Genomic DNA, 102,904 nt, shown 5'->3' with positions numbered 1-102,904 from the left:
AGAGAGTGAGGGAAGGAAAGAATGAAGAAGGAAGGAAGGAGAGGGGGAGGGAGGGAAAGAGGGAAGGAAAAGAAAAGTATCAGTACCAACCTGGATAGAGGACTTCACTCCAGCCCCTGTCCTAGGAAAATTTTATTGATAACTCTGATAAAGCCAACGAAGTCACATTCAGAGTACAGGATGGATCAGTCTGCGCACTACGGATGGTTCTCGTTGGTGCAAGTTCAATGTGAATCAAGAGACTGGTGCAGCCACTGGAGGAGATTGATTCGGTGGCCGTCAGCATCACATGAGGCTTGAGGACTAGCCGAAAGAACTGGGTGTTTAGTCTAGAGTAGGGGATCTAGGCACAGGGGAAGGAAGGGACAGAACTGTTTTCACCAACAGGAAGGCTAGTCGTGGCTGCAGAGGGGAGAATTTAGATCCTTGCAAAGTAGTTGCATGTAGGTAGTTACATATAGGTTCAATTTAAGACAAAACTGTCTCACCATTTGAGCTGTTTAACAGTGAGATGGGCTGTTTTGTGAGGTTATGATATCCCCGTCCATGGAATTGGCTAATTTACTGCTTAATAAAAATTTTGGAGGGGGTTGTGTAAGGGATGAGAATTTGGACACAATGACAATCACATGAGCTGTTGTTAGGTGCTGTTGAGTTGATTTTTACTCATAGCAAACCCATTTGACAGAGTAGAACTGTCCCATAGTGTTTCCTAGGCTATAACCTTTATGGGAGCAGATTGTCAGGTCTTTCTCCCTCGGAGCTGCTAGGTGGGCTCCAACGGCCAACCTTCCAACTGCCAACATTTCGTTTAGCAACTGAGCACTTACCAGGGTTCCTTATCACAAGAGTACCAAAAAAAAAAAAAAAAAAAAAAAAACCCAAAACAAAAAACAAACAATAACACCCCCTGCCAAAACAAACAAACCCGTTGCCATAGTGACCCTATAGGACAGAGTAGAACTGCCCTATAGGGTTCCCAAGGCTGTGATCTTAATGGGAACAGATTGTTAGGTCTTTCTTCTATGGAGCGGCTGGTGGGTTCAGACTGCCAACCTTCTGGCTAGCAGCCAAGTGCTGACCCTTTATGCCACCAGGGCTCCCTATCACAAGAATAGTTACCTTTTGTTTTATTCCCACCGCAACCCTGAAAAGTAGATATTATTATCTCCATTTTGCAGATGAGAAAACTGAGGTGCTAAGAGGTCGACTTGCCCAAGGTCACCCAGTTGGAAGTGTCAAAACCAAGACTCAGACCCAAGTCCTTCATGCAACTCCCATTCTCTTCTCCCTTCCTACCCTACGATTTTAAGATGGAAACAACCTCTGGTTCAAGGTGGATCCCTGGACAGTTTTGCTTCCAAGGTCCTCAATTTGCTCATCTAAAAAATAGGCATATTAATTTCTTCTCCCTCTCTATCCTGCAGGAAGGTTGATAGTAAAAGGGAAGTTGTTCATTGCTGTCAAGTTGGCTCTGACTCAGGGCTGCCTTATGTATAAAAGAATGAAACATTGCCTGGTCCTGTGCCATCTTCATGATGGTTGATTTGTTTGAGTCCATCGTTGCAGCCCCTGTGTCAATCATCTCATTGGAGGTTTCTCTCGTTTTCTTTGGCCCTGTACTTCACCAAACATGATGTCCTTTTCTAGTGATTGGTGTTTCCTGATGACATGTCCAGAGTAAGCAAGACGAAGTCTCGTCATCCTCGCTTCTTAGGAACATTCTGGTTGTACTTCTTCTAAGACTGATTTGTTCATTCTTTTGGCGGTCCACCACATATTCAGTATTCTTCGCCAACACCACAGTTCGAATGCGTTGATTCTTCTTCTGTCTTTTTCATTTTTCAACTTTCACAGGCATATGAGGTAATTGAAAAGACCATGGCTTGGGCCAAGTACACCTGGACTAATTTAAAACTTTTCCCTACCCTGGCAAAAATCTCTATATAAATATATTTTTAAAGCCTTCTATTTTGAATAGGTAGTACAAGTACATGGTACAAAATTCAAAATATACAAATGGGTGGGCAGTGAAAAGCAAATATTCTTCAGACATCTGATCCCCAGTTACCTACCCGATTTCCTTCCTGGGAGACAGTGCTAACAGTTTCCCACGTATCCTCAGGAGGTGACTTTTCTGTACATATACAAGCAAGAACTTGTATATTTTTTTTCCACAGATAGTGGCATGCTCTACACACAGTTCTATGACTTACTTTTTTAAGATAGACTTTCTTTTTTAGAGCAGGTTTAAATTTACAGAAAAAATATGCAAAAGTACAGAGAGCTCCCATATACCCACTCTCCCTCCTGCACACAGTCTCCCCTCTTTCTACCACCTTGTGTTCATGTGATACAGTTGTTACAACTGATCAACCAATGTTGATACATTATTTTAACTAAAGTCTGTAGTTTACATTAGGATTCACGCTGTTGTAGAGTTCTATGGGTTTTGACATACAACTTAACTTTTTACACCTATTAATATATTAGCTTGATCTATAGGGTCACTATGAGTCAGAATGGACTCAACCACAATGGGTTGGGGTGGGTTTGGATGTGCAATTACCAATACTGTACCATTTTACCTACAAGGTATATTGGAAATTCTTCAATATCAGCCCATCAGGAGCTAGATCAGCCTTTTTCCTAAGTGAAGTGTAACATATATAAGACTTCACAGATCAGAAGTGTACATAACCCTGAGGAACCACGAACCAGATCAATAATTAGAATGTTACTAGAGCCTGAAAGCTCCCTCGGGTCCCTCCCGATCACTACCTGATTTTAAATTTTAGGTAAACGGAGTCATCCAGTCTTTTTAATTGGTTACACAATAATCCATTTTTAGAAGTCCCTTATTTTATGCAATCCTATTGATGTCCCACTGATGAATCTTTAGGTTGTTTATAATCTTTTGCTATTATAAGCAATGGGGCCATGAACAACCTTGTAAGCATACTGTATTTTCAAAAATTTTATTAATTTTGTTGTTGAGTAGAATATATTTTTTAAAATGGTTTATTATGGAAAATTTCAAACATATACAAAGTAGATAGAATAGTTTAATGGATGGACACTCAGCTTCAACAGCTATCAACATTCTGCTGCTCTTAAAAAATATATTTGTAGTAAAATATATATAACAAAACATTTGCCAATGAAACATTTTTTACATGCACAGGTCATTGACATTGGTTACATTTATTATGTTGTGTAACCATCATCACTATTTGTTTACAAATTATTTCACCACCGTTAGTAATAATAAACTCACTGTCCTTTAAGCTAAGGCTCCCCCTTTCCCCTCCCTTCTGCCCCTGGTAACCACTGATAAACTTTGGTCTCTATACATTTGCCTATTTCGTGTAAGTAGGATCTTGTGACTGACTTATTTTGCTTCAGCGTTTTCAAGATTCACAGTGTTGTAGCATATATCTGGGTTTCATTTCTTTTCATGGCAGAATAATATTCCACTGTACGTTTATACCACATTTTGTTGATAGACATTTTGGTCGTTTCTACTTTTTGTCTATTGTACTGTAATGGACATTGTTGTACAAGTTTCTGTTTGTGTTCCTGCTTTCAATTCTTTTGGTGTGGACTGCTCTCAGTATACCTAGGACTGGAATTGCCGGATCATATGGTGGTCCTGTTTTTCACTTTTTCAGAAACTGCCAAACTGTTTTCCCACATTCTGCCTTTCTTGTTTAAATGTAAGGCACTTTTAGAGTGGGATTCCATTTCCTTCCAAGAAAATGCCCTTTGAGAAGGCTAAATATGTACACTTTTGAGCCTCAGCTGTATCAGTGAATAGCTCTGTGACCATGAGGAAGTTACCTCCCCTCTCTTAACCCTGCATCCCAGTAAAATGTGGATGATAATTCTTACTACTTGGAGTTGTAGTGAGGAGAAAGGACCTGATGCAGGGCTTTTCAAATGCTAGCTAGCGTGGGGCCCTGGTGGTGCAGTGGTTAAGAGTTCAGGCTGCTAACCACAAGGTTGGCAGTTCAAATCCACCAGCTGCTCCTTGGAAACCCTATGGAGCAATTCTACTCTGTCCTGTAGGCTCGCTATGAGCCGGAATCTACTCGAAAAAGAGCTTGGGTGGAGAGGAAAGGTGAGGGTGGGAGGGGAACAGAGGGGCTTTGGCTACAGCCACTCCACCTTCATCTTCAATAGAAGAGTGTCTTTGGTAAGATTTCATTCAATAACAGTTTCAGTGCTAAAAAAAGAAATTGTGTGAAACCACCGATGTAATGCATTCAAAGGACCTGGCTAGTGCTAGCGTGTGACCATCCATCATTCTGTTTTCCCTAACTGCCCCTTTGTTTCTCCAAGTCACCTTTTTACTGGCTAAAATCATGTTTGAGTCAGGAAATTTTCTTAAGATGCCAGTGAGAATAAGGAGCTGGGGAGGGAGAGAAGAGCGTACTAACCGACATTTGCATCACACAAGCCGATGTCTAGCATTAGCACCAGTGGAGTCCATCCTCTTCCTCTTCCCCACCCCCTCATCCTCCCCACCTCATCTTCTGGAAAACGGTGAGTCTCCTCTTAACTTACCCCAAGCCTCCACTAAATTGGTTCCGGTTTCCCAATAAGCCACAAGTTTCTGGTCCCTGTAACTGTGTTTGTCACGAATTCAACTTATTCTTCTCCCAGAGGCTAATAACTTTCATGAGTGTGTGCTGAGTGGCCCTCCTCTCCACCTTAGCCACGTCTGCCCAAAGCCCCCCCTCGAGCCCTGGGGTGTCCTCCCTGGGTGGGTAACTAAAGGGTCAATCGGCCCTCCCAGCCCCTCGCACCCCACCCTCCCGCACTTGCCGGCCAATCGCCTCCACAAGAGATGCTCAGAGCCCGAGTGCGGCTGCTCCAGACGTCCCAGCGAAGGCTTCTCCTCCCAGCGCTGAGCACTTGGTCCTGGCAGACACCCCAAGATTGTTGTGAGGAGTCTAGCCAGTTGGTGAGCGCTGTAATCTGAACCAGCTGTGTCCAGACTGAGGCCCCATTTGCATTGTTTAACATACTTAGAAAATGAAGTGTTCATTTTTAACATTCCTCCTCCAATTGGTTTAATGCTGAATTACTGAAGAGGGCTAAGCAAAACCAGGTGCTTTCTCTGTGGACGCTCCAGTGGCTCCGAGGACCGAGGCTCTCCCCTCTTTCTCCCCGTGACTCGCCGGTCCCCTCTGGAATAAAAACCTCGGCAAGGCCGGAGGGCCCAGCAGAGACTGAAGTTCAAGAACTCCTCTGAGTGTCTCTGAGTGCTGTGAGCTCTGCTTCTCTTTCCCTTCGCTTCTCCTCCTCACACTTCGTGGATATGCCAGGATTCAAAAGGTAGGTTCTTGGGTCTGGATTTTTTTTCTTCAGGGTCTGGAAAGTTTACTAAAACCCGATGGGTGGAAAGTGGCTATGGCTGTGTTTCAGACTGTGTCAGGATATTGGAAAAGGCAGAGCTAGTGATGCAATGATATGGGTAATTATAAAAAGCTGCGTCTCTGTAATTTCCATCTTGAAGCCTTCTTTTGGGAGTGGGTGTTTTACGATATAGTTCCAGACGTCAGCATCTGAGAGAGGGCTGCAAAAACCTCAGAGCTTTTTTATTGCTCTTTCTTTTAGGAAAGGGCAGCAGCTTTGTGTGTTGTCATTATTATTTTTAATTTTTAAATCTATATTTTGAATTTGGGAGACCGATGGCTAGTTCACTAGCAGTTATTTTGGTTCATCTGCTGTTGGACAAGAGAAGGTGCTAGCTGAACGTGCTGATGCTGGCCCTGTATGTCTGTGTGGGGTTCACAGAGGGCATGGGACCCAGAAGTTTCAAGCCAATGGGAAGTGGGAACTGCCGACAGAAATACATGTAAGCAGACGCTTTGCTGTTCTTTTAGAAAATTGCAGTTCCAGTCAAGAAATCCTTAAACCTTGAAGAGCTTTAGCTAGATGACATCTGCATGGCCTATCCATGGAATTCTTGCAACATAGTTGCTTGAAACAAATTAACTCTGTGTGTGTGTGTGTGTGTGTGTGACAACTGAGCTGTAATAATGTCATCTTGGATTGGGGACCAGCCCCCCTGTGTCAGACAGTGCTGAGATTTGGTTGGTCTCTCCAGCTTTCCTCATATTTTAGGATACTGGATGAAATGGGTGCTTGAGAAAGATCCTGGAACCAGTTATGAGCATTAAAACAAACAAACAAACAAACCGGTTGCCATTGAGGCTATTCCAACTTATAGCAACCCTATGGGACACAGTAGAACTGCCCCCATAGGGTTTCCAAGGCTGTAATCTTTATGGAAGCAGACTGCTAAGACCCCCACTATTGCTATAAAAAAAAAAAAATAGGTAGTTCATTTATGGGTTTTTCTTGACAAGGTGCAGCTATTTGCGCTGCTGTGAGGGCAGCAGTTCTTGGGTCTTATTTCAGTTCAGGAAAGCCGTCTCTGTTAGTCTGGAGCTTGTTTGGCCCCTAGGATTCAACTGTGGCTCCTCCAGGAGGCTGAGTTTGAGACTGTGCCTCTCAGTGGAGACCTGTCGCCTAGGCTGCCCTGTAGCCAGAAGGAATGGGGGAGTGGGGCAGGGGAGAAGGGGGTTAGCATGCCTTTTCCACTAGCTCTTGAAGTCTACTGGATTCATCAGCTTGCTCTGTCTCCAACATAAACGAGACAGGGTTTTATAACCAACTGAAAGGAAACTTCATGTGAAGAAACAGGAAAACATTGAAATTCATAATATACAGACTGGAAAATAAATTTGTTATTGTTCTTTCATTCCTTCCAGATATAAATCTGGCTGTTGCAAATATCAAAAAGCTCCAGGATTTGGCTCTGCACTTATAAGGTCAGAGCTGTCTCCAACGCTCTAGAACCTGGCTCACGCAGGCACTTAGATGAAATGAAAACCGATGGACTTTCAGGGTCTTTATTCTTTTGGTCGGGGAAGAGGTAGAGGAAGTGGGCTTTTGCCTGTGCTGGCACCACCTCATGCTTGGTTCCCTCTGGATGTTGAACGAGTCACCTCCATTCTGGGGCCTTCCAAGTGCCCACCGTTGTTATGTGTCATGGATGTGAGCGTGCTTTGTAATCTATCAAACACTCTCGAAAGGGAGGGATTATGAAGCAGAGGAGCATGTTGGCAGTAACAGGCCACCAAACCCTGCCACAGGCTTAACCGACCGGCAAGATTTATATCTGCAAGTCCATTGCCCCACTGAAGAATCCTTCAAGATCACCTCCTCCAGAAAGCCTTCCCTGACCTTCCTCTCCCTCTCTCCAGCGTGGCTCTCATGGAACCCCGTGGGTGTTTCTGTGGGTGTCTTTGCCACAGTGTATTGATATTATTGCTTTGTGGGGTTCCCCAACCAGTTCTTGAGGGCAGTGATTGGGTTTTAATATTAGAGCTCTTATGCCTAGCCTCCATGCCTGAAGTAGTAGTCGCTCAGATGAGTAGCACTAAATAATGCTCTACATTTGCATGGATTTTGTATTTTTGAAGCATGTTTGCATATGTATAACCACGATCCTACTGGATAAGGTTTGCAAGGGATGAAGAGAAACTGCAGGCTCAGAGAGGTTTAGTTGCTTGTGAATGGCAGAGCCAGCCTGACCCAGGCTTTCTTGATTCCTCGTCCTGAGTTTTCTCATTGAGTTTCTTCTTCTCTGGGCAGCCCAGGTTCACAGGATCTTCAGGGGCAGCTGGGCAGCAGTTTTCCCAGGCTGTGCTGGGAGGGCCATGTGGGAGGATAGGCAGTCGGAGCCCACCTGTTGATGGGAGGGAGCATGCAGGGGGGTTAACATTTTGGGGCTGGGGGCTTCATGTATGTGGAGCAGGCTCTGGTTTAGTGACATGACTGCAGCACCTTCTGTGGAACTCAGAGTACCTCACGTTTAGACTCTGATTTCCTGTCTTGGTTTGAGGGCTTGATCAGGGCTCTTTCACCCTGCAATCATTTCTTAATGAAGACATTAGCAAATCTTGCTGAAGGAAAAAAAACAACAGTTGCCATCAAGTTGACTCCTATTCATAACAACCCCATGTGTGTCAGAGTAGAACTGCATGCCATAGAGTTTTCAGTGGCTAATCACCAGGCTTTTCTTCTGAGGCACCTGTGTGTGAACTCAATCTGCCAACCATTCAGTTAACAGCTGAGTGTTTTAACCATTTGCGCCACCTGAAAAAAAAAAAAAAAACCAAACCCATTGTCATCAAGTTGATTCCTACTCATAGTGACCCTATAGGACAGAGTAGAACTGCCTCACAGGGTTTCCCAGGCTGTAAATCTTTGAGGAAGAAGACAACTTCCTCCCCTGCGGAACAGCTGGTGGTTTCAAGCCAGCGACCTTTCCGTTAGCAGCTGAGTGCCTAACCACTGCACCACCAGGGCCCTGTCCTTGTACCACCCAGGGACTCCAAAACCAGTTGCCGTTGAGCTGATTCTGACTCATGGAGTACAGAGGAGCTGGTAAATATGTTATTAATATCATGATGGTGGATTTTAGACTTTTTTTTTAAGCAGCAGAACTTTTAATTAAAAAATGTGATTTTATATGAAACAAGTAGGAGAGGCACTGTTCTGTTTGGTAAGGTTAGAGCACCTGGATGGAGTTCCCCCTCAACTCTGAGCATACAGAGAGTGGCCGTTATAAATGCCTGGGTGGTGTGGGGTCACATCTCCCAGACCTGGGTGTTTCTCGGGCGTTTATATTTGACTTCTCACCCTCCACAGGATACTCACCGTTACCATCCTGGCTCTCTGTATTCCAGGTCCTGGGAATGCACAGGTAAGATTTTGTTCCTTTTAATGATCTAGAAACGTGTTGACAGCCAAGGTGAGGGATCCCAGCTGTGCATTTTAGAGTCCTGGATTGTGGGGATGGAAGGGCCTTTGGGTTTCTGTAATCTGAGCTCTTGGTTTTACAGAGATGAAAGCTGAGGCTCAGAGAAGGGGAGAGACTTGCCCCAGTGTCAGGGCCGGGACCTGAACTCCCAACTTCTGATCCAGGCCTTGTTTAATCAGATCATGCTGCTTCCTTTGTGTTGGTCTACTGAAATATGGTAAAAATTCTCTTTGTTGCTGAGGGTCAATGCCTGTGTGTCTCCCACTGGGTCTGTATGTGTTTGGGGAGGGGTCGTGGAGTACCCCAAAGACACCAACATGTGTGTTGGGGTCATTCAGCTCCAGACCTGGGGCCCATCTCTGGGTGGAAAGGACCATGAGGTTAGGCCCACAGCAAGGCCTGGGGAGAAGCCTGCAGCCTCCTGGCCTTTATAAAGCCACAGGAGACCTGTTCCCGTTTGTGTCAGCCCTTGAGACATGTGGCCAGATCTTCCCTGAAAGCTCAGAGCAGCCTCTCCTCAACTCTGGTTTAGGACAGAAATGAGAGAAGCCCCACCTCTGAGCAGAGCTCAAGGGTTGCAGGATGATAGGGGAATATTTTTTCCCTTCATATTTTGAACATATCTGGCCCATTGGGAGGAAAAGGATCTTGGGAAGAGTAACAAAGAGCTTTAAGCCTTGGAGGGACCTTGGAGTCTTCTCATCCAGCCCTCTTGTTGTACAGACGAGGAAATCTAGGCCCAGAGGGGCCAGTGGTGACATTGTTGTGTTCACTGCATTTTGGGCACTTTATGTATATTGGCACATTTAGTCCTTACAAGTATGTAAAAAGTAAGTACTATTATTTCCATTTTACAGATGAGGAAACTGAGATATAGAACACTTATGCAGCTAATAGGTATCAGAGTGAATATTCAAACCCAGATAGTCCAGAGGATTTGAACCCACTTCCAGGACTTAGTTGGAAAACCAGGGCAGGAACCCGGGTCTTCTGGCCTCCCAAGCTCTGTAGGAACTGTCTCCTGGCTCTTCTGCTCCAAGGCCTGGGACACCTGAACCTGCTCCCAGGCATGCAGGCCAAATCTCTACACCGTAGCTCAGGGAAGCCGAGCCCTCTGCTGCAGTGGGAAGGCAGGGATCTGAAGATGTGGAGGTACGAGGTCAGGGATGGGAGCTCTCTGGTTGGAAACATCCCCTCCAACCCTGCCGGTCATTCCTATAAAATGGCAGGCTCCAAGGTCTTCGCTGAATGGCCCACTCGTTGCCCACTCCAAGACATTTTTTACAATTACATGAAGTTGTAACTTAACTTATGTGCGAAGTCTTCAGCACTCTGGGGTTGTTGAGATCTACCTGTTTCTGGAAGCATAGTTATCTCACTGAGATTGAAATCAAGGCATTCCCCATTTCTTTTCACTGAAAACCAACTGCATCTGCGGTGTAGCTTTTATTTTATGGCTTCAGAGTTAGGCAGAAGACTTCATAGGAGCAAAGAGCTCATGTTGGGCTCTGAGAAGATGAGATAAAACATCATCCAGAGAAAGAGTCATGGTCCTTTAACAGGCTTATCCATCCCTGGAAAGGGGCTGAAGACAGGTGTAGACACCTGGTGATAAGACGTGGTTAACACTGCCCTTCTTAACCAGAGCCTTGAAAAAGCCCAACAACTGTCTGCTAAAAAGGAGGTTTATTTTATGAACCAACAGTATGGGGGTGGGAGCTTAAGAAGTAATGCTAAGTATTAAAAAAAAAAAAATGTAACTATATAGGGATCATAATAGGTGTTGCTATTGACTATGCAAAGGCATTCGACTGTGTGGATCATAACAAATTATGGGTAACGTTGGGAAGAAAGAGAATTCCAGAACACTTAATTGTGCTCATCAGGAACCTTTACATAGATCAAGAGGCAGTTGTTCGGACAGAACAAGGGGACACTGATTGGTTTAAAGTCAGGAAAGGTGTGAGCCAGGATTGTATTCTTTCACCATGCCTATTCAATCTGTATGCCGAGCAAATAATCTGAGAAGCTGGACTATATGAAGAAGAACTGGGCATCAGGATTGGTGGAAGACTCATTAACAGCCTGCATTATGCAGTTGACACAACCTTGCTTGCTGAAAGTGAAAAGGACTTGAAGCACTTACTAACGAAGATCAAAGACCACAGCCTTCAGTATGGATTGCACCTCAACATAAAGAAAACAAAAATCCTCACAACTGAACCAATGAGCAATATCATGATAAATGGGGAAAAGATTGAAGTTGTCAGGGATTTCATTTTACTTTGATCCACGATCAACAGCCATGGAAGCAACAGCCAAGAAATCAAGAGATGTATTGCATTGGGTAAATCTGCTGCAAAGGACCTCTTTAAAGTGTTGAAGAGCAAAGATGTCACCTTGAAGACTAAGGTGCACCTGACCCAAGCCATAGTATTTTCAATCACATCATATGCATGTGAAAGCTGGACAATAAATAAGGAAGATTGAAGAAGAATTGATGCCTTTGAATCGTGGTGTTGGAGAAGAATATTGAATATACCATGGACTGCCAGAAGAACGAATAAATCTGTTTTGGAAGAAGTACAACCAGAATGCTCCTTAGAAGCAAGGATGGCGAGACTGTGTCTTACATACGTTGGACATGTTGTCAGGAGGGATCAGTCTCTGGAGAAGGGCATCATGCTTGGCAAAGTAGAGGGTCAGCGGAAAAGAGGAAGACCCTCAATGAGATGGATTGACACAGTGGCTACAACAATGAGCTCAAGCGTAACAATGATTGTAAGGATGGCAGGACTGGGCAGTGTTTCGTTCTGTTGTGCATAGGGTCGCTATGAGTCAGACAACAACATGATGGGGGTCTTAAAAATGACTTTATTATGGTAAAATATATATAACATAACATTTGCCACTTAAAAGTGTACAATTCAGTGACATTAATTACATTCACAATGTTGTGTAACCATCGCTACTATTTCCAAAACTTTTATCACCCCAAACAAACTGAGTGCTCATTGAGCAGTCACTTCCCATTCCCCCTCCACCAGCCCCTGGTCACCACTAACCTAATTTTGTCTCTCTGCATTTGCCTATTCTATGTATTTCATGTAAATGTGATCATACGATATGTATCATTCTGTGTCCAATTTATTTTGCTCAGCATGACGTTTTCAAGGTCCATCTGTGCCATAGCATGTGTCAGAACTTTATTCCTTTTTTATGGCTGAATGATAGTATGGATGGACCACATGTTGTTTACCCATTCATCAATTGTTGGACACTTGGGTTGTTCCCACCCTTTGGCTATTGTGATTAGTGCTGTAATGAACATTGGTGGATGCACGGATGGCTTTTTTTTTTTCTCTACTCCATTTTTCAAGTGTTCTGTGATGCAGGGGCAGTATTTTCCAGTAAAATGCAAGGATGAACAGTGACCTTGCCTCTCTCTTCTCTCTCCTTCCCTACAGCAACAATGCAGTAATGGTTTTGACCTGGATCGCACGTCAGGACAGTGCTACGGTGAGGTCACTGCAAACCCTTCCCTGGGGCAGGGGCTTCAGGGACAGCTGTAGCCCAGGGCTACTTCCTTCTCAGCTAACGTTCCGTATTGTCAAACCTGTGTTAGCCTTGCCCGTGGAAGAAAACGGCGCGGTAGAATGAGTGAAGTCAATGGCACCCTTTCCTTGATCACCTTCTTTAGTGCTGTGAGGGACTAAAGATGAGTAAGAATTGGTCCCCATCCTGAACGAGCTTTGCCTTCATATTAGTCTTCTATTGCTGCCATAACATATTGCCAGAAACTTTGTAGATTTAACAACACAAATTTATTATTTCCCAGTTCTGTAGATCGGAAGTCCAACATGGGTCTCCCTGGGCTACCATGAAGATATGGGCAGGAGGCTGTGTTCCTTTCTGGAGGCTCTAGGGGAGAATCCATTTCCTTGCTCATGCGGGTTGTTGGCAGAATTCAGTTTCTTGTAGTTGTAGGGCTAAAGACCTTGACTCCTTGTGGCTATTAGCTGAGGGTCATTCTCAGCTTCTAGGGGCCACCCTATTCCTTGATTCTTGCCCCCCACCCCCTTCCTTCCATCCTCAAAGCCAGCGATGGCAGGTCAAGTCCTTCTCATGCTTCAAATCGCTCCTTCTTCTTCTTCTTCCATTGCTGTATCTCTCTCACCAACCCTTCTGCCTCTTATTTCACTTTAAAGAACTCACGTGATTAATTGGGTCCACCCAGATACTCCAGGATAATCTCCCCCATCTCAAGGTCAGTTTACTAGCAACCTTAATTCTATCTGCAGCCTTAATTCCCTTTTGCCATATAATGTAACAAGTTCTGGGGATTAGGACATAGACATTTTGGGGCGGGGGGTGGGGGCAGGATGCCATTCTGCCTACCATGTCATTCAATAGGAGGAATAGATCCAGAAATAGTGAATTTAGTGACAGGGTGATATAAAGTCATTGCCAGTAAAGGCGAAAGCAATAGACCTTGCAAAAGATGAAGAGAGAATGATGGTTTGAGTCTGGGGTCCATAAAGAAAGCCTTCATGCAGGTCACATGTGAATTGGGTATTGAAGGATGAGTAGGATCCTGAGAAACGGCATTATAGGTAGAAGGAATAGCATAAACAAAGACCAGAGTTGGAAAGGATGTTCATAGTATAGAATGCTTTGGTGTGGATGCAGCATAAGGTATATGAAAAGAACAAGGCAGCCCCTCTTCTCCCCACCTCTGGCACTGATTAGTATATATAATCAGGTCTGCTGTTTATACTGGAGTCAGGTTCAGGCCTCCCCCACCATAGCTGGTTGCCATTGAGTTGACTCTGACTCATGGTAACCCCGTGTGTGTCAGAGTAGAACTGTGCTCAACAGGGTTTTCAATGGCTGGTTATTCAGAAGCGTATTGCCAGGCCTTTCTAGGCACTTCTGAGTAGATGCGAACCTCCAGTCTTTCAGTTAACAGCTGAGCGTGTTAACCATTTGTGCCACCCAGGAACTCCTACCCTTACCCTAAAACCAAAAAAAAACAAACGCGTTGCCGTCGAGTCGATTCTGACTCATAGCGACCCTACAGGATAGTATAGAACTGCCCCATAAAGTTTCCAGGGAGCACCTGGTGGATTCGAACTGCTGATCTTTTGGTTAGCAGATGTAGCTCTTAACAACTACACCACCAGGGTTTCTACACCACCATCCTTACCCTAGCAAGGCTGATTTTCTAGAGAACCCATCTCTTGTCTCCAGGCATAACGGCCTGGCTGGAAATGGGCCCTGTTTGCCAGCTTGGTGTGAGCTGACTTTAAAGTAAGGCTCTGCTTTCTGAACAAGTAGCTAGCGCTCAGCCAAGCCTTCTCTTTCTTGATGCAAGAGACTCTTTCTCCCCTGCCCCGCTACTATTTGGAGTAGAAGTGGGAACCATCTTTGGTCCATTTCAGTGTTTCCAGAGAGCAAGATATGCAAACGGATTACCTGAGATGTTTTTAGATGGGACCCCACAGATAAACACTCAATTTTAGTAGTAGAGCCATGGTGGCACAGTAGTTAAGAGCTCAGCTGCTAACCAAAAGGTTGGTAGTTTGAATCCACCAGCCGCTTCCTGGAAACCTTATGGGGCAGTTCTACTCTGTCCTATAAAGTCTCTATGAGTCGGAATAAACTTGACAGCAACCGGTTTGTTTTTTTCAGCTTATATTGAATTCTACCATTATCTTCTATATATGCTAATTGGCAATGATTCTCATTTGCTGCAGTAATACAAGATTAAAAAATATGTTTACTTGGATTTCAAAGGTGAGTTGATCTAAAGAATTATATTGTGTAAATAATACAGGTTTTTGTAGATATGAACAAAATCATGATGGTGGTATTTGAGCTTTTGATGTTCAGGTGACACTGGTCAATTTGATTCAGTTCAGCCCATATTTAGGAGCGCCTGCCCATGATGAGCCAGGGACTGCCCTAGGTGGTTGGGAGCAGGTGCAGCTGTTCTGGGGTCCTTCAAGTTGTTCTTGGCACAAGTTCTGCTTGAATAAACACTATGTACAGTGTGGCCAAGAGGCCCCTAACACGTGTCCTCTCTGTGATCCTTCCAGATGTAGATGAATGCCGGACCATCCCTGAGGCCTGCCGAGGAGACATGATGTGTGTTAACCAAAATGGCGGATATTTATGCATCCCCCGAACAAACCCAGTGTATCGAGGGCCCTACTCAAATTCCTTTTCGACCCCTTACTCAGGTCCATACCCAGCAGCTGCCCCACCGCTTTCAGCTCCAAACTACCCCACGATTTCGAGACCTCTCATATGCCGCTTTGGATACCAGATGGATGAAAGCAACCAGTGTGTGGGTGAGTAGTCTAGCATCTAGCCTTCTCTCCCATTGTGCTTTGGTGAAGGCATTACCTGAACCCAGCATGTCCAGCTCCAAGAGGTTGTTAGCTACTACTCAGTACACCGGTGAAGCAATGACTTATTTTCTATAGAGTTATACCACTCACAGAAGCCTGTATCTCTGGGTCCCCTCTAACCTTGAGGTGTGGCTTGCTGTCTTATTCACAGTTCTCCAGAGAGTCAACTTTTTCTTTCATTTTTTAATTTTCATTTATTGCTTACATATATATCTAAATTCCAAGCTTGTATTTCAATTCAGTAATAAATGCATTTGGTCAAACTCAGTAAGTGAAAATTCCAGAGACGAGCTAGAAAGGGCCAGAGCTGTCTCTTCAACTCCCCCACCCTTGAATGGAACATAGGCTCCTGCAATAGAAGAACCCTTGAAAACTAAGGCCAACCTTTCTAGAAAGAAAATTGGTTCTTTGGATGGGTACCAAATGCTCACCTGGCCTAAAGGAGCCTTGCTGATGGGAACTTATAGCAAGAATAGCCACCGGGAGGAAGGAGACACCATAGCCATGAGGCCCCAGTGGAGTTGGTGAGTAGCGTGGCTGATACCCTAGTGAGCTTTGGTGTTTTGTTGCCCAGTATGGCCTTGGAGAAGGATTATCTGGGATCCTTCCTGGTCCCCGTAGCTGTGGTTTTACCAATACCTTATAACTGTCTCCAGCTTTGGGAGATGTCCTAGAGTGATGGCCTCCAAACTCTTGATGGTGGACCACATCTGCAAAATCTTTTTGAGCCTAGACCCCCCCCATTAGATGTATATTTATAACTTATATACATATACTATTACGCTAATACAGTTTGTGGAGTATAAAGTATACATAAAAAATAGACAACCTAAAAGCATGTGATAAAAATAAATACAAATTCAGATTCTAACAGTTCTTTTCATACTCCAACGGTTTGGGAGACCATTGGTCTATCAGGTGAGATTCTCGATGGTCCCATTTCAGGGCTCTCACCAACTGTTAGAGAGGTGGCGCTGGTTATTTTATAATGTCTTCTATATAAATTTTTTTTTCTATATGTTCATGCAAATGAGTGCATTTTCATTTGAGTATATGCAAATAACATGCAAATAAGCCCTCAGAACTACAAGGGAAAATTGGCCACACCTGAACCCAAATTTCCTCATTCTTACTGCTGTGGTCCAGGGGTGTGTGTGTGTGTGAGAGAGAGAGACTGCTCTGGTCCCAGGGGCGTGTGTGTGTGTGTGTGTGTGTGTGTTTGTTTGTGTGGACTCAATGACCTCGCAGCGAAGCTTTGGTGGAGGGGATAGTAACACGCTTCCTTCTAACAAGCTGCAGAACAATAGACCATTATAACTGGACTGGACTTTCACATCTTTCTCTCTCGTCTCTTCATTTTAAAGAAGGGGCTCTAACAGGTTAGGATGGGCATCTCAGCCATCCTGACTCCCAGTGACTCCACTAACCCATGTGGCCTCTCCCATCTGGTAGAAATGACCCCAAAAGAAAATGCAGAGAAAGAGAGGTAAGGGGACTGTTCTCCTGGGAGGGCCCGTAGGGCTCGATAAGCAGTGTGACCAGCCACACTTGTGTAATGACCCTTCCGAGGCACTCCAGCTCTCGGGAGGGCCAGATGGTGGTAGTATAGACTGTGCTACCTGATGTCCTGGGCGGTCCCACAGGCCCCTTTAGCAGAGCAGCTGGGAACTGTCACCAGGCTCTCAGAAGTGCCCCTCCCTCCCACAGACTCTCCCCAGGATCCTGGTGCCCTTGAAAATAAGGATGTGGCTGGGAAACCTATTCACCCATGCTCCCTGTGACGTCATGCAATTTATGGCTCTGAACCTGTCACACGGGAGACGGAGGGCCTGCATAATGGCGCTTTTGTAAGAAGAATACAATGTAGGAACCCTAGCAAGGGCTGGCACAAGGCCCATCCATTTCCAAAAAGTCCAGCATTATGCATTCATAAGTGTGAGTTCTTTCTTCCTTCCCTTTACCCAGCCCCACTGTTTCCTGTCTTACCAAAGGCTTTCCACCAGGCCCTGCAGAGGTCCTTCTGGGCATTGTCAGCAGTGGCCTCACAGGGTGGGAGCAAGAGAAAGGACAGGGAAGGGAGGCTCTTTCTCCCCTCTGTTCCTTCCAGGAACAGGGATGGGAGAGAGGTGGGCCTGGGAATGGGCAAAAGGGAAGCAAAGGGAATGGGGAAAAGGGTTTTGAACTTACTTTCAAGGAAGTGGTCTTCTTTCTTGTGTCCAAATTAGGCATACCTTGTTCCCATAGGCTAGGCAGGGCCAGGCTGGGAAGGGCCAGGCTCAGTGCTGTGGCCCCAGAGGTGGCAGAAGAGGGGGAGGAAATGAGAAGGGAAAATGGTTGAGAAAAGACAAGGAGGTTAGTTTGGAACAGTAACTGCTGAGAGAAGGAGAACGTCAGGGCTTCCCAGAGCATAGCTCTCATCCTGTGGAGGAAGCATGGGATGACCAGTGTGTAAATCGGGGGAGTTGGGAGACACGTCTGAAACTTTGGTGTTCTGGGTGAGGAGAACATCTCTGAGGAGCAGCATTCTCTTCTTAGGCACAGGGAGGTCAAGAAACTTGTTCAAGGTTACATAGCCAGCGAGGGGGCTGAGTCAGGATTTGAACCCATTCAGGCTCTAGATGAGGAAAACTGAGACTCAGAGAGGTCAAGGTTTGTTCATGGCCCCATAGGGAGTCAGTACCAGCACCAGGATTGAAACTAGGTCTTTCTGTTGTTCTTTTTTATTTTTTCCAACTAAATTTTCTGTTTTGTAAAATTTTGACCTAGACAAAAATAGAGAGAACGCAATGGACGCTCATATACTCACCACCCAGCTTCAGTAGTTATCAGCATAGACTCCATCTTGTATTCTTTACCCTCCCCCAGTGGATGAATTTTAGGCAAATCCCAGCCAGCATATCCTTTTCTCCTAAATACTTCAGAAAGTATCTAAGAGATAAGTATCCTTAAAAAAAAAAAAACCACAATACCATTAACAAAGCTACAGAAATTATCTGTAATTCATATCCTCTTGAAGTGAGGCATGAAAACCATACCAAACCTGTTGCCATCAAGTTGATCCCAACTCATGGCGACCCCATGTGTTATGTAGTAGAACCAAGCTGCATAGGATTTTCTTGGTTGTGATCTTTATGGAAGCAGATCGCCAGGCCTTTCTTCCGTGGCACTGCTGAGTGGGTTTACCATCAACTTTCCCGTTAGTAGTCCAGGTCAGACCATTTTCGCCACCCAAGGACCTCAAAGTGAGGTATGAATTGATAATTCATAACAATTATGATAGGATAATTTTATCATATAATAATAAAAAATACATTATGATAATTCATCACGATCAATAATTCATATTCATTTCTCTGATTGTCTCATTCATGTCTTTTTTCAGTTGGTTTGTTCGAATCCGATCCGAACAAAGTTTACAAATTACTTTTGGTTGACAACCTAATGTCCAAAAAGATGTTTTAATCTTTTTTGTTTCCCTTGCCAATTATTTGTAGAAGAAGTGAGTTATTTGTCCTGAAGAATTTTCTCTGTGAGGAATTTTGCTCATTGCATTCTTGTGGTGATCTTTAACATATTCCTTCACCCCTGTGTTTTCTGTAAACTGATGGTAGTTAGAGCGAAAGGCTCGGTCTGATTCTGATTTAATGTTTTTGGTAAGCTACGTCATAGGTGGAGTCCCTGGGTGGTGCAAATGGTTAAGAGTTGGACTTCTAACCAAAAGGTTGGCTTTCAGGCCCTCCTAGAGACACCTCAGAAGAAAGGCCTGGTCTTCTGCTTCCAAAAGGTCACAGCCTTGGAAGCAGCCCCATGGAGTGTGGTTCTACTCTGCACACTTGGGGGTGCCAAAAGTTGGAATCTACTTGATAGCAGCGAACAACTTCACAGGTAACATTCTTGCTCTCTGGCCCTCTGGTACTCTGCTTTTGTCTGCCTTGAAGAAGCACGTGGAAATCCTCGTTCACTGTGACTTACTTTTTCTGGGTTTTGGACTTACTTTCAAGGAAGTGGTCTTCTTTCTAATGTCCAAATTAGGCATACCTGCCAGGCTGGGCAGGGCCAGGCTCAGCGATGTGGCCCCAGTGCCCCTGAGCTTCCTTCTCTACTTCTCTGTCTTAGATTCCACTTCAGCGGCAACTAGACCTGCTGCCCCTGGAACAAAGTTTGGCCCAGGGTTGAGTCCACGAGCTCCCAGAAGTAAGTCTGGATCACTCGGTATAGTTTTACAGACCGGGTGAATAATGACCCAAGAATTGCAATCCATAAACCCAGGAAGTTTTGTGCCATTAAGAAAACTAGCATCTTGGCCTGGGGGTTTCCAGCATAGGGAAACCCCCACGAGGTGGTAGGACTCAGCCGATTAGGATGTGTCACCCAGACCCTTGAGAGATGTGGTGACTCGCTTCTCCAGGGGCGGGGAGCCAAACCAATGTGGTTAACTGGCAAGGAGGGAGGGCTACCAGGAGCGGATGTTCACCCAACTAGAACTCAACCAAAACCCAGAGAAAAGGCAAAACCAAACACATACGAAGGTTTCTGAGCTGGCCATGTAGACATCTCAGGAGTAGGATGGCGTGAGGTTATCTGGTGCTGCATACTCAGGGCCTGGACCGAGCTGCAGCTGAGGGGCTGGGGCACCGGGATTTGAACCCAGTTCAGGAACTTCCCGATCATGGCCCACAGCACTGTAGAGCTCCCTGCATGTGGATGGCACTTGTTTCTGCATGTCCATCCCCTGTGGGGCTGAATTTGTCACCTCTCTGGGTGGCCATTCCACGCTCTGGCTTTGCAAACCAAGCTGGCTCAATGGCAACATTAGGGACTCCACCACCAACTAATGTTCATGAAATGTTTTATGGGTGAGAAAACAGCTTTTTACAAGAGCTGCGCTACACCAGGGACTGCAGGAATTCTTCCGGTCATTTGTGAAATTACAAGCAATATTTTTATTCTTCCCTTCTGGCCCAAGATGTCTTTTTTGTTGACTTTAGGGCCTCTGAGCAGGCGCAGAGCAGCACACGTGGACCCTTTTAGAAGATGGATGGTGTTGGCCTGAGGCTCTCTCTTAAGTTCTTTTTCCTGACAGTCAGACAATATTTATTCAACTAACGTTTACAGAGCACCTGGTTAGTGCCAGGCTCTGGCCTAGATGCCCAGGTGGACAGGGAGTCTGCTCACGGCCATGGGGCTCTCTCCAGAGCTTGCAGTCAAGGATGGGGATTAGACAAGAACACAAGCAGTTCAAATATAAGGCTTGCTGTTGTCAATTGCTGTCGAGTCGGTTCAACTCATGGCAACCCCCTGTGTACCCAGTAGAGCGGCTCCATAGGGTTTTCAAGGCTGTGACCTTTCAGGAGCAGATCACCAGGCCTGTCTTCCAGCACTTTTGGTGGGGCAGGGGTGGGGGGCTTTGAACCACAAACCTTTCAGCCGGTAGCCGAGCGCTTAACCGTTCATGTTACCCAAGGACTTCGAAGTATAAAGTGGCGTCTGGTAATTCCTGAGACTGAGTATAAAAGAGAAGGAAAGACAGGAAGGCTGTGTCCTGGAGTGGACAGAGCCAGGGCTTGGAAGTTGGACAGGCCTTGCCCTTACCTTGGTTTGGCCACTTCCTAGTTATGAGACTTGGGTCTCGGCTTGCTCATCTGTAAAATGAGTATAACCATGCCTCCCTCACAGATAGCATGTGAAAGTGCTTCGCCCCATGTCTGCACAGAATTTTGTGCAGGAAGTGTTCATTGGGAGACTGCCATCGAAGCAGCCCCGTCTGGCTTGGGATCTTGAGATGATAATCTATAGAAAGATTTGTAGAGTCTGAAATGTATTAAGGGCCTCATTCTTAAAACTTTCAACATTCCCCACAATAGAGCCAGAACCCGGGACACACCCACCTTGGAGCCTCAGGGGAACTTCCAGAAGCAGAGACGCCCGGGGCGGGGGTGGGGGGGGTGGGGGGGGCGGTGGTCTCTGCTCCTGAGGGCTTTTCTCCTTATTTTCTACACAGGCTGCAGGACTCTGGCCTGGGCTGTAACATGAAACCAAGTCCCCAGGATGAGACAAGGAGGAAAAACCATAAAGTTCTTGAATCAGCTGAGGGCGTTGAAACTGAGTGGGCCTGTGGTGGAAATGGGACCCAGGAATGAGGGGCTGTACCGTTGGGTTTGATCAGTTTGTTCACATGTGGCCCCCACGTGGGTTTTCCCATCTGGCTTTAGGTCTTTTTCACTCACGGGCTGGTGGGACTCTGAGCAAGTGGCTCAACCTCTCTGAACCTCAGTTTTTCCATCTGTAAAACATGGGTCACAGTACCAGCCTCCATAGGATGTTTGTGCGAATTAAATGAGATAACGCATGTAAGTTGTTTAGCATGGAGCCTGGCTCATGGTGAGGACTTACTGTGGTTGTTAGCTGTCCCGTTCATGGAGACCCTCAATTTATGCATAACGCATCGGACCTTTATGACCCATTGGGTTTTTGGAAGTAGATCACCTAGTATTTCTTCCTAGCTCATCTTAGTCTGGAAGCTCCGCTGAAACCGGTTCAGCATCACAGCAACAAACAAGGCTCCACTGACAGGTGGCGGCTGCACATGAGGTGCATTGGCCGGGAATCGAACCTGGGTCTCCTGCATGTCAGGCAAGAATTCCACCACTGAACTGCCATTGTTCCCATAAGGACTCACTAGCAGTTATTATAATGAATGTTTTCATTATTTCAATCTTATCATCCCATTAGGAACTCTCTTACTCCAACCCCTAATTCTATTAGTCTGTTACTGTTTTTTCTTTCCCTTGAGAATTAGATTTAAGAGCGCTTGTCTTTTAGAGAGTTCAAGGGTTGAATACTTTTGGATGCTGACTCTATAAGCCTAGGGTGGGGTCCAAGGCTCAGCATTTTTCACAAGCTCCCAGGTGATGTGGGTGCTGCTGTCCAGGGACCATGCTTGATTAGCAGGGCTCGTCCCTCTGCAGGAGCCCTGGTGGCACAGAGGTTAAGGCACTTGGCTGCTAACAGAAAGGTTGGTGGTTCGAACACATCAGCCGCTCTCAGGAGAAAAGACCTGGTGATCTGCTCCTATAAAGATTACAGCCTAGGAAACCCTACAGGGCAGTTCTACACTGCACACTTAGGGTCACTATGAGTTGAAGTCAACTTGGTGGCACCTAAGAACAAGACTGGATTACTGGTCAGTATATGTTTTTTTTATCACTTAATCACTGTACCACCAGGGTTCCTACTGGTCAGTAGCAGTTTTTAAAGGAGCCCTGGTGGCACAATGGTGAAAGCACTCAGCTGCTAACCAAAAGGTCAGCATTTCAAACCCACCAACTGCTCTGTGGGAAAAGAGACCTGGCAATCTCTTCCCACAAAGATTACAGCCTAGGAAACCCTATGGGGGCAGATCTACTCTTATATTGGGCTTCTATGAATCGAAATTGACGCGACAGCACCCAACCACAGCAGTCCCTCTGTCTAGTCTTAAACAGGCCTGCATTTAAAGGAAGGTGGAACCTTTTTTTTTTTCCTGTGTAATTCTATGTGTTTGAATTTGTTGGAAGAATGTATTACATATTTTTCTTGGCTCTGCCCTTATGTTCCTTGGGCAACAAAAAACCCAAAAACAGTTTTTTAAAGGCTGCATGTCGGTAGAACTGGACTTGGATCCCAGATTTGCTACCTGTTTGTCAGGTGACATTAAGAAACTCGCATGACCTCTGAATTAGTTTCCTAGCACTGTGGTAACAAAACACCACAAAGTGGATGTCTTTAAACAATAGAAATGTATTGTCTCACAGTTCTGAAGGCTGGGAGTCTGAAATCAGGGCACCAGCAGGGCCATGTTCTCTCTGAAGGCTCTTGGGAAAGGTCCTTTCTTGTCTCTTCCAGCTTCTGCTAGCCCCAGGCATTCCTTGGCTGGTAGCTGCAGCAGTCTTTTTCCTATTTTATAAAAACGCCACCCAGATTAGATTAGGACTTGCCTTACACCCATAGGACCTCATGCTAATTTAACTGATAATAACATCTCCAAGACCCTAGTTCCTGGGAGTCAGGGCCTTAACATATCTTTTGGAGGGACACAATTTAAACCACAGCAGCCTCTCTGGCAAAAGTTTTATTAGCTATAAAAAGGAGGAGTTGTTTTTATGTTAGAAGTCGTAATTGGGGGTCCGTAGATAGAATTCTGAGAATTCATGAGATTGAATGGGAGAACATTTTGTGTTTTTCCCACCGATCTCTTAATTGAAATTTCACATTACCTTCCATTACATAGGCAACAAACCACTTAGGAGAACTGGTGGCACAGTGATTAACCGCTCGGCTGCTAACCAAAAGGTTTGACAGTTCAAACACACCAGCTGCTCCTTGGGAGAAAGCTGTGGCAGCCTGCTTCCGTAAAGATTCCAGCCTTGGAAATCTGGTGGGCAGTTCTACTCTGTTTTACAGGGTCGCTATGAGCTGGAATCGACTTGACAGCACCAGGTTATTTATTAGTAGTATCTGGGACATTATCAACAATAGAAATACAGATATTTCATATCACATCATAGCTCTGGCAGCTATTCTGTAATATCATTCACTGCACTTCAAAATTATAAAAGATATTAGACCAGCTGCCCAGTCTTGTTCTTGAGTGCACTGATAATGGAACACATGTAGCACAAATTTGTTTGTTTTTGTTTTCCTATTTTGATAACTGCCTTTTGATATGATTGGCTTCCTTTGTAGTCCTATGAATTTTATTTTATGCAGTCAAGCACGTTATTTTGAGAAGGGGTCCATGGGCTTCCTCTTTCTGCAAAACAGGCTCATGGCACGCACCCAAAAGTTTTGCATTCCCTAGACCAGATGGTCTCTCAGGTCCCGCCAACTCAAGAATGTTCTACTGTTCTAAATCCTCCCAAACTTTAGAGAGCATGCTTTTTGTGTCCAGACAGTTGACCTCCTAACATGGCTGGATTTTCTGTTAACTCTTTGTCATCTGGATGCTCAGATGTTATTTTAAACGAGCCCACATGCTCAGTTACATCTTCTGCTAGGACCTTGTCGAGTCACCCTTTACGAGGAAGCCCCTCCTGCTCATGGCTCTAGCCAGCTTTGGGAATCTGCCCTGGTCTTTGTTGAGGTCCAGTGCACTGTCCGCCCTCCTGAGCTGGGTGGGGCCTGTCAGTGGGATGAGCCCAGCCCTTGGTGCCTTTGTGTGGTAGTTCCCTTCCTTGAGGCCTAGCTAGCATGGCTGTTTTCTCAAGGACCAACAAGTTATTCTTGGCTCTGCCCTTATGTTCCTTGGGCTGGTCGCGTTTCACTTAATCATGTTTCACTCTGGAATTAGCCAGTTGTACGTTAAAAGCAATGGTGTTGCCAGAGGATGCCTGAAATATGGACTTTTGACAACAGGTTCATTCAGCTCTGCTTTTGATGACGTTGGTTAAGGAGATGCACTCCCAGAGACTGGCTACTGGAGGGTGGGAGGTCGATGGTACCTGCCAGGTTGCAGACAGCCTCAAACATCAGGGCCTGGGTTGAACCGAAGGTTTAGCCGTATGGTTTTTAAATTAGTGGGAGGTGCATGGTACAGTGCTTCTGAAAGATGCGAGAGGAATCCAATCATGTTGAAATACAGAAAGGTGACCGTACCTTTCCTTTTATCGTCCAGACTAGTTGTAGATTTCCTTTCCAACACCTGTTAATAAGGTGGATTATATATACCACTGCTAACTCTAGAACAGAATCACCCACATAGGCTCTCTTCATAAATTGGCAGCTCCTGTAGATGTTCTCCAAGTCTCTTATCTGCTTGTTGGCTGGTGTCAGCCGGCCATCTGTGGCTCTCGTCCCCCACCTCAGCCATGATTCAAGACCCGGAGGGAGTTGGGAGCTGTGTGTGCTATCAGGGATGGATTAAATGAAAAAAAGAAGTAAAACCACAAAATACCATACGAATGCAAGGCACTGGTTTTATGGGGAGTATGTCCATGAGTACAATAAGACCTTGACTAAAATAATAAATGATGAGTCATTTTTTATATTGCCAACAAGAGTAATTACGTGAGCCTCATGTAATCATTGACCACTCGTCTGTCAGTTTGTTGTACTGTGGTGGCCTGCATGTTGCTGTGATGCTGGAAGCTATGCCACTGGTATTTTAAATACCAGCATGGTCTCCCATGGTGGGAAGGTTTCGATGGTGCTTCCAGACTAAGACAGACTTGGAAGAAGGACCTGGTGATCTACTTATAAAAAAATTGACCAGTGAAAACCTTAGAAATAACAGTGGAACACTATCTGATATAGTGCCGGAAGATGAGCTTTTAGGGTGAAAGGCACTCAAAATACGACTGGAAGGAGCTGTCTCCTCAAAGTAGAGTTGACTTTAATGATGTGGATGGAGCAAAGCTTTCAGGACCTTCATTTGCTGATGTGGCACAACTCAAAATGAGAAGAAACCGCTGCAAATACCCATTAATAATAGGAACATGGAATGTATGGAATATGAATCTAGGAAGATTGGAAGTTGTCAAAAATGAAATGAAGTGCTTGAAGATTGATATCGTAGGCATTTGTGAGCTGAAATGGACTTATATTGTCCATTTTGAATCATACAATCATATGGCTTACTATGCTAGGAATGACAGATTGAAGAGGAACGGTGTCGCATACATTGTCAAAAAGAACATTTCAGAATCTATCCTGAAGTACAGTGCTGTCAGTGATGGGATAATTTCTATATACATATGAGGAAGACCAGTTAATACAACTATTATTCAAATTTATGCACCAACCACTAATGTCAAAGATGAAGAAATCAAAGATTTTTTTACCGACTTCTGTAGCCTGAAATTGATCAACCATGCAATCAAGATACATTGATACTTACTGAATGAGAAAGTTGAGAACAAAGAAAAAGGATCAGTAGTTGGAAAATATGGCTTTGATGATAGAAACGATGCTGGTGATCACATGGCAGAATTTCGCAAGTCCAACGACATTCATTGCAAATACCTTTTTTCAACAACATAAACATTGACTATACACATTGACCTCACCAGATGGAATGCACAGGAATCAAATCAGCTACACCTACGGAAAAAGACGTTGGAGAAGCTCAATGTCATCAGTCAGAACCAGGCCAGGGGCTGACTATAGAACAGACCACCAATTGCACATATATTAGTTCAAGCTGAAGCTGAAGAAAATTGAAACAAGTCCACCAGGGCCAAAGTAAGACCTTGTGTATATCCCACTTGAATTTAGAGACCATCTCAAGAATAGATTTGACACGTTGAACACTAATGACCAAAGACCAGACAAGTTGTGGAATAACATCAAGGACATCATACGTAAGAAAGCAAAAATTCATTAAAAAGACAGGAAAGAAAAAAAAAAAGGTCAAAATGGATGTCAGAAGAGACTCTGAAGCTCACTCTTGAATGTAGGGTAGCTAAAGCTAATGGAAGAAATGATGAAGTAAAAGAGCTGAATAAGATTTCAAAGGGTGGCTTGAGAAGACAAAGTATTATAAATGTAATGTGCAAAGACCTGGTGTTAGAAAACCAAAAGGGAAGAACAGGCTCAGCATTTCTCAAACTGAAAGAACTGAAGAAAAATTTCAAGCCTTGAGTTGCAATATTGAAGTATTCTCTAGGCAAAATATTGAATGACACAGGAAGCATCAAAAGAACATGGAAGGGATACACAGAGTCACTGTACCAAAAAGAACTGGTTGACATTCAGGCATTTCAGGAGGTAGCATATGATCAAGAACTGATGATATTGAAAGAAGTCCAAGCTGCACTGAAGGAAAGGTGAAAAACAAGGTTCCAGGAATTGACGAAATACTAATTGAGATGTTTCAACAAACGGATGCAACGATAGAAACACTCACTCATCTATGCCAAGAAATTTGGAAGACAGCTACCTGACCAACCGACTGGAAGAGATCCATATTTGTGCCCATTCCAGAGGAAGGTGATCCAACAGAATTTGTAAGTTATCAAACAATATCATTAATATCACATGCAAGTAAAATTTTGCTGAAGATAATTCTAAAACAGTTGCAGCAGCCCATCAACAGGGAACTGCCAGAAATTCAAGCCAGATTCTGAAGAGAACATGGAACGAGGGATGTCATTGCTGAAGTCAGATGGGTCTTGGCTCAAAGCAGAGAATACCAGAAAGATGTCTGCCTGTGTTTTATTGACTATGCAAAGACATTTGACTGTGTGGATCATAACAAATTAGGGATAACATTATGAAGAATAGGATTTCCAGAGCACTTAATTGTGCTCATGCAGAACTTGTGCATAGACCAAGAGGTAGTCATTAGAACAGAACAAGGAGATACCATGTGGTTTAAAATCAGGAAATATGTAGGTCAGGGTTGTGTCTTTCACCATACTTATGCAGTCTGTATGCTGAGCAAATAATCCAAGAAGCTGGTCTGTTTGAAGAAGAACACAGCATCAGGATTGGAGGAAGACTCGTTGACAACCTGTGTTAACCAGGTGACACAACCTTGCTTGCTGAAAGTGAAGAGGACTTGAAGCACTTACTGATGAAGATCAAGGACTACAGTCTTCAGTATGGATTACACCTCAACATGAAGAAAACAAAAATCCTCACAACTGGACCAATAAGCAACATCGTGATAAATGGAGAAAAGATTGAAGTTGTCAAGGATTTCATTTTACTTGGATCCACAATCAACAGCCGTGGAAGCAGCAGTCAAGAAATCAAACAACATATTGCATTGGGAAAATCTGCTGCAAAAGATCTCTTGAAAGAGTTAAAAAGCAAAGATGTAGCAGCTCCTGTCCAGAGGTGAGACAAGAAGGCAGAAAGGGACAGGAGCTGGTTGAATAAAAAAAAAAATTTTTTTTTTTTTGAATAGGCATGGTAAATCCCAGGTGGAAAGGAGGAGTGTGCTGTCACATTATAGGGAGAGCAACTAGGGTCACATAACAATGTGGGTATAAATTTTTGTACAGGAAACTAACTTGAACTGTAAACATTAACTTAAAGCACAATAAAAAAGAAAAAAGATATGATTATGAGAAAAGAAAAAGCAAAGATGTCCCTTTGAAGACTAAGGTGCATCTGACCCAAGCCATGGTATTTTCAGTTGCCTCATATGTATGTGAAACCTGGACAGTGAATAAGGAAGGCCAAGAAGAATTGATGCCTATGAATTATGATGTTGGCGAAGAATGTTCATGGACTGCCAGAAGAATGAGCAAACCTGTCTTGGAAGACGTACAGCCAGAGTACTCCTTAGAAGCGAGGACTTTGTCTAATGTGCTTTGGACATGTTATCATGAAGGTCCAGTCTGTAGAAAAGGACATCATGCTTGGACAAGTAGAGAGCCAGCCAAAGAGAAGCAGACCCTCAGTGTGATGGACTGACACAGTGGCTGCAACAACAGGCTGAAACATCATAATGGTTGATAGGACTTTGCGGGACCGGGCAACATTTTGTTCTGTCGTACATGAGATCTCTGTGAGTCAGAGCTGACTCAGCGGCACCTAATAACAACAACATGTAATCATTCTATGATGGATCCAAGTTATAAAATTTGGAGTTAGGAGAAGAAAAGAAAACCAAAAACTTGTTGCCACTGAGTCGATTTTGACTCATGATATCCATATGTATGTCAGAGTAGAACTGGGCTCCATTGGTTTTGCAGTGGCTAATTTTTCAGAAGTAAATTGCCAGGTCTTTCTTCCAAGGCTCTTCTAGGTGGACTGAAACCTCCAACCTTTTGGTTAGCAACTGAACCAATTAACCATTTACACCAAGAGGGTCTTTATTTTCTCAAGGACTTGGAGTGAGTGGTTTATTATACCGGGAATTCCTGGGCTATGGAACGATGCAGTAGAAAGAATGGGATTTAGATTCAGACATAATGCAGGTTAGAATCCTGTCCCTGAACAGTTGTGTGGCTCAGAGCTTTAAACCCTATGAGTTTCTCACCTGTAACATGCGATAATGATAGTTGACTTGTGGGATTATTTGAGGCTTAACAAAGCCCATGCTGAGTATCTGGTAGTCAGTCTCACCCCCTGAATGATTGCTGCTACCACTCCCACTGCCCCATCCTGCACCAATACCTGAAAGCTTTTTATATAGTAGGGACCAGTTGCCATCAAGTTGATTTCAGCTCATGGCATCCCCATGTGTGTCAGAGTAGAAGGGTGATCCACAGGGTTTTCAGTGGCTGATTTTCCAGAAGTAGATGACCAGGCCTCTCTTCTTGAGATGCCTCTGAGTAGGCTAGAATCTCCAACCTTTCGGTTAGCAGCCAAATGCCTTAACTGTTTGCACCACCCAGCGACTCCATGAAGTAGGAACAGCAACTCTATTTGCTTCCTATCTTACCACCCCAACACAGAGTCAGACTTACGGCAGTCTTGTTGGCTGCTTATCCCTGACAGGGATGTTTGGGGAGGGAGAGCTGGGGTGGGGGGTGGGGGGGACAAGGAGAGGGACCTAGTATCCTTTTGTGACCAAAAGTTGATACTTCTCCCCTTCTCTACCCTGACCGCATTCAAGCCAGAGAGGCTGCAGTTTAGCCTTTCTCTGGGACCCGCTTAGTCTCTGGGAGTACCAAGGAGAGAGTTGAGTACATGTCTTCCCCTCCCCAGGCACATGGACACGCAGACAAACAAAAGCCAACAGTAGACACAACTTATGTGCCTGGCCCTCCATCCCCTAGCCCCACAGGCTGTGGCTGGGCAAGTAATACGGGGCTGAGCCGACCCCTCATCGTTGAGACCCCTGAGTCAGGCACCCCTCCCTCCAGGCCAGCCCTGGGTCTTCTGCTTGGAGGCAGAAAGGCCATGGCTTCCCAGAAGCCTCCAGGTGCAGAGAGGGCAGGCAGGTGCCCACATGCTCTCATCCTTTGTAAGAAGGGTGTGGGTGTTGGGGCTGTTTGGGGGTGGTGGGGTGATTTCTTGAAGGCAGGCACTGCACCCCATTCACTGTTCGTCCACAGGATCCGGCCGAGTGAGCTCTCAATAAGTGATTGTCTAACGATGAATCAGTGAGTGGCAGGAGGGGGAGTGCAGGCCCAGTTAAGCCCAGGCACGTGACTTGTTCTCTCGCTCACTCCAAGTGCACATCTCCACCCCCAGGCTCCGTGCTGGGTGCTGGGTGCCAACCAAGATGACCAAGATTCTCCTTGTACCTTGAGCGCCCCGCAGACAGGGCCAGCATCATCATGTGTGCCCAGCACCCAGCATGGTGCCTGGTGCCACTGGTGCTTAGTGAGTGCTGAACGGAATTGAATTTGTGGTCTAGCTGAGGGGCTGATGGGAAAATATGCCTATGGAGAACCTTCTGGCCAGATTTATTGGCAGTGACCTACCTCCACTGCCCTTTCCACCTTGGGCCTGTGCCCTTCATGTCTTGAAGCCAGGATTTTGTTTCCTGCATGGGAGGGACTGGCTGCCAGGATCAACCACCAGCCAGGACCAGCTCCTTGCCCAACTTCAGGGGATGCCATTCAATTGGACTCTATGTCATTGGAACCCCTGGAGCACAACAACCATCCTGAGGCTCCTGGATGTCTTGGAAAGAGAGGAGCAGGGTCAGGGAAATGTCCCCAGGCTGTCTCCCTAGGAGTTGGCAGGGAAAGGACATTCATAGAATTCCTTGCTTCTGGAGGGCTCCAACATCAGACTGGATTCAGGGGCTGACCTCTTGTTCTCCTACAGCTTTCCGGAGCCTGGCCAGGGGGGAGATAGGGACAGCCAGTGCTGGCTCTGGCCCAGGCAGCCGGTATCCACAGACTCCAGTGGGTGCCGAAGAGAGGGAGCTGGTGCCTTGGGGCTGAAGGAGCAGTAATGCTTAGGGGGCTTGTCAGTGCTGCCTGACTTTCCTTCAAACTTAAACATTTGCAGAAACCCAGCCAGCGCTGATCTCTGAGCGCTACATATTTCACAGGTCTGAACACGTCCCCCAGGAACCAGTGAGGTCAGACAGAATGGACTTTGCATCCGGAATTAGTATGAAATTGGCATCTTCAGCTGTTCCCAAGGGAGGGGGGATAGTCATTTGAGGAAGAGGATATTAAACAACCTGAAGACACAGAAATCCCTGATTTTGTTTCATTCCTGTTGGGAAGAGACAGGTCATCTGTTTTCTGCATCAGAGCTGAGTGAGGGGTGGCCATCTCGGCCAGGGCCAGTGTGACCAAACCAAGCATGATGGGACAGGGTTGCTAGGGCAGCCAATGAACTCACAGCGAACTTGGGAGCGACCACAGCGTCCCGTACTTACCCTCTGGGACATATTTCATAGCTGGGATAAATAGACGTTTGTGATTATTTACTTAACATCTCTCTACCCAGTGGGAACTTTTCTGTCTTGCTCACAGTTGTATTTCTAGGGCCTAATAAATATTTGTTGAATGAGTGGAAAAGCTACACATGGTAAATTGTATAGGACTCAAAGGAGCAAGAGAAATTGATTACATCTCAGGTACAGTTGTCCAAATTGTTGAATTTATTATCATTAATTGAACTTATATATTCATTTATTATCACTAATTGCATGTATGAAGTCATTTATCCTTTGAGTGCTAGGTTCAGTACTGGGCACACCAAGATTAATTAAGCATTGAGTGTCTTGGCAGGAGTCTGGATGTGGGTGGTTGGAAGGATGGAACCCAACATACAAATAATTGCAGCCCAGTGTATTAGGTCAATAACAGAAATAGGTAGGAGGCCCTGGGCTGGCCCTGCCTGCAGTGGCCTCAGGAGGACTCATCCTTAGGGGCAGATTTTACACAATTGCACATCTATTGGGTTCAACAGATTCTTTGTGCCCACACTGCCAAGTGCTTGGAGGGGATCTAAGGATGAATAAGTCATGGTTCCTGCCCTGAGAATCTCACACTGGAGCAGATGTGCGTGGGACTTTGACAGCGGCAGATGTACATAACTAATCAGAACCAGTATCTGAGCTAGCATGTGAGGCGGACAGAGAGCTGTACGTGCCACGTGCTATAGGACGCCCACAAGGAATGTTAATTCTGCTCTGGGGAAGGAATATTGTATTAGTTTTTAAGGGCTGCCAAAAAAAAAATAGCATAAACTAGGTGGCTTATAAGAACAGAAATGTATTGTCTCACAGTTCTGAAGTCTAGGAGTCTGAATTCAGGGTGCTGGCAGGGTCATGTTCTCTCTGAAGGCTCTAAGGGAGTATCCTTTCTTATCTCTCTCAGCTTTTGGTAGCCCCAGATGTTCCTTGGCTTACAACATAACTCCACGGTCACATGGCCATCTTCCCTGTGTGTCTTTCTGTAACTCTTTTATAGGATACCGCTCAGACTGGAGTAGGACCCACCCTGCTCTTGTACAAACTCATATTAATTTGTTGTTGTTAGATGCTGTCAAGTCAGTTTTTAACTCATAGCAAGTCCATGTGACAGAGTGGAACTGCCCCATAGGGTTTTCTAGGCTGTAATTTTTAGGGGAGCAGATCGCCAGGTCTTTCTCCCATGAAGCCGCTGGGTGCCTTCAAACTGCCAACCTTTCTGTTAGCAGTCGAGTGATCAACTGTTGTGCCACCAGGGCACCTTCATATTAGCTGATAACATCTTCAAAGATCCTATTTCCAAACAAGGTCATGTTTACAGGTACCAGGGGTTAGGACTTCAGCATAAATTTGGGGTGACACAATTCAATGCATAAGAGATATAGTGGCCTCACTTATAAGTGAGGATGGCAAGATTTTGTCTCATGTGCTTTGGACATGATGTCAGAAGGGACCAGTCCCTGGAGAAGGACATCATTCTTGGTAAAGTAAAGGGTCTGCAAAAAAGAGGAAAACCCTTGACAAGATGGATTGACACAGTGGCTGTAACAATGAGCTCAAACATAGCAACAATTGTGAGGATGGCGCAAGACCGGGCAGCATTTCATTCTGTCGTACTTGGGGTCGCTATGAGTTGGAAACAATGTGATGGCACCTAACAACAACAACATATTGGCCTTGAAATGAATCTTTGGAAAACTGAGTAGGGTTTTCACGTCAGAGGCTAGGGAAGGGCAGTCTGGGGTGAGGCAACAGCATGGGCAACGGTATGGAGGCAAGTAAGTCCGTGACATACTTGACGAATGTTGGTGAGGGCCAGCCAGGGTTATGAGCTCTCACCTGCCCATTCGTGACAGTGTGTGCTGCAGCATGGGCATGGCTGGGGTGGGCAAGGCAAAAGGTGAGAGATGAGTGTCTTAGTTATCATATGCTGCCGTAACAAAATATACCACAAGTGAGTGGTTTTAAAGAACAGAAATTTATTTTCCCAGTTCAGGGGACCAGAAGTCCGAATTCAGGGTACAGGCCTAGAGGACGGCCCTTCCTTGCCTACTTCAGCTTCCAGCAGCTGCCAGCAATCCTTGACATTCCCAGGCTTGTAGATGCGTCTGTCTCAGTCATCTGTCATGCTTTCCCTACTGTGTGTTTCTGTTTATAATTTGCTTTTTTATAACTCAGAAGTGGTTAAGTTTAGGACCCACCATATACTGGTTTGACCCATTAACATAACAAAAGAAACCCCTCCTATACAGGGCTACATCTACAGTTATAGGGGTTAGGATTTCAGCACATATTTTGCGGGGACACAATTCAATCCACAGCAATGAGGCTAAGAAGGTGGGTGGGAACTAGACTGTGAGACCTTGAATGCCATGAGATTGACTGGGACTTAGTTGTGTGAGTGATGGTTTCTGAGTGTGAAAGTGGTACGCTCACATCTGAAGAAGGCTTTTGATGTAGGGGTCCAGTGGACTGGGTAGGGTCTTGGTCTAATCTTAGTACCGCATCAAGCTCACTGGGTGGTGTTGCTCCTGTCCCTTCTCTTTCTGAGGCTCCATTTTCTCATCAATGCAAATGGGGCTGGACCACAGTCTCTAAGGTTCCCTCTAGCCCTGACCACTCAGGATGTGAAGATGCTTATGACAACCAAGTGAAGGGTAGCTTCTTGATGGAAATACTGGAGAACCTTCTCATTTCAGGCAGTGGTTTCTCGTATTATATAAGCTCTAGCGGTTATTACTGGGCCACCTCATGATTTCACCTCCCGTTCTTAGGCTCCTGGTCTGAGCCCTCTAAGCCTGAGGTGGAGCTGAGCCTTTTGCTGAGTCCCTCCAGGAGCTAGGATAGGCATCAGTGGATAGCGATGAATTTGGCTCTGACTGTGATGCTAGCACGTGGCGTGGCTCTGTGGGAGATTTGGCACTGCCTTTAGAACACCTGGGGCAGGTTTGTAATCAGCTGGAGTAAAACACAAGCTCTTTATGAAGCCAAGAGTCCTCTTGGATTGACATTAGGGTCGAAAATTTATGGGTTCCACACTCAGACTTTTCTGGGAACTCTCCCACCTTAGATCTAAACAGAGCTTTTTCCTATGATCTTCTCAATCTTACATCGCTCCAGAGAGCAGGTGGTGGCCAGGGACCAGGTGTCACTGGGCTGTAGTCTGTTGGCTTCTCACTGTGGGAGGCTGGATGGCATCCATAACTGGCTCTTTTAGTTATAATAATTTCCACTTAAGCACTGCCTCTCACTTTTCCAAATGGTTTTGTATCGACTAACTCATTGAATTCTCAAAATATCCTAGTGAGGTAGGCAGGCTTAATATTATCTCTCCTGTTAGAGAATACTTGGAAGGGCTCCATGACTGTCGCAGCATCTCCACAGTTCATCTGAGGTAGAGGCAACCAGAATGCAGGCTTGCTGACTTGCAGCCCTGCTCATCCCATAAGATGCCCCAGATGCTCTCTCTGGCCTCCCTTCTCTTCCTTAAGCACGCCAGGCTTTTCCCTGCCTCAGAGCCTTTGCACTTCTTCTTCCCTCTGCTTGGAGCTCTCTTCTGGCTCTTCACATTGCTGGCTCATTCTCATTTTTCAGGCTTTGTTGTTGTTGTTAGTTGCAGTTGAGTCAACTCAGATTCATCATGACCTTGTTTATAACAGAATGAAATGTTGCCCAGTCCTGTGCCATCTTCATGTATGGTTGAGTTCATCGTTGTGGCTATGGTACAGTGCCTTCCAACCTAGAGGCCTCATGTTCCAGTAGTTTGTCGGACAGTCTTCTGTTATGACCCGTAAGGTTTTCATTGACTAATTTTTGGAAATAGATCACTAGTCCTTTCTTCCTAGTCTGTCTTAGTCTGGAAGCCCTGCTGAAACCTGTCCACCATGAGTGACTCTACTGGTATTTGAAATACTGGCGGTGTAGCTTCCAGCATCACAGCAAGACGCAAGTCACCACAGTACAACAGATTGACAGACAGGTGGAGTTTCTCAGGCTTTAGTTCAGTTCAAATGTCATCTCCTTAAAGAGCCTTTCCTTGGCCACCCTATCTTAAGTAACCACTTCCCCCTGGAGTTACTCTAGATCACAGCCCTTAACATTATCCGTAACAGTGGTTTTCAAACTTGAGTGTGCATCAAAATCATCTAGAGAGCTTCAAACACAGATTGCGCAGTCCCACTCTCAGCAATTCAGTAGCTCTGGGTGGGAACTGGGCTTTCAGGTGATGCTGATGCTCCTGGTCTGACGACCACACTTTTTAGAACCACTGATTGATATTTGTCTTCTTGTGCATTTCTTTGTTTATTGTCTGTCCATCTCTTAGCTGTAAACTTCATGAAGGGGAGAAATATTACCTTACTCACTGCTGTTTTCCTTGCACTTGGCACATGGTTGGGGCTTGAGAAGTATTTGTTAAAGGACTGTTGACTGGAGACTCCGTTGGGACCCCCCACTGCTTTTTAATCACCCTACATCTGAGAAGTAAGAAGGTCATGCATTTGCAGAAACCCTGGGAGCTGCTCCGTCTGCTCTTCTGTCCCCTTATTACCTTTTTTTCTTCAACTTTTTCACACTCCAGCCTTTTCTAAGGATTATTATTAACCATTTTTTTTTATGAGTGTAGATTGCATGCTGATTTTCATAAAATTCCAGGTGAATGAATTGGACTGTGAGTTCAAGGATGATTGAGGATGGTTCTCAGAAACCAACCCCAGTCACAGAACATCTGGATACTCGAGTCTGTCATATCCTGCTTCTGTGCTTAAACCTTGAAGCTCATCCCACCTGTCAGCAGGCAGGGAAAACCCAAACATCCTAAACTTTTCTCCCTTGGGAGGAAAGCTGGGTGGGGAGTGTAGTAGGTGGTTGTGGGCCAGGGTTTTCCACTATGACGAGCAGATTGGCACAAACAGAAGAAGCCTTGAACTTGGGCTTGTTAGCAAGATGTTCAAACAAATAAACTGTGCATCCCGGCCCAGACTCCAAAGCTGTAAACCTCGTGGAATTTTCTGGGTCCACGAATTAAAATTTTATGACTGGCTTTCACAGAACACTTCTCATAATTCCCAAAGCGGTACTTAAAGAACCCTCAAGTCTCTGAAGCCTCCTACCCTTTGGTTTCGGAAGAACAAAGTTGAAATTTTGCCATACTGGAGTTGGGTTTTGATGGTAAAATTTTATCTGTCTTGGCAAAAAGAAATTGAAGAAGAGATCTGAGGTAATAATAGGTTCCCTGAAGCAATCATTGTGGCCAGAGGGAATGCTGTGGGTAGGCTTCAGCCCATGTTTCTTGTTCAAGTTAGGAGGCAAGGATCCCTGGAAGAATCACAGGAAATGGGAGTGGGAGAAGGGAGGATACTGGGAGCAGGACCCACCACATGGCCGCCATAGACTGTCATAGGAGCCAGTGATTCTATCCAAGGGAGTTAGGGAAGTCTTCACAGGGAAGGGACATTTGTAGCTTAGCTGAGAAATCTGGAGAACAGGAATGTGATGTGATTTGCTCAAGGTCACCCAGCAGGCCATTTGCAGAGCTGAGATCACACCCAAAGTCTCTGGGTTCCTAGTCCCCAAAATCAGTGTTCTGTTGTTGGAAGAGACTGGATTTGAAAATGAGTGACTTTGGGCAAGTCTCTTCTCCTCTTTCAAAGCAGGATGATCATGAAGATTAATTTATTTAGATATCCCTTTCTTGAGAGATACTGGGAATAACAAAGGAACAATACAGGATCTCAGATTGACAATCCTAGGGATCTCCAATTCTGTTGCGCTGTGCTAACTTTTGTATTCCGAGTAGAGTCTACTGGTTGTCAGGGTAAGGTGAGTTAGAGCATAAAACTAAACGATCTTTTTAAAGTAAGCTCATGGTATGGACTTTAGTTGCTTCCACTACAGTCTGATGTCACAAGAATTTTCCCCCAAACCAGCTACGTGGACTTGCCAAGCTTAATCCTCTTCGTAAATCATAGAGCTCCGTTGTTTTCATATTTAAGCTCAGTAAATAGTCGTAAATTGAATAAATTCAGCTGCTAACATTGTCTTCTTCCCAAGACACAAAAAAAAACGAGGTAGGAGACCCTGGTACTTGAGCCGGCAGACAAGCCAGCCACAAATGGGTTAATAAACTGGAACGTTGTTAAGACAACAGGAGATAGTGCATTTGGCTTTTTGCTCTCATGAGGAAAGGTTTGCCAGGATCGAGTTCCAGCCCAGCCCACTGACTATGAAGAGGAGTGTGTGGGGTTTCAAAACCAAGCACAGCAAGCCACATGCTCGCTAATAGGATCTGGTCAGCAAGAATCCTGAGGCAGATAAATGGTTCCTCAGGACAGGGAGGAGGCCGAGGCAGCCCACTGCCCTCTGAAAGGATGCAGAGCAGCCTCAGTGTGGGAGGTGCACAGGGTGGGGTGGGAAACACACAGGACATCATCCTCTTCCTTCAGTGACGACCCTTCTGAGGTCAGAGACCACTGGGAATGGCATTCCTTTTTTTTTTTTTTTTTATCCCTAATGACCGGTCCATGTGAGATTTCTTCTAGGAAGCCTTCCTACATTGTCATCACGCTCATTCCAACCCCATTGAAATTCTCTTCCCCTTCCCTTCCTCATGTTTCCATAACATGTTGCTTGTACCTCTCTTGAGGCATTTATCGCTCTCTAGTTGGTTCAGCAACCACTCGTCTGTCAGTTTGTTGTACTGTGGTGGCTTGTGTATTGTTGTGATGCTGGAAGCTCTGCCTAGCCTACTGGTCTGCTATGCTGGGAATGACAAATTGAAGAGGAATCACATTTATTGTCAAAAAGAACGTTTCAAGTTCTATCCTGAAATACAGCACTGTCAGTGATAGGGTAATATCCATATGACTACAAAGAAGACCAGTTAATTTGACTATTATTCAAATTTGCACACTAACCACTAATGCCAAAGCTGAAGAAATTGAAATTTTTTACCAACTTCTGCAGTCTGAAATTGATCAAACAGGCAATCAAATGCATTGATAATTACTGGTGACTGGAATGAGAAAGTTGGAAACGAAGAAGGATGGAAAATATGGCCTCGGTGATAGAAACGACGCTGGAGATCACATGATACAATTTTGCAAGATCACTGACTTCTTCATTAGAAATACCTTTTTTCAGCAACATAAATGGTGACTGTTCACATGGACCTCACTGGATGGAAAACACAGGAATCAAATCAGCTGTATCTGTGGAAAGAGATGATGGAGAAGCTCAGTATCATCAGTCAGAACAAGGCCAGGGGCCGACTGTGGAAAAGACCATCAATTGCTCATATGCAAGTTCAAGTTGAAGCTGAAGAAAATTAAAACAAGTCCAACGGAGCCAAAGTACAACTTTGAGTATATCTTACCTGAACTTAGAGACCATCTCAAGAATAGAGTTGATGCATTGAACACCAGTGATTGAAGACCAGACAAGTTGTGGGATGATATTAAAGATGTCATACATGAAGAAAGCAAAAGGTCATTAAAAAGACGGGGGGCGGGGCGGGGGGAGACCAAAATGGATGTCAGGAGAGACTCTGAAACTTGCTCTTAATGCAGAGCAGCAGCTAAAGCAAAAGGAAGAAATGGTGAAGTAAAAGAGCTGAACAGAAGATTTCAAAGGGTGGCTCAAGAAGACCAAAATAACGTATTATAATGTAATGTGCAAAGACCTGGAGTTAGAAAACCAAAAGGGAAGAATAGGCTCAGCATTTCCCAATCTGAAAGAACTGAAGAAAAAATTCAAGCCTTAAGTTGCAATACTGAAGGATTCTACAGGGAAAATATTAACTGATGCAGGAAGCATCAAAAGAAGATGGAAGCCTAGGTCAACTGGCATAACAAAGTTTATTAAGAAATTGTCCTGCATCCCACTTTGGTGAGTGGTGTCTGGGGTCTTAAAAGCTAGCAAGCGGCCACCTAAGATGCATCGATTGGCCCCAATCTACCTGGAGCAAAGGAAAATGAAGAATACCAAAGGCACAAGTAAAATATTAGCTCAAGAGACAAAAAGGGGCACATAAACCAGAGACTCCATCAGCATGAGACCCGAAGATCTAGGTATGCCCAGCTACCACCAATGACCACCCTGACAGGGAACATAACAGAGAGTCCCTGATGAAGCAGGAGAAAAGTGAGGTGTAGCACTCAAATTCTTGTAAAAAGACCAGACTTAATGGTCTGACTGAGACTAGAGGAACCCCAGAGGACATGGCCCCTGAACTCTTTATTAACCCAGAACTAAAACCATTCCTGAAGCCAACTCTTCAGACAAAGATTAGACTGGACTATAAGACATAAAATGATAACTTGTGGAGAGTGTGCTTCTTAGTTCAAGTAGATACATGAGACTAAATGGGCAGCTCCTGTCCAGAGGCAAGATGAGAAGGCAGAAAGGGATAGGACCTGGTTGAATGGGCATGGAAAATCCAGGGTGGAAAGGAGGAGTGTGCTGTCACATTACAGGGATAACGACTAGGGTCACATAATAATGTGTGTATAAATTTTTGTATAAGAAACTAACTTCAGCTGTAAACATTCACTTAAAGCACAATTTTAAAAAAAAGAAGATGGAAAGAATACACAGAGTCACTGTACTGAAAAGAATTGGTCAACATTCAATCATTTTGGGATGTAGCATATGATCAAGAACTGATGGTACTGAAGGAAGAAGTCCTAGCTGCACTGAAGACACTGGCGAAAAACAAGGGTCCAGGAGTTAATGGAATACCAACAGACGGGTGCAACAGTGGAAGCGCTCACTTGTTTATGCCAAGAAATTTGGAAAATAGCTGCCTGGCCAACCGACTCGAAGAGATTCATGAAAGTGTCCATTCCAAAGAAAGGTGATCCAACAGAATGTGGAAATTATCAAACAATATCATTAATAGCACATGCAAGTAAAATTTTACTGAAGATAATTCAAAAACAGTTGCAGCAGTCCTTCGACAGGGAACCCCCAGAAATTCAAACCAGATTCGGAAGAGAATATGTAATGAGGGATGTTGTTGCTGCTGGTCAGAAAGACATTTACCTGTGTTTTATTGACTATGCAAAGGCATTCGACTGTGTGGATTATAACAAATTATGGATAACATTAAGAAGAATGAGAATTCAAAACACTTCATTGTGCTCATGCAGAACGTGTACATAGAGCAAGAGGCAGTCGTTCGAACAGGACAGGTATATACTGCGTGGTTTAATATTAGGAAAGGTGTGTGTCAGGGCTGTACCCTTTCACCATACTTATTCAGTCTGTATGCTGAACAAAGAAGCCAAGAAGCTGAACTATGTGAAGAAGAACACAGCATCAGGATTGGAAGAAGACTCATTAACAACCTGTGATATGCAGATGACGCAACCTTGCTCGCTGAAAGCAAAGAACACTTGAAGCATGTACAGATGAAGATCAAAGACTACAGCTTTCAGTACGGATTATACCTCAACATAAAGAAAACAAGAGTTCTCACAACTGGACCAAAAAGCAACATCATGATAAATGGAGAAAATATGGAAGTTGTCAAGGATTTCATTTTATTTGGATTCCCAATCAACGCCCATGGAAACATCAGTTAAGAAATCAAAAATGTGTCTCAACCCACCTGGGGCAAAGGAGAATGAAGAACACCAAAGACACAAGGTAATTATGAGCCCAAGAGACAGAAAGGGCCACATAAACCAGAGACTGCATCAGCCTGAGACCAGAAGAACTAGATGGTACCCAGCTACAGCTGATGACTGCCCTGACAGGGAATACAACAGAGAACCCCTGAGGGAGCAGGAGAGCAGTGGGATGCAGACCTCAAATTCTCATAAAAAGACCAGACTTAATGGTCTGACTGAGACTAGAAGGACCCCGGGGGTCCTGGTCTCCAGACTTTCTGTTAGCCCAAGACAGGAACCATTCCCAAAGCCAACTCTTCAGACAGGGATTGGACTGGCCAATGGGATAGAAAATGATACTGGTGAGGAGTGAGCTTCTTGGATCAAGTAAACACATGAGACTATGTGGGCAGAGGGGGACAGAAGCTGGCTGAATGGACACAGAAATACAGGGTGGAGAGAAGAGTGCTGTCTCATTAGAAGAGAGTAGCTAGGAGTACAAAGCAAGGTGTATGTAAATTTTTGTATGAGAGACTGTCTTGATTTGTAAACTTTCACTTAAAGCACAATAAAAATTAAAAAAAAAAATCAAACAATGTATTGCACTGGGCAAATCTGCTGCAAAAGACCTCTTTAAAGTGTTAAAAAGCAAAGATGTCACCTTGAGGTCTAAGGTGCACTCCCTGACCCAAGCCATGGTATTTTCAATTGCCTCATATGCAAAAAAAAAAAAATTTTTTTTTTCATATGCATGTGAAAACTAGACAATGCATGAGGAAGATGAAAGAAGAATTGATACATTTGAACTGTGGTGTTGGCAAAGAATATTGAATATACCGTGGACTTTCAGAAGAACAAACCTGTCTTGGAAGAAATATAGCCAGAATGTTCCTTAGAAGTGAGGATGACAAGACTTAATTTCATGTAATTTGGGCATGTTATCAGGAGGGATCATTCCCTGGAGACGGACACCATGCTTAGTAAAGTAGAGAGTCAGCGAAAAAGAGGAAAACTCTCAAGGAGATGGATTGACACAGTGGCTGCGACAATGGTTTCAAACATAGCAACTATTGTGAGATGGCTCTGGACCGGGCAGTGTTTCCTTTTGTTGTGCATAGGGTTGCTATGAGTTGGAACCAGCCTGACGGCATTTAACAACAATAACTTGTTCAGTGGTAGAAATCTCATTTTCCATGTTGGAGACCCAGTTCAGCTCTCAGCCAACGCACCTCATGCCTAGCCACTAACCCTCTGTTAGGTGGAGGCTTGTGTTTTGCTATGATGCTGAACAGGTTTCTGTAGAGCTTATAGACTAAGACTAGGAAGAAGGGCCTGGCGATCTACTTCAGAAAATCAGCCAGTGAAAACCCTATGGATCACAGCAGTCTGATCCACAACCAGTCAGGATTACAGCAGCAGACCAGGCAGGATTGTGTTTCATTGTGCATGGTGTCACCATGTGCTGGGGGCCGACTCGACAGCAGCTAACAAAGACAACAACTTTAGACTTACTGACACAATAGCCACGACAATAGACTGAGACACACCAATGATCGTGAATATGGCAGAGGACCAGGCAGTGTTGTGTTCTGTTGCACATAAGGTCGCTATGAGTTGGAGCCGACCCAATGGCAGCCAACAACTTTTGACTTAGTTACAAAAGTCTCTGTGTTCTCTACTTGTTGTCGGCTTTAAGTCTTAGTTATCTTTGTATTTCTCTCATATCCCTTACATCTGTCTTGCATCTAGACCATGTTTGATAATGTTTGTTGACTTGTTGATAGGTCATCCATCCAAGAAAGTTGGGTAATAATTGCTGGAAAAACAGGAAGACAAGGTTGTTAGAAAACAGCAAGAACAGCATACTTTCTCTCAGATTCTTTGCACTTATCAGCAAAGTCTAGCTACTGGATTTATGAAGAAGCTCTTTCCACCCCTCCATCCTTCTTTTACCACCGCAGGTCAACAGAAGAATCTGCATACTGGGTGTTCAACATTCTTAAACCCCCAGAGTTCAAAGAGAATGACTCCTTTGGCCAGTCTTGAAGAAACTCTTCAATCATTCTTAAATAATGGCATTCTTTTGGACCAGCTCGATGGATACTCCTCCCTCCACCCCCAATCTGGCAACCTTCTGCCTCCTTATTTCTTGGCGGAAAGTCTGGGCCTGCTGCAGAGAGCAAAAGCTGTTTCACCAGAGCTGGGGTCCTTCCCACGATTCTGAGCCACACGCCCCAGAAAGCCTGACTATGCAGAAACAGCTGGGTTTTGGCAGCCTGTTTTTGAAAAACAATGCCAATAATTTAGAAGATTGTTGTTCCAGAATGGCATATGGGGACTGAAGAATGCATTGTTAGATAAGACAAGTCATCCATCTCGTCAAGGGAAGACTCAATTGAGGATTGGCTCTGAAACATGTTTCCCCACCTTCTACCTTTACACCCATATGCTCTAGATTTGAGCTTCCCAACTGGCACATGGTGCTAGGTGTGCCTGGATATTGGTCCTTTCAGCTTTCAAGTTAGTTGACAGGGACTTGGGATGCCTCAGGCCTTGGGCCAATTGCCTTTGCTCACCCCATTGTGCCTTATACACTTTTGTAATTTTCTATGCATACCTCAGCATGAAAGGGCTGGGAAACACTACTTCAGACTGATGTGCTCTGCAGAGATTTCTAGGAACACAGAGCAGGTCTCTCAATACTTACTTCTAAAATGAAACACATTCAGTTGCTACTCCCGGTGCTCTGGCTTTCGATGAGGTGAATGTCAACTCTTGGACTCAGTGGTTCAATAAAGCTGCAAGGAAACTTGATTAAACTTATGTATCAGTTAGGACTCCTGGTTGCAAGCAGCAGAAACCTGGCTCAAAGTGGCTGAAGCAAAACAACAAAACAACAACAAATTTTAAAAAAGTCTACACATATATAATTTGTTTTTCTCATAACTGAAAGTCCAGAGGTAGTGCTAGCTGCAGACGTGGCTCGATCCAGGGACTCAAGTGATGTGTGGTCTTGGTTTTTTTTCTCTCTCCATCTTCTGTCTCAAATATGTAGGCTTTTTCATGTTCAGGGCAGGCTTTCTCAGGTGGTGGCTTGTGGAAGCTCTCGGCTTGTATCTTACCAGTTTAGCAACCCAGCAGAGAGTGCCTCAATCCCTAGAGCTCTAGCAAAGGATATGGCTGGACTCTGATACCCCAGCTTGGGTCATATGCCCATCCCTAAGCTCATCACCATGACCAGCAACATGTGGGGCTTTGATTTACCAAGCCTACGTGGTAAGTTACTGTAGGGTTGCTATGAGCTGGAATCGACTTGATGGCAATGGGTCTGGTTTTTTTCTTTTGGTACATCATAGGGCCATCCCTGGAGCCAGTAGTGGGTCTAAAGCTACCTGGAACACATAGACTAAAAGTGGGAAAATGTGGTTTCTCAAGGAAAATTGGGGGTACTGTTACCACAAGAAGGGAGATAGGATGCTGGGCAGGCAAAACCTGGGATCCTGGCTTCCACACTGAAACAGAAGGAACAGAGAACCATAAGTTTGTTCTGAACCAACCGTGACAGATAACGGAGGAGGTGCTCACCAGCTGATTCAGCCATACATACACCTTCCCTTCATACTGGGGGATAACCACCATCAAAGAAGGAAGGGGCCTGGATCCGTCATCTGGGCTGTCCCTCTACTCCAAGGTGGCAGGTACCCACACTGCCTTTCAAAGCCAATGAATTCTTTCTTTCATTAAAAATGATCAGGAAGATAATACCATGAGTCCTCATTATAGAAATACTGGTCTGTTACAATGCTTTTCATATAGTCCAGCTTCTCAGATTATTTGCTCAGCATACAGATTGAACAGGTATGGTGAGAGAATACAACCCTGATGCACACCTTTCCTGACTTTAAACCAATCAGTATCCCCTTGTCCTGTACGAAAAACCACCTCTTGATCTATGTAAAGGTTCCTCATGAGCACAATTAAGTGTTCTCATTAACAACCTGCGTTATGCAGATGACACAACCTTGCTTGCTGAAAAGAGGATTTGAAGCACTTACTAATGAAGATCAAAGACCACAGCCTTCAGTTTGGATTACACCTCAACATAAGGAAAACAAAAATCCTCACAACTGGACCAGTGACCAACAGCATGATAAACGGAGAAAAGATTGAAGTTGTGAAGGATTTCATTTTCCTTGGATCCACAATCAACAGCCATGGAAGCAGCAGTCAAGAAATCAAAAGACACATTGCATTGGAGAAATCTGCTGCAAAGAACCTCTTTAAAGTGTTGAAAAGCAAAGATGTCACCCTGAAGACTAAGGTGCGCCTGACCCAAGTCATGGCATTTTCAATTGCATCATATGCATATGAAAGCTGGACAATGAATAAAATGAATAAGGAAGACCAAAAAAGAATTGACAACTTTGAATTGTGGTGTTGGTGAAGAATATTGAATGTACTGTGGACTGCCAAAATAATGAAGAAATCTGTCTTGGAAGAAGTGCAACCAGAATTCTTCTTAGAAGCAAGGATGGCAAGACTGCGTCTTACATACTTTGGACATGTTGTCAGGAGGGATCAGTCCCTGGAGAAGGACATCATGCTTGGCAGAGTACAGGGTCAGCGGAAAAGAGGAAGACCCTCAAGGAGGTGGATTGACACAGTGGCTGCAGCTGTGAGCCCGAGCATAACAACAATTGTAAGGATGGCGCAGGACCGGGCAGTGTTTTATTCTGTTGTACATAGGGTCGCTATGAGTCGGAACCGACTCGACGGCACCTAACAACAACAACAATGCTTTTGAGTCAAGGAGCAATTCCTAGTGCCTAGCTTGAATCTTTTGCTTCTGAATCTTTTTGTCTTTCTTGTCCTGTCCTTAGGAAAAAAACGAAGAATGGTAGGTTATCACCACATGTAATCCTCACCATCGCCATCAAAATCCCACACCAAAGCACCTACACATTTCTGATCTCATTGTATTTTAATGCAGTGATACCCCTGGCTGTGCACCCTAACTGCCTCTGCTCACATTGCAGAGCTGTTGCTCCTTCTTTGTCTTCCAGCCTCCCTCTTATAGTAAATCTATGTATTATCTTTTTAATCTGTTGAATCTGTAGTTATGTCTCTATTTTCATAACTGGAAAAAAATATTGCCAGAGACTTACCAATTTTATCAGCCATGTTCAAAGAACCAGTTTTTGAATTTGTGGATCTCCTCTATTTCATTTTATTATTTTGCTTTCTATTTCATTAATTTCTGCTTTTCACTTTCGTCTTCTAATTTCTTTGACTTTCTTTGTTCCTTTTGTAACTTCTCAGGTTAGATGCTTAGCTCATTAATTTTAAGCCTTTCTTTTTTTTCTAATGTTATCATTTAATACTATGACATGTAGTATTTTCATTGCCATTGCCTTTAAGAATTTTCTGATTTCCACTGTGATTTCTTCTTTTGACTCATGACTTATTTCATGGTAAGTTTTTAAACAAACATATTTATGGGGATTTTTAATTTATCTTCTTGTGATTGGTTTCTAACTTTTTGTGTTGTCCTTAGGGAATGTGGTGTGCATGATGCCGGTTCTCCGAAATTTGCTGGGAACATGATACCTTCACTTTATTATCCTCAGTGTCTAGCACAATGCCAGGAACGTAGCAGTTGTTTGGTAAATATTTTTGGATCTAATGAATGACAGATGAATGCCTAATGACCAGGCATTAGAAGAATTATCTCTTCCTGCTCAGTCAAGTTGTCTAATTCTGCCAGCTATGCCATTTTCCAAAAGAGCCTTGCAAATGGGTAGCAGAAATATAATGGCATTCAAAAATGGTCTTCTGTCCCATGCATCCCTTTCTTCTTTGGCCTGGGAAGCACACTGAGTGGGTGGGCGAGAGGCTGCTTGCAAAACTGTGAGCCATCAGACTCAGTCTTAAATGGAACAGATTTAGTTAATTGCATTCCCACTTATTTCTTCTGTGATCTGGAGTAAAGTATTTCTTCTTTCATGGCAATAGACTCTATAAATACATGTAAGGTGGCATTTCTTCCAAAGGATGTCCACATTTCTTATCTTATTGTGCCTCTACAACTACTCAGGCATTAGACCCATTTTTTAAGAATGTGGAAACTGACAAATCTAGTTAATGGTAAGGCTGGTTGAGTTTCTGATCTGTGCTTTTTGCTCTGTCCACTAGCCATCTCTACCTCGTTTTTATCACTTATAATAACAGGGTGGTAACATCTTAGACTTGCCTAAGAGAATATAAACCCATCGCTGTTGAGTCTACTCTAACTCATAGCAACCCTATAGGACAGAGTAGGACTGCCCCATAGGGTTTCTATGGAGTGGCTGGTGGATTCCAGCTGCCGACCTTTTGGTTAGCAGCTGAACTCTCACAGGCAGGTTAAAACTAACTGAATCCTGCTTGTAAAAGGCATTTGAAGGCAAAGAGTAAAACAAATACAAATCCATTATGCACTGGCCAATACATATTAGTCAAATCAGTGAATGAATGAACAGTCCTTATTTTGATAAGCGCATTCCCCCCCTTTTTGAATCAACAGCCACTTGGGCATATAAGGACAGAAGAGTGAATCATAAATATCTCTGTCTTTTCCTCAGCTCCTGGGAAGCACCCTTTGAAGATGCCTATTAAACAGGTCTTAAAAGAGGTCCAGAGGGAAATATTAGAATTTCTTATTTTAGAACAAATCTCAGGAATGATGGCAATGTTTATATATTGTAATGGAGACTTGCCATGGAGCAGTCCAAAAAGTAGAAGACAACTTACTTGTGCTCCAAAATACTTTTGAAAGCAGAACTGGGTAAGGAACCCAACCACTCAGGTCATTCTCTTACCATGAGTTTTCTTCCTACTTGGGAATAGTCACGAAGGTGATCTTGTTCATTTTGTATGGAAGGGCAAATCTGAGCATCTCCCGGCTGTATTTATGTCTTTTCCTCTTGCATCCTCCAGGGGGCCTCCTTAGCCCTGTATAGGTAAGAGGTCTGGGCCATGAGTGGTGAGGGTAGAGAACGCACCTGGAGCATAGAGGCTTCACATTCATTAACTTTTCTACATAGAAGAGACCTCAGAGATTTTGTTTTTCAGAGGAAGAAATAAGCTGAGAAAGACTTTTATAAAGGCCACCTATTGAGCTAGTGGAAGGTTCTGGACTAGAATCAGATTTTCTTGTAGCTTAATCCCTTCTTTTAGGAGGTGGGCACTATTTCCATAGTTCCCTACCCTCTCCCTCTCTCTCTCCTCCTCCTCCTGCTTCCTCACTGGTAGCTCAAATAGTTAAGGGCAGTTAAGTGTACCAAGGGGCTGTTCTGTGCCAAGGACTGTGTTAAAGGTGTTTCTTGCATGTGATCCTCACAAAACCCTGTAAGTTAGGTACCATCATTAACTTCTTTAACAGTGACTTTGAAAAAAGACTTTTAGGGATTAAAAAAAAACAAACTCGTTTGAAATCACACAGCGAAAAAACAGGAGTGTCAAGATTTGAACTAGATCTGGCTCCAAAGCCCTGGCTCCCATTTGCTGCACTGTTACTCTGAATCAAGTCACTAGAGGCATGAGATGCCCCATGTCATAGTCCATACTGCTTGGTTTCTGCTCCCTCTTCCCCTCCCTACTCCTTCTACACCTTCGTCTTTCTCCCCCTGCACCTCCTTTTCTCCCTCATTCTGTTCAGTGATACTCGACTCTTAATTTCTTTGCATTTGGGTGGAGGTTTAAGCTTCTAAGGAGCACAGGACTGCCGCTGACCTGCTTGCTTCACTGGGGTTTTATTTTCCATCACAGGCCAATTATCTCTTTGGGTAGGAATAGTTCATTAAAGTTAGAATGGAATTCATTGAAGAAGTATGATTTGATTTACAGATATTAACTTTTCAGCCAACCCAGATTTAGTTCAGTTAAATTCCATAAAGTTTTACTGTGTTGGAAATATATGAATGTGGGCTGCAGAGCTGTGTTCCAATCCTTCCTCCACCAATTATTAGTTATACTGTCTTGGGCATGTTACTTAATATTCATCCAGGCCTCATCTTCCTTACCTGTGAAATGGGGATAATAGTATAAACCTCATAGAGTGGCAGGGTGGATTTAATGAGATAATGCTTGTAAAGTACTCATCACAGAGGCTGGCATGTGGTAATGCAGCTAATTGTTGTTAGAGTTATTGTTTTTCTCTACTCTTAAACCCTCTGTAAGTGGTGTTATTATTAGCTGTACATGTCAGATACCATACAAGGGATTACAAAATGGTCCTTACACTGGAGGAGCTCACAACCCATGGGGGAGAAGAACTCATTGTGTTTCTGATTGTCCCCAATGTGCGGAGAGGTCTTTGAAGCCTGGACCATGTGCTGACTCAAGCCCCTACTCCTAGAGGCTCTTCAAAATCGTATCTTCTGGCTTCCTACAGCAGACAGCCACATGGATAGAGAAAAACAGTAAGACTAAAGCTTGCCTTTCTCTTCCTAATGCTTAAGGCAACTTCACAAAAGCTGATAATCCAAAGGTAGCTTTGTTTTCATTCTTTGACTCAAATCCCCTTGAGATGAAATACAGATGTCCTTAGAGGAGAGATTGCAAACCATGAAGCTTCTCCCATGTCTGGGCCCTACCCAAGGATCTTGACTCTGGCCAGACACTAGACAGGGTCTGCCTGCCATTGGTGGCAATCCCAGGGCTTTAGTAGGTGATGCCCAGAGTATTTAGTCAAGGCAGGATGTGACTAGGCTGGGAAGTGACAGGTTGGAATTTAATAAACACAGGTTTCCAAGGGAGCCTCCTCCTTGGGGAATAAGTAGTAGCGGGCTTATTATGTTTACAGAGAGCCTTTGTCTTCTGCCTCATCTTAAGTAGACTGGAAAGAATACTACTCTTGGACTCAGGAGGCTTTAATTCAAACCCCAGATCTACCACTTGTTAGCTGGGTGTCCAAGGTCAAGTACAAACTCTCAGAGTCTCAGTTGCGTCATCTGCAAAAGGGAAATGATGACATATACCTTGATGAAGTTGTTTTGAAGGTTAAATGAGATCATGTATGTGAAAGCTTCTAGTGCTCTTTACAACAAATTTAGGCCCCGAATCTGCGTGTTTGTTTTTAAATGAATGCTTTGTGCATGGATACAGAGAGAAATAAAACATGGTCTCTGCCCTCAAGTCACTCACAGTCTTGAGGCTAGGCTAGACCAGTGTTTCTGCAGTATAAATAATTGCACCAGAACCATCTGGGATGCCTGTTAAAAAAAATTGATTGCTGGGACTGCCGTATTTCTTTCTTTAACAAATCTCCTCCCAAATTTTTATGCACACCATTGGAGTAGACCAGTAATTCTCCAGTGGGCTGCACGTTAAGATCTATGTCCGGGCCCCACCCCAGGGGTTCTGATTTAACTGGTCTGGTGTGGCTTCCTATAATATATTTTAAAACTTCCCAGGTGAATCAAATGTGCAGCCAAGGTAAAGAAGGATTGGACTAGGTGATTTATAAATTCTTTCCAGCTGTAAAATTCAGGCGGGCAAATATTTATTCACTTGTCTCCTCTTGGCAGGGCTCTGGGTCACTTAGAGCGGAAGAGTCAAGAGCACACAGGGCTTGAATAAAAAGACTTGAGTTTGTGTCCTGACCCTTCCAAACTGACCACCAGGGTAACCTTAGGGAAGCCCTCCAAGGAGGAGAGAGTGGGATCATGGAAGCCTAATGGAAAAGTCTTTAAAGAAGGAGGGAGGGGTTGACTCTGCCAAATGCTGCCGACAAGTTGCATAGGATGAAGACTGAGAAAAAGCCATTTGAATTTGACATTGTGCAGCTCATTGGAGATCTTGAGGGACTTTAGTGGAATCAGAGATGGAAGCCTAAAATGGGAAGTGTGGAGATAGAGCAGCAACTGGAGACAACTTCTCAGAGGTCCCTGGAGAGGGGCCCTGAGAAATGTGGCGGTCCCTGGAGGGGAACATTGGGTTTGTTATTTGTACTGTTAAGATTTCCTCCCTGCTGCTCCCAACGCTGTTATCAAAAAAGCTTTTATTAGGAGCCCAGTTGAGCAGGCTTTTTTGAGCAGACTCTTGACCCAACCATTTAGAGTCAGGAACTAAAAAAAGAATTTATTTTTATTCACCTATCTTGGATCTTTTTTTTTTTTTTTAATGAAATTCATATTGTTCTGATTGAAGCTAACTCTGAGAGCTCATCAAAACATAAAACTTAATGCCAGTTTTTGCTGAACTACAAAGGGACATGGCTTCTGCGGGATCTCACTGGGTAAAACATTTCCTGAAACTGAGAACCAGTACAAATGCCCACGTGCAGGAGAGGGCAGCTGTGTTTTTATTCCTTCCTCTCTCTCCTCTTTTCCTTCCTCAACCTTCTCTTTATTTTCTTCTTTAATCTTTCCTTTTCTACTCTTTCTTTCAAGATTCTCTCCCTCCCTCGGCCTCCTTAGCCTGGCACATGGTGCCTTTACAGATGAACGCCTGTCTTCTTCCCCAGGGCTCACCATTCTCACTCACATAACAAACTACTTTTGGTTCTCTGAATGTGCTGTGCCTCTGTGCCTTTGTGCATGCTGTCCTCTATCTTCTTCCTTTAGCTAACTCTTATTCATCTGTATGAGGGTACAGGCTAAGTCACTGTAACAAAGAGACCTTCAATACATTGGTTTAGGAAAGAAAAATTTTTTTTATTGTACTCTAGATGAAGGTTTACAGAACAAACTACCTTATCATTAAATAAGAGTATGCTTACTGTTTTGTGACATCAGTTACCAACTCCACAACCTTTCAACACTCTCCCCTTCTCGGCCTTGGGTTCCCTATTACCAGCTTTCCTGTCTCCTCCTGCCTTCTAGTCCTTCCCCCTGGGCTGATGTGCCCCTTTAATCTTGTTTGTTTTATGAGCCTATCCAATCTCGGGCCAGAGGGTGGTCCTCAGGAGTGACTTCATTACTGAGCTAAAAGGGTGTCTGAGGGCTATAATCTCGGGGTTTCTCCAGTCTCTGTCAGGTCAGTAAGTCTTGTCTTTTTTTGTGAGTTAGAATTTTGTTCTACATTTTTCTCCAGCACTGTCAGGGACCCTGTATTGTGAGCCCTGTCAGAGCAGTCAGTGGTGGTAGCCAGGCACCATCTGGTTGCACTGGACTTAGTCTGGTGGAGGCCATGGTAGCCATGGTCTAGTAATCCTTTGGAGTAATCTTTCCGTTGTATCTTTAGTCTTCTTCATTCTCCCTTGCTCCCAAAGGGGCAAGTCCAGTGGAGTATCTTAGATGGCCGCTCACAGACTTTTAAAACTCCAGATGCTACTTAACATAGTAGAATGTAGAACATTTTCTTTTATAAACTCCGTTATGACAGTTGACCTAGATGTTCCCGAGACCATGGTCCCCACAGCCCTCAGCCCAGCATCTTGGTCCCTCAGGGAATTTGGATGTGTCTATGGAGCTCCCATGGCCTTGCCTTGTTCAAGTTGTACTGTCTTACCCTTCACCAGAGCTTATTGTTGTTGTTGTTAGGTGCTGTCGAGTCAGTTGCGACTCATAGCGACCCTATGCACAACAGAACGAAACACTGCCCGGTCCTGCACCATCCTTACAATCGTTATGCTTGAGCTCATTGTTGCAGCCACTGTGTCAATCCACCTCCTTGAGGGTCTTCCTTTTTTCTGCTGACCCTGTACTGTACCAAGCATGATGTCCTTTTCCAGGTACTGATCCCTCCTGACAACATGTCCAAAGTATGTAAGACGCAGTCTCACCATCCTTGCCTCTAAGGAGCATTCTGGCCACACTTCTTTCAAGACAGATTTGTTCTTTCTTTTGGCAGTCCATGGTATATTCAATATTCTTTGCCAACACCACAATTCAAAGGCGTCAACTCTTCTTCGATCTTCCTTATTCATTGTCCAGCTTTCACATGCATATGATGTGATTGAAAATACCATGGCTTCGGTCAGGCGCACTTTAGTCTTCAGGGTGACATCTTTGCTCTTCAACACTTTGAGGAGGTCCTTTGCAGCAGATTCACCCAATGCAATGCGTCTTTTGATTTCTTGACTACTGCTTCCATGGCTGTTGATTATGGATCCAAGTAAAATGAAATCCTTGACAACTTCAATCTTTTCTCCATTTATCATGATGTTGCTCATTGGTCCAGTTGTGAGGATTTTTGTTTTCTTTATGTTGAAGTGTAATCCATACTGAAGACTGTGCTCTTTGATCTTCATTAGTGCTTCAAGTCCTCTTCAGTTTCAGCAAGCAAGGTTGTGTCATCTGCATAAGGCAGGTTGTTAATGAGTCTTCCTCCAATCTTGATGCCCCGTTCTTCTTCATATAGTCCAGCTTCTCGTATTATTTGTTCAGCATACAGATTGAATAGGTATAGTGAAAGAATACAACCCTGACGCACACCTTTCCTGACTTTAAACCAATCGGTATCCCCTTGTTCTGTCTGAACAACTGCCTCTTGATCTATGTAAAGGTTCCTCATGAGCACAATTAAGTGTTCTGGAATTCCCATTCTTCACAGTGTTATCCATAGTTTGTTATGATCCACACAGTCGAATGCCTTTGCATAGCCAATAAAACATAGGTAAACATCCTTCTGGTATTCTCTGTGTGACATCAGCAATGATATCCCTGGTTCCATGTCCTCTTCTGAATCCTCTTCTGAATTTCTGGCAGTTCCCTGTCGATATACTGCTGCAGCCATTTTTGAGTGATCTTCAGCAAAATTTTGCTTGCATGTGATATTAATGATATTGTTCTATAATTTCCACATTCAGTTGTATCACCTTTCTTGGGAATAGCATAAATATGGATCTCTTCCATTCAGTTGGCCAGGAAGCTGTCTTCCGTATTTCTTGGCATAGATGAGTGAGCACCTCCAGCGCTGCATCTGTTTGTTGAAACATCTCAGTTGATATTCCATCAATTCCTGGAGCCTTGTTTTTCACCAATGCCTTCAGAGCAGCTTGGACTTCTTCCTTCAGTACCACTGGTTCCTGATCATATGCCATCTCTTGAAATGGTTGAATATTGACTAATTCTTTTTGGTATAGTGACTCTGTGTATTCCTTATGCCTACAAGGAAGACCAGTTAATATGACTATTAGTCAAATTTATACACCAACCACTAGGGCCAAAGATGAATAGAAGGTTTTTATCAGCTGCTACAGTCTGAAATTGATCGAACATGCAATCAAGATGCATTGATAATTACTGGCGATTGGAATGCAAAAGTTGGAAACAAAGAAGGACTGGTAGTTGGAAAATATGGCCTTGGTGACAGAAACAATGCCGGAGATCGAATGACAGAATTTTGCAAGACCAACGACTTCTTCATTGCAAATACCTTCTTTCACCAACATAAACAGCGACTATACACATGGACCTTGCCAGATGGAACACACAGAAATCAAATTGACTACATCTGTGGAAAGAGATGATGGAAAAGCTCAATCTCATCAGTCAGAATAAGGCCAGGGGCCGACTGTGGAACACACCATCAATTGCTCATATGCAAGTTCAAGCTGAAACTGAAGAAAATCAGAGCAAGTCCACGAGAGCCAAAATATGACCTTGAGTACATCCCACCTGAATTTAGAGACCATCTCAAGAACAGATTTGATACATTGAACACTAGTGACTGAAGACCAGACGAGTTGTGGGATGACATCAAGGACATCATCCACGAAGAAAGTGAGAGGTCACTGAAAAGACAGGAAAGAAAGAAAAGACCTATATGGATGTCAGAGGAGACTCTGAAACTTGCTCTTGAGTGTCGAGCAGCTAAAGCAAAAGGAAGAATTGATGAAGTAAAAGAACTGAACAGAAGATTTCAAAGGGACTCTCGAGAAGACAAAGTAAAGTATTATGACATGTGCAAAGAGATGGAGATGGAAAACCAATAGGGAAGAACACGCTCGGCGTTTCTCAAGCCAAAAGAACTGAAGAAAAAATTCAAGCCTCGAGTTGCAATAGTGAAGGATTCCATGGGAAAAATATTAAATGATGCAGGAAGCATCAAAAGAAGATGGAAGGAATACACAGAGTCACCAGATCTACCACTTATCTATTGTCTGTTCAGGGTTTTTCCATCCCTCTCCTTCATAACTATCACAGATTGTTTCTTTTTGTGTATAATCCTTTTCATGAATTTTTATAGTCGTGGCCTCATTCAATATTTATCCTTTTGTGATTGACTTATTTCACTCAGCATAATGCCCTCCAGATTCATCCATGTTGTGAGATGCTTTGAGGATTTATCATTGTTCTTTATCGTCGTGCAGTACTCCATTGTGTGTGTGTACCACAGTTTGTTTATCCATTCATCTGTCGATGGGCATCTAGGTTGTTTCCATCTTTTTTGCTGTTGTGAACAATGCTGCAATGAACATGGGTGTGCATATGTCTGTTCATGTCACAGCTCTTATTTCTCTGGGATATATTCCTAGGAGTGGGATTGCTGGATTGTGTGGCATTTCTATTTCTAGCTTTCTATTTTTTTATGGAAGTGTCATATTATTTTCCAGAATGGTTGTATCATTTTGCATTCCCACTAGCAGTGCGTAAGAGTTCTGATCTCCCCGTAGCCTCTCCAACATTCGTTATTTTCTGTTTTATTGATTCGTGCCAGTAATGCCAGGATGAGATGGTATCTCATAGTGGTTTTGATTTGCGTTTCTCTAACGGCTAGTAATTGCGAGCATTTCCTCATGTACCTGTTAGTCACTTGAATGTCTTCTTTGGTGAAGTGTTTATTCATTTCTTTTGTCCATTTTTTAATTGGATTATTTGTCTTTTTTGTTGTAGAGGTATTGGATTTTCAGGTAAGAGAGAATATTATTTCTCTTTCACAGCACAGTCCAGAGGCAGGCAGTTCAGAATTGGTAGGGTGTTTCAGCCAAACTCCATGCATGGCTTTCATCTCTGGATTCAGAGTGGCTGCTCCTGCTCTCACCATCACATCTGCATCCGAGTCAGAGGGATAGGGTAAGACACATGAGGATTGCCCACCCATTCCTTTAGAAGACATGACCCAGAAGTTGTTCACATTACTTTCACTTATATCCTACCCGCCAGAATTTAGTCACCTAGCCAGACCTCACTGTGATGGAAGCTGGAAGATGCAGTCTTTAGTTGGAAGAATGGATATTGGGGGACAGTTAGTAGTCTCTGTGGAATCATCCTTCCATATTCACACAAATGTCTTCTCTTCCAGGAAGGCTGTTCCTCCTGGGAATATCCCCATTCTTCTCTCCAACACTCCATTTACCTTAATGAATTAGGATTACCTGGTCCCTTGTCTGCTCCCCACTAAACTGTAAATGGGCACGGCCCATGTGTCATTCACCTTTAAATCTCTTGTACCTATACCAAACAAAACCAAACCCATTGGTGTGGAGTCGATTTCAATTCATAGCAAACGTGTAGGACAGAGTAGAACTGCCCTATAGGGTTTCCAAGGAGCAGCTTGTGGATTTGAACTACCAACCTTTTGGTTAGCAGCCATAGCTCTTAACCACTGTGCCACCAGGGCTCCATAACAATGTTGGCCCATGGTAAATGTGTGTGGCAGGAATCACGGACAGATGCGTTATCACATTGGGATGCGAGCACTGTGTCCTTCATGGGGGAAAGGAGGGCTTGAGTGGCCTGGCAGGCCAGCCAGTTCATTGGCCCTACATACAGCCCCTTCCCCTCCTGCCTTCCGCACTAGAGAAATCCTGGAGCCTGCTGGCGACCTCAGAGGAGTGGGTGGGAAAGGGCAGCCCCCTTCTAGCAGCCAGGCAAACACACAATCCTGAAAAGTGTTTAATTAGTTCAAATATTTGTTTTAGGTTCAAGTGATATCCAACTCTTACTGAGTCCAAAGGGTGGTGGGAACAGGGCGTGGCCTGTTTCTCTCAGTCCTGTGTTGTTCGTGGGCACTGCCCTCACTTCTAGACTCTCAGGACATATGGCCACTCCTCAGCCAGGAGAGAGTATCCCCAGGACCCTCCTCTTTTGCATCTTCTCCCCCACCCCTGTAGCCCCTCCATGCTTGCCATCTCTTCCCTCACCCCCTGAGGTTCACCTCCTTGTGAGTCATAGCCTCAACAATTATTCTCTGACATGCCGGGGTCACCTGCTGGAGACGGGGAGCATGGAGCTTTGGATCCTGCTAGGGTAGAGTGGGGTGCAGAAGAGGAGACCAGCATAGCAGGTTGATATCTGGGTGGAATACATATACCCTTAAACACCTGCTGGCCTATTTCTTATAATTCACATGTTGAAAGAGCTGTACCCCCTCACCCTTTTTCCTTGGAGGTTTCAAATTCCAGGGATGGGTATATGAGAGGGAACCATTCCCCTACATTACCATCCAGTATCAGAACCTACCCTTGCCCCCAGTATTCGTATTGTTGTTGCTGTTAGCTGCCGCCAAGTTGACCTCCGACACATGGTGACTCCATGTACGACAGCATGAAATGCTCCTTGGTCCTGCCCCATCCTGGGGTCAGTTGTGTATTGGACCGTTGTGATCCATAGTGTTTTCACTGGCTGATTTCAGAAGTGTATCACCAGCATTTTTTCCTAGTCTGTCTTAGTCTGGAAGTTCCTCTGAAACCTGTTCAGCATCCTAGCAAAAAGCACCACAGGTGGTGGCTGCGCTTGAGGTGCCTTGGCCAAGACTCGAACTCAGGTCTCCTGCATGGAAGGTGAGAATTCTACCACTGAACTAATTCTACCACTGTCCCCAAGATTCAGGGCACGACCTGTTCTGTGTTCCCATATCCCTCTGCACATGCCCTTCTTACCCTCCACACATTCGTGTTCAACATCTGTCTTCACCACCAGCCTGAAGGTTCTAGGGGGCAGGCAACGGTAGCCCCATTTTATACATGAGGAGGTGACATGTACAAGGCAGGGGCAGATTATCCAGTACGCAAGGTAGGCACAGGCTTACTGGTGATTTTACTTATATCTTTGATATGGCGAAACCCATGTGAAATTGTTCACTACAGATCAGTAAGTAAGCATAAGTAAGTCTTTGATTACCTTGTTTACTGGGTTATCCGTCCCTCTCGGGGACTGTAAATTTGAAAAGAGGCTTTGATTCTGTAGGAAGGTGCTGTGGGATTGGGAGAGAGACAGATGCCAGCTATACATAGAAGCAGAATTTTTGATGTGGTGAAAAAAATGTGAAATTGTTCACTACAGATTATCTGGTAAGCAAGGAAAGCACCATGCTTCCGCTGCCTGTTGGATAATCTGCCCCTCGTACAAGCTCGCTCTGGTTAGTTGGTGCTGGAGTCAGGGTGGTAGCTGGGTCTTCTGAGTCCTTCCCCACATGTGCGGAAGAGGGCACATGCGGGTCTCGCTATCTCTGAGAGTGGCCCAGCAGGGAATGTTTGCTGCTAACCATGGGTCATAGGTGAACATGCACACCTGATGGTTCTCACAGGCTGAGGGTTTTCTCCGAGCCTGGCTGCACCCTAAGAGGAGATCCTGTTGGTGCTGCTTTTCAGGCCAGGAAAAAGGTGTACCTTGCCCTTCAATGACATTCCACCTCCTGTGATTCTAAGAATAAACACCTTCTTCAGCTGGGATGTCTGGAATCTCTGGGTGGAAAGAGAAAGCACACCTTACCTCAGCAGGCCGAGCACACAGGGTTCAGAGCCTCTGGAGGTTGGAGACAGTCACATCAGCCCTGGGAATTGGCCTGTAGGCACTATGAGCTTTGGCCTGAGTCTCTCCTGGGGGCTCCGACTGTGAGCAGACATACCCCAGATCTCCTTCATCCCATGTGAATGACATACAGGCCACAAAAGAGGTGGAGGGCTGACCTGAACTCTTCTGATGTCCCCGGCTTAACTGAGTGTCCACTTTTGCCTTCAGGAGAGTCTTAGGGCAAAGTATCATCATTTTCGGCAGAATTCACCTCAGTACTCTCTTGTGTGCCAGGCCCAGTGTTAGGCCTTTAGGATACGAATATGAAAAAGGCCCACTTCCTGCTTTCAAGGGGAGCATTGGTGCTTCAGTGGTAAAATTCTCACCTTCCATGAAGGAGACCCAGGTTTGGTTTTTGGCCTGTGCACTTTGTGCACAGCCACCACGCCTGTCTGTCAGTGGGGCCTTGAGCGTTGCTATGATGCCGAGCAGGCTTCAGCGGAGCTTCCAGGCTAAGGCAGGTTGGGAAGAAAGGCCTGCTGATCTACTTCCAAAAATCATCTAGTAAAAATCCTATGGGTCACAGCGGCCCAATACTCAACTAGTCATGGGGATGGCGCAAGAATGGACAGTGTCATGGATTAAATTGTGTCGCCCCCAAAATGTGTCAACTTGGTTAAGCCATGATTCCCAGTATTGTATGGTTGTCCTCCATTTTGTGATTTTCCTGTGTGTTATAAATCATAATCTCTGCCTGTAGTTAAAGAGGTTTAGGGTGGGATGTAACACCCTTGCTCAGGTCACATCCCTGATTCAAGGTAAAGGGAGTTTCCCTGCGGTGTGACCTCCACCACCTTTGATCTTACAAGATAGAAAAGGAAGGGGAAGCAAGCAGAGAGTTGGGGACGTCATACCACCAAGAAAGCAGCATCAGGAGCGGGGCGCATCGTTTGGACCCGGGGGGTTCCTGAGCCTAAGAGGCTCCCGGTCCAGGGGAAGATTGATGACAAGGACCTTCCTCTAGAGCTGACAGAGAGAGAAAGCCTTCCCCTGGAGCCGATGCCCTGAATTTGGACTTCTAGCCCCCTAGACTGGGAGAAAATAAATTTCTCTTTGTTAAAGGCATCCACTTGTGGTATTTCTGTTATAGCAGCACTAGATGACTAAAACAGGGGCATTTTGTTTGCTGTGAATGGAGTTGCCAATGGGGCCAACTGGACAGCAGCTAACAACAGCAACAACCTGCTTTCAAGAAACTCGTAATTTAGCTGAGGGAGAGAGCTGTACACAGCTCACTGTATAATACAGTATGAAATGGTATGAAACTAGATTTGTTTGGCACAAGGTTTGAGTATAAAACTAGGTTTGACAAGCTATGCTGCCGAATTAAAAAAAGATGTTATGGGATGCCCAGGGAGGAAATACACGGTTGTGAGTAGTAGAGCCATGTGATCATTTTTGTGCTCTGGTGGTTTTGGAGGTTGTGTTCAGTGTGGTTTGTGGGAGGAGAGGCTGGAGACCAGATGACTGGCTACAAAGTTATTACAATCATTTAGAGAAAAGGAGTGAGGACCTGGAGGGTTTTGGGGGTGGGAGGTGTAAAGAAAGAGGGGGAACCTGAGAGATTTGCAGAAATAGAACTGCCTTGCTTTGGCAATTGTGTGAGGGCAGTGAGTAGGGGAAGGAGGTAAGGATGACTGAGATTTCTAGCCTGGGAGACTGGAAAACAGTGGCGCCATAACTGAGAGCATTGGGAGCTGGTTTGGGGCTTGGACAGCAGGACAGTGGGCATCTGGGACAAGGAGATCACAGACTGTGATAGTCTGAGGATAAGAGAGTGTGGAAGTCAGGATGTGGGCGAGGAACGGGCTCCGAGGAATGAGGAGGAGGAACCTGTGGGGAGATGAGAGGATTCCAGACCTACGGCATTTATAGACGGTGTGTGTGAGTACTCAGTTAAAACGGGATGCTCTGTGTTGATACAAAGGCATTGTCCTTTGTCCTATTTGGAATCTTTTGTACTTTGTCTTCGAGTTGGGGCTAGTATTTCCAAGAACTTAGTTAAGGTTCAGGGAATTTAGTTGCTCATAGGAAATTACAGCACCGCCAGTGAACTGAAGTGAGGGAGAAACTTTGGAAGGCATGTAACGCCCAAGGCATTGCAACAGTGGACACTCAGCCACCGCAGAGTGGAATCAAATAATGGTTGTGTCTGCACTCCAGAAAAGCATCCTGTTTGGTTTAGACTGTGCCGACAATGTCTCCTTTAATAAGACTCCAAAAAGCACGGGACAATTTTAACCAGCAGGCTTGATCTCAGAGAGGGAAGAATCCAGTTAGGAATCACCTGCTGGTTTTGCACATTTAATTCCCTCCCAGACTCTTTTGAATAAACCCTACGCAGGTCGCCTGGATACAGAAGCAAGTATCACCCAGGATGATGTAACACCTGGCTACGCATAGTGTGGTCCCTGGGCCTGCAGCATTGGCATCACCTGGGAGCTTGTTAGAAACGTAGAATCTACTGAATTGGAATTGTTTTAACAAGAGCCGCACCGATTCACACAGACACTGATGTCTGAGAAGTACTGGTTTGGGCACCAAAAAACCATTGCTAACAAGTCGATTCTGCCTTAGACCAAGGCGATAGGACAGAGTAGAACAGTCCCATAGGGTTTCTAAAGCTGTAATCTTTATGGTAGCAGACTGTCAGATCTCTCTCGAAGAGCACTAATGGGTTTGAACCGCCGCCCTTTCAGTTAGCAGCCAAATGCTTTAACCACTGCACCACCAGGGCTCCCTCTGGTTTGGCACAGGAGATTCTGAATCTGGCTTTGCATTGGATTCATTGGAAAGCATAGCTTTCCAGACCTCAGCCTCAGACATTCTGCTGTCTGACTAAGGAGATTGTTTTGGGCAGCCGGATTTGGGAACCACTGGCTTGTGTAGGTTCAAAATCTTTCCCTGTTGACAGACAAGTGGCAAGCATTTTAGCTAGTGGGAATCTAATTACAGCCTCACATTTGTTCGCTTTGCAGTCACAGTAATGGCCAAAGCCTCATGCCCTTTAAAAAAAAAAAAATGCTATGTCCAGATTTACAATAAGCAGCCCCTTGCCCTTCCTTCCAGGACATCTTGATCTGTGATGCTTTAGAAGAAACATATGATCCCTTGCCCCTTTGCTGTGATCATTCATACATTGGCAAAAGTTGAACGGTCTTGGCCAATTTACTGCCCAGTTTGAAAGCAGCTAAAGTCAGCTGATGTTTACCAAGCACTCTGTGGATGAAAATAATTACGCAAGAACCAAACAATGTGATCCCCATTAGTTGCATAGCTTGTCAAAGCTAGAAGGGGCCTTTCAGAACTCTTCTCCAGGCTCTCACTTCATGGATAGAAATATAGAATCCAAGGAGAGATTGAGACCAAATTCCAGCTGGTTTCATCCAAGAGAAGAGGATTATTTGTTGTTTGGAAAATGGACCACATATTTGTTGCCTAATTAGAGGCACAAAGTAAGCAAGCTTTTTTATGCCATGCTTAATATAAAGCATTGGGAAAAGTGCTGTAAACACAAAAAGATCTGGTTTCTAAAGATTGCCCAGGACCTGTAAGACACATGGAGTGCAGATGTCCTGGGAACTCAACAAGCAAGTTCTCCAAGGCTGAGATCTTTAATTAAGCAGGTGTTTGGGAAGTGAGTCCTGTGTAGCTTCCAGCCTTGGCTGGGCTTGTCTCGCTGAAAAATGGCCCTGACCCAGCCCAGCAGCAGGCCTGAAACTGACTTCAATCGAAGGCATAGGAATGAGCCATTGTTATTTTCTTCTTTCTTATCAAGTGCCGTTAGCTTGAGCAAGGAAGGAACAAAAACAGGCTGGGAAAACATGTTGTTTCACTGGGTAAAAATTTACTACCAAGGAAATGATTTTTGCCGTGTCCTAAAAAGGAATAATGGAGGCCTTTGGAAAGGTGTAGTCTTCCAAATCCTTTTGGACAACATCTCCCAGTGTCACCCAGTGAGAATGTTTCCCTTTGGCTGATGGCCGTTCTCATGCAAGAACAGAGACATTCAACCGAGGTTATGTACACAGGCTCACAAAGTCATCCCTTGCTGATTCAAAGTTTTGGAGCGGAGAAGACACAGGAAGAGTGCAGAATCATAGATAATGTAAAGGTTGGTCATCTTGGCTGTGGAATTCAGTAAGATACACATAGCTTTTAGTTTTTAGAGGCCTATAGTTATGGAATCAGAGAGGACCCAAAGCAAAAAATCAGACTGGTTGTCGAGTTGATTCCGACTCATAATGACCCTCTAGGACAGAGTAGAACTACCCCATAGGGGTCCCAAGGCTGTAATCTTTATGGAAGTAGACTGCCACATCTTTCTCCCATGGAGCAGCTAGTGGGTTTGATTTTTTGGTTAACAGCCGAGTGCTTAACTATTGCACCACCAGGGCTCCTCGTGATGGACCCACAGATGTCACGTTTCTCCCCTTGCAGAGCCAAGAAGGGAAGTAATTATCTTTTTTCATCTCTTGTCCCAATCTCCTGTCGTGTGCTGGGGCTTGATGGGGAGAATTCCCCAGCATTGGCTGTGGTTGAACCTCAGAACTGATCATGCCTTACAGCCCACTAAGCATCAACTCTGCCATCTTGGTGAACTGGTGAATCCCAGAGCAGAGCCCACAGGAGGCAGGTGCCAGGCCTTCGCTATCTTTCACAGCCCTTAAAAACAGTACCTTCCAGGAAGGGAGCTAAAATCTTCCGGGCACCATTGTGTGCCGGGCAGTGGTGAGCTCTCACAGCAAACTGTGAGGCAGGCTTCATTAGCCTGTTTTGCAGGACACCTGCGGAGCCAAGAGGTTAATAAACTTGCTCAAAGTTACTCAGTTATTAAGTGCAGGAGCCTGGATTCACACCTAGCTGTGTCTTCTTCCAGAACTCTTTCTCTTTAGCCCATTAGCCCTTTCTGGGGAGGTCTCAGCCTTTGGTCTTTTTTTTCTTCTTAAGCTTTGGTGCTGGGAGAATGGCCTAGGAAATGATCTCCCTATGACCATGAGAGGAACCATCAATTTTATATGGGCAAGGAAAGTGGATTGCATGCTATTTTCTTACAACCAGCCCACTCCCTGGAGGATATGTAATACGTATAAGCCACCAGTGTAATACCCCAAAGTCCTGTGAGAACTCATTCCAACGAAAGGGAGGGGTGCCTGTCATCACAGACTCTTGATCCCAGGGCTGAAGTTTTCAGTAGGTTTGTGGGCTGCGGCCCCTCCCTGTGCTCTCCCTTGATTCAGAGTGGGAGATTTTGGTAGTTTTGTTGAACAGTTATATGTTGATGTCTTGAGGCCAGTTCCTCCACCTAGTCCCTCTGTGAGATGTTGGTCGAGCTAGGAGCGTTCTTTTTTTCACAGTGCCTTAATGTCCCTGCACACGTGAAGCCAAGTCTGCTGGGTACATGAGACATCACTAGTGGTTTGAAATTCTAAATGAGTGTCACCAACACATCCTGGGAGTCTCTGGGTGGCGCAAATGGTTAATGAGCCCTATTGCTAACCAAAAGGTTGGAGATTTGAGTCAACCCAGAGGCACCTTGGAAGAAAGACCTGAAAAATCAGCCATTGAAAATCCTAAGGAGCACAGTCCTGCTCTGACACACATGAGGTCGCCATGAGCGGCAATCATCAAGTCCTGAGGCCTGGAAGCTCACTTCTGCCTGAGGCCTCCTTGGAAGGTGTCAAGGAGGTGATCTCGACTGGGTTTGATGACTTTCCTAAGTAAGCAGTTATTGCGTCAGATTGAAAATGTTTTAAAGAAAGACCACTCAGGGGACAACTGCAGGGAGGGGTCAGCAGCACAGACTAGGCTGCACAGGTCAGCAGAACTGCGTCACTCCACGCAGATGAGCATTGCTTCCTGAGCAGGCATGATGCCGCCGGCCTCTGATCTGCTGCCAGGTTCTGGAAGAGTCAGTGAGCTCCTTCCTCCAGTTGCCAGGGCACGAGTCGCCTGGACAGCGAGTAGACATTGCTCCACCTGGGGAGAGGCGAGCCATGGTTGCTGTTGAATCCTGCACGTGCTCAGGCAGCTGACTTGGGGCTCTAGCTCTCAGGAGGGAGGCAGGGTGGCCAAAGGACTCTCAGTAAAGCCCACTTCTGGGAACAATACAGCAGGAGGGACCGCACCCAATACCAGCTCTCTCTAAAGGTCTGGAGGTTTGGGAGGACACACACACACATACACGCACGCACACACAAGCCACTGTAGAACATAAAGAATGAATGAGTAAATAAGTGAGTGAACCCAGCATTTTCTTCTCTTAGGAGACGGTTCTTAAATATCGTACAGAAAAGGAAAGGAAGTCACAGGCACCATTTGCGCACAGGGATAATGGCACTTGCTCAGTTTGCCGTAAGTTGTACTTTTCCACTGATGCAGAAAGGGAGGCACTGCCAAAGAATGTCCTTGGAGTGGCTCAATGTATTTTTCCTTCAGTTATTTAAGTCAAATGTATTTAATGTAAGCAGTTCCGCTGTAAGCCGGAATGTGTGATGAGCCCTCTAGCCCCGCCTGGAAACCCACAGCCTGAACATTTCCAGTTTCAGCTCCATCAGGTGTGTAAGCAGACAATGTTTTTGGTGCTGGTGGATTTTTTTTAAAGTCCACACATCAAAGCAGTCCTGTCAGCAAGTTGGCAGAGAACAGCTCATCTGGGGGCTGCAATGCATTCATGTCTGTTCGCCGTTCGTGTGCTCATTCATTCAGGTGCCAAATATTTATTGAACCTTTACTAGGGGCCCAGCATGGTACCAGGTGTGTTTTCAGGATGTATAGGTGAGGCATGCCCCCCAAAACTTCAGAGATGTACTGAATTCTGAAAATGAAACAAGTGAAAGTTAAAATTTTAACTTTTTAAATGGACATCAATGTTGTCAGGTGCCGTTGAGTCAGTTCTGACTCATAGCAACTCTGTGTACAACAGAATGAAACGCTGCCTGGTCCTGTGCCATCCTCACAATCGTCGTTATACTTGAGCCCATTGTTACAGCCACTGTGTCAATGCATCTCGTTGTGGGTCTTCCCCTTTTTTGCTGACCCTCTATTCTACCAAGCATGATGTCCTTCTCCAGGGACTGGTCCCTCCTGACAACACGTCCAAAGTATGTGAGATGGACTCTTGCCATCCTCCTAAGGAACATTCTGGCTGTTCTTCTTCAAGGACAGACTTGTTTGTCCTTCTGACAGTCCATGGTATATTCAGTATTCTTTGCCAACACCATCAGTTCTTCTTCAGTCTTCCGTATTCATTGTCCAGTTTACACATGCGTATGAGGCGATTGAAAATACCATGGCTTGGGTTAGGCACACCTTAGTCTTCAAGGTGACATCTTTGCTTTTTAACAAAGAGGCCTTTTGCAGCAGATTTGCTTAATGCAATTCGATTTCTTGACTGCTGCTTCCATGGTATTGATTGTGGATCCAAGTAAAATGAAATCCTTGACAACTTCAATCTTTTCTCCATTATCAAGATGTTATAAATCAATTGAAGTGGGGTATAACTGAGTTTACTCTTTAACTTAGTAAAAGAGGTAGAGTTTTTAAGGAAAAATGATATTAAAATACTTTGGTTTTTAGCCTGAACATTTCACCCGTGCTCTCTCACTGTCTCTTTCTTGCATACATATGCACACACACGTGCGTGCACACACACACACATTTTGAGCTTGATCTGCTTACGAATGTTTGTTTTCCCTCTGTAGGACTTTGTGGGCATTGTGTGTGCCATAAGTTGCACAAACACAGAGACGTGGGAACTACCTATGACCAAGGATTGCCAATAGTTCTTTTCCCCGTTTGGTCTCCTTCATCCTTCATTCCCTTCAAGGCAGGAAAAAGAACACAGATTCCTAAGGCAGTGTTGTTCCCAGGGTACACTTGCCATCCATCAATCCCAACCAGAACAATGTAAATATGCACTGGCTGATAGTAGCATTATTGATTATCATAGGCTTCGATACGGGTTTGAGTGGGAGTGGCTGCTGGCCAAGCATTACCCGCCTGCTCCCCTGGGCTGCTTTTCGCGGTGGGCAGAGCTAGGGGTGGAGGGGAGGCAAAAGGAGAGGCAGGAGAGGGTCTGCAGCTGGGAACTAGGCTGGGTCTTGGCCACCAAAGCTGCACATAGCCAACCTGGTGGCAGGGTGGAGCAAAGGCTGCTGCTGTCTTGGAGCCCAGGCTCTTGGAGACTGTCCGCGTTTAGAGGCGTGAAGGAGTGAAGGCTGGCTCCACGGGGTGCCTGGTCACCTTTGATTTTGGGGTGGGGTGAAGTGTTGTTGGAGTTGAGTTGTTGCCGGTGAGTGGACTGTGGTGATATTGCATGAATGAATCTAAGAGAGCCTTGCTTACCTGGCTGAAACCCGTTGTGGTTGATTTGATTCTGACTCATGGCGACCCCATGTGTGTCAGAGTAGAACTGTGTTCCATAGGGTTTCCAGTAGCTGATTTTTCAGAAGTAGATTGCCAGGTCTTTCTTCTGAGGTGCCTCTGGGTAGACTTGAACCTCCAACCTTTTGGTTAGCAGCTGAGTCTATTAACCATTTGAACCACCCAGGGGCCCTAGCTGACAGCATACAAAACCCTGTGCTACGTAAGGCCCTTGTCCTCAAGGAGCTGACTCTTCTGGGCCTAGAGACCCACACCCCATCCTACCCCACACATTCAAAGCGGTCATCTGAAAGGGTGATGATAAAGTCTACACCATCAAGGGGCAGACGGTTTTCGAGGCGGGGTAAGTAGAAGGCGGGTCTCTCTCCTCTGCCTGGTCTGCCAGTTCCTTCCCCATCCCTGCTCGATTCTGGGCGTGGTGACCTCTGCTGTCCTACACAGAGTAGACTTGGCAGCCGATAAGCAGGGAGGCCCAGGCTCAGCTCTTGGCTTGGAGCATCTTAGTTTTTTCAGTCAGTTTCCACCTTTTCAAATGGGAGTCAGGAGGCCACCTCACAAGGTAATTGAGAGAATAAATGTGACAGCGTGTTACTCACTACACAGCTTTGGATATGATTGCCAGCTGCACTGGGGTATGTCCGGGGGCAGCAAGGAGAAGGTGTACGTGTGGAAGCCCTGACTACAATAATGAAGGACAAAGAACGTGCCCGCTGAGGTGCAGCCAGTCTGGGCAGGACCGACGCCGAGGAGAGGCCCTGGCATTTGGGCCAGACAGGTCCAGGGCACTCAGTGAATGCTTGTGGAGTGAATTAATGGGTGAATGTTTGGGTGGAACATCTCATCCTTTAGTTCACAGTGAGAATGTGGTATGAGGAGGTCACATTAGAGGATCCGGGGCACACTCCCCTAAAGGGCAGTGAGAGAGCAAGGGAAGAAAAATTTGCTTCAGCTTAAACAAGCAGTTTTGAGCATTGTCTGTGTACAGAGCCAGTACCAGGTGCCTTGGGAGATAAGCCCACAGATACAGCTTGACTCTATGCTCTGAAGCTCCCGATTAAACAGAAGAGACCAACTGGGACACAAGTATTACACCTTCACTTACTGCCAGACAGACCATGCAGGTTGTGCAGCAGCATGAGGAGACCCGTTGTGGGCTAGGGCAGAGAGAGATGAACTCAGGAGCTCTGAGTGCAGGGAACCAGGCAGGCTCCAGGAAGCTCCCTGAAGGGTCAGGAGCAGAAAGATGTTCGTGGATGAGACAATCAAGGGATTAGACTAGAAGTTTATGTTGGCAAGGAACATTTATTTACATTCTGTTCTCAGTGGTGTTTATCATAGTCCGGAGCACAAAGTACAAAGTAGGTACCTGATAGATGCTTATTTAATACCTGAAAAAAATGTGTAAGCCTAATGCATGTAATGGTTATGACCAAGGTGACCTACTTTTAGAGAATGGTGGGGTCGGGTGGCAGAAGAGTGCCTTAGGATATGTGTTCCCTTCTTGGCTGTTTTTCTCTGTGGGTTTCTGAGCTCTTCCCCCTCGACTGAAATGTCAGTGTCTCCTAGTGGCCCCTGTCTGGGAGGTTATCCTTGGGTATAACCCAGGGACGTTATGAACTGCCTCCCAGCCAAGACAAGCAAACAGCTGGCACCTCTGGTGGCTCCAGGGTTCTAGACAGAGGTGTGTAACATTCTTTGGAATATGTCTGTGTTGCAGACGTGGATGAGTGTGCAACAGATTCCCACCAGTGCAACCCGACCCAGATCTGCATCAACACCGAAGGCGGGTATACCTGCTCCTGCACGGAAGGGTATTGGCTCCTGGAAGGACAATGCTTAGGTAACAGTTCCCCGGGGGGTTCACAGGATTCTCAGAAGGTGATGTGGAAGCTATCAAGCTTCCATGAGTCACTGCCCTTTAAAGCCAGTTGGCACCATCTCCATCATGTCATCACCATATTTTTTAAATGTGTTTTTTAAAGGCTCAGGTATGATTTTGCCTAGTCATTTCCTGCCTTCAGGAGGTTTGCATCTAAGGCAGGAACTGGAGGAGGATGAAGGTTATCTCTCCTGGTTAGAAATAATACTGAGAGAAATGTTGCAGGTCTCAAATGTGGGTGGGCGGATTCTGATACAACATCACCGCCTCCCAACGCCCCGCTGTCGCCCGTACCCACGTCCACCCTACTAGCTGTGGCCTTTCTTTTTACCCCTGAGGAACCTGTTGTCACCAATTGAGAAATTGTCCCTTACACTTGGCATCTGCTATATGATCTTTCTGTTTGTTTTTACTGGAGGGTTCTTTTCCTGTCTTTCCCTTTAGCTTTTGCTTTAGCCAAGTCAACCAATTCATAGCTATCTCCAGTTGTCACTTCAATTTCTGTTTCTAGGTTGTGATTTCTATGCTGTGTTTTCTTGGAAAAGTCCTGCCAGTTTCAATTCTCTAAGACACTCTTCTGTTGTCTGAAAGTCAGTCCTTGAGGAGCTGAGAAACAGATCCAGACAAAATCATGGAAACAAAACAACAACAACAGAAAAGATTCTTCTTTCCAAGTCTCTCTTGATTGAGGCTGAGCTTGGGGCCGCCCTCAGAGGCCTCTCCAGAGCATCGGCGGGACCTGATAAGCTGGGCTAGAGTTGGCTTGGCTGTCCTTTCCAGGCGTGCACCGCAGGGCTGCCTGCGCACAGGCATTTGTGCATATGATGTCCGCTCTGCATTTTCACCAACCTTTGCTCTCATGGAAAATATGATGCTGCTCATTTGAACATAAGCAGATTTGTGCAAGTGAGCTATTTGCATGGAACTTAATATGTAGAATTACAGAGCTGGAAAGGATGCTAGATGATATTTCCGCCAACTTTTGGAGAGTTGGAAACTGAGACTCAAAGAAGTGGGACGTTTAAAAAAAAGTCCCAGTGAGTTGCATCTAAAATCTGTCTCCTTCCTGTCAGTCCAGTTTTTTTTTTTCACCACAAGGGGCGCTAGAGAAGCTCAGTAAAGAAGGGTACACAGGCTCCATTATATGGTTCAGTGGTAGAACTTTCACTGTCCATAGGGGAGAGCCGAGTTCGATTTCTGGCCAGTGCACCTCATGGGCAGCCACCACCTGTCTGTCAGTGGCGGCTTGCGTGTCGCTATGATGGTTTCACTGGAGCTTGCAGACTAAGACGAACCAAGAAGAAAGGCTTGATGATCGACTTCCGAAAACCAGCTATTAAAAAGCCCTGTGGATCACAACGGTCTGATCTGCAATCAACCATGAGGGTGGCCTGGGACCAGGCAGCTATTCGTTCCGTTGTGCATGGGGTCGCCATGAGTCGGGGACCGACTTAATGGCAGCTAACAACGACAACAGGGCCAGGAAAACCCCTCTCAATTTGAGGAGTGTCAACAATCGGCCATTCCTCTACCTGGGAGGGCTGTTCCCTTCCTCCGGTTGGGCAGTTTAATGAGAAATGCCCACGAAGCCCTAATGTGGTACCACGTGGCATAGCCTGTTCACACTTCACATCGCAAGTGAAGACATTCCTAATTGTCATTGAACACATTCCTTCCCCTGGCCAAATTCTTTCTTTTTCAAAGACCAGGTTCCACATCTGTCCATCGCCTGCTTTGGGCACCTGTGGAGACTTTGCTTTTCCAATGAAAGACAAGGCAGAGCTGGCTCCCCTCCAAGGTATCCTTAGACAAAGGGTGTGTCTCCTCCTGCTGCTGCCTCCCTGAGCCTTGGTAATGTGCCCAACTGCACCCTGGGCAGAGGTCAGGACCAGAACCGTCAGTGAGCTTTCCAAGCAGGAGCTACACAGCGCTCCCTGGGCAGAAGGGTGGGCTGGGTTAGAAGTAGCTGGGACTCAGGTTTAAAACAGATTCTCAAGAGCAGGGCACACACTCTAAGTAGGGCTCACCAATAGGTAAGTTGGAGGTAGAATCTTCCTAGAAGTAGGTAGTTGAAACCAGGCCTGGGGTCTGAGGTTGGAAACTGGCCTCCAGAGACCCATATGGACCCTGGTTCCAAAGTAGCTGGTGTACCAGGGAGGGAATGTGGTCAGCTCAGGGGGAGGTGGGATGAATTAGGGACCAGTTACAGCTACAGTCAGATCAACTGGTCACAGAAGATACTTGTATAGGTGAGGATTCTCTCTCCACCTGTAGGATGAGGGTCTCATTCATCACTCATTCCAACACCCTGTCACACAGGTGTGAATTCTCCAGCTCATCATCCTGTCAATTTAGAGTGTTGGGGAGTCCTTTCTTTTTGACATCAGGCTCCCCATCTATCGATCCATGTCAGTGGGAGGCCGAATTGCCCAACTCTGCTGGAAAGACCCATTCACCCACAGTGCTGCTGCTTCCTCTGGAGAGACCAGCCATGGCTTGAGGGAGTTTTGCTTATCCACAGTTTTATGTCCACTCAGGTGCAAGGAGGAGATCCAGGGCGAACTCCAGACTCCTTGCGTTCTGAATTCATGGGTTTCCAGACTGTAATGCTACCCAGCTCATCCTGGTCTACACTCGCTCTGCCCTTGACAGCTGGACATGTTCATTGTTAGTGGAATTGGCGAGGAGCCTATTGGAGCAATGCTATGGATTCCTCTTACACTTTAAGCTAAGCTCTCCCCTCCCAGGGTAGTGCAAAGTTCATGTACAGGTGTTAGAATCTTAGGGTTGGATAAAATCTCAGATATCGTCTCACCCAACATCCCACTCCAAGCAGAAATATCTTTAACAACTTTCAGGATAGGTTCAGGTGCTCATGGGACTGAGGTGGGTTGGGAGGTAGAGGATTGTAGCGAGACTTAGTCTCAGAGAATCCAGAGAGCACCCCTATACCTCACACTTAGTAGGTACTTTCTTAGCATTAGTTCCTCTTCTCTCTTTTCCTGACCCCACCAGCAATCACGAGGCTGGTGTTGGCATCAGTGATTGAGAAGGAGACCTGTCTTACATTGCTTGTGTTTGTTTCCAGACATAGATGAATGTCGCTATGGTTACTGCCAGCAGCTGTGTGCCAATGTTCCTGGATCCTATTCCTGTACATGCAACCCTGGTTTTACCCTCAACGAGGATGGAAGGTCTTGCCAAGGTATGTGACATGAGTGAAAACTTGAATGCAATGTGAAATGCTAGCTGCAGTCTGCTTCAGGGCCTGACAGCTTATGTTTGTGGGCATTGCTGTTGAGAAGGTGTCTTTCTGCTCATTGCCTCTGCATACAGTGCCCACTCCTACTGTTTATAGAAACCTGAGATCTGATCTGAGGTTGAGAACCATCTCGAAAAGTGCTCCAGGTCTTGCTATGGTCAGACCCACCATCGTCACGGGCTAGGAGCTTACAGTTTCACAGACTTGCTTCTCTTTCTGTGTCTGCTCTCCACAAGCAGCCTTGCTGGCTTTCTTGGCTAATCAAACATTTTCTCAGGTGTCGTGTAGCCTAAGTTCAAGGATTGAGGCCCAAAGGGGGATGGTCAGAAGGGGTCTCTGACCCTTGATTAATCACATACACTCTACACAAGGGTTTCTTGGCCGATTCTGATGCCTCTCGCTAGAGTTTTGCCTCCGACCTGTGCCAGAAAGGCCTGTTACTTAGCCAAGAGCCTGGTGGTGGTGGTAACTTCCTCCTCCACTCAGCACCTCCCCAAAACAATAAAACAAAGGCATTTTCTAGTTTTCACATAATCACTTCAAATGCCGATAAGTACAAAAACCGCCTATTGCGGTTTCCATCTGAAGGTTTCTTTTGCTCGGGAAGTAACTGAGGACTTAAGACCCAAGAAATTAATGCAAGTCCTGCCCCGGCCCCCAGCCCTGGGCCCTGGCTCTCAGCCTCCAGTCCCTGGCAGCTACTTGGTCAGGGTGGGGGCAGCACTGGACACGTAGAATGAGATCTTTGTCTGGAGCCTGCCACCAGGTTTTGCAGGGCCCGTTTCCTTGTCACACCATTAGAGGTCTGGACAGCTAGTTGGAGGATATTATGTCTCCATCGGTTTAAGCATATCTAAATCATTGGGTAAACAGGAAGGCATCAGCGCTAAAGAGTTTGACCCTGGATTCTTTGTAAAGTCTCTCCTCCAAAGCTGGTTCTGCAGATTGTTCCAAGAAGTCTCGACTGTGTTCCTCTTGCCAGGAGAGGTCATTTTCTGCTGAGAGTGGCTGGGAGGTTGGAGGAGCTGATAGAGCAGGGCCCATCCTTCCCACCAGAGCAGCGAGTGGGCACCTGACAGGCTTCTTTGTGCCAAGGCTGGGGGCTGGAGGTACCAGCCCAGATTTTCCCTCTGCAGCTGGCACAGTGCACCCAACGCCTCCTGAGGAACAACTGTGTACAGCAGAGCCAGAACGCCCATGTGTTTTCCAGGCCTCTCAGGGACGGGTCTGTGACAAGGGGCAGATAATGTACCTGGCAATGCCAAGTCCAGGAGAGCGATAAAGCAGCAGGTGCAGCACCTGGCCTGGGCTTGGACACTCACCACTGGGATATTGCATCAGCAGAGCCCATGGGCAGCACAGAGCCTTACACTCTCCACTGAACTTTTTTTTTTTTATTGCGCTTCAAGCGAAAGTTTACAAATCAAGTCAGTCTCTCATACAAAAATCTATATATACCTTGCTATATACTCGTAGTTGCTCTCCCCCTAATGAGACAGCACACTCCTCTCCACTCTCTATTTTTGTGTCCATTCGGCCGGCCTCTGACCACCTCTGCCCTCTCATCTCACCTCCAGACAGGAGCTGCCCACATAATCTCATGTGTCTACTTGAATCCATCGAGCTATTGTAGCCATAGCACCTCATGTATGGAAGAGTACTTTGCACTCTTCAAGGTATTGTCTCATCTGTTCATCTCACTGAAACCTTATGAGATAGGTAGGGCAAGTGTTTGTGGCCCTGCTTCACAGGTGAAGAAATCGAGGCTCAACAAAGTGAAGCAACTTGGCCAAAGTCCCACAGCCAGGCTGGGGCAGAGTTGGGAGTAGAATCAAGCATCCAGCCTTCCTGTCCAGCAAGTCAGAGGTGGGGGCTGTCTGCCTTCACAGGATTCAGAAGGGCATTGGGGTATGTACAGATTCCAGGGCTGTCAGGAATGGGTAGCTAGGATCCCAGGGGACAGAATCCTTCTGGTCCCTCTGCTCTGTGGGCAGCTGAGAGCTGCAGAAGGGCAAGACTCGAGCTCATTTGTCTTAGTGTAGAGATTGTTGAACTGTTGTATGTTCTGCTGTGAATATTCTCAACAACAACAACCAAATGAATTAAATTCCCCCTAAAATGAGTCAGTCGGTGCCAACGTAGAAAGGGGCCCTTCACCCTTCTTACCCCTCCCCAGAATGACCCATTCAGAATGAATTTTAAGTATTCTGCAAAGACCCCTGACTCTTATTCCAGTTCTTACTGTGCTCTTGTTAAGCTTGCGGACTTGGGCAAATCCCTCAACCTTAAAAACAATTTAAATATCTTTACTGATGTATAATAACCTGCACTATTGAAGGCACACAATTTCATGAATTTTAACATATATATACACCCATGAAACCATAACAACAATCGTGAGGATGGCGCAGGGTGGGGCATGTTGTACATAGAGTTGCTATGAGTTGGAACCAACTCGACGGCCTTAACGACAACCTGAAACCATCACCACACTCGGGATAATGAACATATCCATCAACTCCGAAAAGTTTCTTTGTGTCCCTTTGCAGTCCTCCCCTTGACCAACTTGAGCCTCTTTCCTTGTCTGTAAAACGGGGCAATGATCCCAAAGCAGACCCGTGAAGATTACATGAGTGTGAGATCCCTTGATAATCAGTGAAGTCATTTATGCATAATCAATGCAGTTATTAGGAGAATTGTCTATTTCTCTGTTCTTTACCTGAAACCTCCAAGTTAGCAGGGGTGAGGGAAAACCTCACTGGTGCTGAGATGAGCAGGCGACGGGAAAGAGCAGGTGTTGGCTGGGAATTCCTGTTGGTGAGCCCTAGAGAAGGGGCGCACTAGCATGTGTACCTGTGCACACATGTATACATGTACATGATGTAGAGACATGTTGTTTTTGCCCCCTTCCGACCTGCAACCCCAGAAGGACATATGGATGGAGGACCTGGTCCTTTAGCAAACACTTTGGGGTCTGAGATCTCAATCTAAGAGGTCCCGGATGGAGATTCTTGGTCCTGATGAATCTGGTGTCCTGGTGGTAATAGATTTTGTCGCCAGCTCATTTTCCTGCCTAGTTGGTGTGGATGTTCTGTTGTGGGAGTGGTCAGTGATGATGTACTTTGGCTTTCTACAGACGTCAACGAGTGTGCAACTGAGAACCCCTGCATGCAAACCTGCGTCAACACCTACGGCTCTTTCATCTGCCGCTGTGACCCTGGCTATGAACTTGAGGATGACGGTGTTCACTGCAGTGGTAATGTAGTTTAGCATTAGAGAATCCCACCTATACGCGGGGTGTGGGGGTGGAGGGCAAGGGCTTCTTTCACAGGTGTTTCCTCTCATTTCCCAGACGTATCTCCCGTTTCAATGCAGTGGGGGTACAATCGCATACAACAGAGTTGGGTCATTTCCTGAGAGATGGAGTGGTGTCTACCTCCTGTGGGTAGATTTGGCCGTTGTCATTTGACCCCTAGCACAAAAACCAATGGCGCTACCTTTGGGGGCCTGAGATGGGGCTGAAGAGGAAAGGGAATCACTCAGTTTTGCATGTTGACTTGAGAGTCATCTGTCCTGCCTCACACTGACTCAAGTCCTGGGGACAGGACAGATAGGATAATCGCATATCCCATAGGGTAGGGGTTGGGGGCAGGGGTTGAACGAGATCATGTTTCTAAGGGGAAACAGTGTGACTCTAAAAACTCTACGAATTATCAGTATATCCGCGTGCCTAGCACACAGTGAGCATGCAATAAATAGTTCTTAAATCAATGAATGAATGAAAACTCAGTAATGTGTGAGAAAACAGATGTGGTGGCTTAATTCACCTTTTATAAGTTTCTTCTAAACCCAAGAAGCCCTGATTCTCTGCACATGCTAGCTCATTGAGTCTATTATAATTTTCTTATTAACCCTCTTCTTTTTTTTCCCCTAGATAGTTGGAAAACTATTACTAGACTGTGAACTCCTTGAGAATAGGGACCACACCCTACTTTCTTCCTAGATTTCAGTTCTACACAGGACACTCCCTGCGGCCTCTGGGCCAAGGAATTAGGAGGTGTGAGGAGTTTAGCAATATGAGATGGGTTTACTTGTTCATGCAGAATTCCCTGTAAATCCACAGATGTCCTTGGGTGGCACAAATGGTTTGTGCTCAGCTGCTAACCCGAAGTTCAAACCCACCTAGTGGGACTGCAGAAGGAAGTCCTGGTAATCAGCTTGCATAAAGACTGCAGCCAAGAAAACCCTCTGAAGTTCAGTTCTACTCTGTAGCACATGGGGCACATGGTCAGATTCAACTCAGTGGCAATGGGTTTGTTTTTCTCTAAGTACCCCACTCAGAGTCATTCTTATTTTGTTGTCTTTCCTTCCTTCTTTCCTTTTCTCTCTTTCTCCTCCTTTCCTCCCTTCCTGTTTGCCTGTCTGCCTCTCTCTCTGCACTTTGTAAATGTTGAACTATAGTAAACTCCATTCTACCTACTTTTGACATCATCAGCAGTTGTAAATTAACGAAGTCCAAATTAACGATGCTTCACTGTATTTTTCACAATAGGCAGGCCACGCACTAGGGCATGACAATCCCTTTGTTCAGCAGAATAGAAAGTTTCCCCAGGCCTGAGCTTCATTGTAATAGGAACTGACCCAGGTCATGAGTGAGACTTGTGTGCTAGCTCCATTTAGGCCTGGGATGTTCTCCCGTCTAGGGACAGAGTTCTCTGAAACAAATGAGCGGCCTCTTCCCAGGGCCAGGGAAGCCAGAGCCAACAAGGAGAGCCTTAGACTGATTAAATGTCAGCCCCAGAAACAGTAATAAAATACCCTCAGGCAGGAAAAGCTACTTTCTTCCCAGATTCAGTTCCACGCATGATACTCCCTTCGGCCTCTGGGCCAAGGAACTAGGAGGTGTGAGAAGTTCAGCAATATGAGATGTACCTATTTGTTTTTGTGGAATTCCCTGCAGATCCACAGATGTGGATGGACTGTCTGCAGAGGCAGTCTGGTGGGGGGACTCTGGGCCAGGCTGAGCTGAGTTCAAGTTCTGGTTTTCCATTTACTACTTTCCTGAGCCTCAGCTTCCTCATTCATCCCCCCTCTCCCAACATAGGGTGATCATAAAGATTAAACGAGTTGGTGTACCTTGGCAGTATCACCTGTTAAATTCCACTTCCCTGTGGGTATGGTGTGCCTAGTACTTACAGGTGCTTTGCGGGCCCGAGAGAAGGAAGTGTAAGGCAGTGCTGGCTTTTCAAGGAGCTTGGTGGCACAGTGGTTAAGAGTTTGGCTGCTAACCAAAAGGTTAGCTGTTTGAATCCACCAGCCAGCTCCTTGGAAACCCTATGGGGAAGTTCTACTCTGTCCAATAGGGTCACTATGAGTTGGAATCGACTTAAAGACAGTGGGTTTGGGTTTTTTTGGTACACCTTGGTGCAATGGCAAGGAGGTTCAGTGGATTCACTTTTCCTCCATGTCCATCCACCATACTGCTCCTTTTCCTTAAGACTCAGAGTGACCCCTGGCTGCTGCAGGTTTTGTAGACAGGCTGGCCCCGGATCACAGTGTGACGCACAGAAAGTGTTTCTGTGCCTTCCTACTTCCTCCCTTTCTGTGCTTCTCCATCTTCACCAGGAAGTGTTACCCCACTGTGTTATCCCAGCTGGGGCAGCCCTCTATGCAGTACCGGACCTTTCTTAGCCCTGTCCCCTTGTCCCTCTGGGATTTGCTAAGCCGAGCTGATCCTGGAAGCCAGTCACTCATGTGGGTGAGTGGAAATGGCCTAATGTGTCCTCCCTGCGAAAAAGCAGGCTTGTATTTCGCCTTCTCAATGGTGGGTGGAGCTGCAGCCCTTAGCCAAGACTGGGTCTTGAGTGGGGTCTCTCAGAGCCTCTCCCAGCCCGAGGGGATGGGAGGTGGGGCAGAATGCCACCCTCTCTATCTGCACTGGAGCTGGTTCTGCTCAGGGGATTGCCCCAACCTCAGGACTCTCAAAACCCTCTGATTTTAAGGCTATCCAGAGAGAGTTTATAGCATTTTATTGAGAAATGTAGGATCTGGAGGCTGGCTGTCTGGGTTTGAATCCCAGCTTTACTACGTACTAGTTGTAAGAACCCTGTGGTTCAATGGTTGAGCTCCTGTAAAGTGATCTGCTCCTGTAAAGATTACAGCCTAAACAACAACGACAAAAAAAAAAAAAAAAACAACCGACTGCACCAGTTCTCTTCGGTTACATGGGGTTACTTGACGACACCTAACGACAATAGTCATATGTGAACTTAGGCAAGTTACCTAACCTCTGGAAGCCTCAATTTTTCCTTTGTAAAATAGGGATAACAATAGCATCTCCCAGGTAGGGGTTAAAGGGTCCCTGGGTGGTGTAAACGGTTAACACACTCAGCTGCTAACTAAAAGGTTGGAGGTTCAAGTCTGCCCAGAGGCACCTTGGAAGGAAGGCCTGGTGATCTACTACTGAAAAAAAAACAGCCATAGAAAACCCTATGGAGTACCGTTCTACTCTGATAAACATGGGGTCGCCATGAGTTGGAGTCAACTCAATGGCAGCTGACTGTATAGGGTGAAGGTGAGGATTAACATGAGGAAGCAGGTAAAGCACTTAACGCAGTGCCTGACGCCTAGTGAGCGTTCAGAAACGGACAGGTTCACTACTACTTCTACTAAAGTTATGAATGCGAGATCTACAACCTTAGCAGAAATAAAGCAGGATGCTCTCTGTTCTGTTGGGTTGGGGCCCGAGACCCAGCACTCTACCAGGCTCCTGGGGGAGGGCAGTGGGCTATGACAGAAGAGGACATTACTTAATGGAAGAGGCTTCTACTCTTCAAATCAGCATCCTGACTCTGCTGGCTGACACCAGCATCACCCCAAGGCCACTGGGAGAGACAGGAGGGAGTTTTTCCTTCTGGGAGGTGAGAGGCATTGAGTGTGTGAGACCGGAATTATCTGGTGGCAGAGAAGCAGCCTCGTGTGTGCTGACACCTTCTCCGGGTGATTCGAGCCACCAACGGCTTGTGAGTGAGGGAGTGATCCGAGGACATGTCACATGGGGAAACTAGTAAGAGCAAGTTTTCGGGAAACAACAAATGAAAGAAAAACATGTTTTCTTTGGCACGCTTTTCGGATAATGCTCAAATGGGGGCTCCACTGCCAAACTCTGTGTGTGATGAGGAGTTGCCGTGTCTGGAACGCCTGCTTCTGCATCCGCTGCCACGGCCCACCCGGACGAATTGTAAAATCACATGTGTGATGGCTCTTCCTCTGCACCCCCACCTCTCCAGCCAGGGAGAACCCAACTCCAGGCTGCTCACAGTGCCCGGGTTCCAGGGAGCCTCTGAAAGACACTTGCGCCCACCCACCCACCCCATACCACTCCAAAGCTTTCTCTTCAAAAGGAGGTGTTTTGGCACAATAATGTTTTTATACAATTAACACCCCTTGGTCTTATGGAGGAGTCCTTGGGTGGTGCAAACAGTTAACACGCTCAGCTGCTAACCTAAAGGTTGGCAATTTGAGGCCACACAGAGCTGCCTCAGAAGAAAGGCCTGGCAATCTACGTCTGAAAAATCAGCCACTGAGAACTCCATGGGTACAGTTCTACTGTGATGCTCATGGGGTTAACATGAGTTAGAATCAGGGCTTCGAATCAGTTTGGTCAGATTCAACCCCTGTTGAGAATTTGCATTTCCACCCCAGAGATACTGAATCAGTCTACATTTTAACAAATATACAGAAGAACTACCTAGGGATTTGTTAAAATGTAAGTGTGTACCTAAGAATCACCTGGGGATCTTGTTAAAATGTAGATGCTGATTCAGTATATCTGGGATGGAGATGCAAATTCTCAGCAGGGGGTTGAACTGGACCAAACCAGTTCAAAACCCTGGTGACAAATAGGTAATGTAGTTGAGCCAGAGGCAGAGGGTGGTGAAAGTTCAGTACAGACAGATTTCAGGTCCATGTGGAAAGACTTTCCTGATAATTAGAGCTGCCCAAAGAACAGTGGGCTTCCTTGGTAGATAGTGAGCTCCCCATCATGAGAGGCATTCAAGAAGTGGCTAACAACTTCTTGGCAGGAAAGCTGTTGTATCAGGAGAGAGAAGGCAATGGAGTAGATGACCTCTAAGCCCCCTAACTCCAGACATTCCGTGATAATAAACAGCAGGTCTAACTTGTTGCCCCCAGATATGGATGAGTGCAGCTTCTCTGAGTTCCTCTGTCAGCACGAGTGTGTGAACCAGCCCGGCACATACTTCTGCTCCTGCCCCCCTGGCTACATCCTGCTGGACGACAACCGGAGCTGCCAGGGTAAGGCTGTGCAGAGGGAGCTGAGTGGGGAGCTGTGGGAGAGGCCTGACTCGAGGTCACCTGGACATCTTCACTTGGGGAGCCCTGTGCAGCTTTAGTGGGTGCTGGCAGTGCACAGAGTGGCAGCCTCTAGGCTGGTGCATTCCTACCCTGAGACCCATCCTTTGTCCCCAGAAAGGACGTAGGCCACTTATACTTCTGTAAGGAATTCCCCAGCTGAAGAAGGCACCCTCTGCAGATGGCTGGCTCCTGCCTACCCAGGCAGGTCTTTGCATTCCCTCTGAGGACTGCTGCAGACCCAGCCTGGACTTCTCGTGGCTGGTCTTGCTTACTCGGACCAGGGCCTCTGGAGGGTGGCCTGGGCAATATACATATATATGGAGCCCTGGTGGTGTAGTGGTTAAGAGCTTGGCTGCTAACCAAAAGGTCAGCGGTTCAAACCCATCAGCTGTTCCTTGGAAACCCTATAGGGCAGTTCTACTCTGTCCTGTAGTGTCACCATGAGTTGCAATCAACTCAATGGCAGTGGGTTTGGTTTGATGTTGTCAAGTCGATGTATAAAATGCCATAGAAACGTAACGCAAGCTACCAGTGTGAACCACATGTGGAAATTTGAATTTTCTAAACACCACATTAAAAGAGGAAAAAGGAAAACACTTTATTTAATTTTAAAAAAGTAAAAAAGAAACAGGTAAAACAAATTTTAATAACTTATTTAACACAATATATCCAAAATATTTGAAACCCTGTTGGTGTAGTGGTTAAGTGCTATGGCTGCTAATCAAGAGGTTGGCAGTTCGAATCCGCCAGGCGCTCCTTGGAAACTCTGTCTGGCAGTTCTTCTCTGTCCTATAGGGTTGCTGTGAGTTGGAATTGACTCAGTGAGTTTGGTTTTGGTTTTTTATCCAAAATATTATCATTTCAACATGTAATCAGTATAAAAAATGTTGGCGAAATATGGCATTTTACATTCTTTTTTTTCTTACCACGTTGTTGAAATCCGATGTATGTTTTGCACTTACTGCACATCTCAGTTTGGACTAGCTACATTTCAAGTGCTCAGTAGCCCCATGAGGCTAGTGGCTGCCATATTGGCCAACGAAGCTGGATAGTAAGACCCAGGCAGCTGTCGCCCTCCCCCAGCCCACACTCCTGGCCCGAGGCGGACGCCTGGGATGTGCTGGCCTGCATCAGCTTCTCTGTCCTGCCTTTCAGACATCAACGAATGTGAGCACAGAAACCACACGTGCAGCCTGCTTCAGACTTGCTACAATTTGCAAGGGGGCTTCAAGTGCATCGACCCCATCCGCTGTGAGGAGCCTTATCTGCGCATCAGCGACAAGTGAGCCTGGGCTTTCCCTTCGGGAGTGGGTTCATTACATGGAAGGGAGCAAGAGGCTGGTCAGGGAATGAGGGGTGGGGGGTGAGTCTAGGCCTCAGTGCACTCCTCTGAGGATGGGTTTGAACTGGAAATAATTTCTTTGGCTCCATTCAGCTCTCCTTCCTGTAGACAAAGATATGCCTGCCCTTCTACCACACACACACACACACACACACACACACACACAGGCACACGTGTGTGCATGCATACATCTGCTTGTACATCCCCTGCCCACCTCTCTTCCAGTCACGTGTTAGTACTCCTGAGCCTCAGACGCACCCATCTGCCCTTTAGGAACTCATCATAAGAGAGGAAGTCATGGCTTACCAGTGTAGTTCCCTTTCTGATCAAAACTTGCAAAAGAGAGGACACAAAGCAGGGGCAGGTGGGTCCCTCAGAGAGATCTTCGATTGTTGCTAAGGGTTGTGCAGCTTCAGAACAGAGTCCTTTGATTTTTGGCTCAAAGCCCTTTGTGGCAGGGCAGAGCTGCAGCTGCTCCTGCTGGCTGCCATTCCTGGTTCTCTCTGGGTTCCCAAGGTTGTGCCTGTCTGTGGTTGGGTAACCAATCCAGTTAAACACTCAGAACTGAGCTTGTGTTAGTGGTAATGTCCCTGATCTGACGCTGCAAATGCATGGGGACTCCCTACCTCCGGGCCATTCCAGTCTCCCCCTAGCCTCATCCTTCCAGCTCTTTCTCCTGGCCAGGTATTCTGTACTCCTGCCAACCTGAACACAACTTGTTCTCAACTTTCCCCACGCCCCAGAATGCCCAGCTTCCCTCCTTTTGTGCACACGCACCCTGCCATACGGAAGGCATTCCGCCTATCGCCATAGAACCAGATTGGCCCCGTCCTTCAGATCTCAGCTCAAATGCCACCTCTCCCAGCTGCCTGTGATCCTCTTCAGCTGGAAGTGATCACTCCCTCTTCCAAACGTCTTTTAGGAAACAATTATTTTCATGTGACATGTGACATTTGAATGTGGCCATTTTGGCACCAGGGCCATTTTGATTTGGTCATTCTGATAAAGAGATATTTTGATGCAGCCTTTAAAACTGAACCTTTATTACTTCTTTTGTTTATTCATTTATTAAATATTAGTGGAACACCCATTATGTGCCAGACACCGTGCTAGGTGCTGTGGTTTTTGCGTTTACAGGAGTTAAAGTCTAGTGGAGGAGAAAAACATTAAACAAATTGTCACATAAATGAATATATAATTAGAGATGGTGCTAAAACTACCAACTGCCATCTAGTCAATTCGAACTCATGGCAACTGTGTCATGTGTCAGAGTAGTACCGCTCCATAGGGTTTTCAGTGGCTGTTTGTTTTCGGAAGTAGATCATCAGGCCTTCTGAGATATTGCTGGGTGGACACGAACCTCTGACCTTTTGGTTAACAGCCAAGCACTTAGCCATTTATGCCACCCAGGAATGTATACTGTGAACAGGATGAATGGAAGTTTATAAGAAGGAAGAAGAGTAGGCTGGATCTGGTCATGAATAGGGATTCAGAAGGCCCCTCTGAGGATATGACATGTGGACTGTAAGGGGAAGGTGAATTGACATCAACTAAACAGAGTGGAAGAGCAGAGGGAACAGTATGTACAAAGACTGTGAGACAGGAGTGACCTTGATGCCTTCCTGGAATGGAAGAAGTCTTAGTTGCCTCAGCTTAGTGAGTGAAGTAGACTGAGAAGAGGCGGAGAAATTGATAGAGGCAAGACCCTCTTGAGGCCTTAGAGGCTAACATAGGTGTTTGGATTTTATTCATAGTGCTCTGGGTGGCCCCTGAAAAGCCTGAAGCAGGGGAGAGACACAAGCTAATTTATGTTTGAAAAAGGACAAAGGACACTCTGGTTGCTGTGAAGAGAATGGACTAGAGGGAGAGGGACCCATTAGAAGGCTGTCACAGAGGTCTAGGGGTGAGATAATAATGGTCTTGGTGGCAGTGGCCGTGGCAGTGGACATGGTGAGAAATGGTTGGATTTGCACTATGTTTTTGGAAGTAGAACCAACAGGTCTTGTGGATAGATTGGAAGTTAGGGGAGAGCAACAGAGACAGGACAAAGTTGACTCGTAGTTCTGGCCACCAAGACATATGTCAACAGGCATCTCCACCCTATTGTGAACTTTCACCACTAGGGGTAGTGTCAGGGATGAGGTGAGGGGTGGGTGTTAGAGATAAATCAAGAGATGTCTAAAACAGACACTCTTTGGTAATAAAAGCCAACCATCTTACCTATCTTCTGAATGAACCTCTTCGTTCTGAGATGATATTTCTGCCCTGTTTTTACAGCAGGCTATAAGGTTATTTTCACTACCCAAAGCATCTTCTATGTTGGGGTCTTGGCTTTCAAATTTTGGTTGAGGGTGGGTTGTTGTAGTTTATTCTGCCAGTTTCCCATATATGGTTTTGCCTTGCTTTTCTCAACTATTCTTTCTGTTCAGATTCCTGATGGTCTGGGAGGTTCACGAACATATTGACAAGTGAATAGGAGTTGTAAATAGCAATGGCCTATGTGTTCCTTAGGCCCACTCCTCATTAAAAAAAAAAAAAAAAAAGTTGGTGATTTTAGATGATGACAGTTTCAAATTAGCTGCTTCGTATTAGAGATATTTCTCTATGATTTATTTCTCCTGCTAGAAGGTGAACTACTAGAGGTCAGAACCTTATTTATCGTTGCATTTCCTAAGAGTCTAACATTGTGTTTTGTACATAGTGAGTTCTGAGTTCTTGTTTATTGAACAAAAAGATTAAACTGTATTCCACACAGACTGGGTTAAGTGCAAAAGAGAACATAAAATGGCCCCAGAGACCTGTCAATCTACTGTAATTTCTCACATTGACAATTTCTCAAAGAGTAGCAGAGAATGACAGCTGGGGAAGTGAGGGGCTGTGTGACCAGCAGCACATGCCATTGCCTCAATACATGACAAAAGCAAGTGTATTAGAGAATGTCCCAGTGTTCTGAAAACCAGAGATCTAAGGTTTGCATTCTAGAAACCAGAACATCTGATTAACCAGAAGAGGCCACTGCTTGAGAAACAGCTCACCCACAGGCTGGAGAGCTTTTAGACTAGAGCCAGGAGCTAAGAGGTTCTACAGCTTCAGCATTTGGATAATAAAAGTGGGGTGGCCTCGTCTTTCATTTGTTAAATGAGGAGGTGGGACAACCAGCATCTGGAAAGAATTCACTGACATAACCCACTGTTTCCCTTCCCCATAGCCGCTGTATGTGTCCCGCTGAGAATCCCGGCTGCAGAGACCAGCCCTTCACCATCTTGTACCGGGACATGGATGTGGTGTCAGGACGCTCTGTTCCTGCTGACATCTTCCAAATGCAAGCAACAACCCGCTACCCTGGGGCCTATTACATTTTCCAGATCAAGTCTGGGAATGAGGGCAGAGAATTCTACATGCGGGTAAGAGCGAGTGGTGAGCCGTGGTCAGCACCCTTAACAATGGCATTGTGTGGTCTAGCCTAGGAATGTGCTGCTAGAAACAGGTAAGAGTGCAGCTGGGGTGGGGGGCAGGTCTGAAGAGAGAAGAGCAGAGTAGGTGGGAGTCAGGAATTTAAGGTTCCAACGACCTTGTGAAAGATGCTTCTCCTCTGTGAACCTTGGGGTCCTTGTCTGAAAAGTGAGAAGTTAGGCCAACATGCAACCTTAGGTGTCTTCTGAAATTCTGTGGGAGAGGCATTCACGTATTCATATAGCCATTCGCCCATTTGAAAAATACTCACTAGGTACTGACTCTGTACTTCTAGAGGGCAGTGATGGTTCAGTGGTAGAATTCTTGCCTTCCAAGTGGGCACCTGGGTTCGATTCCTGGCCAATGCACCTCATGCACGCTCACCACCCATCTGTCAGCGGAGGTTTGGGTGTTGCTATGATGATGAACAGGTTTCAGCGGAGCTTCCAGACTAAGACGGACTAGGAAGAAAGGCCTGCCAATCTACTTCCAAAAATCAGTCCATCAAAACCCTGTGGGTCACAATGGTCCAATCCACCAAACAACCATAGGGATGGCACAGGACCAGGCAGTGTTTTGTTCTATTGTACACGGGGTCACGATGAGTCGGGGACCGAATTCATGGCAGCTAACACCAACAACGTGCATATCTATAAACTGAGGATACGTCAGTGAACAAACATCCCCAAATCGCTGCCCTCATGGTGCTTCCATCCCAGGGAATGTAAAGGCATGGCTCACAAAAGTGGACTCTACCTGCGTTGTCCAACATGGTGGCCACCAGGCTACACATGGCTGTGTAAATTTAAATTAAACAAATTAAAATGAAGCAAAATCAAAACTGAGCTCCTCAGTGGCACTAGCCACATTTCAAGTGCTCAGCAGCCGCATGTGAGTGCTGTTGGATAGCTCAGATATAGAAAGTGTCCATCATTGCAGAAAATTCAGCACTGACTTAGCCATATCAGTAAAAACATTTTAGAGCGCACATCCTAAAATAGGTTTGCTGGTTTATAAATTACATGCGTGTAATACTTTAATACTCTACAATTTATATTCTTGAGCTTTGTCTCCTGGTCCTGCTGGGGTAATCACACCTCTCTAGAGATCACATGCTTGGGGTAAGGTTTTTCACATATCATTGTGAATTAGAATCGTCTAGGGCGCTTGTCCAAAAAGCAGATACCAGAGCTTCATCTCCAGAGAATCCATCTCAGAAGATAGTGGGTGAGGCCCAGTGTATCACAGGTGGAGCAATCAGTAGGGAAAACCCCTTACGGGAAGCTTCTGCTAGTGCCCTGACTTTCACAGCAACTAGGACCAGTCCCTGGAGAAGGACATCATGCTTGGTAAAGTAGAGGGTCAGTGAAAAATAGGAAGCCCCTCAGTGAGATGGATTGATGCAATGGCTGCAACAATGGGCTCAAAGGATGGTGCTGGACCGGGCAGTGTTTTGTTCTGTTATATGTAGGGTTGCTATGAGTTGGCACTGACTTAACAGCACCTAACAACAACAACAACAGGGAACTCTTGAAACTCACAGAACTGAGCTGTGTGTGTCTTCTGCCCTCTCTGAGAATGCTGAGAAGTGCCCTAATACTTTGGTATTTATTTGGAGGAGGGTACCAGGGTGCTGCAGGGACCGAGGTACTCCATGAGAATGGCAGAGGAACTTATTAGCAAGGTGAGATGGGAAGACTTGGAGCAGGGATGGAAGAGGAGAGGTGGTTCCTGGCTTGAAAGGTCCAAAATATTGCACCTGGGAAGAGAAAATAGGCTTGGTGTGTGGAGCCCTGTGAAGCCACAGGGCACGAGGGCAGAAAGACAGAGAGAAATCTGCCAGATAAGTCCAGGTTTCCAAGGGTCCAAGTTGTCCAAAACTGAGTGCTCCTCAGGAGAGCCAACTGGAGCCAGGCTGATCTACTTCTAGGCGGCGTTCTACAACTCCCAGCTGTGTGATGTTGGGCATGTTACCTAAACTCTCTGTGCTTCATTTTCCTCATCTATACCAAAATAAATTAATAAGTAAACTGGCTGCCCAAGTCAATTCTGACTCATAGTGACCCTACAGGACAGAGTAGAGCTGCCCCATAGGGTTTCCAAGGCTGTAAATCTTTACAGAGGCAGACTGCCAGATCTTTCTCCTATAGGATCGCTGGTGGTTTCGAACCGCCAGCCTTTTGGTTAGCAGCTGAGTGCTTTAACCACTGTGCCACTATGGCTGCCTCTTCATCTGTAAAGAGAGGATAACAATAGTTTTTACTTTAGAATTAAATGAGATCATCTACTTACTGCAGTGCTTGGAATAGAGAATGACTTTTTATCAAATAAGCGGGGTTTGTTGGGATGAAACCATTCAATAACTTCCTTTTTCTCACACTGCTCTTTCCAACCCACTCTTCCAGCCATGTAGATGACATCTCAGATTGATCCTATAGGGCTTCCGGGTACTTTAAGTTACTTTCGAATTGTCCGTTCTCCCTTGTCAAGGGTCTGTCCTGGTTCACGTGGAACCTTCCACCACTCCAGCTCTCATTCAATGGGAAGCTCTTCCCCTCTCCTGGCTCAGAATGAGGAGGGCTGTGGCTGGCTTCTTACTGCTTTCTTCCTCTTCTGCTCCTCTCCTTGTGCCCTCTGGTTCCTCCAGGGTTGGGAGGCAGTACAGGTGGTGGAAGGGGTAAGGTTAGGGTGCTTGAGGTAGGGCTGGTACAAAAATATACAAAAGAAAACAAAAATACCCGCTGCCATTGAGTTGATTCCAACTCATAGCGACCCTATAGGACAGAGTAGAACTGCCCATAGGGTTTCCAAGGTTGTAATCTTTGTGGAAGCAGACTGCCACATCTTTCTCCCATGGAGTGGCTGATGAGTTCAAACCACTGATCTTTCAGTTAGCAGCTGAGTGCTTTAACCACTGTGCCACCAGGGTTCCTTAGGCCTGGTAAGTGTGTTTAATAAAACATATGTAGGCTGAAGATCCCCCACGTGTCTGTCAGTTTGTCGTACTGTGGGGGCTTGTGTATTGCTGTGATGCTGGAAGCTATGCCACCGGTATTCAGCTACCCGCAGGGTCACCCATGGAGGAGAGGTTTCAGCTGAGCTTCCAGACTAAGACAGACTAGGAAGAAGGACCCGGCAGTCTACTTTTGAAAAGCATTAGCCGGTGAAAACCTTATGAATAGCAGCGGAACATTGTCTGATATAGTGCTGGAAGATGAGCCCCCCAGGTTGGAAGGCACTCAAAAGATGACTGGGGAAGAGCTGCCTCCTCAAAGTAGAGTTGACCTTAATGACGTGGATGGAGCAAAGCTTTTGGGACCTACATTTGCTGATGTGGCATGACTCAAAATGAGAAGAAACAGTTGCAAACATCCATTAATAATCAGAACCTAGAATGTACGAAGTATGAATCTAGGAAAATTGGAAATTGTCAAAAATGAAATGGAACGCATAAACATCGATATCCTAGGCATTAGTGAGCTGAAATGGACTGGTATTGGCCATTTTGAATCGGACAATCATATAGTCTACTATGCTGGGAATGACAACTCGAAGAGGAATGATGTTGCATTCATCATCAAAAAGAACGTTTCAAGATCTATCCTGAAGTACAACGCTGTCAGTGATAGGATAATATCCATACACCTACAAGGAAGACCAGTTAATATGACTATTATTCAAATTGATGCACCAACCACTGGGGCCAAAGATGAAGAAATTGAAGATTTTTATCAGATGCTGCAGTCTGAAATCCACCGAACATGCAATCAAGATGCACTAATAATTACTGGCAATTGGAATGCGAAAGCTGGAAACAAAGAGGAAAGATCAGTAGTTGGAAAATATGGCCTTGGTGATAGAAACAATGCCGGAGATCGAATGATAGAATTTTGCAAGACCAACGACTTCATTGCAAATACCTTCTTTCACCAACATAAACGGCAACTATACACATGGACCTTGCCAGATGGAACACACAGAAATCAAATTGACTACATCTGTGGAAAGAGACGATGGAAAAGCTCAATCTCACCAGTCAGAACAAGGCCAGGGGCCAACTCTGGAACAGACCATCAACTGCTCATATGCAAGTTCAAGCTGAAGCTGAAGAAAATCAGAGCAAGTCCACGAGAGCCAAAATATGACCTTGAATATACCCCACCTGAATTTAGAGCCCATCTCAAGAATAGATTTGACGCACTGAACACTAGTGACCGAAGACCAGATGAGTTGTGGGATGACATCAAGGACATCATCCATGAAGAAAGCAAGAGGTCACTGAAAAGACAGAAAAGAAAGAAAAGACCAAGGTGGATGTCAGAAGAGACTCTGAAACTTGCTCTTGAGTGTCGAGCAGCTAAAGCAAAAGGAAGAATTGCTGAAGTAAGAGAACTGAACAGAAGATTTCAAAGGGCCTCTCGAGACGACAAAATAAAGTATTATAATGGCATGTGCAAAGAGCTGGAAAATCAAAAGGGAAGAACACGCTTGGCATTTTCTCAAGCTGAAAGAACTGAAGAAAAAATTCAAGCCTCGAGTTGCAATAGTGAAGGATTCCATGGGGAAAATATTAAATGATGCAGGAAGCATCAAAAGAAGATGGAAGGAATACGCAGAGTCATTATACCAAAAAGAATTAGTCGATATTCAACTATTTCAAGAGGTGGCATATGACCAGGAACCGATGGTACTGAAGGAAGAAGTCCAAGCTGCTCTGAAGGCATTGGCAAAAAACAAGCCTCCAGGATTTGATGGAATATCAATTGAGATGTTTCAACAAACAGATGCAGCGCTGGAGGTGCTCACTCATCTATGCCAAGAAATATGGAAGACAGCTTCCTGGCCAACTGATCAGAAGCAATCCATATTTATGCCTATTTCCAAGAAAGGTGATCCAACTGAATTGGAAATTATAGAACAATATCATTAATATCACACGCAAGCAAAATTCTGCTGAAGATCATTCAAAAACAGCAACAGCAGTATACCGACAGGGAACTGCCAGAAATTCAGGCCAGTTTCAGAAGAGGACGTGGAACCAGGGATATCATTGCTCATGTCAGATGGATCCTGGCTGAAAGCAGAGAATACCAGAAGGCTGTTTACCTGTGTTTTATTGACTATGCAAAGGCATTTGACTGTGTGGATCATAACAAACTATGGATAACACTGTGAAGAATGGGAATTCCAGAACACTTAATTGTGCTCATGAGGAACCTTTACATAGATCAAGAGGCAGCTGTTCGGGCAGAACAAGGGGATACCGATTGGTTTAAATTCAGGAAAGGAGTGTGTCAGGGTTGTATTCTTTCACCATACCTATTTAATCTGTATGCTGAACAAATAATACGAGAAGCTGGACTATATGAAGAAGAACGGGGCATCAAGATTGGAGGAAGACTCATTAACAACCTGCCTTATGCAGATGACACAACCTTGCTTGCTGAAAGTGAAGAGGACTTGAACCACTTACTAATGAAGATCAAAGACCACAGTCTTCAGTATGGATTACACCCAAATATAAAGAAAACAAAAATCCTCACAACTGGACCAATGAGCAACATCATGATAAACAGAGAAAAGATTGAAGTTGTGAAGGATTTCATTTTCCTTGGATCCACAATCAACAGCCATGGAAGCAGCAGTCAAGAAATCAAAAGACCCATTGCACTGGGTAAATCTGCTACAAAGGACCTCTTCAAAGCGTTGAAGAGCAAAGATGTCACCCTGAAGACTAGGGTGCGCCTGACCGAAGCCATGGTATTTTCAGTCACATCATATGCATGTGAAAGCGGGACAATGAATAAGGAAGACCGAAGAAGAGTTGACACCTTTCAACTGTGGTATTGGCAAGGAATATTGAATATACCATGGACTGCCAAAAGAACGGACAAATCTGTCTTAGAAGAAGTACAACCAGAATGCTCCTTAGAAGCAAGGATGGTGAGACTGCGTCTTACATACTTTGGACATGTTGTCAGGAGGGATCAGTCCCTGGAGAAGGACGTCATGCTTGGCAGAGTACAGGGTCAGCGGAAATGAGGAAGACCCTCAAGGAGGTGGATTGACACAGTGGCTGCAACAATGAGCTCAAGCATAACAACGATTGTAAAGATGGCGCAGGACCGGGCAATGTTTTGTTCTGTTGTGCATAGGGTCGCTATGAGTTGGAACCAACTCGACGGCACCTAACAACAACAACAACAGGTTGAAGGTGATAATGAAGAAACATCTGGTTTGGGATCACTGCTTTGCAAGTCCTATAAAACAACAACCGAAAAACTAAAACCAAACCAGTTGCTGTCAAGTCGATTCTGACTCATGTCAACCCCATGTGTGTCCAAGTAGAACTGTGCCGCACAGTGTTTTCAATGGCTGTCACCTTTCAGAAGTAGATTGCCAGGGCTTTCTTCCAAGGCCCCTCTGGGTAGACTTGAACTGTCAACCTTTCAGTTAGCAGCCAAGAATGTTAACCATTTGTGCCACCTAAGCACCCAGCAACGATAAAAGGAACAACGAAAATAACAGCAGCCGCAGCAAGTTGTATCCAGTGTGCGCCATATGGCGGGAACCATTTCCAGTGCTTTCAATGGATCAGTCCTTTGAGCTTCACAACAATCCTGTGATAACCTGTTGAAAAAACCCATTGCTGTCAAGTTGATTCAAATTCGTAGCAACCCTATAGGATGGAGTAGAACTGCCCTTCAGGTTTCCAAGGCTTTAATCTTTATGGAAGGGAGTCCTGGTGGCACAGAGGTTAAGCAGTCAGCTGCTAACCGATAGGTGGTGGTTCTAACCCACCAGCTGCTCCATGAGAGAAAGATGTGGTAGCCTGCTTCCATGAAGATTACAGCCTTGGAAACCCTACAGGGTAGTTCTACTCTGTCCTATCTATAGGGTTGCTATGAATCGGAATCAACTCGACTGCAATGGGTTTTGTTTGAATCTTTTCAAGAGCAGACTGCCGCATCTTTCTCCTGCGGAGTGGCTAGAAGGTTTGAACCATTGACCTTTTGGTTGGCGGTTGAGCACTTAACCACTGCACCACCAGGGCTTCTGCGGGCCCTGTCTTACCATCCTGATTTTACAGAATGAGAACACTGAGGGACAGAGAGGCGAAGTAACTTGCTCACGTTCTCACCACAGCTCGTAATCACCAGAACAGGGTTCGAACCCAGGTAGTCTGGTGCCAAAATCTGTACGTACTCTTACACTGCTTTTTAAAATGTGGGAAATTTTCACCTATTCTTTTAGTTTTGGAGTCGCAGCAGAAATTGAAGCAACCAGTTAAGTCTACTTTAACATCCAGTAGCAACAGAAAGTGCTCAATAAGCATTAGTCTCTATTGTGTAGATGATGTTGCCACGGCTGCTGCTGCTGCTGCTGCTGCGGTTAGGAGGTGTGAGTACCTGGACCCAGAGACGAGCCCAGAGAAGTCGCACGTGCTGTGGAACAGGATGGAGCATCGTGTAGGAGGTTGGGTTGGATGGTGGTTCAGGCTCCCCGACTCTGAGATTCGGTGATTTTATTACCCGAGTGCTAAATAGCTTCATCTAGTCCAGGAGGCAAGAAGCATACACACACACCCATACATGCACACATAATGCACACATGCACATACACAATGCACACATACACATACATTCACACACACACACGCACCCACATACACACACGCACGAGCACACGTCCTTTTCACCAGCCGTGTTGGAAGCCTGTATCACACTGAGTACTCAGCAGAGGACTAGTGATTGGCTTTGGCCGGGTGGCTTGAGGACACAACTAGGGCAAGAAGGAACATGGCCACAGGGTTCAGACTGTGCCAAAGTGCGTTAATCCATGACATGGACAGGTCAGGTGGCAGGGCCAGGGAAGCTGACTTGCCATCCATCCCACAAGCTGATTCAGGACAATCCTGAGTGTGTATGGGAGTGGGGCCGAGAAGACATACGCCTGGTGGGCTGTTGGCAGCCTGCCACTCCTGCGGTCACTCCACCAGCATTCGGTCATTCACGCCCTCCCTGTCACCGTCATCTATTAAGCACCACTGCAAATGTCGCTTTGAGTCAGGCACTGAGAGTTCAAAATAAACAGGTTGTCCCCTCTATCTCCGAAGAACTTACACTGTAGAGGGGAGGGGGACAGACAACCCAGCAAACACCTACAACAGAAAAGGATGGTTCTAAAGCACAGCAGGTACGGTGAGAGTGTAAGGAAATTGAGAGCCACCAAGAACTTAACGTAGAGTGTAATGGTTAGATTTTTAGAGACAGACACTCTGGTACAATGTACTAGTTGAATGCCCTTGTGCAGTGTACTTAACCTTGCAATGTAGGTTATGAAGACGAAATAAGATAAAGTGATTAATGTCTTAGCCGGATGCCTGGCATCATATCATCATTTTGCACAAAGCCACCCCAGACCACAGATAACCAGTGGCTCTTGGGGCACCTTATTCATTAATGCCCTGACTCTGCTCTGAAAGCCAGATGAGGAGTGGAGAGGTGGCTCTCTCGGCAGGCACTTAGCCCCCTGGTGTGCTCGTGGGCAAGCCGTTCTCAGGATGGTACAGATCTGTCCCCGGTAGAGATGGGACTTGATGACCTCCAAGGTTAATTCCAAATGGAATGGTCTAGGATTTTCTCACCCTTTGGAGATGTTTACCAGGAAAGTCCAAAGGAACAGCTTGGAAGCTTCCAGTTGCTCATTCTAAACCTTGGGCTCTTCGATTCTCCTTCCCGAGGGCTCCCCACCACTCAGGGCCCTCAGCCTTGGCCTTTGCTTATGCAGACAGTAAAAGCTGGCAAGATATTTGTATGTGCAGATGCCGTGGGCATTTCCTTATGTGGCTGTACCCTCTGAAGACTTGGCCCAGGGCCCTGTGGTTTTGTGAGGGCTGACAAGGAAGTGCAAGCCATTCTCAGGGTGAGGAGGTGCCAATGACGCAGATGCTGATGGCAACAGAGCAGGACGGAGCCAAGAGGAAGTTACGTGGCTATCGGCTGCTGATAGCCCAGCGGATAGGGAAGGTCCCAGCACCTGCCTGGCACCTGTCTCCCAGCCCTGCCCTTATCATATCTATGGCAGCTCTTGGAGATGTTCAGAACTTTATGGGAGCCCTTCCTTCAGGAAGACAGGTAGCACACCTGGTATGACTTTAAATAAGCCAAGTTCTTGATTTCATAGACCTTTTCTTTTTAGTTTCCGGGCATGTGCTGGGCTCAGCAGCTTCTAGAAGTGACTGCCCAGCCCAATCCTGTTCCATCATGATATTTCCCTCTCTCCAGGTGCCCCAGTGTCTGGCTGATGCACTGATCCATAAGCAGCTCTAATTTAAGGCAGTGCTAGGGAGAAGAAAGGAGGACATTCATGGTTCAGTGATAGAAACTCACCTTCCATGCAGGAGAACCAGGTTCAATTCCCAATCAATGCACCTCGTTTGCAGCTACCACCTTTCGGTCAGTGGAGGCTTTCATGTTTCTGTGATGCTGAATAGGCTTCAGAGGAGCTTCCAGACTAAGAACGACTAGGAAGAAAGACCTCATGGTCTCCTTCCATAAACCAGCCAGTGAAAACCCTATGGATCACAATGGTCTGATCTGCAACTGATCATGGGAATGGCACAGGACAGGGCAGCATTTCATTCCATTGTATATGGGTTGTCATGAGTCAGGGTGTGAGTCATGGGCAGCTAACAACAACAGGAAGAAGTAAAATGGACATCAGTCTGTTCTGGTACTTGTTGGCAGTGAAAAAAGAACTTAACAGAAACACCCCATTGGAACCCCTTGTCTCTGGTGACTCTAAGCAATTATAGAACCTCACTGGGCCTTAGTTTGCTCATTTATAGATTGGGAAATAGTCAGACATCCCTCAGCGAGGCCCTTAGACAAAGGCAGCCAGGGCCTCCACCTGGACCCTGTACTTTTCAACCTTTACTGTGCATACCTGGGGATCTTGTTAGAATGAAGATTCTTCCTCAGTAGGCCTGGGGCGAGGCCTGAGATTCTGCACTTCTAACATGCTCTTTGGTGATGCTGATGCTGCTGGTCTTGGACCACACTTTGAGTAGCAAGGCCTGAGAAGGTTTCAGTGAGGATGAGATAAGCAGATGTGCATACTAGTGGCTAAAACAGTGTCTACTGTGTGATGGAGGCTCAGTAGGTGTCAGTCCTCCCAAAAGCTTTAAAGACTCAGTGGAGGAAAGACATTCCAATGAAACTGTGAGAACACAGAGGGTAACATGAGGGCTGAGCTGGGAATAATTACAGTGTCCAGATAACCTCCAACACCTCTAAACCACCTGGAGGCTCTTAACCCTTTGGGGGCTCTTGTCACATACAGTATCTCAACCACTTTTTACGTCTCTGGAGTTCTTTGGGAAAGAGATAACCCAATTTTAACGCATTTAGCCTCAAGATGGGAGCCTTCTGAAATGTCTGAAACTCAAAAATCCTGAGTGGGAGCCTCATTTTTGTGTAGAGTAAGCATTGTCTTCGGTGATCCCTCCTGGATGTGTGAATTTTCTAAACTTTTTATAGGTTTGCCTTTATTTCTATGATATAAGCCTCTTCACTGTGTTTCCCAGTTACTATGTTCTTGTGAGAGTGTACTTATCATGAGAATAAGCTAGTGCCACTCTTCATTCAGTCATGTTGTGGTAATAGGTGCCATCAAGTTGGTTCCAACTCGTAGCAACCCTGTATACTACAGAATGAAACACTGCCCCACCCTGTGCCATCCTCACAATCATTGTTATGCTTGAGCCCATTATTGCAGCCACTGTGTCAGTCCATCTTCTTGAGGGTTTTCCTCTTTTTCACTGACCTTCTACATTACCAAGCATGATGTCCTTCTCCAGGGACTGGTCCTCCCCATAACATGTCCAAAGTATGTGAGATGAAATCTCACCATCCTTGCTTCTAATGAGCATTCTGGCTCTACATCTTCAAGACAGATTTGTTCATTCATTTGGCAGTCCATGGCATATTCAATATGCTTTGCCAACACCATAATTCAAAGGCCTCGATTCTTCTTTGGTCTTCCTTTTCCATCGTCCAACTTTAACATTGATATGAGGCAATTGAAGACACCATGACACACCTTAGTCTTCAAGGTGACATCTTTGCTTTTTAACGCTTTAAAGAGGTCTTTTGCAGCAGATTTTCCCAGTGCAATATATTGTTTGATTTCTTGACTGCCACTTCCATGGGTGTTGATTATGGATCCAAGTACAATGAAATCCTTTACAACTTCATTATTTTCTCTGTTTATCATGATTTGCTTATTGGTCCAGTTGTGAGGATTTTTTTTTGTTTTTTACATGTTGAGGTGTAGTCCATACTGAAGGCTGTGGTCTTTGATTTTCATCAGCAAGTGCTTCAAGTCCTTTTCACTTTCAGCAAGCAAGGTTGTGTCATCTGCATATTGCAGGCTGTTAATGAATCTTCCTCCAGTCCTGTTGCTGCATTCTTCTTCATATAGTCCAGCTTCTCAGATTATTTGCTCAGCATACACATTAAGTATGGTGAAAGGATACAACCCTGATGTACACCTTTCTTGACTTTAAACCACTCAATATCCTCTTGTTCTGTTCCAACAACTGCCTCTTGGTCTATGTAAGGTTCCTCATTAGCATAATTAAGTGTTCTGGAATTCCCATTCTTTGCAATGTTATTCATAATTTACTATGATCCGCATAGTCGAATGCCTTTGCATAGTCAATAGAACACAGGTAAATATCTTTCTGGTTGGTATTCACTGCTTTCAGCCATTATCCATCTGATATGAGCAATGATATCCCTGGCTCCACATCTTCTTCTGAATCCGTTTTGAACTTCTGGCAGCTCCCTGTCAATACACTGCTGCTGCCGCTTTTGGATGATCTTCAGCAAAATTATACTTTTGTGTGATACTAGTGATATTGTTCAATAATTTCTGCATTCTGTTGGATCACCTTTCTTCGGAATGGGTACAAATATGGATCTCTTCTAGTCAGTTGGCCAGGTAGCTGTCTTCCAAATTTCTTGACATAGACCAGTGAGCACCTTCAGCACTGCATCCATTTGTTGAAACATCTCACTGGTATTCTGTCAATTGCTGGAGCCTAGTTTTTCACCAGTGCCTTCGGTGCAGCTTGGACCTCTTCCTTCAGTACCTTCAGTTCTTGATCATACGCTACCTCCTGAAATAGGTGAACACTGACCAATTCTTTTTGGTACAGTAACTCTGTATATTCCTTCCATCTTCTTTTGACGCTTCCTGCGTCATTTAATATTTTCTCTGTAGAATTCTTCAATATTGCAACTTGAAGCTTGAATTTTTCTTTAGTTCTTTCAGGTTGAGAAATGCCGAGCATATTCTTCCCTTTTGGTTTTCTAACTCCAGGTCTTTACACATTTCATTATAACACTTTGTCTTCTTGAGCCACCCTTTGAAATCTTCAGTTCTTTTACTTCATCATTCCTTCCTTTCCCTTTAGCTACTCTATGTTTAAGGGCAAGTTTCAGAGTCTCCTCTGACATCCATTTTGGTCTCTTCTTTTTTTCCTGTCTTTTTAATGAGCTCTTGCTTTCTTCATGTATGGTGCCCTTCATGTCATTCCACAACTTATCTGGTCTTCAGTCATTAGTGTTCAACGCGTCAAATCTATTCATGAGATAGTCTCTAAATTCATGTGGTATATACTCAAAGTTGTGCTTTGGCTCTCCTGGACTTGTTCTAATTTTCTTCAGCTTCAACTGAGCAGTTAATGGTCTGTTCCACAGTTGGCCCCTGACCTTGTTCTAACTGATGATGTTGAACTTTTCCATCGTCTTTTTACACAGATGTAGTTATTTGATGCCTGTGTATTTCATCTGATGAAGTCCACATGTATAGTCACCATTTATGTTGTTGAAGAAAAAGTATTTGCAGTGAAGAAGTCTTTGGTCTTGCAAAATTCTACCGTGTGATCTCCAGTGTCATTTCTATCACTAAGGCCATATTTTCCAACTACCAGTTCTTCTTTGTGTCCAGCTTTTGCATTCTAATTGCCTCATTCAGTCATAGCAGCCATTTTCTTCTGTCATTGATTGTTTCCATGTGTTACTGGGTCCCTTCCTTTCTAGCTTCTTAACAGTAAATAATGCCTTTCCAATAAGGGATAATGCATTGTAGTAGCATGTTTCAAGAGATTCGAATTCCTATAAGTTATTCTTACCATGCATTCATTGACTACGTCCTGGGGTCTACTGAGACATATGTGATCCCAGTTAATGGGTATCAAAATGCATAACTGTCTTAGTCGCCTAGTGCTGCTATAACAGAATTAGCACAAGTGGATAGCTTTAACAAAGAAAAGTTTATTCTCTCACAGTCCAGCAGGCTAGAAGTCCAAATTCAGGGTGCTGGCTCCAGGGGAAGGCTCTCTCTTTCTGTGGCTCTGGAGGAAGGCTTTTGTGATGCATCAGTCTTCCCTTGATCTGGGAGCTTCTCAGTGTAGGATCCTCAGGTTCAAAGGACTCACTCTGCTCCCAGCACTGCTTTCTTAGTTGTATGAGGTTCCCACATCTCTCTTTTATATCTCAAAAGAGATTGGCTTAAGACGCAAGCTAATCTTGTAGAGTGAGTCCTGACTCATTTACGTAACTGCCACTAATCCCACCTCATTAACATCATAGAGGTAAGGTTTGCAACCCAGAGGAAAATCACATCAGGTGACAAAATGGTAGACAATCAAAATACTGGGAATCGTGGTCTAGCCACATTGATACACATATTTTAGGAGGACACAATTCAATCCATGATAATAACTCGTAACGAAAATTCTGAATTGGTCCTTTAATCAGCACGCCTTCTATCAGTTCTGCTCTCTTAGAAGGTCACTGAGTTGGAATTAACTCACTGGCAATGGGTAGGTACTTTTGATGCTGTTTATTTGGCAACAAAGCATCTTTTGTTGGACCATTGGATCTGCTTCAAACCATCATTTTGGAGATGAGGAGACTAAGATGCAGAGAGGTGAAATGATGGCCCTGAGTCACACAGTTCATTCAGTTGTCCATTCATTCATTCAAGATATATTTACTGAATACCTCCTGTGTGCCAGGCATTATTCTGGGTTCTGGGGAGCATGCAGTGGTAAAAAACCTAGCCCCAGTTCCTGCTCTATGGAGCTCATAGTCTACCGGGGACTCAGACATCAGACATGGGCCAAGTGAACAGTGGGAACAGTTACAGATGGTACTAAATACTTGCTATCTTTGCAAAGAAGAGGGTGAAATGGTCGAGAGTCACAGGGAACCCAACGTACATTGGGAGTCAGGAAAGGCCCCTCTGAGGAGAGACCTGAAGAGTTAGCAGCAAGGAACCAGGTGGAGCGTGGACAAAGTCAGGGAGACAGCGTGGTCCTTGGAGTCCCTGAGCAGACGCCGGTTTGACCGCAGTGTTGTGGGTACGGCAGGGAACGCCCTGAGAGATTCTGCAGAGGTGGCTGCGGCCAGACCACAAAGGACTTGCGCATTGATGATTGTATGAGACGCTGCATCTTGGATGGACAGATGGACAGCCACCTGCTTTCCTCACCCATCTCTGCAGGGTCAAGCCCACCCTTCCCTCCCTTAAGTCAGGCCTTCTCTAACTCACTATTCTCCATTCTGTTCCCAGCAAACGGGCCCCATCAGTGCCACCCTGGTGATGACCCGCCCCATCAAAGGGCCCCGGGACATCCAGCTGGACTTGGAAATGATCACTGTCAATACCGTCATCAACTTCAGAGGCAGTTCTGTGATCCGACTTCGGGTATATGTGTCTCAGTATCCCTTCTGAGCGCCGAGCGGGAGCCTCTGACATGCCTCTCACCAGCACTAAGGGACAGAAGAGAAGACATGAGCAAGTGAGAGAATGAGAGCGAGACGGACATTCCGCCTTTCCTGCTGACCATTTCCCTGAGGCGTCAGCCCCCACAGCCTGACTTCCACCTGTATTATTGTAGACTGTCACTCTGAAGGACGTGCTGCCCCAGTTCCTATGATGCAGTTATCAAAAAGCATTACCATTGGCCCCTGACGTGAGATCGTTGGTGATTTTTGAAGGCCTCTAGTTTATTTTCATTTTTTTTTTCAAAGAAAATAGATTAAGTTTTCTGGGGTCTGAGTCTATGTTCAAAGACTGTGAATAGCTTCTGCTCACCTTTTCCACTCTTCCTTTCTATCTCTAGCTGCGTTGCTGCTTTGCCAAGGCCCGGGGAACTCATGGGGAACTCTGGGTATAGCTAGTTTGCTTCTTGCGTGTATGGAGAAGGCTATGGAATCAAACCACAGCAGGATCTAAGGGTTTTTAAAGGGTCTATTTCAAAACTTTGGTATTTTCAGCCATAAAAGAAGTTTTAGTTGTCCATAAATTTGTATAACTGTTTAATCCTTTTTTGTTCATTTGAGCTTTATTATTATTTTTTTTTTTTTTGATAAGCAGTAGAATGCCTTCAGAAGACTTTCAGACACTTTATGTTCTGTCTTCCCAGACTCAGTCTCCTCTCCATTTTAGTCCAGTGTTTTCTTTGAGGACCCCTTAATCATGCTTTCTTCAGCATTTTTACTTATCTGGGTTGGACGGCAGAGATTTCCAAACTGATTAAATATTCGAAGAGATCTTATTATGTTTGCTTCATTTTAACTTTGTAGATGAGTCATTATTTGGGGTTGGTTCTGGTTCTGTTTAAACCCAGTGGTTGCGTGCTGGCTTGGAAAGCTCTCCAGGCCCTGGATCATCGCTTATAACTCAGGCAAATTGATGGGGGCAGGGGAAGGGGTGTGCAGAAAAATGGGGGGGAGGGGGCGGCTGAGAAGTTAGGAGCAGCATATTCCCTGAGTCCTATTTCATTCCATTTCAAAACAGCTAACCAGCCCTCCAGTGTGTGGATTATCTGCAGGCACTGTTCCAGAATGGCAGTGTTCTCAGGTTACTTCAAACCAGTGGTCCTCAACCCTTTCTTAAAAGTGGAGCTTTTAAGAAAAAACTGATTCCCTGGGCCTCACCCCCAGAGATTCTGGTTTACTTGGTCTGGGATAGGGCCCTGGCATTGGGATTTAAAAAAAAAAAAACTGTAATGAACATCCGGGAGTTGAGAGCCCATTGTTATAAACCCTGTGAAGAGAGGGGGACCAATGTGGCCCAAGCCTCTAGCACCTTGCCCTCAATATCCTTTCAGTTAATTGTAGAGTTTTTTATCCTTTTCCTGATCAGGGACTCTGAATTTCCTTCAAGTCTCACAATCTCAGGCAGGGGCAAAGAGAGCCAACAGTGCAAATCACAGATTTGCGAAATGGGGTAGCTGCCCTTATGTGCTATCCCAGGAATTGAACTGAGGCTTCAGAAGGAGAGAGTGCACTGGTGGGCGAGGCCAAGTTTATAAGATAGATCTGTGGATGCTTCCATTCTGCCTGCTGGGGATATATTTATTAGATACTTACCCTGAGTGGTACAAATGGTTAGCTCAAAGCTGGTTAGCACTGGGCTGCTAACCAAAGGGCTAGAGGTTTGCAGCTACCCTGAGGTGCCTTGAAAGAAAGGCCTGGAGATCTACTTCCAAAAAGTCAGGCATTGAAAACTCTCTGGAGCACAGTTCTACTCTGATACACATGGGGTCACCAAGAGTTGGAGTCAACTCGACCGCAACTGGTTGGTTGGTTATGTGCCAGGCACTGTTCCCTGGGCTCCTAGGTCTAATGGGGTTTCAGAGACCCTTAAGAAGTGATTCTTTCTGGAGGGAAATAGCACATTGAGCCCCCTGCAACACCCAGGTGCTGTGTGTCTGCCTTCATCCCCCAGGAAGCCTTTCTTATACCATGCACCTAACTTTGCTGATTGGTGGCTGTGGTTATTTTTTTCTCTACAACTAAGCACATCCAAACTGCTTTCAATTACACCCCTGCAGTCAGGTTCAAGTGACGGTAACAATGACATCCACAGCAAACAGCTCAGATGCCCAGTTTCTTAGCTGGGAAGGGACACGACCATTTCCCACAGCCTGGCTCACATGCAGGCCCAGATTGCTGTCCATAGATCAAAGACCGGAAGGTCACCCAGAGCCGGGGGCTCCCAGTGTGAGGGGAGGCTGAGGTGTCAGGGCTGGATGTGGAGTCGGGAATGCTGAAGGTTTTCTTGGGCTCTGCACCAGGCAACTCCTGCTCACTGGCTTCCTGGCTCAACACAACACCAGGGTCAGGCTTCCTTTAACTTCTGAGAAAGAAGGAAGGGAAGCTTTGTCCTGGTGATTCAAGGACCTTCTGGCTTCAGAGGTGCCACTTTTGGAACCAGATCCAAGTCTCCAGGGC

The 102,904-nt window shown here is 45.4% G+C and overlaps 1 protein-coding gene across 1 annotated transcript; it reads left to right on the top strand.

The window, feature by feature from the left end:
* Positions 1–4,913: 4,913 nt before the first annotated feature.
* FBLN5 (fibulin 5) lies at positions 4,914–101,223 on the top strand. The gene is made up of 11 exons (XM_003408826.3): positions 4,914–5,340; positions 8,728–8,782; positions 12,307–12,358; positions 14,938–15,192; positions 68,995–69,117; positions 72,245–72,361; positions 75,555–75,674; positions 80,612–80,734; positions 81,950–82,076; positions 85,345–85,540; positions 100,236–101,223. Exons 1-11 carry the CDS (start codon positions 5,324–5,326, stop codon positions 100,395–100,397), a joined length of 1,347 nt encoding a protein of 448 aa, XP_003408874.1. The 5' UTR covers positions 4,914–5,323; the 3' UTR covers positions 100,398–101,223.
* Positions 101,224–102,904: the final 1,681 nt, after the last annotated feature.

Source organism: Loxodonta africana, chromosome 10 (genome assembly GCF_030014295.1).
Source record: "Loxodonta africana isolate mLoxAfr1 chromosome 10, mLoxAfr1.hap2, whole genome shotgun sequence".
In the NCBI taxonomy this organism is placed as follows: domain Eukaryota; kingdom Metazoa; phylum Chordata; class Mammalia; order Proboscidea; family Elephantidae; genus Loxodonta; species Loxodonta africana.
This window is presented reverse-complemented; position numbering and strand designations above follow the sequence as displayed.

Excerpts from the sequence above, each read along its gene's own strand:
- FBLN5 (XM_003408826.3), top strand. Across the intron at positions 12,359-14,937 it reads CACGTCAGGACAGTGCTACG|ATGTAGATGAATGCCGGACC; the intron begins GTGAGGTCACTG and ends TGATCCTTCCAG. Across the intron at positions 75,675-80,611 it reads TGACGGTGTTCACTGCAGTG|ATATGGATGAGTGCAGCTTC; the intron begins GTAATGTAGTTT and ends TGTTGCCCCCAG.